Source organism: Neophocaena asiaeorientalis, unplaced genomic scaffold, assembly GCF_003031525.2.
Source record: "Neophocaena asiaeorientalis asiaeorientalis breed wild unplaced genomic scaffold, Neophocaena_asiaeorientalis_V1.1 scaffold162, whole genome shotgun sequence".
Taxonomy (NCBI): domain Eukaryota; kingdom Metazoa; phylum Chordata; class Mammalia; order Artiodactyla; family Phocoenidae; genus Neophocaena; species Neophocaena asiaeorientalis.
In genome coordinates, this window is record NW_020172637.1 from 1329153 (window position 1) to 1473331 (window position 144179).

A 144179-nucleotide genomic window follows, 5' to 3' on the forward strand; every position below is an offset into this window, starting at 1 on the left:
AAAATTGAATGAACCTACAGAAAATAGACATATACACATACCAAACTTTTTTTCCAATTATTATCTGCAAATGTCATTTTAAATTTGGCATTCTGCTACACTAGGGATATATTAGTAATTCAGAAGCTCCATGAAAATAAATTCTGTAACTACCCTAAGAACAAATGTATTTGAAGTTAGCTGTTACTTCTTAATGTTATCTTCTCTATGTGTTATACAATCTCAGTGGACCACTAAACATTTGAGAAGTCGGGTTTTTCTGTTTATTCTATCTTACTGAAACTGAAAAAAAAAAGTGACTTTGTGGACTACATTGGGAACTGAAGTTTTAGAAACAAATCTTTAAAAGATTTTATTTAAACTGAATGAATTTTTCTTTTTCTCCTCTCTCCTATCTTTTTCTCTCCAAGCCCATTCCCCAGAATTCTAAAGGACTCATTTTTAAAGTTGTAATAGAATATCCCTGGGGTAGTGAGAACTTTTGAAAGTTTCTAAATAAAGAAACAAACCTTTGGACTGAAAAAGAGAGAATGTTTAAATTCTTTCTCTCACTTACATGACCCCTTGAAAGGTTCCCTTTGGAAAAAACAGCAGGATTTGCAAGCTGCAAGAAACAACATTGTGCCCTAAGGGTCAGTAACTTTATTCCATGGATAGAATGTTTCAATTTAATGGGGATTCATTGGCTAGGGGCCTTGTCCATTGATAGCCAGCTTGGTGTTCAGTGGCAGATCCTTGGAGTACAAAAAAAAACACTCTAAAGAATCATAAACATATGGAATCATTACATCAGGGTTCACTTAAATGTATTTATTTTTCAAGTTGGCAGTGTCTGGTTACCATTGTTACAAATATCAACATTAAATAAAACATCTTTTGTTTTATTTTAATTTTTATCATGGATTATTCCTTATTTGTATTCTTCCATTTACTTTTATTTTCCATCTACATTGTGAACTGTTTCCACTTTTTAAGCCAGTTTTTTACTTTGCTTCTTTATTTTGGCTAAAATATTATTTCTTTAAGGTTTTCTGTAATTTCCTTCCTTCCCCTTCTTATGTCTTGCCATGTAAGTTTTATTTGCTCATTTTCTGCAACTTAGGTATATGTTTGGAAGACTTTAATTGGCTGATTTAAATTTCATTGCAAAGCTGTATCTTCTAAGCTATCAAATTTTACTTTCTAGTTCAAATTATACAAGATAATGATATATGACATAATTTTAGTAAGGACCAATCTGTTTCATGATTGGCCTAAAACCACACTTGCTTTTAATTAAAACATTGCAGAAGCTGTTGGAGAATTTATTTTAAAAAAATGTTTCTTAAACACATTATTTTCACAGAATTAAAATTTATATTATTCCAGTTTCTGTAACATTCAGGACTCCAGTTACAAAAACGGTAAAAGAATTCACTGGCTTATTTTTTCCCAGCATTTCTTCACAGGAAAAAAAAAAGAAAACACATTATTTTTACAGAATTAAAATTTATATTATTCCAGTTTCTGTATCATTCAGGACTCCAGTTACAAAAATGGTAAAAGAATTTATTGGCTTATTTTTTCCCAGCATTTTTTCACAGGAAAAAAGAAAAAGAATTTAAAAAAAGAAAAACTAAAAACTCACATTCCCCTTGATATTTAATTTCCCTTCATATGTATTACCAATAAAAAAAGTTCATAAGACTTATATAAATAATTATCAACTTATGTAACCAGCATGTTTTAGGTAGCCTAGACATTTTAGGATTTCTAAATCTTAAAAGAATGATACAGTGGGTGCTTTACAATGTGTATGCAATTATTTGAAATTTAAACCTCAAAGGAGGCCATTACAATATGACAGAATGCAACGATTTCCACTCATGATGTGTTCCTAAAATCTTTCCAATTTGATTTAATAAACAGTGGTTGGAATGTTTTTAAAAAGATGTTAGTTTTAAAATCAATTATAAAAATGGCCACTTAGGGCTTCCCTGGTGACGCAGTGGTTGAGAGTCCACCTGCCGATGCAGGGGACGTGTGTTCGTGCCCTGGTCCGGGAAGATCCCACATGCCGTGGAGCAGCTGGGCCCATGAGCCATGGCCGCTGAGCCTGCGCGTCCGGAGCCTGGGCTCCGCAACGGAACGGGAAAGGTCACAACAGTGAGAGGCCCGCGTACCGAAAAAAAAAAAAAAAATGGCCACTTAAAAATTAATCTAGAAGGTGGTAGAATAGGAGGCCCCAGATCCTCCTTTCCCTAAAGGAGACACCAACTCAACAGCAATACATGGACCAATTCCTTTTGTGAGAAATTCAGAAACCAGGTAAGAGGCTCCTGTAGCCAAGGCAAGCATGAAACTAGTATTGCCAAAGCCAGTAGGAAAATGTGTGGCACTTACTTGCCAGAGCTCCTCCTCCCAGGACAGCACAATCTAGAGGAAACTCTCAGCTCCTGACTTCTTCCTGGGGAGGGAAAGGCAAGACTGAAACATATGCTCAATGTTCAGACTTTTCAGGGGACAGCCTGAGGGACTGGTTTCTGTCTTGCCTGAATCTAAACAATGATAAGAAAGCGTGGTAGGTTAGAGGCCACTGAGAACAAAGGCAATACTTTGGACTAGCACATACTCACTCACCAAAGTTCCTCCCCCCAGCTTAGCATATAATAAGTGGGAGAAAATCCCCAACTCCAAGTTTCTCCCTGGGGTGGGAAAGTTGGAGCACATGTTCAAGATGCTGACCAAGAGACTGGTTTCTGCTTCACTGATTTAGAGCAATGATGTGACCCAGCATACTGTGGAAGCCTGGGGCCACTGAGAACAAAGAAAGCTGGACAACTTGTTGCAACTCCAGAGAACCTGTGGTACCACAGACACTAGAGGGAACAACAGATTATGAGCTCCTAGAAAAAAATAAACCAGTAAATCTCCAATTGGGAATTTGCACACACAAGTGCAGAGAATCTACTCCATTCAAAGAATAGCTTTGAGAGCCCCCCCCACCCAAGGATCTCTAGCTGTGCTGATTGATGAAAGCCTTTCTTTGTATAAAGCTAGTTTGTGAAGACTGGGAGAGGTGGCTTTTTTTCAAATGCACAGATCTCAACACAAAGTTACAAGGCACATGAAGAAACAGGGAAATATGGCCCAATCAAAGGAACAAAATAAATCTCCAGAAATTGACTCCAAAGAAAGGGAGGTACTGAATTACCTGACAAAGAATTAAAAATAGCTATATCATAAAGATGCTCACTGAGCTCAGGAAATCTATGCATGATCAAAATGATAGTCACAACCAGAATACAGAAAATGTAAAAAGAACAAAATAGAAATTTTGGAGCTAAAGAATTGAAAAATCCACTAGAGTGTTTCTAGAGCAGATTTGATCAAGCAGACAAAGGAATCAGTGAAATTGAAGATAGGTCATTTGAAATTATCCTGTGGAGGAACAACAGCAACAACAACAAGAAAGAATGAAGAAAGCCTAAAGAACTTATGGGACACTCCTTAGCCAACAAATTATGGGAGTCCCAGAGGGAGAAGAGAGAGCGTAAAGGGCTAAAAGCTTATGTGAAGAAATAATGTCAGAAAACTTTCCAAATCTAGGGGAAGAATGGACATTTGGATATAAGAAGCCCAATGGAATCCAACTAAGAAGAACCCAAAGAAATCCACACCAAGACACATTATAATTAAACTGTCAAATATTAAGACAGAACAAATTTTGAAGGAAGCAAGAGAAAAATGACTCATCACATACAATGGAATTCCCATAAGACTATGAGCAGGTTTCTCAGGAGAAAACTTGCAGGTCAAAAGGGAGTGGGATGATATATTCAAAGTTCTGAAAGATAAAAATTACCAACCAAGATACTATATCTGTCAAAATTGTTCTTCAAATATGATGAAGAAATGAAGACTTTCCTAGAAAAACAAAAGCTGAGGAAATTCATCACCAGTAGACCAACCCTATAAGAAATGCTGAAGAGTCCTCCAAGTTGAAACAAAAGGTGCTAGACAACAACATGAAAGCATATGAAAGTGTAAAGCTTGCTGATAAGATAAATACATAGAGAAATACAGAACACTGTGATATTGTAATGGTAGTGTGTTAACCACTTCTAATTCTGGTATAGAAGCTAAAAGACAAAAGTATAACTATAACTCTAAAACAAATTAATGGATACACAATGTAAAAAGATGAAATAAGTGACTAATAATATAGAGCACATGTGGGGTGGGGAAGAAGTAAACCAGTGTACTTTTGTATGAAGTTGAAGTTAAATTGTTATCAGGTTAAAACTGATTGTTATAACTATGAGATGTTTTAGGTAAGCCACATGGTAATATGTTGAAGAAAATACCTACAGATGATATTTTTAAAAATAAGGAAGGAATCAAAGTGTACTACTACAAAAAAATCAACAAAACACAACCAATGAGAGCAAGTAGGAAAATAGGGACAAAGAGCTATAGGACAGATAGAAAACAATTAACAAAATGGCAATAAGCTTGTCCCTCTCAGTAACAATTTTAGTGTAAATGGATTGAACTCCTCAGTCATAAGACATAGAGCCACTGACTAGATGGAAAAAAAAAAAACCAAGATCCAACTAAATGCTATATACAAAAGACTTGTTTTAAATTTAAGAACATACAGAGGCTGAAATTGAACAGATAAATATCCAAAATCAAAGTGTCAGCAGAACCATGCTCCCTTTGAAATCAGTAGGGGGAGAATCCTTCCTTATCTCTTTTTAAAAGCTGGTGGTTTGTCAGCAGTTTTTGGCATTCTCTGGCTTTTAGATGCATCACTCAGGTCAAATGGCCATCTTCTCTCTCTTTCTATTCACATTGTCTTCCCTCTGTGCCTGTCTCTCTGTGTCCAAAATTCCTTCTTTTATAAGGACACTAGTCATACTTAATTAGGGCCCATAATAATGACCTCATTTTTACTTTGTCAGCAATGTTTTTTAATATGAATATGTTCCCACTGCTACAAAGACAATGATATTGATAAAGAATTGTCAGGTTCCCTTACCAATCAGCCAAAATCCAATCAATCATTAATATCTGAATTTCTCACAAGTATCTATATTTTGATTTTCTAATATTTCTTTAGAAAAAGTATTCTCTAAAAGTATTGCTTATGAACTTAATAAGAACAAATTCGGTTTTACTAATTTTGTTTTTCCTAACATTGCCTCCCTCAATGATTATGCCCTAGGGTTATGATTCTAAAATTTATTAATCAGGCCCCTCCATATTCAATTACCCATCATTCCTGAATTCATTTGTCATATCTTTCCTCAGCCTTCATCTTCTATACTGAGGTTCTAGTATACACTTTTTCAATTTTGATTTTAAAAAGTTTAAGATTTAAAATGTGAAATCAGAGGATAACCTCCATACTGAAAACAATTATAAAAGACTTATTGTTTTCCACTCTTTTCATAAACATGCTATTGGATTTCAGAGTCTTCATCAATGACTAGATTTTGCTTTAGGAATATCCTTTCACAGAATGTGAAATGTACAAAATCAGGCACATGTGATTTTTATCTAAATATTAATTTTTATCCTACTATTTAATTGATAGACTTTCTTGCCTACTCTCTCATTGTACAGTATAAAAATATTCTTTATCAGTTTCTAGTAAAATGTTTTAATAACTTTACTAATTACTGCATCACTGAAATGTACATTTTGAAATATTTCTATTCTATTGTATGTTTACTTTTGTTTCAGGTCAAAATATCTATGATTTAGAGATGGAAAGATGATTAATTAATTTTCCATTTGTTTGGGGACAGGCCACCATTTATAAAGCAAACAGACAAATCACTTCAAACAGAGAAGACACTCAAAAGCAAAGTGGTGTACTTCTTCAATTGATACCCCATGACCTTTCAAGATGAAAGGATAATAATAGTCATTCACTCAGAGAAGAAAAGAGAAAAGTTCTGTGTGCTATTTACAGGGTTTAGAGGTCACTTGGTTATGCAGAAAACAAAATACAATGGAAACTGCAGAAAGCACTAGAGAGAGGATTCATGGCTACATATTTTTCTAAGCTTCCTATTCACTACAAGTTTTCATCTTTTAATAAGCTCCTCTGTTCCCCAAACTAAGGCCACATTCTGTTTATTGTGTGGCTGGGGCCCCCCTTACGTTCAGCTGTCTATCTGTGCCCTCTTTAGAGTGCAAGTAATTGGCCTAAATCAAGAGCCAAATGGTATGTCTAACTCATTCAGCGTTCTGGTGATCATATGACAGAGCTTAGAGAATTTGAGGGAGGTCTCAAACAACAAAGCAGAATATTATTTTCAGTGAAGTCTTGTGGCTATGTGTACCTCTCTTGCAAGAACAATTAGAGTCTTTGTTTCTCCTATGATCCTAAGAGTCAGCTTGACTGTCTCATTGAAAAAACTCAAAGGCTCTGCCATAGCCTTTCCAAAGCATCATGGATTATATAGAGACCATTCTGTATTCAACCCTTCAAAACATATGTTTAGGAAAAATGAGAGATTTCTCCACTCTACTAGTCAGAATTTATTATATTCACAAATGAAGTATAACTATGATGGCAAAATCCTGGTTTAAAAGGCATGAAATAGCTAAAATTTAATAAATGTAAGTTTTATCTTAAATCATTCAAAATGCAAATTTTGGAATTGTGAGTTAAGATTTTAACTCATGATTTTATTTGTTCTTAATATGTCCATTATACTTTTTCTATACTAGTTTACCTGCCCACATTTTGAAAATAAATCTGATTTGTATTCAAAGACTTTTTGAAACTACTCAGAACATACTGTTGGGTTTTTCTCAGAGCTGGTGGAACCATATTGTAAGATATAACAGTAAAACTTTAAAGCTACAGTTGGCTTTGGCATATATAAAGGTATTGATTTCTTTTTAAAAAAGGTAAAATTTAACATATCATATTTAGTAAGTATCAGGGTTAGAAAGAAACTGTGATTGTCACCAAGTACTGCTAACTTATGTTACAGATAAATTTTGACAACTTATTCAAAGTCACAATTGAGGGTTCTAGAATCCAATACTTCAGATTTTTAGCTCAGTATTTTCCCTCATACTTATCCTTTCTCTTGAGCTGGAGAGACATGGTGCTAATTCCAAGTAGAAATTCTTATATTTTCCAAGATTTTATGAAGAGGTTACACATTTATACCTCCAAGTTAGGTAATCTACCACCATATTCTTGAACCATGAGGGAAAATCACTTCAATTTGCACAAAACCATGAATCAGCAGAGCTGGCAAAAGTCAAAGCTTCAGAGTCTCCAGGGCACAGCCTGCATGACCACTTCAAATCAAAACTATTCAGCACAGGCTTGATGATGGCATTGTAAATTCATAAGACTATTTTTTGTATCATGTCTTTCATTTTGAAACTATAACCATTTCACTTCCTCAGAAACATCTATCAAAAATTGACTACCTTAATAAAATATCCCACAGTTAGATTTTGAAACTTCATTAGTGCATACATTTAATAAACTTGGGAACAAACACTGTGTTTTATCCTAATGTTCATGACACCAGATCTCCAGGACAAAGAGTAGAAAAAGGAAAGCAGACTTTTTCTTTTTTTTTTTTTTTTACTGTAGATCCACACTAACTCAGGGCTGTTCATGTATATATTAATAAAACTTAGAAGTAATATATTGTAATTGGCCAGAGTTGTAAGAACTTTATGATTGTACATGGAAATCTCTTTTTCTTTTTTTTTAGTTTATAAGGAAACAAAAATAACAGTCACTGGATCCTGAAATCTTGCATAAATGATATCCTAATGAAATGTATTATTAAACGTAAAATCTAGAAAAATATAGAATAATCTTTTCAAATGCCTTGAATAAGTATCTTAACAGTACCTTCCCTGGGCTGAGTTCACTTTTTGTATAAAATGAAAGGACTAGATTAAATCGTCTCTGAGTATTAATCCATCCACCTGATCAAACATTATTATTCTATTAAAAATTATAAAGTCTATAAAATTACCACCAGTTGTGAAAAATGCTTTGGTTTCTTATTTATTTTTATTATAAATGTTAGAAAGTGTTACTGGTTTTTCAGCAGAGTCTGATAAAAGTTTTGAATTCTCTACATCCCAGACTCAGACTTTTCTCTGTAAACACATTTTGCCCAATAAATATTCAAAAATTAAAGACTGTACGTTTTCAAAATCGTATGTTTAGAGTCCATATATTTATTAGTATGAGACTTTAAAGAAATAATACTTTTTTAAGAGAACTAAAAATATCTAATATTTGAGGTAAGAGAATCAAATATTTATTCCATATATCAGGAGTCGGCAAACCGCAGCCTGCAGGCCAAATCAAGCCTGCCATGTGTTTCTTGAAATAAAACTTTATTGGAACACAGTAACATTTATGTGTTCACATATTGTCTATGGTTACTTTTAAGCTGTAATATCAGAGTTAAATATTTGCAACAGACACTGTATAGCCGGCAAATTTTGAAATATTTACTATCTGAAATATTTACTATCTGGTCTTTTACAGAAAAAATTGCTGAACTTTACCAGATATTATAAACAAAGGGGAGAAAAGACCATGTAATTCAGGTTAGTACTGAAAAATAATGTGAAAAATTATCTATATTTTAACATCCACTGGAAAAACCAGAACTTGTACCTAAAAGAATTAATAGTAGTAATTTAGCTGGAAATTAGTTTTAAGGGACTTGTTTTGAAGTTGTACATAAACAGCCAGAACAACCCCTTGGAATTAATGCTCAGTTTTAGGTTTACAGAATTATTGTAAAGATAGTACAGAGAGTTCCTGTATACCTCATACCCAGTTTTTTCTGTTATTAACATTAATATGGTACACTTGTCATTTAATGTAATACATTAACGAACCAGTATTAATAGATACTTAATATCTAAATTCCCTACTTTATTTAGATTTCTTTAGTTTTTACTCAATGTCCCTTTTGTGTTCTAGGATCCCATTTAGGAAATATATTTAAGAGCCAGATCTCCCTCCTACCCCCTTGGTTATAACTGTTTCTTCCCTTAGTTTTAGACTCCGTTTAGTTGTGACTGTTTCTCAAAGTTTCCTTGCTTTTGATCATCTTGACACTTTTGAGGATTAGTGTCCAGGTCTTTTGTAGAATGTCTTTATATTGGGATTTGTCTTATGTTTTTCCTATGATGAAATTAGTCAAATGTGTTTTGGGGAGGAAGATCACAAAGGTAAAAGTATCATATCAAGGATGCCTACTATCAGCAGGACATTATTATTAATGTTAACCTTGATCACCTGGCTTGAAATAGTTTTTCAGGTTTCTCTACTGTAAAGTTAGTCTTTTTCTCTCTTTTCTTACTGAACTTAGTGGAAGAAATAATTATGCAGTGCCCATATTTAAGGAGTATGAGATTATGCTTCAGCTCTTTGTAGTAGAATATCTATATAAATTATTTGGTATTCTTCTGCCTGGGATATTTGACTATTCTCCCTCATTTGTTTACTTATTCAATAATTGACTTATATGAGTGTAGACTCATGGTCATTTATTTTGTACTTTGGTTTATAAATCAATACTACTTTCTGGACACACTTTGACTATTTTGACATACTTTGGCACACTTGCGTTATTGTATGTATGTTTGTGTGTGTGTGTGTGTGTGTGTTGAGCACTTTCTAACTCTCTGATACTACAAGATGTTCCAGATTCATCTTGTATATTTCCTTCCCCTGTCCTATCAGGCGTTTCTCCGGATAGCTCTGGTTCCTTTTACTGGAGAGCGGTATTAGAAAAAAGATATGTATGTTAGGTATCCTTCTTACAACTGAAGTGTCATTGCTTCTAGGCCCTCTAAGCTGACAGAGCACGGTTGATATGTGTACACTAATCTGTGTGTATATACCTATTTATAAGTGCTTCTATATGTAACCATCAGTATCTTCAGTAAGCTAAACATGAGTTCATACTGATACTCTCATCCATTACCGCAAGGATCCTTCCCACCTATACTCCTTACTTCTCTGTAAATTCCCTCTGCAGAAGTGCGAAACCTGACTCCCTCTATTCACCATCTATTTATTTAATTGTTCAATTTGGTACACATGTATATTGGTTTCAGAAACATAAATCTCCATCCCCATTGGAAGAAACTTTACCAACTAGAGTATAGGGCTTAAGAACATTTTCTTTTGCATTTAGCCTTACAGATTCCACTCATATCCACAGTTATTTAGGACAGCACCTCAATCACCAACCACCCTTGGTAAGACTATTTCATACATTTGTAATGTATGTGGAGTCTTTTATCACATTCTGCATTCTATCCTGGGATCCCCAGACTTCATCAATTATTTTTTTTAATTGCATACATTAAGGTTTGTTTTGTATGCTATTAAGTTCTGTTGTTTAAAAAATACTGTGACTTGTATTCACCATTATATTATCATACAAAATAGTATCGCCACCCTAAAAGTTTCCCCTGTGCTTGACCTATTCAACCCTCCCCTCTTTCATTCTGTTTTAATGAATAATGCAATGTGATCCAGTAGGTTTATTTTTTGTTCTCTTTCAAATGCAAGATCTTTTATCAATAGACAAATCTATCATTGTAATAAAGTTTGATACATAAAGGAAGAAAAGAAAAACAGAATTGCATTATCATTGATGCCCTAAAAACACTGACAAACTATGCCAGCCATTCCTGTTACAGTACTAAGAAGGATAGACATAGAGGAAAAACTCCCAGATAGCATAAAGATTACTCATCAGTAACTAAATCTTTATGGCAAAGCAAATATATACAGGTATCAAAAAATCATAAGAATCTTGAATAGACAAAACAGACTTCTGAGTATTGTTTTAGCAGAGTATTGGAATCGATATGGTATTGTCTTGGCTAATTGACTAATCTACAGGAACAGAGGTGAATTTGTAGGTTTTTATCTGGTGGAGAAGCAAGTAATTTCCATTTGGTAGAAGAGATAGACTAGTGCTTGCTGTTTATAGCCCTGCTAGCCATCATAGTTATACTTCATTTGGGATGCAACCATTTTTGCATCTTATCCAGCAATAATTATAATCCTAATATTTCTTTGTTAACTGTTCTTTGAACAAATTGTAATGTCTTACTTGTTCCTTCATTAATTAATGAGTAAGACAATTCTTTTATGAGTTTATTTTATATTTGAGAGTCTTGATTTTATCTTTTTTGAAAATTGTCCTTTAATGGGGTTAAACTGACTATAAATAAGTAAAATATATCATATTTTTGAAATAAATAGAATTAATAACATGAAAAAGAATGCTTTTTTAAAAAAACCTGGGAAATTGTTTTTAAAAATAGCACAGAGCCTTCCTCTCAATTTTGCTGTGAACCTAAAAATATTCTAAAAAATTAAACTCTTTAAAAAATGGTACAAATAATATGCATTTTGAAAATTCCCTTTAATCCAATAGTATAACAACAGCTTAACAAACATAAGGAGAAAACCAAACATCAAACCAAAACAAAAGTAAGCTAACTAATAAATAAAGGCATAGACAGCAGAATGGGTCTGTGGATGAGAAATGAGACAGAAACACCGAACACTAACGAGGACCAAATCTACAGACTTCCTGAGCACTGGGAGCAAGAGGATCGGCTCATGCATGGTGAAGGGAGATTGGAGGGGGAGCCAGGTTAAAACACTGAGGCTGAGGGTTTGAGTGGGGCTACGCTGCTGGTGAAAGGAGACCAAACAAAAGATGTGCAACCTACTGCCAGGTACTGTGCCATTTTCAGAAACTCTGGGCCTAGCTTATTTCTACCATAGCCCTAGTAACCCAGATGACAATAATTCCTAATCAATCTTAAATTTCTGTTTCCACTTAGAAACCCAAAACAAGTAGAGAGGGAAGAGATATACCTGAGGAAACGTAGCAGAGCAAGAACAAGAGAAAAAAGCAAGGTACAGGAAAAGGGAGACGTATCATAAAATCTTTCCATCTTTTCACCTCCAAATCAAAATTCCAAAATGCACAAAGAAATATAAGGCTGAGAAAGAGAGTCAACAAAGTAAAAATAATACATATTGTCACATCTAAGTTAAATTTGTTTTACAGAAAAAAATTGACAGAGAGTTAGTAAAAATATAATGAGGCCTTAGATTTATTTTAAAAATAAATAAATATGAAACAAAAACATCAGAAATGAAACAAAATGGAATTAAAAAAAAAAGTTTAGAAACCTCAAAATGAAAAATGTAGCCATTGAAATGAAACATAGGATAGATGATATTGTACACAAAGGTAAATTAGTGATCTCAGAAGATTGAACTAAGGGTGGTTGAGACATGAATTAGAAAAAGAATTCAAAGTACAAAGAATGTAGATTAACAAAAAAACATATTCGTTTAAGATGTGTTCCAGAAGAAGACATTAGAGAGAATGGGCTAGAAGTGATATTTGATTAAATAGTTGTTGACAATTCTGCAAAGGCAAGAGATAGATCAATGCGTAAATACAGCACTTTGAATGATTATTGTTACAAATAAAAGTAAATCCACATTTAGAATGATTATAATGAAGCTATATAACATCAACAATAAAAATATTTTCTTAAAAGATAGCACTGAAAAAAATCCCACCTCCCCTTCAAAGAAGGAAAATTACCCATATCACTAGTAATATTTTCAAAATGCTGAAGGAAAATAACTGTTGGCAATCAGCAACCAAATATTTATTCCCAGTAAAACTTTCATTCAAGAGTGAGGACAAGATGAGTGAGGATGTTTTCAGACGAAAGCTAAGAAAGTTTATCACCCAAAGACCATCATTAAAATCACCGGAAAATCCTGTGCACCAGTAGCAAGATACAATGATAAGAGGTATGGATTATAGGCAGAATACTGGCAATAATACTTGATAAAATGTTTTCAGAAATTAATGATAGACTGTAAATATATTTAATAATTACACATATGTATATTCTATGAAAGCTAAAGTTAAAATATAAACAATAGTATGATGGATAAGGTTGTTAAGCATGCAAAATTCCCTCTAAATAATTATATTAGACTTAAATATATAATTAAGGAAATATACAAATAAATAGAAATAAAATCTTGTTCACAAAGCAGTCAAGGAAAATAAAGGGTTATAGTGTATTTAATCAATCCTATGGAACATGGGGAAAGAAAAAGAGAAGCACAAAAACAGGATAATAAATATTAAATACAAAATAATAAGGTAGAAATATGTAAAAAAATAAAATATGAATAAAAATATTTTACATGCATCCGTTAAAACTTTAATCATATTGATTTTAGAAAATCAGTTCTATGCTACTTCTTAGAGTCATATATAAAGTAAAAGTGAAATGAGTATTAAAAATAATAGGTACCAAAAAAATAATAGGTACCAAATAATAGATATCACATGGAGTAAGGTATTTGTTTCTCATAGAAATAGGTTAGTCAAGGAGACAAGCATATTTTGCTCCCAGTAGACAATATACGTTCTTTTGAGTGTATATTAAACTAAGTACTAGGTCACAAAAATTTCAACAAATTTCAAAAAATCAATGTCATACAAAATATGTTTTATGACAACAACACAATTAAATAGGGAATGCCATACAGACATAGCTCCCCCCCCCCCCCCCACACATGTTTCTGGAAATTTAAAAATATACACTTAAATAACTCAGTGGATAGAGATGAAATCAACATGAAAAGTTTTAAGCTTTCATTAAGCAATTACTTTAAGATAATTGAATGTGTACTCAAAAATTTCAAAATTTCTTGCCTCAAATACATACACAAGTACAAATATTCAGGCCTATTTTTCTTAAAAATTCCAACAGATATTCTAGAATTTTTTCCTATCTGATTCTGGGAAATAAACAAAGCTATCTGATCCATTTTACAAGGCTAACCTTATAACTAAAACCAAAGACAGTACAGAAAAATAAAATCACAAATCAAGCTAACTTACAACTCTCAGATGAAAAATATGAGATCAAGCAGAAGTAGGTTGAATAACACATCAGGACCAATTACAGTTCATCCAGGAATGTTTGGATGTTCAACATTTAAAAAATCTGTTAAAATAATATATCATATTGATAAAATAAAGAACATTTTAATGATCATCTTAAAAGATACAATTTCACTTTTGATCAAAACTATTTTTTAAATTTTACAAACAATAAAAAAAAATTCCTTAATCTAATAAAGGGCATCTTTTAAATTCTACAGCAAATGAAATACTAATTATGAGAGTAGAAACATTCTCACTAAAATCTGGGATAAGAGAATTATGTATATTATGCATACAACTATTCATCATTCCTGCACAAGTGAAGAAAATATATAAAGAAACACTAAAAATGAAAAGAAGAATAAAGTCAGTTTTTTTTCACGTCATAATGGTCCACTTAGAAAATGCAAGAGAATGTAAATGTATACTATTAGACCTAATGAAAGAGGTTAGTGATGTGCAAGAATTTTTGAAGAAAATTAAAAAAGGGTACTGAAGGATAAATAAAGATCTAAATAGAGAGTTGTACTAAATTCAGATTGGAAGAATTGTTAGTGTGACACATTCTCTCTAAGGTAAACTAGAAATCCAATCCCATTTCAAAACTCATTGCAACAAACTAAGTGCCAGCTGTATCAAGACAGTTTTGAATAACAAGGATGAAATGGGGCAATTGCCTGACTTACGGAAAACTATAATAATTACAGTGCTGGTACAGGTGTGGACAAAGTGACTAACAGTGTTGCATAGAGCACCTAGCATATACTAATGTGCCTTTATAAATCAGCAAAGACAGTATGTGACTATTCAGTACATGGACAATTGGCTAATCATAGGAAAAACAAATAAATTTAGATGCTTACCATACATATTTCTTCTGTACTTTCTACAGTGAAATTAAAGACATAACTGTCTTTGGAATAAAATAGGAGAATTTATACATGAACCTGAAGTATGAAAATATTTCATATTTATGACAGTTTCAACTGCTGTAGATAAATATTAATAAAAGCTACTAATTAGCAGTTTTTAATGAAAAAAATTCAGGAGGATAAAAACTGTTTGATGTGTGAAGGTGAGACATGACAATGCAAAGTATTGTCATTTATAGATTATTTGATATGATTTAAAACTGAAAATCTTTGGAAGATACTTGATTTAATATCAAGAAGAGTGTTTATGTCAGATTTATACCTGCTCACTATACGGTAACATTTCTATATACAATTATCATAAAAATGACTCATAATTTGACCATAAAAAGTACTACATGCAATATATTAATAAAGTGTTGAAGCTATCCCCTTTGCAACATTTATCTTGATGCTATATATACTATTACTTCTCAAGGAGAAGAATGTAATTCATCCCTATCATTTTAAATCATATATGAAGTCGTTGATAGAAAGCCTCTTAAAGTCCATGTTAGTTTTATTTCTGCATACTTCATAGTGTGGTATTCTTTTGTCAATTTTTGTCCTTAAAAAATGTAAAAGCAGCACTGTACTCAACTACAAAAAAATAAATACTACTGGTCAACATAACACTATAAATAACTTTTATAGACAAATTACAATTGGTGGAAGATAGTGTAACTAACTGTCAAATTATGTTTATTATGAAACATTTATGAATAATTCCTAAAGATCTATAAGAGAAGAGCTGCTACAACTCAATAATATTGCCAAAAAATCAAAAGGAGAAACAACCTAGTTGAAGAAAGGGGGAATATATGAAAATGAGTTTTCATAAAATTGGGAAGTGAAAAAATTATAAAGAAAATGTTTGATATCACTAATACTCAAGAATATGCAAATTAGAAATTTGAGATTTTATTTCACATATATCAAATTGGTAAAATTTTAAATCTTTATAACATCAAGGGTTAACATAGATAGAGAGTAACAAGAACTGTTGTGTCCTTAGGAGTATAAATGGGCAAAAACATTTTGAGCAAATAATTTCCAAAAAGAATAAAGCTGATGGATTCCTGTTAAGTAAAGATGGTTCAAAATAGAAACAAAAAAGCTAAAGCAGGCTAAATTCTCATCTACAAGAAATGTACAAGTAAATTATGCTGTAGAAATCATGATAGAAAATACTATGCAGAAGTTACAGAATCTGGAGCTACACATATAAAAAAAGGATACATTTCAAAAATATTTTAAAAACCAAATTGCTGAATGATATGTGCAGGCATTTTTAAAGTTTAAAAACTTGCAAAATTACCATATTTTGTTTGTGAATACATACATTTATAGCAGTCCATAAAATTATACAAATACATCCAAATGATCCAAATCCTATTCATAAAAGTGGCTGCTTATGAGGAGGGATGTATAAGACAATTAAACAAGAAATATACTTTAAAAATTTAAGTACAATTTCAAAAGAAACATAGCAAAATGTTATTTTGATGAGGACAAAGAATGTGGATGTGGATGCTTATTTTTAATAACTTTCTGATTATTTGAAATAAGAAATATTAAAATAAATCCCATTGAAGAATACCCTTAAGTATTTATTTAACATTTACGGCAAATAATAAATGGATAATAATGCAGAAAACAATTTTGAAAATTAAAATAATGATTTGACAGTTGCCTAGAAGATGTTAATATTTAACATAAACCTACTGTAATAGAAATGATATAAATGATCTTGACCAAGGAACGTACAAATAATTTAAAGGAAGGGGGCAAAAATCAGAAAGAAATACAGCAGTATGTGGTAGTTAAGAAATGATCAAGAGGGCATTTCATAACAATGGGTGAAAGAATAGATTATTGATTATTCTTTATATTTTTTTAAACACTTAACTAGCTAATGGAAAGAAAAAGTAATAGAGCTATTTTGTATCATATTTAATATGCATTATATATCTTATGCATTGAATGTATATGTGTTTTATTATATATTGCCAAGAAAATATTCATAGAAAATCCTCAGATCATATTTTAAATCTATTTAACTATCTATAACTTTAATAATAGTTAATAATTTTATTTTAAAACATCTAAAATACTAGAAGGAATATCTCAATCTGGAGATAGTAACATAAAGTTGTACATCTATGTGGGGCTTGTGTTTGAGATTTGTGTACATTACCCACCACATTATGCATTTTATACTGGAAAAACATGGTTACCTCTAAGTAGAGGGTGGCAATCAGGTAGAGAAATTACATAGAATGGTTAGATTTTGAATATACCTTGTTCTTGGTATTTGATTTTGAAAGCACATGAGTATTTTATATATGTAAATTAAAGATTAAAAAAATTAAAAACAAGATTTTAGGAAATAAAATGAAATAAATGAACCAAAAGGATTGGCCAATGAAATGTATGTGAGGTTAGCTTTTATTTACTGAAAAAAGTAAAAAACTGAAACAAAATAAAGGAGAATGCATGAATGATTTGGTACTGTGCTTCATCAGTTCAAGAATAAGAGAAAACCAGAACCCGTAAGTGAAAATATCAAAATACGTATGTAAATATTTAAAATATGTATAGATAGGAGATATAAAACAAAGGAAAAAGAATAAAAACAGGAGAAAATATTAAACATTCTGTCACATATAAAAGCCTAAAAACTCCAGTAAATATGATAAAGTAGAGATGATTCCCATGATAAGAAATATAAATGGTCAATACGCATATCAGAAGATCTCAAATTTAAAGGAGATACTATTATTAACACATCAGATTGATATAAGAGGGGGGAACAATATATATATATATACATATATCTCCAGTGTTGCTAAATGTTTCCAGAAACTGGACATTTTACAAATTGTTCATTGTTATTTAGTTAAAAAAATATTTGAGGCAACCTGGAAGTTTCTATAAATATTTTAAAATGACTGTTGACCTCCAAATATTATACCGGGTACTTATCATGTAGAAATATACATATTTATAGTCAACTATATTCAACATATCCTGTGTCTAATATCAAATATTTAGAAATAACTAAATGTTTAGCATAATAAGTGTGGCAATATATAAAATAAGCTGAAGCAATTTTTTTAATTGGGGTAAAACTGTATTGTCTATTAGGAGATTATAGTTGAAATGTTACACCTTGCTGCCATACACATAGGTGAAAAAAATGTTGCAGAGAAGTCTGAAGGGCATTGCTTAGCAAGAGTACTAGGAGTCTGTAATTGCAAGAGACCAAAAATAACTTTGACGAGTTATTCCAAACAGAGACATATTCAAAGTATTATTCCAGACCAAAGAAATGAAAACAGAATTGCAAATTCAAGTCTCACAAAAGTCAAAGACTCCTGGTAACAGTTACTGTGGGGCCATCATGAATCTTATTTTTATCTGGTCCCTGCTTCTCTCCAAGTATTGGGGTCATTGTCTCAAAGGTTTCGCCATGTCCACCAAGAACTCCAGGGTTGTATGCTTTATACTTTGAAATTAAAGAGGATAATATTATTCTTCTACCAAATCCAGCTCAAACTTTTGGGAAAAAAGCAAACAAAACAAAACAAACAAAACCCAAAAAACTGTTTGGCCAAGTTGCTTCTAATCAATGTAATCAGAGAACTGGAGTGTTCAGTGCTTGATCTCTCTTGGTTTAACTAATCTCCGCGGTGAAAGAGACACAACAAAAATGTAGAGGATTCTGACTCTGTGGCTAGAGTGCAGGGTTTTCTGTTTGTATAATAAGTAGTGAGATACTAAAAAGGTAACCCTAGTAACTTACTATTTAGTCAAGGGAAATAATTGGCTCACACTGGAGAGCAGTCTTGATTTAGGATGGGATTCACTGTTAATCTGATTCACTAGATCAACAGCATTATTAAAGACCCATCTCATAGCATTTCTTCCTTCTGCTGTGTCAGTTTTGCCCTAAGCTGGTTGCAGGATGACTGTCAATATTTTTGAACCTACATTCATTCTCATCCTCATCTAGAGAGAAAGACATCTTCTGGAAGCTCTGGCCAGAGAATGAGAAAGCCTCTTTCCCAGACACCCCCATTTTGTTCCCTTTGCATCTCAGGGACAAGTTTGATCACATAACTTTGCTTGAACCAATGACTGTGACTGAGAAATGGGATTGTGTACAATGTTTAGGGCCAGGGATGGTGCCATCTTCCCCTGAAAGCTTTTGTGTTACATATGAAGGGAGAGAAACCAGGTAAAAATGACTAGAGAGAGACAGAGAGAGAAGAGAGAATGGGTTCTTAGAAAACAAGCCCAACAACAAATCCTTTGAACCTAATTTGACTTCAGAAAATATAAAGGGCTTTTAAATGGATAGAACTCAGTGACCATAATGAAGAGAATTTATTTTCTTTTTAATGCCCTTAAACACATTCTGTTGGATTTCCTTTCCCCAAGTCTGGAAGATATGTGAGGCAGTTTTTAAAGTTCTTCCAGTCACTTTGTCTTTTGGAATAATATTTCAGGTATTTAAAAGCCAAACACAAGCAAACCCAAAATCAATCTCCTGTTACATACAAAATTGTTCCCTTTCTTTTCCCTAATCTCCCATTCTCATCCCTGTTTCTACCACCATGATTCTAGTTCATGGCATGTAAGTTTCTTACTCTTCTTGATATATCTTCTCTCCTTTTTGCTTCTAGACGGGGGAAAGCATTCAAGGGCAAGAAGAAATATCTTTTTACTTACCAGATTTTGCTTTTTGGGTTTGTTGATTTTCATTGTTTGTTTGTTTTTAGCTCCCAAATTCATTGTTGTGATATATCCATCATCCCTGGCTCTTTATCTCCTGAGGCATTTTGCTGAATTTTTGGAAAATAACCCTGCCAACAAGAAGAAGGTCCCTATGCTCCTCTCCCTCTCCTCTCTCATGAGCTGCTTTGGGAGGATGCCAGTAAAAATTTTATATATCAGTTAATATCCATCCGTAGTGAGATGCTTACTCTCAGTTACGTATCTCAACTCTCCATACTATAATATTGTTTTTGTTGTAAGCTCCCCTCTCTTGGATTTTTGGAGAGAAAAAAAGAAACACACAATTCTCATCCTTTTAGTACTTTCTTCCCCTACAATTGCTTTGAATTGTGTTAATTTTAGCATAATTCTAGTCTCACCAGCATAAATGTTGTTGGCTAAAGTTTGTCGATGAGGTTTACAATCGTTACATAAGTTAGACCTGCATGTACTTTTCTAGACTCACTCTTTAGACTGTTTGGACTTTTTATCACTAATATCCTCAACTTTGACTCCTGTCTCCAACTCCCATGCAAAATCAGGATTCTATTTTTTGTTTAAAAATCTATGTAGCAGCTTGAATTAGAAGAATAGAAGAGAGGGATTCCATGTTTCTATTAAAAATTTTAAAAATAATTGAAAAGCTGTTTACTTAAAAATATGTTTCAAATAATCTTTTTAAAAGTTCCATGATGAAAATGTGTTATCAAAACAGAAGAAGTGTAGAATGTGTGTTTTGAAATTATTCTATCTTAAATAACTATTTGTTCTCTTGGGTTTCACAGGAGAATTCACAAAGAGCATTTTTAAAGTTACCTTTGTGCTCTGAATGATATCTGTAGCCCATCAGCATGCTTTTGTGGAATATATAGATAAGGAACTGACAATACATTTCAACAAGCTTAATTTTGAATTGAGAGTTCCAAAGAAAGTGTATATTTAGGCTATTTAATTCTGTTTATTTCTGAGAAAACTCAAATTATATCTTTCTTCTGAAAAGAAATTAATTTCTAAATAAAAAGTTAAAAAGAAGTAATTAAAATTTAAACAAGTCCTTAAATACCCCAAGCAGACCATCTAAACAGAGCTTTTGTTTAAGGAAATATAGATATTATAATTTCTGATTTATACCTGTGCCAAAATGATAGTTATATCTGATATTGGTATTGATAGAGTTGAGAATTAACAGCCTTTACTTGTTAAATAATAGTATTTCTACACTTCAGCTGATTCTATTTCTGAATATAACCTTGAACCTATTTATTTGTCTAATCAAAAAAATCACTTTCTTTAATATGTAAGAATACAGAGATATTCCTATAGAAGGCATTCTTTGTATAATTTATAAAACCTAAAATATCCAATGAAATAAAAAAATAAAACTGCATATTTGCACTTGAGTGATTACAAATTGGAGACTTTTTAATTGCTGTTGGACAGGCTTCAGTCTCAGCAGCTCACCTAGACTCCTCTAATGTTTTGTTTTTCTTTTTTTTTTCCTTGTGCTATTGAACAATTCTGGATATAGTGAACATGAAATAGCTCTCTTTACTCTTAAGCTTCACTCTATTTTCAGAAAATATTAGGGTTTCTCATAAACTCAGACTTAATTCTGTGATTATCAAAAGTCAAAACATGTATACATATGGACAGATGAATTTATCTACACACATATCTGTAGAGAAGCACCTTTCCTTTCAAGAAATTATTTAAAGTTTATTCTAATGATAAATCTCTATAAATCTGTATATGCTTCTTATTATCTTGATTCTAATGACACATATGTGAGAGATATATAAGTACTAATTTTAAGGTATGGTGATAATTTCCTATGATTTCAGTAGTTCATGTAAATATGAACACTTTCTGTGACTAGCTTCTAATCTCTGTAATGAATGCAACAATCTAAGAAATACATATAAAATTTCATAGCTTCTATATGATTTATTGGATGCAAATGTATATATTTAATTGGTTTATGTTGATATACAATCATTTACAATAAAGAAAATAAAAGAATAAAGAGAGAAAGAGGCAAACACAGAGTGAGACAGGGAGGAAGGAAAAGAAAAAAAGTAAGTTTCAGGTTCCCTAAAGCCATACAATTGTGTGTTAATGATATATCAAATTCTAATTACTGAATTACGTATCCAGAAATTAGAAGCAATACAGTTTTTATCTGAATTAATAAGGGAGATTCCGTATAAACCTCTTCCACTCTTCCCTCTCATATATTATTATTATGGAAGAATAAAATAAATGGTCATTTGTCCTGCATCTGTATACGCGAGTGGGTGTATGTGTACATATAGTCATTGTGCAATATAGTAATTTCCACAATGTTTTATCTGAAACCAAGAATCGTAAGAGTAGCATTTATTAAGAACACATGAAGGGTTATTTTGGTCATCATGACTTGTTTGCTTTCTGCTGGTAATCAGATAAGTGCTGTCACATGGCAGGAAACATTAAACAAATGGTCTGGGTAAGGTTACATACATTTGTGCAGTAACCTTCTGTCTAAGTGAATAGTTAATTGGACACCTATGTGAAACCCTATTGAAAAGTGGCAGTTCCATTAAGCCCTAAGTCAATAAAAACAACATGAGCCTAATTTGTTTTTATTACTACACAGAAGAAAATTATAGAAACATTTAAAATCTGCAGGAATTCATTGTAGGATATAAATATGCTTACTTGTCTCTCCTATTTGTTTCTTGGGCTGTAGTCTATGCTCTTCAGAGAGGCTTTTTAATATTCAGGATTGGTATTTTTGCAAGGTGAGAGTTAAGGCAAAATATTTGGAAAGCTGAATTCCCAATTTAGTGACTGCTGGGACCAAAGAAACTGTTCTTTTCATAATTTCAGTCATAAATCTTTCACTCACTGAATATTGCTGAGGGCGTAGGACCCAGTAGAAGAACCCAGGGCAAAAGGAGTTCAAGAACCTCTAGTTTTCTGTTGCTCTTTCTCTCCTAACCTCTGCCCGCTCCATTTCCATATTTGGAATCTTTGAAAATGGAGCTAAATTGAAGCTTACTTAAAATGCTAGAATATAAATAGGATGCTGCTATTTATTCCAATTTGGATGTTCTATAGCAATAAGCAAAATAATTTTATCATTTTAAGAGAAAACATGTTATGCAGAAGATCATAGCCTATTAACCTGGACACATGGATTCAAACTTGTCACCAGAGAGCTGGCTTTTTCATCTACGAAATGGGGATAATAATAATATCTACCTCATGAAGTTGTCCTGAAGATTAAATGAATTCATTTATGAAAAGTGCTTAAAAGAGTACCTGGCCATTATAAGCTCTATTTAATAGTTTGCTATTTATTATTACTTGAATTGATTGGATAAACTCTCTGATTATAAGTTCAACCACAAATGTTTTTTCTAATATGAACATTTTAGTCAGGCTAAGATAAAGGACTGTAAAATTAGCTATTTAGATCAACAATATTCCTCTCAGTAGAAAGATTTTAATATTATTTTAACTTATCAAGCTATTCCAAATAAAGTAGCAACTTTGTGGTTAGAGATACTGCCTAATATATAAGTATTATAAAATTCATGTATGAAAATAGAAAAATATCCAAGAATGCTAAACAGTCCCATCATGTCTTCTTGTCTTATTGCAGCTAAAGCCAGTAAATACTGAGTATGTGTAGGAAAACTGATTAGAAATTGCGGGGGATTAAAAATATCAGACATGGTCCTTGTCTTCATAGGTTCACAAAAGGATGGAAGGAGAGACTAGAGAACAAAAGAATGCAAATCTAGTTCAGAAAAGTGAGAAATGGTTTACTGGTAGCTAAAGGTTTTAATGGGTGAATAGAGGAAAGAAATGAATTCTGACTTACTATCTAGAGCAGAGATTTCACATTTATTGAGTGTTCGGCCCTCTGCCTATTAGGACCATGATCCGTGAATCATGGCTGCTACTTTGCATGGTGCTTTAAAATATCAAGAACAGCTCAACACTGTATATTCGTAAGATTCAATAAGTTAACGCATTTGTAGATTAATCATAACCTATAGCCCTTCTACATAGCACAGAGAAAAATGAAAATGAATACAAAGCAAATATATAGTTTAGATGTATAATATGCATTATTTAGCACAGTTCAGACAAATAGCACATACATAAACACATGCACACTAAGAAATTATTCTCCATTTTGTTTTAAAATCTTATTTGCTGGTCAAGAACAGTTGTAAGTGGAAAAAAAAGTAGACCAGCAATAGCTAGGTAAGTAAAGTGAAAAGATGTCGAGGTTATTGCCAATAAACTACTACATAACATACATAAATTAAAATGTTTATTGCTGTGGTTTTAGTTTTAATTCAACCATTTAGGGAACCTGCACTCAGTATCTGATAGAAGGTATGTGGTTTCCTCTCCATGAAAACAGGAAGAGATTTATTTTTGGCTAGGGAAAGAATTATCAATGGTTTTATGTACATCAGCAGCATTATGGTGATTTAAATGTCCTTGTCTTTCTGCTTTTCCACAAGATAAGAGATATATTAGCAAGTAGGAGTAAATGGGAGGGAAATTCTTATAGGAAAATAGCTACTTGAAAGTGCTAAGAAAGCAATTAAACACCTGCCTGATTGAGTGGGAAGCAAATGGGTCTCTCCCACTAGCATTAAAGAGGAGTGAGGAGATGCAAGAGAGACTTGGAATAAAAGTGATTATGCAGAAGACTGGAAGACACAAAAAGGGAAATTCTGAAGTCCCGGGAAGTGGCATGGAAGAGAAGAATCCTCCAAGTACTATAAGGGTAGGAAGACAGTATTCAAACACAGGGAAACCAGCTGAGCGTGAATGCCAGGGTGTAAGCAGGTGAATCCAGAACTTTGAAGGACTGAGTTAATTTGAGTGACACTAATGAAGAGAAGACACCAGTGTCAGTTTTTTTTTTTACCAGGTCAGCGTCTATTTTTGCCCTTGATTTTATACTTGGTGATATTTGCAAATAGGTAAAGCTTGAAAGTATGAGTTTACTTGCCGGAAAAAATAAGAGTATCCAGAAAACACAGCATATGCTTCCAAATTTCCTGGCAAGGAGCCACATTTTTCATCTGTTTTAAGTTAGAAAGAAGATTAACAGATAAGATTTTTTTTAATAGGTATAATTCAACAAGCAGCTCCAGAGTAAATTGATGGAAATCTTGAAATAACAAGGGTGACTTAGGAAGATCTCTTTCACTGAAGCCTGAGCAGAAAAACTGCATGCCCTATTACTTTAAACAGTGAATAATAATAGTAATTCAAAGGAATTGGATAAAGTCATAAGCTATTGTCTTTCAGCCCAAATCTATTGTCTGGATTCTACTGTGAGATGTTGGAGAAGGGACTCTGCAAACTAGATTTCTCCTGCCTACCTGCCAATAAGAGACCAGAAGGCAAGATGAGGGGGACAACTTTACTCTTCCTGTTTTGAACTCCTGTAGGCATTGCCCTAACACAAGCACTTCCTTCTGTCAGCAGCATTCAGATCTAACATTTAGTGCTAGAAAACTTTCAGAACCTTTCTCACCAAGACCCTCTGAAGTTCCAGTGGCAGAGAGGCAGCCTCTATTCTCAGCGATCTGGACCTCAACCCTGAAGGAACCTGTGTTCATGTTCTAGGTTCTTGAAAGAGCAACATTTTCCTTTATATTCCACTCTTAGAGGTTCAACTGCTTCCTGCAGCTATAATCTGTGTTACCTCAGGACCCTCTTCTTGATTTTTTGGTCTTCTTACACTTGTTTAACCAGTTCTTTAACCAGACATTTCTCCTTCTGTTAAATTAACTAGTGGAGGTATTTCTGCTTGCTTGTGGGAAAAATTGGTAAATAACATTAAATTTTTTTTGAAAACTTCAGAGTCAAGAATCTGATATAAGAAAAGCAGAAAATACCTATGAAAAGGTCAGTAAAGTGCCATATTTTCAAACAATAAAGATTTTAGATGTAGAGTATTAGAAAAAGCTATGTATTTTTTTCATATTCCTTGTTTGTGCTTAATCAGTGGAATGGCATTTCTACACTGAGGAAAGCCAAATTTCCAAAAGCCTGTTAAAGGCTTTCAAGATTCATTTATTTTAGTTATTACACTTCCAAGCTGCAAGATCATTTCTCAAATAAGAAGACTCAATAGATGTCATTGTTGAGGGGATTTACAATTCATCCCAAAATTTATGACTCTCACTTCAAGGATGAAAGATGACTTCCAAAGCCAAAGTGACAGAAAAAAAAAAATACTTGTTTAGGAAAGAATCAAGTCAGTTTGAAAAGAAAGCTTACATTCTTCATAACACTTACCTCCACAGAATACAGTATATTTATATATCACTAGGATTTTTCCAATTTGCCTTCACTGTTCTATTTGAATACTGCACATAATTTTTCTAGTTCTAATGGCACCTGTATTTTCATACTATCCTTCATTAGGTCTAATAATTATCATTATTAGCTTTTTTAAAGTAAATTTTCAGATAACTAAAATGCTCAACTATGTATTAATTGTATCTAAAGAATACAAAGCTGTTAACAATACATCCATCTTTTTTTGTTTTTTAATACAATTTCTCTGAATCATTTAAAGAGTACAATGATTAGGGAATGTAATCAAGTTCATTCATTCTTTTGTTTAATTAATTATTATTGGAGTATAGTTGCTTTACAATGTTGTGTTAGTTTCTACTGTACAGCAAAGTGAATCAGCTATACGTGTACATATATCCCCTGTTTTTTGGATTTCTATCCCATTTAGGTCACCACAGAGCACTGAGTAGAGTTCCCTGAGCTATACATTAGGTTCTCATTAGTTATCTATTTTATACATAGTATCAATAGTGTATATGTGTCAATCCCAATCTCTCAATTCATCCCAAGGAAACCATAAACAAGATGAAAATACAATCCTCAGAATGGGAGAAAATATTTGCAAACGAAGCAACTGACAAGGGATTAACCTCCAAAATATACAAACAGCTCATGCAGCTCAATATCAAAAAAACAAACAACCCAATCCAAAAATGGGCAGAAGACCTAAATAGACATTTCTCCAAAGAAGACATAAAGATGGCCAACGAACACATGAAAGGATGCTCAATATCACTAATCATTAGAGAAATGCAAATCAAAACTACAATGAGGTATCAAATCACACCTTTCAGAATGGCCATCATCAAAAAATCTACCAAAAATAAATGCTGGAGAATGTGTGGAGAAAAGGGAACCCTCTGCACTCTTGGTGGGAATGTAAGTTGATACAGGCACTATGGAGACCAGTATGGAGGTTCCTTAAAAACTAAAAATAGACCACCATATGACCCAGCAATCCCACTCCTGCACATATACCCAGAGAAAACCAAAATTCAAAAAGACACATGTACCCCAATGTTCATTACAGCACTATTTACAATAAAGTCCATCAACAGGCAAATGGATAAAGAAGATGTGGTACATATATACAATGGAATATTACTCAGCCATAAAAAAGGAATGAAAATGGGTTACTTGTAGAGATGTCGATGGACCTAGAGACTGTCATACAGAGTGAAGTAAGTCAGAAAGAGAAAAACAAATATCATATATTAACACATATATGTGGAATCTAGAAAAATGGTATAGATGATCTTATTTGCAAAACAGAAATAGAGACACAGAAGTAGAGAACAAACGTATGGACACCAAGGGGGAAAGGAGGTGTGGGATTTTGAAAATGACTATACTACCCATAGCAATCTACAGATTCAATGCAATCCCTATCAAATTACCAATGGCATTTTTCACAGAACTAGAACAGAAAATTTTACAATTTGTATGGAAACACAAAAGACCCTGAATAGCCAGAGCAATCTTGAGAAAGAAAAACGGAGCTGGAGGAATCAGGCTCCCTGACTTCAGACTATACTACAAAGCTACAGTAATCAAGTCAGTATGGTACTGGCACAAGAACAGAAAAATAGACCAGTGGAATATGATAGAAAGCACAGAGATAAACCCACACACATAGGTCATCCAATCTATGACAAAGGAGGCAAGAATATACAATGGAGAAAAGACAGCCTCTTCAATAAGGGATGTGAGGAAAACTGGACAGCTACATGTAAAAGAATGAAGTTAGAACACTCCCTAACACCATACACAAAAATAAACTCAAAATGGATTGAAGACCTTAATATAAGGCCAGACAGTATAAAACTCTTAGAGGAAAACATAGGCAGGACACACTTTGACATAAATTGCAGAAGGATCTTTTTTGAACCACCTCCTAGAGTAATGGAAATCAAAACAAAAATTAACAAATGGGACCTAATTAAACTTAAAATGTCATTCATTCTTAAGACAGTCATAATATTAGAATTAGAATGACTGCTTTCATTTGAGGAAGTCAATATCAGCATTATCTATAGCATAATTAATAGTCATAGGCTTACTTCAAATGAATCTATATCCCTAACTAACTATTTCTCAAGCATACCTTTTAGAAATTTTTTTTTTTTTTTTTTTGCAGTACGCGGGCCTCTCACTGTTGTGGCCTCTCCCGTTGCAGAGCACAGGCTCTGGACGTGCGGCTCAGCGGCCACGGCTCACGGGCCCAGCCACTCCACGGCATGTGGGATCTTCCCAGACCGGGGCACGAATCCGTGTCCCCTGCATCAGCAGGTGGACTCTTAACCACTGCGCCACCAGGGAAGCCCCAAAACTTTTTTTTTTGTTACTGAGAGTACAACATTTTGAAACAAATGTCATCATTTTACCCACAGAGCACCAACACTTCTATGATGCATGGCTCTATGAACTTGAATCTACTCTCCTTGGCAGCTGAGTGGAAATAATTTTATTATATATTAAAAAGTTATTCCTCAGAGCTCATAAGACAAAGGACATAAGATTTTTCTACCAATCTTTTCTTTTATATCTTTCAATTTTCTACATTTCTACTATGATTATGATGATCAAATCCTCCATAAAGAATAAAATGATTCTTAAACCTTCTAAATGAAATCTGCAAAATTAACAATGCCTTAAAAAAACTCTCACTTCTTGCACATTATTTGTTTTTCCCAATCCTTCTTACATGCTTTTTATTGCAGCCTACTCCTGAAACATATTTTCAGTAAAATGTATTTTTTGTACTATGAAATTGATTTTAAAAACTGTGCATTTAAAAGAAGACTAATTAAATACACCAAAATGTTAATGATGACTCTTCTTTCTTGTTGATATTTTTGGCCTTTTCTCATTCTTTTGTTTTCTAAGTTCTCTATATTAAATATGTATTACAGTTATTATCATGAAAATTCAATTAGTTAAAATGAATCTATCTCATCACTATAATGCTCATCTTGAATAATTGAATCATCTTGATAGTTTTCTATTCCCTACTATTTTAAACATTTTTTCCCTTAAAAAGTTATACTCTACTTATCTCTTTCACTTCTTGTCCTCTGATACAGGCACTAAGAGTGGATTATTGCATACTGTAGTAAGAATTCTGCAAGGGGCATTATCATGGTCACCACATAGTTAACATATTAATAGTTTCTTTCCTTAAATCTAAGATCAATTTCATTAATTCAAATTTGGTTGACCCTTTTTATGGTTTTTATTATAGTTTTTGTTTCTGTTGGATATAAATAACCTACATTCTCTGTCTTATCCAAATTCAACTTACCCTTATAGGCCAGTTTCAAGGTCCTAGAAGGCTTGCATTCACATCTGATGTAAGAGTTTATATTGCAACACATGTAATGCAACACAGTATTGTGTTGTTTTGTGCTATTATTAACAACAATTAAATTGGTAATAAAAATAATACTTTTACACTGTTTTGTAGTTTATTACTATTTCACGTCAAAACAAAAGCCCTAAGAAACTTGAACCAAAAAGGAAACAGCTTGAATTGACCCTATGAAGGAAGTTTGAGCTCATATAGGTTGTTATTTTACAAAGTCCACCAGTTACATAACATCATAATTATGTGTGGTTTATTATTATAAAACTCCAGCTCAAGTGCAATTATATTGACTCTTCCTGGCTAAAGGAAGGTTTGCCCTCCTTATGGAATGAAAAGGCAACAAATATCCATAATGTTGTGACAGTATCTGAAATTATTTCCCATCATTTTTGTGAACTTTCAGAAAGAAAAAGTAATACCAGCAAAAAGCTGCATTGTTAATATTGACCTTTCACCACATACACATTACTTTTCCAAGTTCCAAACTTAAGTTAGGCCCAGAATTATAATTTCTATTTTATGTGTTTCCACTGTATCAGGTAAGATAGTATTATTCTATTCCGTAACATGATATAGGAAAATCTAGAATGATGCCTGGAATACAGTATGTACTTAAAAGTATTTGGTAAACCAATAAATCTATGGAATGAATATGTGGACTAAAATACAGTTTCTATAGTTTTCCGTAATGTTTGATAAAATTGATTTATACATAGCCCATTACTGCACAATATCTTGTGATTGAATAGATTTATAAAATATTTTAAAATATGAAAGATACAGAAGGATTAGATTAAATATTTTATCATTAAATCTTTTTTTAAATTAATTAATTAATATATTTATTTTTGGCTGTGTTGGGTCTTCGTTTCTGTGCGAGGGCTTTCTCTAGTTGTGGCAAGCGGGGGCCCCTCTTCATCGCGGTGCGCAGGCCTCTCACTATCGCGGCCTCTCTTGTTGCGGAGCACAGGCTCCAGATGCACAGGCTCAGTAGTTGTGGCTCACGGGCCTAGTTGCTCTGCAGCATGTGGGATCTTCCCAGACCAGGGCTCGAACCTGTGTCCCCTGCATTGGCAGGCAGATTCTCAACCACTGCGCCACCAGGGAAGCCCTATCATTAAATCTTACTTGTAATTGATTTGTGGTCAGAAATTTTAGGTGACATACATGGTATTTCTTTTTGCAAATTACGCCTTCTTTGACATGAAATGATATTTTCCTTTAGTTTATGCATGTAAGTGTACATTCCACATATATTATTATTTTAATGTTTCCTGATCTATAAAATTTCCATTTCAGAAACTATTTTGGTATATTTATTTAGTTTTTTAGACACTGTTTCACATTTAACTTAATCTTGAAAGTAAATAGTGTCAGTGTTAACCACAAGCCACTTTATATTATTCTGAAATACAGAATTTCAGCTTGTTAAAATGTACATTTTCAAGTAGAATTCATTTTTGTTATTACTGTTTTCAAAAATGGGTAAGTCTAAGCCTTTACATGCCTGTTGTTGTCATAGAGGAATGACAACTTGGTGAAATATACAATTCTAGAATCACAATTTCCCTTTCAATACTTCTTAAATAATTCTTCATTTTAAGCTTTAAGATAGCAGGTTTAAGGCCAGACTGCTTTTTATCCTCTACTGGTAACTTTCCTCCTATCTCTTGTGATTATAACTTGTTTCTTAATATTAGAATTCAGAATTTTACTTTTGGTAAATACAATGGGTGTCTTTCATTAGTTTTGCCTAAAATGTGGTACTTCAAAAAAATTGACACTTCCTAACTGTAGGAAGACTTGCCTTCCTTTTGGAACAAAAGGTAACAAGTCTGGCAACAAGTTCTATAATATTGTGACAGTATCTGAAAATCTAAAAAATAATTAGAGATGTCTCTTCTAAAGCCTAGAATATTTTGTTTAATGTTTCTTTGTTTTCTTTTATGGTCTAGACAGTTTTATTTTCCTTCTCAGTAATAGAAAAATACTTTCTTTAAGTATCAATTCTCTCCCCTTGATATCTGTTATTTTTACTTTCATTGTTTTCACCCTAATATCCTTTTTCTCTGCATTTTGAGTGAAATTTGGTTTGGTTTTCTAATATGCCACTCTGCCTTTTCCAACATTATTGTCTATGAGGATGATTTTAATTATGTCTCATATTTTAGTGTTTTTGCTGCTTATTTTTCCACTATTTCACTTTTCATGGTAGACTCTTCTTTCTATTTTTTTTAATTCATAATGGGACAGTATTAATTCTAAGATTGTTTGTTGTGTTTGCTTTGGTTTTCCCCTATTTACTCCTTGTTGAAAAGGGAAAAGCTTTATGTGAACTTCAGATTTTCCAAACAAATATTAACTTACATTGATCCTAATCATTTGTCTTCATTGTTGCTGATATATCTCTTTCCTATCAACAACAATAACAACAACAAAACCCAGAATATTACAGTGAGGAGGCTACAGCCCATTTCAGATCTAATAGCAGCATTAAATCTCTTCATCTGTATTGTTCTGTGTTTTGGTTTTCCTATAGCTTCATTTCTACTTAACTTACTAATTTAAGGGTATGTGGAAACTGGAATCAATATCATATAGTTCACCATTCTCCCAGTCTATTTCCTTATGGCTAGTTATTTTTGAAACTTTCCCTCTCTGAATGGAGGGAGAAAGAATGACTGGATACTTACCTTTCACCACATGTGTGTAGGTGAAAAGCAGGAATGAATGGCCAGGGTTTGGTTATTAAAGACTGAAAGTCTTTCAGCCAAAGGAAAAGCAAGGTAGAATGGATTGAATGCCTTTTGTCTTCTTTCTGTATGACAGGTCTATTTTGTTTCACATGAAAATCCATGAGTAGGTCACAGTTTGTATCGCAAAATTTAATCTCATGGAATTTAAACCCCCCAGGACAATCCTACTCCATTCTGGTGATGGGCTGTGGCAGTCTTTGTTTGAGGTAAATATGTGGGAACCCAACTCTCTTTTTGTTTTTATAAGCATTATGGTTAGAACTTAAGAGAAGTTTTATCAGACTGTCTGCTAGTTATCAATTTAAACTGAGCTCTGAATATTGCTTTTTAAATCTGAAGCCTAATAAAAATAGGAGTTCCATTTTCAATATTAAGGATAACTATTTTAAATGTTAATACAAAAACATTTAGTAGAATTTTCCTCACAAATCACAGGAGTATAATATAGTGAATCCATTGTATTATTTGATCTTGATATCTCTTTTACTTAGATCAGCTTTTCAGAGGTAATGAATAAGCTTATCATTGTGTCTCATCTTCCCCATAATCTTCTATGGGACTGAGTAAGAGGCTTGAGAGAAATATGCTACGGTTGAAGGAATAAATTGACTTTTTGTTGCAATAGTGTTATTAATTAATTCTACATGAAATCCTCTTTGCTTTGCTTTATAGAATATTTAAATAATAGTACATAGCACATCCAATAGTTTTTCTTTTGTTCAACAAAATTTATAAATAATATTACAGTCTATTTGATTAAGTCCTATATTTCAGTGTTGTTGTGCTTAGAACTGCCAGCAGCAAATGAAACTGACTTCATGCCTATTGGAAGGCTCCCTCCCCCCTTTTCTAAGGCAATGACAATTACAAGCCGCTTGTCTGAGACCCTGCAAAAACAACCTTTTATAAATCCTTTAAGATACATAAATGATTATATGATTTAACAATAATTTTTCAGGCTTTTGGAAAATATAATAAAAACAAAGTCAAACAAAGAAATACAAAACTAAACAAAAAATACACTTCCTAGGAAATAAAGAGCCACCACCAAGATTTATTTATATGTAACCAACAAGTTTTTATTGCACTCTTACTATTTTATGAATGATTAGAATTTTAAATACAGCATAGTGTTACTTGTCTACATAAAGAGATGTGGAACACATGACTAAATTATTAAGAAGAATATTTAATACAGTTCTGAATCTAGAGAATATAACATTATTAAAATGTTTAATCTACATCTTTAGATGAAATGATAATGGCAGAACTTTATGTATACACAAAATGCAAAATAGTGACTTTTCTTCAAACCCCTGGTTAACAGAAATGGCAGTGTACAAAATGAACAGGACTGAAACAGTGATAATCTTCATTGTTGTGCTTTTGTTCTTTTAAAACTGTTTGGTAACCAGGCTGGGGAGTGAGTACTTCTCAAGTGAAGAATGAAGTAGGTGACTTATGTTTAGTGTTGCTGTTTTAATTGCCTTTTCCAATTAACTAACCCCTTTTCCACTTACATCTTGCTGTCAGGATGATTGTGTCCCATTCATTGTCATTGACTAGCTCATTACCGCCTGGCCACTATTTTTGTCTATGAAGTCTTAGGATCCCTTTCTTACTGAAAATTTGTTTTTATAAAGACAGGGAGATTTTGGAATGACCACAAAGGAATGATGGTAGCCATCAGAGCTATATGAAGCAAGGAACTGATTCTCCCCTAGAGCCTCTGGTAGAAGAACATTTTTGCCACTCCCTTGATTTTAGCTCAGTGACACTGATTTGCACTAATGTCAGCCATGTCTCTGAAAGTAATTATTCCATATATGTTGAAGTAGGGCTTAGTGTAGAAAAGGGAGATGTGTGACCTAGACCACAATGAGTGGTCTAGTTGTCATTCATACAATATAAAGGAATCATTTAAAAATCCCAATTATCTTAAAAGAAACATTATAATGATATTAACAGAAAGAGCAATGTCCTTTGAGATTAGATTTTAAATTATTTCTCAGTGAAGTAAATCTAATTTTTATGCTTCTAAGATTCATTTTGGTTTTGTAATTCACTGCAGTATAAACACAATGAGGATAAGTACGTGCTCTGTTTGGTATACTCATGTGTCTACATCAACACCCAACAAAGAAGCAGATTTGTAAATACTTGTTAAAGAAACAAATAAGTCATATTTACAAATTTTAATTTTATGTATTTATGACACTTAAAAATACTTTAAAAATAAAAATTTCTCTCTATATTCTAAGAGAAATCCCTCTTAGCTTTTCCTTTAGATTTTACAACACAAATAAAATTACTTATTGATGTATATACTTTAAAGCGTAATTTAACTTTCTGCTAATTTGTGAAATATCAATTCATGAACTATTACCACCTATTTTAGTCCATGAGTGCTTATGTAAATCGCTTTTAAAACAAACTAGGCTATTTAAGTTTGAGTGATAACCATGGTTTTAATATGTATTAACTTTTTGTTAACTCATCACTTTTAATATATGTATACTTCGTAGTTAACTGTAAATGAAAAGGGCTGGTGTTTTTGCTTCTTAGTCTTAAAATTCTTTAATAAAGGGGAGACCTCCAAGATGGCAGAGGAGTAAGACGTAAAGATCAACTTCCTCCCCACAAATACATCAAAAATGCATCTATATGTGGAACAACTCCTACAGAACACCTATTGAACACTGGCAGAAGATCACAGACTTCCAAAAAGGCAAGAATATCCCCACGTATCTGAGTAGGGCAAAAGAAAAAAGAAAAAACAGAGACAAAAGAATAGGGATGGGACCTGCACCTCTTGGAAGGAGCTGTGAAGGAGGAAAACTTTCCACACACTAGGAAGCCCCTTCGCGGGTGGAGACGGGTAGGGGGGGAAGCTTTGGAGCAAGAGGAAAGGGCAGCAACAGGGGTGCAGAGGGCAAAGCACAGATTCCCGCACAGAGGATGGGTGCGGACCAGCACTCACCAGCCCGAGAGGTTTGTCTGCTCACCCGCCGGGATGGGTGGGGGCTGGGAGCTGAGGCTCGGGCTTCGGAGGTTAGATCCCAGGGAGAGGACTGGGGTTGATGTGTGAGCACAGCCTGAAAAGGGTTAGTGCACCACAGCTAGCCGGAAGGGAGGCCGGGAAAACGTCTGGACCTGCTGGAGAGGCAAGAGACCATTGTCTTGGGGTACGTGAGGAGAGGGGATTCCTGCTGTGTGCCACAGATGACAGAGCACTGCCTAAGTGAGCTCCAGAGACAGGCGCGAGCCATGACTATCATCTCAGACCCCATAGGCGGGCACAGACTGCTAACCACTGCTGCTGCTGCCACCAGGGATCTTGTGTGCAAGCGCAGGTCACTATCCACACCTTCCCAGGAGGCTGTGCAGCACGCCACTGCCACGGTCCTGTGATACAGGGCCAACTCCCCCAGGAGAACACACAGCATGCCTCAGGCTGTTGCAACGTCATGCCAGCCTCTGCTGCTACAGGCATGCCCCACATTCCAACTGTGACTACCATACACTTCCCTCTCCCTGGCCTGAGTGAGCAAGAAAGCCCTAATCAGCCGCTGCTTTAACCCCCTCCTGTCTGGGAAGGGAACAGATGCCTGAGGGCAGCCTACTTGCAGAGGCAGAGCCAAAACCAAAACTGAACCCCAGGAGCTGTGCAGACAAAGAAGAGAAAGGGAAATTCCTCTGTGCAGCCTCAGTAGCAGAGGACAAAATCCCCGCAATCAGCTTGATAAACCCTGCATGTGTGGAATACCTGAACAGACAAGGAGTGTTGCCAAAATTGATGTGCTGGACTTTGGGGACAACTGTGGACTTCGGGTTTTCTTTCTGTGTTTGGTTTTATGTTTATCTTAGCTTAGATTTTATCGATTGTTTTTATTTGTGGTTTTGTTTATTGGTTTGGTTGCTCTCTTCCTTTTTCTTTTTTCTCTTTTTGTGAGTGTGTTTCTTAGTGTGATTTTGTCTGTTTAGTTTTCCTTTTACCAATTATTTGGGGGTTCTGTCTGTTCGCTTTTTTTCTTCTTCTTCTTCCTTTTCTTCCAAGCCATGCAGCTGCCAGGGTCTTGGCGCTCCGGCCAGCTGTCAGGCCTGAGCCTCCAAGGTGAGAGAGCTGAGTCCAGGACATTGGACCACCAGAGACTTCCTGGCCCCATGTAATATTAATCAGCGAGAGCTCTCCCAGAGACCTCCGTCTCAATGCTAAGACCCAGCTCCATCCAATGGCCCTCAAGCTCCAGTGCTGGACACCCCATACCAAACAACTAGCAACACAGGAACACAACCCCACCCATTAGCAGAGAGGCTGCCTAAAATCATAAGTTCACAGACACCTCAAAACAAATCACTGGAGCTTCCCTGATGGCACAGTGGTTGAGAGTCCACCTGCCGATGCAGGGGACGCGGGTTCATGCCCCGGTCTGGGAAGATCCCACATGCTGGAGAGTGGCTAGGCCCATGAGCCATGGCTGCTGAGCCTGCGTGTCCAGATCCTGTGCTCCACAATGGGAGAGGCAACAACAGTGAGAGACCCGTGTACCAAAACAAAACAAAACAAACAAAGAAACAAACAAACAAAAAAAACAAATCACTGGATGCAGCCCTGCCCACCAGAGGGACAATACCAATATATATGCTGTCTATAAGACACCCACTTCAGAACTAGGGACACATACAAACTGGAAGTGAGGTGGAGGTGATGGAAAAAGATATACCATGCAAATGGAAATCAAAAGAAAGCTGGAGTAGCAATTCTTATATCAGACAAAATAGAGGTAAAAATAAAGACAACTGCAAGAGACAAAGAAGGACACTACATAATGATCAAAGGATCAATCCAAGAAGATATAACAATTGTAAATATTTATGCATCCAACATAGGAGCACCTCAACGCATAAGGCAAATGCTAACACCCATAAAAGGGAAATCAACAGTAACACAATAATAGTAGGGGACTTTAACACCCCACTTTAACCAATGGAAATCACCCAAAGTGAGAATAACTAAGGAAACACAAGCTTTAAATGACACATTAGACCAGATGAACTTAATTGATATTTATAGGACATTCCATCCAAAAACAACAGAATAAACTTTCTTCTCAAGTGCTCATGGAACATTTTCCAGGGTAGACCATATCTTGGGTCACAAATCAAGCCTCAGTAAATTTAAGAAAATTGAAATTGTATCAAGTATCTTTTCTGACAACAATGCTATGAGACTACATATCAATTATAGGGAAAAAACTGTAAAAAATACAAACACATGAAGGCTAAACAATACGCTACTAAATAACCCAGAGATTGCTGAAGAAATCAAAGAGAAAATTTTAAAAATACCTAGAAACAAATGACAATGAAAACACGATGACACAAAACCTATGGGTCGCAGCACAAGCAATTCTAAGAGGGAAGTTTATAGCAATACAATCCTACCTCAAGAAACAGGAAACATCTCAAATAAACAACCTAACCTTACACCTAAAGCAGTTAGAGAAGGGGGAACAAAAAAACCCCAAAGTTAGCAGAAGGAAAGAAATCATAAAGATCAGATCAGAAGTAAATGAAAAAGAAATGAAGGGAATAATAGCAAAGATCAATAAAACTGAAAGCTGTTTCTTTGAGAAGATAAACAAGATTAATAAAACATTAGCCAGACTCATCAAGAAAAAAAGGGAGAAGACTCAAATCAACATAATTAGAAATGAAAAAGAAGTAATTGACACTGCAGAAATACAAAGGATCATGCGTGACTACTTCAAGCAACTATATGCCAATAAAATGGACAACCTGGAAGAAATGGACAAATTCTTAGAAAAGTAAAACCTTCCAACACTGAACCAGGAAGAAGTAGAAAATATGAACAGACCAATTGCAAGCACTGAAATTCAAGCTGTGATTAAAACTCTTCCAACAAACAAAACCCTAGGACAAGATGGTTTCACAGGTGAATTCTATCAGACATTTAGAGAAGAGCTAACATCTATCCTTCTCAAAGTCTTCCAAAATATAGCAGAGGGAGGAACACTCACAAACTCATTCTGTGAGACCAAGATCATCCTGATACCAGAAGCAGACAAAGATGTCACAAGAAAAGAAAACTACAGGCCAATATCACTGATGAATATAGATGCAAAAATTCTCAGCAACTGCTAGCAAACAGACTCTAGCAACACATTAAAAGGATCATACACCATGATCAAGTGGGGTTTATCCCAGGAATGCAAGGATTCTTCGATATAGGCAAATCAATCACTGCGATACACCATATTAACACACTGAAGAATAAAAACCATATGATAGGGCTTCCCTGGTGGTGCAGTGGTTGAGAGTCCACCTGCCAATGCAGGGGAACATGGGTTCATGCCCCAGGAAGATCCTACATGCCGTGGAGCAGCTAGGCCCGTGAGCCTTGGCTGCTGAGCCTGCAAGTCTGGAGCCTGTGCTCTGCAACGGGAGAGGCAGCTACCAGTAAACTACTAGAGCTAATCAATGAATTTGGAAAATTAGCAGGATACAAAATTTATGCACAGAACTCTCTTGCATTCCTATACATTAACAATGAAAAATCTGAAAGAGTAATTAAGGAAACACTCCCATTTACCACTGCAACAAAAAGAGTAAAATACCTAGGAATAAACCTACCTAAGAAGACAAAAGACCTGTATGCAGAAAACTATAAGACACTACTGATAGAAATCAAAGATGATATAAACAGATGGAGAGATATACCATGTTTCTGGACTGGAAGAATCAACATTGTGAAAATGACTATACTACCAAAAGCAATCTACAGATTCAATGCAATCCCTATCAAACTACCAAGGGCATTTTTCATAGAACTAGAAAAAATAATTTACAATTTGTATGGAGACACAAAATACCCCCAATAGCCAAAGCAATCTTGAGAAAGAAAAACGGAGCTGGAGGAATCAGCCTCCCAGACTTCAGACTATACCACAAAGTGACAGTAATCAAGACAATATGGTACTGGGACAACAACAGAAACATAGATTAATGGAACAGGATAGAAAGCCCAGAGAGAAACCCACACACATATGGTCACCTTATCTATGACAAAGGAGGCACGAAATTACAATGGAGAAAAGACCATCTCTTCAATAAGTCATGCTGGGAAAACTGGACAGCTACATGTAAAAGAATGAAATTAGAACACTCCCTACCACCATACACAAAAGTAAACTCAAAATGAATTAAAGACCTAAATATAAGGCCAGACACTGTAAAACTCTTAGAGGAAAACAGGCAGAACACTCTATGACATAAATCACAGCAAGATCCTTTTTGACCTACTTCCTAGAGAAATGGAAATAAAAACGAAAATAAACAAATGGGACCTAATGAAACTTAAAAGCTTTTTCACAGCAAAGGAAACCATAAAAAAGACATAAGGAGAGCCCTCAGAATGGGAGAAAATATTTGCAAATGAAGCAACTAACAAAGGATTAATCTCCAAATTATGCAAGCAACTCAGGCAGCTCAGTATCAAAAAATAAACAACCCAATCCCAAAATGGGCAGAAGACCTAAATAGACATTTCTCCAAAGAAGATATACAGATTGCCAACAAACACATGAAAGAATGCTGAACATCACTAATCATGAGAGAAATGCAAATCAAAACCACAGTGAGGTATCACCTCACACCAGTCAGAATAGCCATCAACAAATATCTACAAACGATAAATGCTGGAGAGGGTGTGGAGAAAAGCGAACCCTAGGCACTGTTGGTAAGAATGTAAATTGATACAGCCACTATGGAGACCAGTATGGAGGTTCCTTAAAAACTAAAAATAGAACTACCATATGACCCAGCAATCCCACTACTCAGCATATACCCTGAGAAAACCACAATTCAAAAAGAGTCTTGTACCATAATGTTCATTGCAGCTCTATGTACAATAGCCAGGACATGGAAGCAACCTAAGTGTCCATCGACAGATGAATGGATAAAGAAGATGTGGCACATATATACAATGGAATATTACTCAGCCATAAAAAGAAACGAAATTGAGTTATTTGTAGTGAGGTGGATGGACCTAGAGTCTGTCATACAGAGTGAAGTAAGTCAGAAAGAGAAAAACAAATACTGTATGCTAACACATATATATGGAATCTAAAAAAAAAAAAAGATTCTGATGAACCTAGGGGCAGGGCAGGAATAAAGACGCAGACATACAGATTGGACCTGAGGACACGGAGGGCAGGGGAGGGTAAGATGGGACAAAATGAGAGAGTAGCATTGACATATATACACTCTCAAACATAAAATAGATAGCTAGTGGGAAGCAGCTGCATGGCACAGGGAGATCAGCTCAGTGCTTTGTGACCACCTAGAGGGGTGGGATAGGGAGGGTGGGAGGGAGGCTTAAGAGGAAGGGGATATAGGGATATATGTATACATATAACTGATTCACTTTGTTATACAGCAGAAACTAATACAACATTGTAAAGCAATTATACTCCAATAAAGATGTAAAAATAATTCATTAATACAAAATTAATTAGATTATATCAAGAAATAACATAATTATTGGGTTTCACGTTTTAAAAAATCATTTGAAATTAGAATTCCATGAATGGAAAAGAAGTATTGATGCATTTCAATATTTTTTCTAAATTGTTACATAGAAAATTCAATGAAAACCACTTAAATTATATATTTTTACTTTAATAAATTTATTTCTCTGTCATTAACATCCTCTTCAGTAATGTGAATTTTAATTTGCATGATTTATCACTCTTTAACATTTATTTGAATAATTAATTGATGTTCTGCTGTGATAATCATACTGATTTCTGAAAAATGTGTTGAATTTATCACGTTATATGGGCATAGAGAGGATGAGAACGTCAGTGTATCAGTTTCCTCTGGCTGCTGCAGCAAATTTTGGTAAATTTAAATGAATGAATTATTAGTAAGTTATAACTTTAGAGAAGTGCAAGTATTGTTTTAGAGGAGTAGGAAGTCTGAGTCAATGCATTGTAAAGAACAGATCTTACATAAGAAGTTATTTTTTACATACTATCAAAGAATAATTCAAAATTGAAAAAAGAAAAAGAACTGTTTACAATATCATCAAGCATAAAGAATTTAGGGATAAACTTAACTAAAAATGCACAAGTTCTGTACACTGAAAATACAAAATATTCCTGAGAGAAGATAAAGATGATCTAAATAATGGATAAATATACTGTGTTCATAGGTTGGAATATTCAGCATTGTTGAATTCTCCACAAATTCATCTATAGGTCCAGTTAAAGGCCCAATATACCTTTTCGTGTACGCTGTCAAACTGCTCATAAATGTATGTGGTAATTCAATGAGCTTATAATAGACAAAAATTTTGAAAATTAACAATAAAGTTGGAGAACTTAGACTTTGATTTCAGGATTTACTAGAGAGCTCCATCAATCAAGATAGCATGCTACTGGCATAAGGATAGAAACACAGATCAACTGAAGAGAACTGAGAATCCAGAAATAGACCCAAATAGATGTGGTCAATTGATTTGGGGCTAGCATGCCAAGTTAGTTCAATAGGGAAAAGACAGTATTTTCAACAAATTTTGCTGGAGCAATGGGATTATCATATACAAAAATGTGAAGAACAAACGTTACCTCATATATACTCAAAAGTCAACTCAAAATATATCATAGACCTAAATATAACACAAAAATATAAATGAAAACATGCATTCACAGAAAGCCTTGGATTTTTAAATTCCTAGAATTTTTTTTTCAAAATAGAAAAACAAAAACTGGAAACAACCCAAATACTTATCAACAGGTGAATGGATTAAAAAAAAAAAAAAAAATCTGTGGTAGGGCTGATATACACATATATCTCCAAAATCTGAAAAGTAGGCTGGGAGGTTGAAGATATCCAGGAAGGAGTTACTGATGTAGCTTGAGTTTGAAGGCAGGCTGCTGATAGAATTCTCTTTTTCTAGGGGGAAGCCGATCTTTATCTTAAGAGGACAAGACAAGTTTCCAGCCTAAAGACTAAAAAAGAGATAACACTTTGAGTCTAGAGACTGAAAAAAAATAATAGGGATATTATGAATGGCCTTTTGTAAATAAATTTGACAACTTAGATGAAATGGAAAAATTCTTGGAAAAAAATAACTTACCAAAACTGGTACGAAAATTTTCAAGTTAGAAAAGCTACATGATAAATATCCTTTAACCTAGATCCCATGATTGCTAATATTTTCCATATTTTTTATCATATTTACCTATCAATCACCAATACGCAAGGTAATATTTTTGCTAAGTGAATATATGAGTGTGTGTGTATGTGTGTGTTTGTAAAATGATGTACCAGAGTAGTAACAGAGGCTACCTTTGAGTGGTAGAAATACAGGTGATTATAATTTTTTTCTTTATGATTCTTTAGGATCTTATTAAATTTTTGAAATGACCATATTTACATCATCGTAAAAAAATTAAAGTTTTTTCTATTTTGGAACAAAATGAGAAGGAGATGATTCTCTAAAGCACTCAGCCCATTGTCTGGTAACACGTTCATAAACTGAGTCAGACCGGTATTTATGCTCCTGGAGAATAATGTGCTTTCATATATTGCTTACCACTGAAATGCCAGTACATGAAACAGTGGCTGACACTTTTTAAGTGCTCAATAACTATTTGTGGAATGAATGAGTTGTAATTATAGTTCCTATCAAGAAAAAAATGTATCTTTTGACAGAGACTATAAGCTTCTTCTGTCCCAAAAGGAAGGAGGCTTAAGTCTTCTTTAATGAATGGTGTGACTGCCATTGATACCCTGTGTTGGAGTGAACACGCTTGGAAGGTTTCCTGCCATGGGGGTGGGTGGGCCGTCGTTCTCCTAGGACCGAAGGCAAATTTGCTGATTGTTTCTTGTGTTCCTCACCTTTCTGGTGTTCTTCAGGCTTTTTTCCCACTTAAGGTTGTTTATTGAGGTATAATTTCAATACAATAAATTCACCCTTTTTAGGTATACAGTTCTATGATTTTTGACTAATGTGAAACATCTTATAGCCATCACCAAAATCAAGGTGTGAGATATTTTCCATCACCACACAGATTCCTCCTATTCCTAATTTAGTCAGTGTCCTTCCCACATTCTCAGTTCTTGACAACCACTGATTTCTGCCTCTGTAGATTTGTCTTTGACTGAATGTTATATAAATAGAATAACAGTTTGTTTTTTTTTAACATCTTTATTGGGGTATAATTGCTTTACAATGGTGTGTTAGTTTCTGCTTTATAACGAAGTGGATCAGTTATACATATACATAGAATAACAATTTTAATGTTTGGCTTTTTTTGCTTAACATAATGCTTCTGAGATTCATCCATGTTATTGTATATATCAGTAGTTCACCCTTTTTATTGCTGAGTAGAATTCTATTACATGGATAGACTGCAATTTGCTTACCCCATTCATCTGTTGATGGCCATTTATGGTGTTTCCAGTTTGAGGCTGTTATGAATACAGCAACTATTAACATTCACATACAGGTCTTTTTATGGTCATATATTTTCCTTATCCTTGGACATATACATGAGAATGAAATTGCTTTCTTAAATATTATGTATGTGTTTAGCTATATGCAACTGCCAAATTGTTTTCTAAGCAATTCTGGGAAACATGTAGGCTGTGATGTCCAATGCACACATAGGAGACCCCTGGACTGATTGAAATATTCTATTTATCCTATTGACCAGTGAAGATATCACATAGGCATGTTCTTTATATTTTTATTAAACAGTGCATTTATGTTTTCTTTACCTTTTCACGTGTATTTCTTAATTCAAAAAGTGAAAAAGAAAAGATAGTGGGGAGAACTTAAATCAATCATGTATATCCTCAATGAAGTTATGCAGTAAAATACTAAAAGAAAAATTTTGAGTTTATCTATGTTTCCTCTGTTGAATGATTGACATTTTACAGTGAAAGTTTAGTGAATTAGTTAGATCTAAGATCCTACTCATATGGCAAAGAAAATTTATTGGATGTTTATAACTATGCCACTCAGCTTTTTTTTTTTTTTTTGCGGTACATGGGCCCCTCACCGTTGTGCCCCCGCACCCCCACTGCGAAGTACAGGCCCCGGACACACAGGTCCAGCGGCCACGGCCCACGGGCCCAGCCGCTCCGTGGCATGCGGGATCCTCCCGGACCGGGGCACAAACGTGCGTCCCCTGCATCGGCAGGCAGACTCTCAACCACTGCGCCACCAGGAAGCCCTCCCACTCAGCTTTGAATAATAAAAATATAGTAGAGTAAATAATGTTGCTTGTTTTGATGTCTATTTTGAGTGATTTCAAAGTGTGCCAAAATATATTAAACACTATATTTTGATAAATTCTTGACAGTTGCCCAAGTCTTAAATGATTGCTAAAGAGTCAGACTTTCTTTTCTTTGCATCATTAACTTGTCCCCTATGTGACTTTTGCATCTTTTCAATGAACCATAAGTATATGTTAGCCAACAGATATTTGGACATTTACAAAAGTCCCAAGGTTGCAATAATATTTTCTGGTTACAAATCCTCAAAATTTATGCCAAGGATTTTTAATCCCTCCCCCCACTTTATCAGGTAATGACTTTAGCAGAATCATACTTGAGCTATTTAGACATTTTAGATGGCTTTTCTACATTGCTTTAATCAGTCCTTTAACATTTTACTAATTTGTTATAAATTTCCATTAAATCCTATATTTACTGAGGTAAATATATTTACCTACCAGGTGCATAGCTCTGTGTTAGCCACTGTGAGATCATAAAGGTGTGTAGGAGTCTACAGAAAAATGCAAAGTTGTCGGAAAGATCAAATGTTGTATCCTAGTAAGGTTTATGTCTGCTTGAATTTAGACAAGTATTTTTTTATATTCCTTTGTCTAAGTCTCATCAAATATAAATGTTGATAAAACTTTGTCAGTTGATGGGTCTGCATATTCAACTGATAGATAAAAGACTCAACAAGATGAAAACAAAAGCAAATAAAATTAATTATCTTGAAGAAAAATGCCAAAAGACATTATTAACTGAAGCTAATTCATATCAAAAAGGTGAGATTTTTTTTTTTTCCTTTGGTGTTAAAGAGCTCTAATTTCATTTGGAGTCAAATTTATTTGAGATTTTTAATGAAGTATTTTGAAATAATAACTCAAACAACAAAGTAATGAAAGCTTGATAAAAATAAATTAAATGCATTGCTTACCATCTATCTCTCTGTGCTCTGACACCAACCTCCTTTCTGGCTGTACCATGATTTGCTCATTCCTTTTATACATTACTTTAACTGAATTGATTTAATGCTAACTATTTAACAGCGTAATAAAAGGACCATTTGCCAAACGTCAGATTCAGGTCTAATAAAAAGAATATTAAAATTTATTGTGTTTAAAATATTGATTTGTTTCATATTTGTAATATGTTTAATATTTTAACACTGTGAAATATTGTTATTCTCACTAAATATTGCAATTTCCATCCCCACAGCATCCCTAGCTCCCTAATACCTGCATATCCTATCAACACGGCTTAGCATAATGTTTAAGTCCCTCAAGTATTTGATTGCTTATCTTATATGTCTCTTATGCTTCTACTAACAAACGTGACTATTCCCTATTTTTAATCAACGTTTACCTTAAATCAATATTAAATACACTAATCAAATTTTATAGATGAAATAATTCTGCTGCTAGTTTTCTCCTCAGTTTCTTAATCCAGTTGTCATATGTTCCTTTTCTTTTTTTTTTTTTAAATTAGGTTGTTACATATTCTTTGGAATACTTATTCTTCTAGGAGAAACAACAGTTCAAATTATGTGGGTTCCAAACATGCCATGATTTAAAAAAATATATTGATGCTATAGAAATATTAATGGCAAACATAATAAAGTAACATATTGTCAAAAGCTATAGGATGAAATTCTGACTTCATAACAGGAATAGTGTAACACCTATAAAAAATTTTAATCTGATTTTGAAAATATGAATATTTATACTTAGGAAACTTCTCCCTTCTTACTCTGTTTCAGAAAAATAATGTCTTTTGAGTCTTTTTGCCCCTCCTGGGTTGATTCCTTAGTATCTAACTGTCAGGAAAAGAATTAAATAGGAAACTAATTTTCAATATTGAAAGGAGATGAAATCTTCTTTTTTTGATTGGCTTGTGGTGTCTAAGACATAGCTTTCTACACATTATAATTATGTAATGTCATGTCCTACTTTTGGTCCCTTATTATTCTTTTAAAAAGAATATCCTGATTAAAAGAGAACACATTGATCTGACAGAAGACAGAGTAAAGTCAATTATATGCATACCACAGAAAAAGAGACTTTTATTGTAAATGGTTTATATTAGAAATCTACAAATATTCTGAGTCTATGCTACCACCCTGAAACATAAAATAGAATAGCAATATATTCAAAGCAAATAATTTTAGAATAAATTATACACCAAAACAATGTGATAAATAGTTTCCTTAGAAAAATAAATATGCTCTGGGAGCCTGAGTTGTTGTGCATGTGTATATTTTAGAGTTGTGAAAAAACATGAAAAATAACTACCCGGGAATGACCATCCTCCTTGTATGTAACCTAGTATATATAGCATGTATATTTTCAACCATCCTATTAACAGATTCAATGCATTGTTTCCTTTCAAGTCTCCAATCACTGTACTTAGTGCCCTGCCTTTCACATGTCAGTTACAGTAGGCATAATTTTTCTCACTCTAACAGAAACAATCAGATCATTTCTCATTGGGACATAAAACCCACATAAATCAGGTTTCTCCAGTTAACACAGGGTACAAACATTATAAATAGTCACCTTTCAGCTTGAGTCACTAATTGGAAAATCTCTGATTCTTATGGGAAACTTTTTGAATCCCGATGTGAAAAAAAAGCATGTGTCCATGTGGACTGCCAGGAAAAGGATGAGGGCGGTGCCTCATGAATAGAGGCTGGATCTGGGAGGGGCTGACACTGCTTCTCTACTCTAGGTCCTTCTTTCTCTCTCAGAAGCTTTTTCTGTATGGGTTGGGTTAAGATGGTGGACGGAGTGGCAGGTGCCGCTTTGCTCTACATTCCTAACGTTTATTACTCTGCTGACTACTATGAAATAAAGAAACAGGTTCAAAATCTGAAGGTTCCTTTACAATGTACATAACTTCTAACATTCTATTGAATTTCTAAATAAGAAAAAAAAGTGTATATGCCTGCCTTAAGTATGGGACTCTTTCTCCAGTGGAAAGAGAAGTACTTCATCCTAGTAAAGACTACAAGGAATTTATTATGGTCTTCACTGAAGATTCTTTCTGGGCACATACCTTGCAAATACTAATTAGAATGTTTATACTACATATATGGATTCACACAAGTGGGAAGCTGAAATAAGAGAGTGAGGTAGAGAAAAAAATAAATTGCCCTTTTTTGACCATATTACCATTTCTTCTCAGGTCCATGTCTGTTTTTAGTAACAGATTTACTGACACATAGCACACAATTCATCTATTTAAAGTATATAATTCAATCTTTATACATATATATATGTATGTATATATATATATATATATATATATTCACTGTGCACTGGAAACTGTGCTGTTATGCTTCGGTTCCTGGAGGGGAATGCCCTTTTAGCTGCTGGCAGGTTGATTTCAGAGGGCAGCTTCCTCTATCTGCGGATAATACCTGCTTTGCCAGCCATTACATGTATGGATACTGTTATGGGCCTACTGCCAGTTACATCCACCAGGAACACCTCTTCAAAGCAGGTAACCCTCTTTCTTTTCTAAGTGTATCTTGCCCCCATTTGGCCCTCCTGACATCATTGACTCAGATCAAGGATCCCATTTTACTGCTCACATAAGACAGCACTGGGCTCTCCAACAGGGTATCCAATGGGACTCCCATTTTCTCTGTGGTCCTCTGGCATTATTGAACAGAACAATGGTCTTTTAAAATCCTTGTTCTTTAAGTTACAGGGCAGTAAATGGACTCCTAAATGGCTTTTCTTGCTGCCAGGGGCATTTACCACTTTAAACTCTCAACCATATGGCCACTGCTCTTCTCACACCAACTGGCCTCACCTGGCCATGCTGCCTATGATTGTTATCGAGGGGAATTTGATGCCTTAATCTTATGGGATAATATTATTTACATGTTTCCCAATAATTTGAGCCCCCTTGCATTTTTAAAATTTGAATACATGGAATGTTTCATAATAAAAATATGTTGGGACAAACCTAAGGTAAAAGCTGAACCAGTTTTGCCATCCAATTAGAAAAAAAAATTAGTTCTCAAACTTGATTTACATTTTTAATATTATTTAAAATTACATGTTGAACATAGTTGGAAGAGAATTAAGACTTTTTGACCTAAGAAACAAAATATTTGTTATTAAATACCTAACAGAATATGTGTCTTATCTTGATTCTAGCAACTCTCCTGCAGAGAAAAGGCTAGAACTATTCATATCCAGGGACATAATTGGTCCCTTACTTTAAATATATGGTTTGATGCGACACATAGCAGCAATACATGTTAAGTCTAGAATATGAATTAAGAATATAGGAAAGGATTTCTTGAGCATACAGTAATGGGAATGAGGCTGTTTGAAGAACAGTAGTAGCTACTGAAATAAAGAGGAACTATGAATATTTTATGTAGAAATAGTCTCAGAATGTTTATTTTCTTTATTTTTGAAAATATTTAATTAAATTATGCCATTTCCATGATAAATCTATGTAATTGAGTACAAATACACTTGAAAATGATGGCCTGTATTTTTCTGGTGCTAATAAAAAATTACCAAGAGATGAAGACGGCCATGCCTAAATGTCTTAGGGTTATTTCTGGATCTCAGTAATGGTATTTGCTCCTTAAGCAAGAGTATTACATTGCTAACTTCATTCTAGACAAAGCACAGATGATTGACATATAACCAGCACATTAAAAATATTTGATGTTTTGATTCCTCATTTTTTGCCATTCTTGATTCATGCATTATGCTATTTTTCCTTAATTAACTCAATTTCATAACACCACCCCAGGTCATATATTTTACTGGTTATCTTCATAATCACTAAACTAGTCAAAAGAATAAAGGAAAAATAATGTTGATCATCTTGTTTCTCAATATTCATTGATGACCCCATCAGGTGGTTAGCTATGGTCCCCAGGTCATAGACTTCCCTGACCCTGCTGGACCACACCTACCCACTTGATATGCAAGTTCCAGCTGAAATTCCAATGTATAGTGGCTTTAGTGAATAACTTATTTCTCCTAACCATAAACCTCCCCATAGGAAGTGGAAATAATCCCAGGCATTGGTCATTACACTGCCCCAACTGCAACCCTAACTAGCTGATAGCCTTATGTAGTTCAGACCCATCTCTGGTAATATAAGGCCAAACATTTGACTGTTGAAAGCATGTGACTAAATTTTCCTTCACCAAGACTACACATGTGCCTCCAACCTTTACTACTGTGGATTGAGAAAACTACCCAATCATTTTCATGGTGCACTTCCAGGACCCTCAAATTTTATTGAGAATCTGTGGTAGCAGTAGACGTTCTCAACTGTGCAAGCAAACCTTAGTCAGGGCATCATAAATCTACACAGCCCTATTAGACCCGTTGGCCCCTCAGTTCCCCCTGGTGGCTCCCTGGAAGAGCCATTATGTCGGAAGCCTCTGGCATGGCTCCCTCCACCTGTGAAAATACTGGAGATGACAACTTTTCAATTCCTGAATTTCCATTTGGTTCTTTTATACATTGCCAATCTCTTTATTGGTAGTCTTTATTTGATGAGACATTGTTATCATATCAACCTTTACTTCTTTTTATCATGGTTACCTTTAGTGCTTTGAACGTATTTATAATTGTTACTTAAACTTTTGCCTGTTAATTCTGACATGTAGGCACTCTTGTAGGCACTCTTTGTGTTGCCTGCTTGTTTTTGTCGTTGTTGTTTTTTGTTTTCCCTAATGTATGGGACCCCCTTTCCTAGTTCTTTGCTTGTCTCATAATTTTGTGTTGGAAACTATACATTTTTGATAATATATAATAGCACCCCAAGCTTGTTATTATTATCTTCTCCTTTACTTGTTTAGTGACTGGTTGGATTATTTTAGGGGAGTTGATATCTTTCCTTCCACGGTGGTAAGTCTCTGATGTTGCTCCTCAGGGGATGCAGCTTTGGAAAAGTCCACTGTTACTTGTGATGTCTGTGGTTTTGGCAAGGCCATCTCTGAGTGTCTCTTTCCCTGACTACACCCAGATATTAACCTGATATTAACCTCTACTGATTACAGGAAGGTTGCTCTATTATTTTCAACAGTGCCCTGAGACATGTATTGAATTCACAGACTAATCCAATCAAATTCTGGTCCCTTTGAAGGGAAAGTCCCTGAGGCCACGGTTTGATAATTGGCTGTGACTCCAGGAGGGTTCTCCTCAGCTATTTCTTTCCCCTTTTACTTCTGGGAACCTGATGAGTCTATAGTTTATCCAATATCTCCAGTAAATCTTTCAATCGAGTCCTAATTGCTTTTCCCTACACCTCGATTCTTTTGAAGAGTGCCCTTATGCTGTTACAAATGAAGAACAGTTCCTTTGGGGGAGGATTTGGAGCTCCCTGTTTTTTGGCTTCTCCCCCTCACCACCACCACCCCTTGGAAGAATCCTTGAGTCATGACCGTGGAGCTGAGATCAGGGACAATGGAGTGCTTTTCTCTGTGTGACTTTAGGAGCTGAGGGCTTGGTGGAAGGGGTGGGCAGCAGTTCCATGTCTCCTTGGCTTACTCTCTTGTTGTGGAAACCCCACCCCATAAGCCAGGGCAGGCATTGCTGCACCCAAGAGCCTCCATACCATAAACTGGACCTAAGTGGAAGAAGGTATCACCCACTCCTTGCCACACCCACCTGGAACTTCACTTTATTAACAGATAGCTGGGAGCAGGATGAGAAATGCTAATATTCTCCCTTCCCAGGAAGACAGACCTCTGACTGGGAGTTGTGTGGTGATGGAACCCCTGTGCTCTTAGTTGAAACAGTGTGGAGTAGAATTTCCATCTCTTTATCTGTGGGGAAGGAAGGGAGGGGTTTGGTTCAAATATCACAGAGCGTCACAGTTCTTACCAAATTTTGTAGGTTTACTTAAATAAATCTATATTTACTGTATAGTTTTAGGGCCATTTTCAGAGACTTTAAGTCGTTGTCATTTTTACAGTTTTCACCTGTTTCACTGAGGAATGGGTCTGTGGGGCTCATCACACTGTTGTGTCAGAAGTGGCTTCCCCATGTCTATTGTTTTCCCATTTCCTTGCATTTTTTTATTGAGGTATTGACATATGACATTATTTTAGTCTCAGGTATACTGCATAATGATTCAATATGTATCAAATATAATCTTATATGAAAAATTTAGAATGAAAGAATACATGAATTTTGTAAAACAGATATAAGAAAGTGTGACATACATGTACATCTTTCTCTGAGGGGTTGAATTAAACAAAAACTTCTTATACATTCATAGGACATTCAAATTTTGTGTAGTGAGTCCATTTTTCCTTTGTACTCAGAAAAAAGCAAGGTGTTATTTGAAAAATAAACTGTGATCACATAGCATTACAAAGACTCTATATTTACTCTGAACATTATATTTAGGCAAATAGTTTGTGTAAATATAATAAGTATCATATATCCATCATCATGCATCTTTAATAATTTCTTGAATGAAAAAAATATCATTAGAGATGCAAGGTTCCATACTACTGTACTTTATAGAAAAATAACATTTATTTTATGCAACCTAAGAAATGTAACTAAATCTCTCATAAAACCTTTGCATTTGTTGTAAATATATTAATCATTTTCCAAATTTGTCAGTTATTGATATTTTATTGATGATTGCTCAATTAGAAGTGAAAAATGATCTTTTCTGCTTCAAGCCAAAAAATAATTTTATAATATAAATTTTAATAAAATGTAATAAAATATAATATAATATGTATTTTTTAGGTTATTATTACAAAATTCCTTCCATTGAAGCAATAAGAGTCAAACTCAGGTATGAGTGTTATCCTTTCTTATCTCTAATGCTATTTGTGTTAGATCTCTTTTCTTCTTCGCCTGACTTAAAGAGGTCTGTTTTTATTTTTTAAAAATAACAAGCTCTTCATTTTACTTCTCCATTAAGTAATTTTCCCCTTTATTTTATTTTTTATCATCTTTATTGGAGTATGATTGCTTTACAGTGTTGTGTTACTTTCAGCTGTATAATAAAGTGAATCAGCTATATGCATATGTATATTCCCATATGCCCTCCCTATTGCGTCTCCCTCCCACCCTCCCTATCCCACCCCTCTAGGTGGTCACAAAACACCAAGCTGATCTCCCTGTGCCACGCAGCTGCTTCCCACTAGCTATCTATTTTACATCGGGTAGTGTATATATGTCAATGCTACTCTCTTACTTTGTCCCAGCTTACACTTCCCCCTTCCTGTGTCCTCAAGTCCATTCTCTATATCTGCGTCTTTATTCCAGTCCTGCCCCTAGGTTCATCAGGAACAGTTTTTTTTTTTTTAGAATTCATATATGTGTGTTAGCATATGGTATTTGTTTTTCTCTTTCTGACTTACTTCACTCAGTATGAAAGACTCTAGGTCCATCCATCTCACTACAAATAACTCAATTTCATTTCTTTTTATGGCTGAGTAATATTCCATTGTATATATGTGCCACATGTTCTTTATCCATTCATCTGTTGATGGACACTTAGGTTGCTTCCATGTCCTGACTATTGTAAATAGGGCTGCAAGGAACATTGTGGTACATGACTCTTTTTGAATTGTGGTTTTCTCAGTGTATACACCCAGTAGTGGGATTGCTGGGTCATATGGTAGTCCTATTTTTAGTTTCTAAGGAATCTCCACATACTGGTCTCCATAGTGGCTGTATCGATTTACATACCCACCAACAGTGCAAGAGGGTTCCCTTTTCTCCATACCTTCTCCAGCATTTACTGTTTGTAGATTTTTTTTTGATGATGGCCATTCTGAACGGTGTGAGGTGATACCTCACTGTGGTTTTGATTTGCATTTCTCTAATGATTAGTGATGTTGAGCATTCTTTCATGTGTTTGTTGACAATCTGTGTATCTTCTTTGGGAAATGGCTATTTACGACTTTTGCCCATTTTTGGATTTGGGTTTTTTTTTTTTTTTTTTTTTGCGGTACACGGTCCTTTCACCTCTGTGGCCTTTCCCGTTGCAGAGCACAGGCTCCGGACGCGCAGGCCCAGCGGCCATAGCTCACGGGCCCAGCTGCCCCGTGGAATGTGGAATCTTCCCAGACCAGGGCACGAACCCGTGTCCCCTGCATCAGCAGGCGGACTCTCAACCACTGCGCCACTAGGGAAGCCCAGGTTGTTTGTTTTTCTGATATTGAGCTGAATGAGTTGATTGTAAATTTTGGAGATTATTCCTTTGTCAGGTGCTTCATTCGCAAATACTCCCATTCTGAGGGTTGTGTTTTTGTCTTGTTTAAGTTCTCCTTTGCTGTGCAAAAGCTTTTAAGTTTCATTAGGTCCCATTTGTTTACTTTCATTTTTATTTCCATTCCTCTAGGATGTGGGTCAAAAAGGGTTTGCTGTGATTTATGTCATAGAGTGTTCTATGTTTTCCTCTATGAGTTTTATAGTGCCTGGCCTTAAATTTAGGTCTTGAAACCATTTTGAGTTTACTTTTGTGTATGGTGGTAGGGAGTGTTCTAATTTCATTCTTTTACATGTAGCTGTCCAAGTTGTCTTTTACATGTAGCTGTCCAAGCTGTCCAACAGGTTCTTCTAGATCCTTGTTAAATGTTTGTTGTATTTTCTCCATTGTGTTTCCGAGATTTTGGATCATCTTTACCATCATTACTCTGAATTCTTTGTCAGGTAGGTTCTCTATTTCCTCTTCATTTATTTGATGTTGTAGCTTTTTACTTTGCTCCTTCATCTGTAACAATTTTTTTGTCATTTCTTTTTTTTTTCTTGATGGGTGGTGTTGTATTCCTCTCTTACTAGTTGTTTGGCCTGAGACATCAAGCACTGGAGTTTTCAGGCAGTTGTATAGAGCTGGGTCTTGGTGCTGAGATGAGGACCTCCAGGAGACCTCACTCCGATTGATATTCCCTGGGGTCTGAGGTTCTCTGTTAGTCCAGCGGTTTGGACTCGGAGCTCCCACCATAGGAGCTTGGGCCTGACCTCCAGCCTGGGAAGAAAGATACTGCAAGCTGGTTTCTAGGGGTTCCTACCATCCCATCAGATGTCTGTGGTCCCTCACCAGTGCCTGGTAGGTGCCCTAGTTGTGAGGAGACACGAATTCCATGTCCTCCTAGTATGCCATCTTGACTCCACCGCCCATTTCTATTATTTTTGTGTGTGGTACGCGGGCCTCTCACTGTTGTGGCCTCTCCCGTTGCGGAGCACAGGCTCCAGATGCGCAGGCTCAGTGGCCATGGCTCACGGGCCCAGCCGCTCCGCGGCATGTGGGATCTTCCCAGACCAGGGCACGAACTCACGGCCCCTGTATCGGCAGGCAGACTCTCAACTGCTGCGCCACCAGGGAAGCCCCCCACGTCTATATTTAAGTCTGTTCTTCTCAAGCTGTGGTAACCATAACCTGTGGGTATTCAGTTTTATTCCAGAGAATTTGGCAGGGCCATAGGATAAACTTGGAGCATCTGCCTACTTCCTGATTTAATCCACAGTATACATAGGGGAAAATGTTTATGTTAAAGCAAAGACATTATGGTAATAACATATATGATTCAGATGGATTTTAAACATAAGCCCTGATAGTTTGAAGAACTCTTCACTAGTGAGCTACCTGGGACAATACCTCCGAACTCTTAACACAAGCTTGCCTTTTCTTGGGAGGAATCTGTAAGAGATTCTGTTTGGACCTTTGGCAAGTGAACTTTATGTCGGTCGGCAAAGAATGAATCTTGGTACTGAGTTAGGCAAACAACATATGAAAAATAAAATTACCTTTGACCTATGATGATATCTATGTAAAAATCCCTAAGATTTTCTGGCTCAATATTATATATGAAAAATATGCATAGCATAATGCATAATTAAAATAAAGGATGCAGTTTCTTCTTCAAGGGTTCTATGATTTAATTGAGAGCATGAACAAAGCAGTATATACTTTTTTCAATTGATTTAAATTGGAAAATATATTAGTGTAATACAAATACACACAATTTACAACAACAAAGAAGATCCTTTAATGATTCAGTTTGTGTAAAAACAATAAATTCTATTAGATCTAAGGCCTGAACTTTGCCTTCTACTTCTATTAAGATGTCCTTCTTAATTGCTCATAATCTTTCTATATTTTTTTTCTTTCCACTTAAGATTTGACTATGCAGCTTTTCATGCTCACATAGTTTTTTAAAAATTTAATTTAATTAATTTATTTTTTATACAGCAAGTTTGTATTAGTTATCTATTTTATACATATTAGTATATATATGTCAATCACAATCTCCCAATTCATCCCACCACCACCACCACCACCCCCACCTTCACCCCTTGGTGTCCATACATTTGTTGTCTATATCTGTGTCACTATTTCTGCCCCGCAAACCGGTTCATCTGTACCAGTTTTCTAGGTTCCACATATGTGCGTTAATATACGATATTTGTTTTTCTCTTTCTGACTCACTTCACTCTGCATGATAGTCTAGGTCCATCCATGTCTCAACAAATGAGCCAGTTTATTTCCTTTTTATGGCTAATACTCCACTGTATATATATACCATATCTTTTTTGTCCATTTGTCTGTCGATAGACATTTAGGCTGCTTCCATGACCTGGCTATTGTAAATACTGCTGCAATGAACATTGGGGTGCCTGTGTCTTTTTGATTTATGGTTTTCTCTGGGTATATGCCTTGTATTGGGATTGCTGGTCATATGATAATTCTATTGTTAGTTTTTTAAGGAACCTCCATACTGTTCTCCATAGTGGCTGTATCAATTTACATTTCCCCGAACAGTGCAAGAGGGTTCCCTTTTCTCCACATCCTCTCCAGCGCTTATTCTTTGTAGATTTTTGATGATGGACATTCTGACAGGTGTGAAGTGATACTTCGTTGTAGTTTTGATTTACATTTCTCTAATAATTAGAGATTCTGAGCAGCTTCTCATGTGCCTCTTGGTCATCTGTATGTCTTCTTTGGAGAGATGTCGATTTAGGTCTTCTGCCCACTTTTTGATTGGGTTGTTTGTATTTTTAATATTGAGCTGCATGAGCTGTATGTATATGTTGGAGATTAATCCTCTGTCAGTTGCTTCATTTGCAAATATTTTCTCCCATCCTGAGGGTTGTCTTTTCATCTTATTTATGGTTTCCAGTGCTGTGCAAAAGCATTTAAGTTTCATTAGGTCCCATTTGTTTATTTCTGTTTTTATTTCCATTACTCTAGGAGTGGGTCAAAAAAGATATTGCTGTGATTTATGTCATAGAGTATTCTTCCTATGGTTTCCTCTAAGAGTTTTATAGTGTCCAGTCTTACATTTAGGTCTTTAATCCATTTTGAGTTTACTTTTGTGTATGGTTTTAGGGAGTGTTCTAATTTCATTCTTCTACATGTAGCTGTCCAGTTTTCCCAGCATGACTTATTGAAGAGATGGTCTTTTCTCCATTGTATTTTCATGCCTCCTTTGTCATAGATAAGGTGACCATATGTGTGTGGGTTTATCTCTGGGCTTTCTATCCTGTTCCATTAATCTATGTTTCTGTTGTTGTGCCAGTACCACATTGTCTTAATTACTGTAGCTTTGTAGTATAATCTGAAGTCAGGGAGTCTGATTCCTCTAGCTCCATTTCTTTCCCTCAAGATTTCTTTGGCTATTCGGGGTCTTTTGTGTTTCCATACACATTTTAAGATTTTTTTGTTCTAGTTTTGTAAAAAAATGCCATTGGTAATTTCATAAAGATTGCATTGAATCTATAGATTGCTTTGGGTAGTACAGTCATTTTCACAATATTGATTCTTCCAATCCAAGAACATGGTATGTCTCTCCATCTGTCTGTATCATTTTTTACTTCTTTCACCTGTGTCTTATAGTCTTCTGCATACAGGTCTTTTTATTCCTTAGGTAGTTAATTCCTAGGTATTTTATTCTCTTTGTTGCAGTAGTGAATGGAAGTGTTTACTTAATTTCTCTTTCGGACCTTTCATTGTTAGTGTATAGGAATGCAAGAGATTTCTGTACATTTATTTGGTATCCTGCAACTTTACCAAATTCATTGATTAGTTCTAGTAGTTTTCTGGGGGCATCTTTAGGATTCTCTAGGTATAGTATCATGTCATCTGCAAACAGTGACAGTTTTACTTCTTCTTTCCCAATTTGTATTCCTTTTATTTCTTTTTCTTCTCTGTTTGCCATGGCTAGGACTTCCAAATCTATGTTGAGTAACAGTGGCAACAGTGGACATCCTTTTCTTGTTCCTGATCTTAGAGGGAATGCTTTCAGTTTTTCACCATTGAGAATGATGTTTGTTGTGGGTTTGTTGTATATGGCCTTTATTATGTTCAAGTAGGTTCCCTCTATGCCCACGTTCTGGATACTTTTTATCATAAATAGGTGTTGAATTTTGTCAAAAGCTTTTTCTGCATCTATTGAGATGATCATATGGTTTTTCTTCTTCAGTTTGGTAATATGGTGTATCACATTGATTGATTTGTGTATATTGAAGAACGCTTGCATCCCTGGGATAAACCCCACTTGATCATGGTGTATGATCCTTTTAATGTGTTGTTGGATTCTGTTTGCTAGTATTTTGTTGAGACCTTTTACATCTATATTCATCAGTGATATTGGTCTGTAATTTTCTTTTTTTGTAGTATCTCTGTTTGGTTTTGGTATCAGGATGTTGGTGTCCTTGTAGAATGAGTTTGGGAATGTTCCTTCCTCTGCAATTTTTTGGAAGAGTTTGAGAAGGATGGGTGTTAGCTCTTCTCTAAATGCTTGATAGAATTCACCTGTGAAGCCATCTGGTCCTGGACTTTTGTTTTTTGGAAGATATTTAATTGCAGTTTCAATTTTATCACTTGTGATTGGTCTATTCATATTGTCTATTTCTTCCTTGTCTGGTCTTGGAAAGTTATACCTTTCTAAGAATTTGTCTGTTTCTTCCATGTTGTCCAGTTTATTGGCATAGAGTTGCTTGTAGTAGTCTCTTATGATGCCTTGTATTTCTACAGTGTCCATTGTAACTTATTCTCCTTTTTCAATTCTAATTTTATTGATTTGAGTCCTCTCTCCCTTTTTCTTGATGAGTCTGGCTAAAGGTTTATCAATTTTGTCTATTTTCTCAAAGAGCCAGCTTTAAGTTTTATTGATCTTTGCTATTATTTTCTTTATTTCTATTTCATTTATTTCTGCTCTGATGTTTATCATTTATTTTCTTCTACTCACTTTGGGTTTTTTTTTGTTCTACTTTGCCCAGTTCCTTTTGGTGTAACGTTAGACTGTTTATTAGAGATTTTTCTTGTTTCCTGAGGTAAGATTTTGTTGCTATAAACTTCCCTCTTAGAACTGCTTTTGCTGAATCCCATAGGTTTTGGTTTGTCATGTTTTCATTGTTGTTTGTCTTAGGCTTTTTTTGATTTCCTCTTTGACTTCTTCAGTGATCTCTTAGTTATTTAGTTATGTATTGTTTAGCCTCCATGTGTTTGTATTTTTTTCATTTTTTTCCCCTGTGATTGATTTCTAATCTCATAGAGTTGTTGTCAGAAAAGAAGCTTGATATGATTTCAATTTTCTTAAATTTACCAAGGCTTGATTTGTGACCCAAGATGTGATCTATCCTGGAGAATGGTCCGTGTGCACTTGAGAAGAAAGTGTAATCTGCTTTTTTTGCATGGAATGTCCTATAAATATCAGTTAAATCTATCTGGTTTATTGTGTCATTTAAAGCTTGTGTTTCCTTATTAATTTTCTGTCTGGATTATCTGTGCATTGGAATAAGTGAGGTTTTAAAGTCTCCCACTATTATTGTGTTACTGTCAATTTCCTCTTTTATAGCTGTTAGCATTTGCCTTATATATTGAGGCGCTCCTATGTTGGGTGCATATATATTTATAACTGTTATATCTTCTTCTTGGATTGATTCCTTGTTCATTGTGTAGTGTCTTTCCTTGTCTCTTGAAACATTCTGAATTTTAAAGTCTATTTTATCTGATATGAGTATTGCTACTCCAGCTTTCTTTTGATTTCCATTTGCATGGAATATCTTTTTCCATCCCCTCACTTTCAGTCTGTATGTGTCCCTAGGTCTGAAGTGAGTCTCTGGTAAGGCATATATATGGGTCTTTTTGGTTTACATTCAGCAAGCCTGTGTCTTTTGATTGGAGCATTTAATCCATTTATATTTAAGATAATTTAAGATAATTATCGATATATATGTTCCTATTACCATTTTCTTAATTGTTTTGGGTTGTTATTGTAGGTCTTTTCCTTAATTTTTGTTTCCAGGCTAGAGAAGTTCCTTTAGCATTTGTGGTAAAGCTGGTGTGGTGGTCTGAATTCTCTATGTTTTTGCTTGTCTATAAAGCTTTTGATTTCTCTGTCAAATCTAAATGAGATCCTTGCTGGGTAGAGTAATCTTTGTTGTAGGTTCTTACCTTTCATCATTTTAAATATATCATGCCACTACTTCTGCCTTGTAGAGTTTCTGCTGAGAAATCAGCTGTTAACCTTCTGGGAGTTCCCTTGTATGTTATTTGTTGCTTTTCCCTTGTTACTTTTAATAAGTTTTCTTTATCTTTACTTTTTGTCAATTTGATTATTATGTGTCTCAGTGTGTTTCTCCTTGGGTCTATCCTGCCTGGGACTCTCTGCACTTCCTGGACTTGGGTAGCTGTTTCCTTTCCCATGTTAAGGAAGTTTTCTACTATGATCTCTTCAAATATTTTCTCAGGTCCTTTCTCTTCTCTCTCTTCTCCTTCTTGGATCTCTATAATGGGAATGTTGGTGCTTTTAATGTTGTCCCAGAAGTCTCTTAGTCTGTCTTCATTTCTTTTCATTCTTTTTCTTTATTGTGTTCCATGGCAGTGATTTCCACTATTCCGTCTTCCAGGTCACTTATCCGTCCTTCTGCCTCAGTTATTCTGCTACTGATTCCTTCTAGTGTATTTTTCATTTTAGTTATTGTATTGTTCCTCTCTGTTTGTTTGTTCTTTAATTCTTCTACGTGTTTGTTCTTTAATTCTTCTAAGTCTTTGTTAAACATTTCTTGCATCTTCTCGATCTTTGCCTCAATTCTTTTTCCGACGTCCTGGATCATTTTCACTATCATTATTCTGAATTCTTTTTCTGGAAGATTGCCTATCTCCCCTTCATTTAGTTTTTTTCTGGGGTTTTATCTTGTTTCTTCATCTGGTATGTAGTCATCTGCATTTTCATTTTGTCTTTCTTTCTATGAATGTGGTTTTCATTCCTCAGGCTGCAGACTTGTAGTTCTTCTTGCTTCTGCTGTTTGCCCTCTGATGGATGAGGCTATCTGAGAGGTTTGTGAAAGCTTCCTGATGGGAGGGACTGGTGGTAAGTAGAGCTGGGTGTTGCTCTGGTGGACAGAGCTCAGTCATACTTTAATCCACTTGTCTGCTGATCAGTGGGACAGAATTCCGTCCCTGTTGGTTGTTTGGCCTGAGGCAACCAGCACTGGAGCCTACCAGTGCTCTTGGGCAGGGCTAATGGTGGATTCTGGGAGGGCTCATGCCAATGAGCACTTCTCTGAACTTCTGCTGCCAGTGTCCTTGTCCCCACCATAAGCCACACCCACGTCCTGCCTCTGCAGGAGTCCCTCCAACACTAGCAGGTAGGTCCGGTTCAGTCTCCCATGTGGTCACCGCTCCCTCTCCTGTGTCCTGTTGCTCACACTACTTTGTGTGTGCCCTCCAAGAGTGGAGTCTCCACTTCCCCAAGTCCTGTCAAAGACCTGCACTCAAATCCCACCATCCTTCAAAGTTTGATTCTCTAGGAAGTCCTCCTGCCGCTGCCAGACCCCCAGGTGGGAAGCCTGACATGGGACTCAGAACCTTCACTACAGTGGGTGGACCTCTGTGGTATAAGTGTTCTCCAGTTTGTAAGTCAGCAACCCAGCAGCCATGGGATTTGATTTTATTGTGATTGAGCCCCCGTCTCATTGTGGCTTCTCCCCTGTCCTTGGATGTGCGGCATCTTTTTTGGTGAGTTCCAGTGTCCTCCTGTCAATGATTGTTCAGCAGTTAGTTGTGATTCCAGTGCTCTCACAAGAGGGAGTGAGCGTGTGTCCTTTTATTCTGCCATCTTCCAGGCTGCAGCTTGCTCACATAGTTTTAACTGCATCCTCAAGGATAATTATTCCCCCCCCAAAATATCTAATCTTGTCCTTTCTATCTCCCTTCATTCCACCAATCTAATTACATAGAGTGTTGTGTTCCAGAAAAATACTGACAGATCATTTTCCCAGTCAAGTTCCCCAACTATTAAAATGAATCTTACCCCTCTCTTTTATTTCCTCCAACTATTCACTCAAATTTGTGCTGAATTTAGCACAGCCTCTAAAATGGAAGTGTGCTAATGATTCCAGGGAGCTATAAAACATGAAAATTGCAAATATTTCAGTACACTGCCAAGAGAACATAATGCAATTCTCAGTGTATTGCCACTTGACAAATAGTTTTAGACTTTTAGGGTTTCTGATGAAGCTAAGATTAGTAGTTTGGAGTGCTGTAATAGAATATCATGTACCTTCCTAATTTATTTATGAGATACACAAATCATCAGGAAGAAATCTGTTTTTAAGATGCTGATTGTGAAATATGTTTCTGGTGTGTTTTGAGAGAGTAGAATATTTTCCCACTTGCCAGTTATCTTATTTGTTATCTTATCTTTGATATTGTATTATTTTTTGCACAAAATGTATTTCTCCTGAGTATTGACCATCATATTATTTCTTGTTACAAATATCCAAACAGTCACAAATTCCAGTAGATGATTTCTGCCTTTTTTCCTTAAATTGATATTTTGGTAGAAATCGTTTTGGGCTGAGGTGCTGTATCCATTTTCAAAGGTTCCAGCTTATCTGTGGAACCCTGTGGAACCCCCCAAATAAAAATTTTTTGCAACTTATGCATTAGATAAGAAGGGTTCCACAGCAATGTGATTACCCATAATATCTAACAAATAAGTTTTTGTTTGTTTTTTTTTTTTTGCAGTACGCGGACCCCTCACCGTTGTGGCCTCTCCCGTTGCGGAGCACAGGCTCCGGGTGCGCAGGCTCAGCGGCCATGGCTCACGGGCCCAGCCGCTCCGCGGCATGCGGGATCCTCCCGGACCGGGGCACGAACCCGCGTCCCCTGCATCGGCAGGCGGACTCTCAACCGCTGCGCCACCAGGGAAGCCCAACAAATAAGTTTTTAATACAAAAATTAAATATTTTATAACTGTGCGATCTATCTGTTTGATTTAAAATGACATCCACAAAGATGAAGAGGTGCTGTAGTCATACTCAGAGGTTTGAGTATCAATCCCACATTTGCTGGCTATATGGATTTGAAAAAAAATTCCTATAGACGAGCATTATATTCTTCATTAAAATAGATATAACAAAAGCGTGACATTCATCAGGTTACTTTAAAAATTAAATGTGATAATGTCTCTAAAGTGAACACTTGGTATATATTGAGTTTTAGCTGCCAAGAATGAAAATGTCAGGTTCTTTACCATGTGATGGTTATCAATTTAAAAAGTTTAAGTTGATTATTTCATGTTACTTTCACAATTTAAAAAGGATCAGTGAAGTTAAATAATACAGTTGTGTTATGGTCATTCAGGTAGTAATATGTGAGCTGAGGTAGGATCAGACTGAGTGAGAAAACTCAACCATTATAATCTACTGAATATAATCAAGAGCCCATAATATTTGAAAATAACATTTACTGAGTGCCTAAAAAGTGCTGGAGAGGGGTATGATTTAAACACTTGCACTTAAGTACTCCTTAGGAGTTCGGCTGCTATTCTTCCCCTTTTCCAGAAAACAAACAATATTTTCTTCATTTTTCCTAATGGGTTAAGTTTCCTACTGAGACTTTTTTTTCTAGTAGGCTCTGTAAGTAGCCTTCTGCCCTATAGACTTTTCAAGAGCCTAGAAGAACATTTGAGATCTGTGAGGAAAAATAAATTTACTGACCCTAAAATACTTGAAGAAATATACCAACTCAGTATTAATAGGTGTTGAATAGCCACAAATGAAAAATAATCAAATAATCTCTTTATCTTTCTCTCATATTATGTAAGGATATGGCTATATTTAATGTGAGTTCAGGTAGACTGAGATAATGTGTTGTGGACCCTGCTAAAGGAAGATTTATTGGGGTCTGAAAAGTTATTCAAACCATTCACTCTGCCATCAAGGACTGCTTAAGGAACTAGCATGTTAATAATAGTCCTTAAATACAGCCAGTCTATTTGTATCCATGTTCTTTGCCTTCCAGTGTTCTTCTCTGTCAGATCTCTAAATGTTAGCATGCTGCTTTCTCGTCTAAAAAACAAACAAAAACCCCCAAAACCCAAAACCTTCATTTAGATGTAATTGGCAAGTATTACATGGCATATATTTAAAATGTAAAGTTCGGTAGGTTTTGAAATGTAAATACACCTGTGACTTCCCCTCCCTGTCATCTGTTTGCTTTTGCTCTGAGTTTCCTTCTTAGAGTTTTTTTTTTCCTAACTCCTTTAGAACCATAATCAACATTATTTTATGATCTATACCACCCTGTCTTAGGGTTTTAAATGGGCCTCAAAGACATCACCACACTCCAATTGATCCAGTCATCACCAACACCACTAACTAAAGCAGAGAGTTTTAAAATTATTACAGTAGCTTGCTCCTTTATGATGTGGATAAACATCTGTTAAAATTATAGAGCAAGTATGTTTTGTGGGTGTGTTTTGTGTATCCTTCAGATAAACTATCTTCTATTGTACTTTGTTTCTTCTGGAGACATAGATGCAGGGAATTTTCAAGTCCCCAGTGGAGCCTGGGTGAGAAGTGATTCTTGCTGGGGACATTCAGGGCCAAGGGATGCTATTGTGAGATGGAGAAAGGATTGAAAAGGAAATGAAATGAGATACTCTTCTGCCAGGCTCGTGGGTATGTGTTTAGTTTCCAGTAAAGGGATGTTACACTGAAAGGTAAAATTCTTGCAGTGATTGGTTTGGGAAGAATTGGAGGTTCAGTCACTTCCCCAAGAGACATTATCATTACCCAGGTTCAGCACTGAAGTTGATGGGGAAACATATGAAAAAACTAGGAGCACTCTACAATGGCTGTATTCCCTAGATCTACAGTGTTATTTTGCATATCATATAAGACGTTTCCTACTGATTTTGGAACAAAAATTATAAACTAGTATTAAAATCAATTTCCAGGGATATATGAGAGAGCCCTTCTTCCAGGTAATACTCTGAAGACTGCCTCTTTCTAACAGTAATCTCACAAGAATTGAGTTCCAATGCTGGTTTATTTCATCTCCTACCTATACTGAATAATAGTCTTCCCCAACAGGGAATGTGCTTCCAGTAGAGAAATCAGTGCTAGCCCAACACTGTCAGAGGCCCTTAGGTGTAGACCACGAATATTGTACATCCAATGCAGTTCTTTTTCAAGATTAGGTTTGCGTATTCTACCATATATGGTAAGCCACATTCAGCCATCACACAGATTCAAGGAGGCTAGCTCATGTTTGAAAAGTTTGATTTTTTTTGTTTTTGTCTTTTCCTTATTTTTCTCCCAAACCTTCAGAAAACCATGGCCCCAGTGTATAGGCCTTGGATTATGGGGTATGTCCAGCAATAAACACTGAATAAGTTGTTGAGTTTTGGAGGCTGTAGTACATGGAAATTAGTAAAGAGAATCTAAATGAAAATCTTGGAATGTTAAGATACAAAAACCTGGCCTATTAGTTTCCTATTGCTATTATAACAAATTATCAAATATTTAGTACTTTAAAACTACACAAATGTATTCTCTTACAGTTCTAGAGGTCAGAGTCTAAAATTGGTAAACAGGGCTGCATTCCTTTTGGGGGTTCTGGGAAGAATGTTTCTATGCCTTTTCTAGTTTCTAAGGATCCCCTGCGTTCTTTGGCTCGTGGCCCCATTCTCTATCGTAAAGTCAGTAGTGTAGCATCTTTCAGTCTCTCTCTTTCTTGGCTTTTTGCTTCAAATTACTTTTTTTGACTCTAATCCTCCCATCTCCTTATTATAAGGAACTTTAGGATTACATTGGGACCACACAGTCCAGGTAATCTCACTGTCAGAAGATCTTTAGTTTATCACATACACAAGGTCGCTTTTGCCATATAAGGTGACATCTTTACAGGTTGCCAGGGACTAGGACCTGAACATCTTTCAGGGCCCATTATCCTCCTTACCAAATCTGGTTAACATATCCCAGGTAATATCAATCTAAAATCCAAGAAGAGAGCACATTTCCCACAGCCAAAGTGAAATAAATTGGAAGGTCTATATGAAAATGAGAAAGTAGAAGAAAAGCAGTATAAGACAATGTCTAGACCATGGGCCAGCTACCTGTTTTTGTAAATAATGTATTATTGGAAAATAGCAACGTTCATTCATTTATATGTTGCCTATGGTTGCTTTTGTGCCATAATGACAGAGTTGGATAATTGTGACAGAAATCATATGGCCTACAGAATCAAAAATATTTCCATTTTAACCCTTTATAGAAAAAAAGTCTGATTCTTTGCTAGAGAATTATCTGAGTGGAAAACTATAACATTTCTTTATATAATGTTTTCTTATCTGGAATGGACATTGTATTAAATTCCTGGGGTTGCTTAACAAATTGCTGCAAACTGTATAAACTTATTCTCTCACAGTTTTACAGGGTTGAAGTCCAAAATCAACAAGTCCATACATTATCTGAAGTTTCTAGGGCAGGAATATTTCTTTTAGCTTTTGCTGGTTTCAGTAATCCATGGCATTCCTCGGTTTATAGATGAATTTTCCTGCCTCCATCTCCAAATGGTTTTCTTCTCTGTATGTTGCTGCCCAAACTTCTCTCTTGTTAAAAATATACCAGTCATTGTTTAGGGTCTACTATTATCCAGTATGATCTCACCTTAACTTGATTATGTCTGCAAAGACCTTATTTCCAAATACGGTCACATTCAGAGATTCCCATGGATGAACTTCAACACATCTTTTTGGGAGGACACAATTCAATTCGTAACAGGTATCAAAAAATATTTAAAATGTTTTCCTAACATGGAAAACAGCAATCATCCGAACTCACATTTTGCGTGACATCAATCAGTAGTAGGCTTTCATACCACCTTATACAAATACTAGATCCCTCCGTAAAAGGAGTGTGATTAAGTCCTTTCAATGGTAGTATAATAAATTTACATTTGAAATAGGAATGCTAAAGAGGTAGTAGAGTGTACCCAAAGTCATGGTGACTTCAGTGAGTGAACACTTTTGGTTCCCATGTAATCATGTAGCCTCATTTGAAGAGCTGGAAGCGTACTCTATTTTGGTTTTTGGCTTTATTTCAAATTCTCTTTGGTAGACTTACACATGCCCATAACCTTACATGTCCCAAAACTTAGAATTTACGTCATTGAGTAATGTACACACACAAAATATACAAAATATAATTATTTCTCCACAGCCAGGGTAAAATTTTGAAATGCTAGTATCTTTCTTTATATTCTCAAGATTTAGAACAAATTTTATCTGGACCTGTTTTTCATTTGTATTTCATGTGGCTAAGTATGTTTTGCTTTTCTGCTGCCTATTAAATTGGAGCTGCAGTCTCAGAGATTGTCTTACTACTTTAGTAAATATGCCCAAAGATTATTAAACAGTAAGCCTTTCTAATAAATATAATTTATGAATATAAAAATGCTCATAAATGATGTTTAATTCTTAAGGGGAGCCATAGAAGCTCTGAATCAATGGGATGTTATATCCTTTTTAGACTCTGTACTGCTTTCCTGGTAATAGCATTAAGGTTGAAAGGAATGAACACTGACTTTTAGAACTGTAGTGCAGATCATAAATTAGGAGGAACTGTCATATCATAAGGTTGTTTTGGGAAAAAATTACATCCTTACTTGTGATCATTATTTGCTATTGATGAGTTTGTGTTGTTAGATATTTTTTCCTCCCAAATTACAGGATGTTTCTAATATTTACATGAGAAAGAAATGTTATTGTAGTTTTAATTAATATTTTTACAGAAGAAACCTCATATTTAAATATGATCAACACACAGCCTAGTTATAATGAAGCAGACTTATTCATTCATTTGTTTATACTTTCATATTACTTTCTATAAAATTTCATAATTATCATTTATCATATTTTATTATAGTCATTCATTTATATGACTGTCACCCTTTCTAAACTGTTAAGACCTTCAAGGTAGGACAATGCTTCATTTATCTCTGTAACCACTACCTGCATACTAACATATGGTAGTCATTTAATAAATGTTTTGGGTTTAAAAAAAAAATTAAATTGAGAATAAACTGGCATAGTTCCTAGTAATTAAGCAGTATGCACACATCCAATAAAAGCTAAGTATGTAAATAAGTCATAATGAATTTTATTTAAGAAACATTAAATATATATAAATTGAAATTTTACATTGATCGAAAGCATGCCATATGCTTTGGTGGTGTTCTGCTTTGTTCCCTTTAATAAAAAAATGACAAGTAAACTTCGTATGTTCCAAGAGATTGGGAATCCATGAATTTCCTGTAGGATGTTTAGAAGAAAAACATGATTATATAGGCCTTTTTTAAACTCAGTATACACCTTAATTTTATGTAAGGTATATATGTGTATATATGTTACATATAACTTTTCAGTTTATATTTAACAGTTATGTTTCAGAATAGACTCAACAAACATATACTGAATTCTGATTTGATTCAAATCTTTTAACTCTCTATTTTTATACATTTAATTATTATCACATTAGAAAAATACTTTGTTCCTATTTTATAAATAAGAGGCTTAGATGTATTTCTAAGATTAAATAGCTGGTAAGATTTGGAACTAGAGCCTAATTATGTCTGATTCTATATCCCACAGTCTTTCTAATTCCAAAGATTTGCTAGAGTGGTGGTAAATATTTCACAGCTAGCTGTGGGTGGTAGGGTCTGATTTATTGCATATACTGATTTTCATGGCACAAATACTCTTGTATTGACTGATTTCAAGCTACCAGCACCATTTCAATGAAGATGGAGTTTAAAAGAAAATTTAAGTCTTGGGTGTAGTAACAACCACCTCCAGCACACCACTGGAAAAAAAAAAAAAAGATTCTATTATGGAGAGTTATAATATCAGGACGAAGTCATAGAGAAGAGCTCGATTGTTCAAGCCATTAATGCTGAGTCAAGACAGAAAGAGGTGGCATTAGGAGTTTAAAAAATCAAGAAATGGTGGGCAGACAAGGTGAAATCAAGAATTTCCACTGGTTGGTTAGATACCAGGAAGAGAGCAAGAGATTCCAAATGAGATTTACAAATTCTTTGTATCTTCAGTACATGTTTTTCCATGTCTCATTATGAGATCTTCAAATATTATATGAATTATATCCTTCAAATACTATCATTTTTAATTACAAAAAATTGGAAACAACTCAAATGCCTATCAACAGTGGGATTATAAATGAATGGTAAAATAGTCATATAATGGAATACTGTGCAGCAGTGAAAAAGAATGAACTACTTCCCAAGTTAGCATGGGTGAACCTCAATAATATTAATATGGGCGGATAACAAAATGGTCACAAACAATACAAACAGAAAGATTCCATTAAATATATTTTAAAAGACAGGCAAAACTAATCAATATATTATTTAGCAATGCTGTTACAAAAAGTCAAAGAAAGGATTAACAATAAATTCTGAATAGTGACTTTCTGTAAAGACAGAGAAGGGGGATGTGTGTTGGTTGTTGGTAACACGCAGGTCTGCATATACATTGTTGAACTCTATTTGTTCTTAAATCTTGCTTATGTGTTCACACATGTTATAGGAATGCAAAAGTTTGCAGGAATATTTTGAAAATTTAATAACAATTTTAGTTATAACTCATAGAAAGTACACAAAATAATTTTAAATTATTACCTCTGCTTGTGGGGCATGCATGGTGTTTTGATATGCAAACAGGAATGAAATAAAGTGCTATATAAGACTCAGGAGGACTTTGCTTTGCATGCTTCTCTATTCGTAGTGAGTAGTCAAAGCACATGGAAAGCACTTAATAATTGTCATGTCTGATCACGTACATGCTTGACTATTTGATCAATATAGTTGGTATAAAAATATATTGTTGAAACATTAAAATAAGGACAATCGAGTCTAAAAACTAAATCAAATTCAAAACAGAAAAACAGAAATTCAAGAAACAGAATGATCTGAGACACTTTAAAAAGAAACAATGTAAACATTCTTGAGAAAATGAAAATATTTGGGAGATTTAAGAATTCATTTATATTAAAAACTTGTAATATAGTAGAGCTAGAAGAATATTGGAGTATATGCTGAGGTATGTTAAATTTAACAACGTCAGTGTACTAAAAATGAAATTACATGCCTCTAAGATAGTAGCATTATAAAAATCATATATAATTATATATAAATCTAAATTAGTGCTAAGATAAATCAAGTGGAGAAAAAAACTTAACATCAATGTGCATAATTACAACCACATAAGATTTTTTAACTTACAGCTAAATGGACTATATAGCAGTCATAATATAACAGATAATTTGAAATAACAAAAGTGGATAAAAAGTATGCATTATCACTTCATTGGCTAATATAGTTAATAAGCATTTATTCAGTTGGTATTGTTATACATCAGATATTGGCCTTATGCAATGTAGAGAGTGCTGACATTTAAGAGCTGATTTTTTTACCTGAAAAAGGAATTTTAATACCAAAATCCAACTAGCTATCTTGACTGAGTAGTATTAAGTAAGGTTGAGGATTTGCAGGAAAGATAATATTGTTTTGTTTACTACATATATGTATAGTATTTTTCTCATGGAAATTTAAGATCAATTTTTTGAAATTGTAAAGAATATATATCACCCAGCATATTACCAGATATCACCGTTAAAATATGCATTTTTCAACTTTTTTTTCTGAAAACAATTTTAAATGTTGTTTTCATATGAGATATTTTGAATATATTATACTTACTTCCTTCACCTAACATTATAAATAATACATTTTCCTAAGAATATCTTTGGGCAAATCATATTTCTTTTAAAGATTGTCTCCTTTGGATACGTTTTCTTGTGTATAATTATTATTTCCAAGTATCTACATATCATTAGAACCTGTTACATATTGCTGATTTAAGACTTTTACCAATTCATCATGACACTGGAAATATGAGTGTGTCATTTTAAACCTTATTAAATAGAATTGTTTAATTATCTGAAGAATATTTATTTATTTGATATGGCACTGCACTGCAGATTGATTTGCAAGCTTATTTCCAGAGACGTTAAAAATATTTTCAAAAGTCTGTTGACTGATTATACTTCCGCTTTTAGGCATTATGTTTATATCCTTTTCTAATTTATTTGTGTTTTACTTATACATTTGTTAACGTTTTTATTGCAATATAATTGCTTTACAGTGGTGTGTTAGTTTCCATTTTATAACGAAGTGAATCAGTTATACATATACATATATCCCCATATCTCTCCTCTCTTGCATCTCCCTCCCTCCCACCCTCCCTATCCCACCCTTCTACCTGGTCACAAAGCACCGAGCTGATCTCCCTGTGCTGTGTGACTGCTTCCCACTAGCTAGCTATTTTACATTTGGTAGTGTATATATGGCCATATATACACTACCACTCTCTCACTTTGTCCCACCTTACCCTTCCCCCTCCCCATGTCCTCAAGTCCATTTTCTTGTAGGTCTACATCTTTATTCCCGTCTTGCCCCTAGGTTCTTCATGACTTTTTTTTTTTTTTTTTTTTAGATTCCATATATATGTGTTAGCATACAGTATTTGTTTTTCTCTTTTTGACTTACTTCACTCTGTATGACAGACTCTAGGTCCATCCACCTCATTACAAATAACTCAATGTCGTTTCTTTTTATGGCTGAGTAATATTCCATTGTATATATGTACCACATTTTCTTTATCCATTCATCTGTCGATGGGCACTTAGGTTGCTTCCATGTCCTGGCTATTGTAAATAGAGCTACAATGAACATTGTGGTACATGACTCTTTTTTTATGAATTATGGTTTTCTCAGGGTATATGCCGAGTAGTGGGATTGCTGAGTCGTATGGTAGTTCTATTTTTAGTTTTTTAAGGAACCTCCATACTGTTCTCTATAGTGACTGTATCAATTTACATTCCCACCAACAGTGTATGAGGGTTCTCTTTTCTCCACACCCTCTCCAGCATTTACTGTTTGTAGATATACATTTTTTGTTTGTAGATATACATTTTTTTAAACTCTGCACAATAAAGAAGCTGACTGGTTTACCTAACATGTTTGCAGAGAGAAATAGGAAGAGTAAGGTTGACCAGTTTAACAAATGGACCAAGTATATTGGTTTCTAAATTATTATTCAATTAACCCAGTCCCATGTAATAAATAATCCATTCCTGTCCATTGATTTAGGATAATAGGAAAATGCCATTAAAGGTAATGCTATGAGAATAATATAAAAGTTAGGATATTAGGCCACTGTTGTATTTTTCAGATGATGAAAGATGATACTCAGTAAAGGTAGTGAAGTGGAAATGAAGATGAAGGGAGTGACTCCTTTAAAATTTACCAAAAGGTCCTATGAAGTTCTTCTAAACACCAAGGACAGGGTATGAATAGGAAAAAAAAGTCACTTGTGACAGTAAAATAAAGATCATTCCTAACTTATGCTTCCCAATGTAATGTTACTATCTTCAATTTATAACCATATACTCTCAAAGGAGAAGGAAAGTGACTTTTCAAAGAAAGGGTAATGTCAAGTAAAACCAAATTGTGCCTGATTGGCAAGTCAGAATTTTACAGTAATCTGATCTATAAAAAATTTGTCTTTTCTAAATCATGATATACTTTTAAAATTATATTATGTTATATTGTATTATACCAAAAATAGACTTGAGATGTTGCTGTGAGCCTTTTCTTTTGCACTCTATTTAAGATGAACTTCTATTAGAAAATCATAGACTGGAAAACCTCAAAAATTTCTCCTACAGCTTCAAGAGGATGTGAATGAAAACCAGTGCTAATTCTTATCCTTATTTGCCTACTCTTTATAAATTACCAGAAAAGAATATATAATTATAGTAAAGATCTCTGATTTTTCTTATACAGAAAAAAAAAATTAATGGAAATTTTACAGCCTTGTAATTTTCACTGACCAAAAAAGTGAACAAACTCTGCATCCACAGATATGCTCATAATGTTGTAATTTTGAATAAGATGTACCATAATTAGTAGAATATGATATTTTCCTCATGGATCATAAAGTAAGATATAGATAAGAAATTATTTTGGTAGGAAATAAGCCAGCACATCTGGTTGTTGGCTGCATTGCCCCAGTATGCAAGTCAGTTTTCTCTATATTTTTCAGCACTTGTATCAAAATCTTTGTCATTTTTCATAGTGAAGATAGATTTCATAAATGGCTTTTACTGAGTTTATATATCAAAATATCTAATGTCAAAGCAACATATTGAAAATTTAAAAATCTAACTAACTACCCAGATGTTTGGTTTACACAGTGCCAGCTTTATCTTCTAATCAATTATTTGCTGATCCTAATGTAGAAATTTTTAAATATAGAGGAAACATAAATACAAAAATAATCTATCATCCTACTACTGAGAGTCAATTAGTAATGTATTGACATACTTCCTTTGAAACTCTACATGTGTGATTTTACACATATTAAAAAAAAAAGCTTTGTCTGTCTAATCTGTATATTTAAGTCTAAAAGTTAAATAGCCTGATATCATGATATACTTCTTACAAAACAATATACACACAATACTCTTTAATATTTTTTTATAGTGTTAGTGGTATATAATTAAGGTCAAGGAGATATCTACGTAGTCCACACCTTCAGTGAGTGGATGATAATTTCCTTCTTATAGCAGTTTCCTTTATAAAAGTGGTGAACACATATTTGGATAGTGTTCATTTGTTTATACAGTTCTTAAATTAGGATTGAGTTTTGCTAATTCTCCAAGTGTGGTCTCCTAATCACTTCAGCTATAAGTCTAACTCTTTTTAATGGTATAAACCACCATTTAACCTGCTAAGATTTTTGGAATCTTCTTTCTAAAATTAGGTCATGAAAATTTGTGTTCAGGTGAATAAAAAACCTAAATTATGCATTATTACCTTAAGCATCCACTGGGAATTAAATATTTTAACTCTAGATATGCAATTGGCATCTGCACTATACTTCCATGACATGATGGATTAATATTCTAAACAATTGAGCAATAACTCATATTTTCTTGCATAGTGAAAATCACATGAGTGTCTTAAACTGAAATTACAGGGGAATTTGAAATGTGAATTATCTCAATTTCAATCTGTGTGTGTGTCTTCAAACAGTTGCCTTTGAGTCTTTTTTAAAAAAATTTTAGTACAGTATAGTTTATTTACAATGTTGTGTTAGTGTCTGCTGTACAGCAAAGTGAATAAGTTATACATATACATATATCCACTCTTTTTAAGAATCTTTTCCCATATAGGTCATTAGAGAGTACTGAGTAGAGTTCCCTGTGCCCTATAGTAGGTTATCATTAGTTATCTATTTTATATATAGTAGTGTGTATGTGTCAATCCCAATCTCCCAATTTATCTCTACCCCCTTTTTCCCCCTGGTAACCATAAGTTTGTTTTTTACAACAGTGACTTTATTTCTGTTTTGTAAACAAGTTCATTTGTACCATTTTTTAAGATTCCACATATAAATGATAACATATGATATTTGTCTTTCTCTGTCTGACATACTTCACTCAGTGTGACAGTCTCCAAGTCCATCCATGTTGCTACAAATGGCATTATTCCATTCTTTTTTATGGCTGAGTAATATTCCATTGTATATACATCTTTATCTATTCATCTGTTGATGGACATGTATGTTTGAGTCTTTGTGAATCATTAGATGAGCCAGGGAAATTATTTTGTGGTGACCTATTAAACAGTATCCTCCTTTTTGGTATACTTGTGAAAAAAAAGAGAAAAAAATAAAGAAAAATAATACTATCAATAAGGATTAAGTTACCTGGTATCACAGCCAAATTCATCTGCTAACTGAATCCCACAATTAAACAGAATTACTCACCTGTTCACTGGCAACTTTGAAACAGAGCTCCCCAACCTGAAGGATGTTCCCTGCTTATATTGATCATCTGATATAAGAATGAACTCCTGCTTCAGGCAAAAACCTTGGTTCCAAAACATAAAATTTCACAACTGAGGTGATTATAAACAATCAATTCCTTTCAAATAAACCAATAATATTAAAATTCTACATGTACCTTGAGGAGAGAATGATTAAAATGATAGACATAGGTCAGGAGTGCTTCACCAATGAAACATTGTCCACTTGGAAAGAAACAATCTATGGGAGTAATTATCCCCTGACAAAACATAAATATATGTATAAACACCATTTAACATCAACATATTTCATTATATTAAATTTTTAAAAAATATCATTGTAAAAGCAATGTTCTGTCAAAAGAATGATCCATAATTTACTTAACCAATTCCCCCAGAATGTTGATGATTTTGGAAGATAACCAGTTTTCAACTGTATTTATTTCTCTCCTTTAGAAAATATGTTCTAGTTATATAGGAATTCTTGGCAGAGCCATTTACCTAATGAGCCTTATAGTCACTTTCTTCCCGTCTAGGTAGATACTCTAGTGAAAAAATTAAATTTTTTCCTAAAAATAATGAAGCAGTTTGGAATTATTCACTCTTCAGTTTCATAATCCTTTAAATCTAAGGCTATTATATTTTATCTTTTTTTTTAATATACTAGTTATGTATTCCTTTGAGAAAGCATCTTGATTCACACTTCAGTTATTTATGATTTAAATTTGCATATTGTCTTTCTTCTGAAAAAGAAGAAATTGGCATTGAATAAAAACACTTTCAACTTTCATTAAACATCTGTCACAATCCAATGCTAAAAAAGCAGCAGGGAAGCTCTACAACAATAACTGAAAAAATATGATGAGGAAAAAGAAAATAATAAATAGTAATAACAAGAAATTTTTATACTCAGACCACTCTGACCCCGCTGCAAAAACATTTTTAATTTTATTTTAAATGTATAAATTATACATAATCCATTTTCTAGACAAATAGTTGACTTTTGAAGATAATATGCAACCTCTTACCTCAGCTAATTTGTTGAATCCTAGGTTTAAAATGCTTATTAGTTTGCATTCTAAGGTTCTTTGGTTTAGAATTTACAATTCATCTTTCAGTATTGAGATAAAAAATTCAGTTAGCTAGGCAGGTCAGTAGAGATATAGTGTTTGAATCTCTATGAACACCTCCACTAATAGAGATTGAGCAATTTGGCTGACAAAGTGAGATACCTACGGACAAGAAACAAAAAAACTGAATGAAAAGTATTCATCAAAATATAGAAGACCTGTGTGGAAACAGTAACTATTTGTAAGGAACAGGAGAAAAGGCCAAGGGATTTCTACATTTGTGACAGCAAAAAACTCTAAAATGTAAGTTGTCACTACCAAACTAAGGAGTCACAACTTGAACGGAAATCTCAATGGAATAATCTGGGAACACAGCCAAAACTAAGGAAGACTTTATCAATCTCCCATTCACAGGCAAATACAAAAGGACTGTGGAAAGGTCAAAAGATGCCAGAATGTTTTGTAATGAAGAAACTCTCAAATTAATCAAATAAAGCCCCTTTCCAGAATAAAAAACAGCACTGAGAAGAAATTGTTTGGAGAAGTTTTATTGAAAAGTACAGGGACAGTTGTCAAAGGAAAGAGAAGAGACATTTATTTTAAGATACAAAGAATAATGAGCAGGATAAGAGACAACAAATGCTTAACAGAAACACATATATAGAAACATCTATAAAATTTAAGCTAATAATTACAAATAAGATCATATAATTTAAGAATGTAATGAGGTATAAACAGAACAATCTAAATTATAATTTGAGAAATTCAGAAATTATGTGTATATATATATATAAAGAAAAACTTAAAAAGACAGCTGATACTATGCAGGAAAGGATTAAAATTACAAAAATATTTATTGTGATATTGAAGATTAACCTAGAAAACACAAAAGGTAAGTAAATACCACAAATAGCATCATAAAATAAGTGAAACATAGAAAGGAGAAAATCATAAAGAGGATATAGAGGGAAGAAATTTGATATGTGAACAGGTGATTGTTAAAGAAGATAGGCAACAAAGATCTAACACACAGATAACTGGAGTCGCTATAGGAGAAAATCAAAGCACTGGACCAGAGCAAACACTAAAATTTTGTAGTTAATGTATACATTCTGAAATAAAATGTGACGAACCTATATATGAGGATGTCACAGCACATAACTAGAAAAAATACCTTAGAGCAGCCAAGACATATTCTAGTAATACTGTTAAACTTTGAAATAAAACTTCAGAAATCAAAAAAGACGTACTCATTGCTAAGAGGAAGAAAATCAAATTAGCATCAGATTTTTCTACAGCAACAATTTATGCCAAGAGATAATAGAGTAATACTTTAGCCTGCACAGAGAAAGCCAGTTTAGTCATGGTTTTATATCCTGGCAAATTGGATTTCAAGTATAATGAATGGCTGTAGACAAACTGCCACACAGCGCAAGATCCTCAGGATGTTGTTCTCATGAACGCTTTTCATAAATCAAATAATGGGTGAGCTTTAGACAAGTAAAATGAATAGGTAATCATTAGCGTAAGGCTTGTGTTGAACAACGAATATAAATTTATTGGTGGAGCTCAGCCTAACTGATGAAACTAAGGAAGATATTATAGTATGTTATGGTGATATATTTGGACAGTATAGACATAGGATAACATAAATTGTTGGAGAGTGACAAGAGAATATAAAAATAAAATAAACTTGATGATTTCCTGTGTTTACTGAAAGAAAAAATATGTTAGTTCAAATTAGATGCTGTTGGTAAAGGAGAAAACAGATATAAAAATGCTCATAATGTTTGAAGTAGGGAATCATTAGATATGCCATAAGAAGAAGAAGGAGATGATGAAGGGGAAGAGGAAGAGAGAGGAGGATTGGGGGGAGGATGAAGAAGAAGAAGAAGAGGATGAGAATGGAAATATTTTATCCATGTACTATACAATAATAACTTTTTAGACAAAAAAGCAAGAATCCTTGCATATCAATGTATATATGAGAGAGAGAAAGAAAGCGAAGGAGATCAGATCACATTGTAAAATTCTCTCTCCGTCTCTCTCTGATTCTCTTTTGTCCTCTCTCTGATAGAATTTCAGTTGAATATATTTATCTGGTCAAATTAACTCTTATAAAAGAAAAATCACTAACAAAAAATCCAGTGCTATGCTGTAAGCCAGAGAACCTCCTTAAAGATATTCCATAAAGATTAAGGGTAGAAAGAACAAATAGGCAAATCTAAATTTAAAAATGCAAGGGCCAATATCATGATATTTGACAGAATAGAACTCAAACCAAAAAAGGGTGAAGACAAGACCCCACGTTATAATGCTAATATTTATAATTGTAAAATAAAATACGATATATATTATATACATGCATTCATATTTAGGCATATAGTAACACAGCAAAACATTCATGAAGCACAAATTACAGAAGCTCCAAGGAGAAATTGAAATATAGTGATACTAGAAGATTTTAAAATCTCCTTAAATTTAATACAGATCACGTGAATAAAAAATAAGTGTATGGACTATCTAGCTTTTTAAAGTCAGAGCTTATACCTTTGATTTTAAAATATTCTTCTACTCTAATATAAGCACAGATAAATATAACATTCTCTAGAAATATTGCTTGTGTTGTGTTTCACATATTTTGATAACATGTCTTTTTATTATTATACAGTTTAAATATGACTTTATTTCACTGTTGAGCCATGTATTTGTCACTATTTTCATTAAGTTTCAAATATTTGGAAACTTTAGATATATTTTACCAATTTCTAATTTAATTCCATGTGATAAGAGAACATATTTTGTATGAGTTCAGATTTTTAAATTGTTACTTTTTTGTGTGTCCTAAGATGTGATCTAGCAGACCATCTGTGTCATATTGTATAAAATGTTTTTGATAAAAATATATATGTATATAATTGGATCTTTTTTTTATACAGTCTTATAATCTCAACCTTTATTTAGAGTGTTTACTCCATTTACATTTAATGTAATTATATACTATGATTGCATTTACTTTTTAAGTCCTCCTGCTTGTATTTTTGTTCCATCTGTTCTTTGCTCTGTTATTATTTTATTGCCTTCTTTTTTGTATTGATTGAGAATTGTTTTAGCATTTCATTTTATCTCCTCCACTACCTATGTACTTCTCCCTCTTTATATTATCACTTCAGTTCTTTCTCTAAGAAGTAAAACAGTGATGAATATACTATCCTATTCTACCTTGAATTAATATTATATTTATTTATAGACATTCTAAGAACCTTAAACAGTATAATTCCATTAAATTCTATCCCATCCATTGGGCTACTGTTTCGATATATTTTGTCTCTATCAATATATTTATCTATTACAAACATCAAAATATATTTTATTGTTAATCAGCTAAACATAAATAATGTTTTATAATTACTTACATATTTTTCTCTTTCCCAGTGCTTTTCATCCCTTCTTTTGGATCAAGTTTCCACCTGGTATCAATTCTCTTTAACCTTTAGGCTGAAGGCTGAATTTTCCTAGTTCTTCAGAACTTGCTTTATCATTTTCAAAGCTCTTGTTTGCTAATTCCAGGATGCCAGTCTGCTTTTTTTTTAAGCCATGTTTTATCGTGATCACTGGTTCACATTATCTTGCTTCTGTATCTGTACATGCCTTGCCTCATGATTTTTTATATGCCTAGTCATTATTTATTAAAAGACAGCTATTAACTATAATATATTGTTAAGGTCTGGATAACAAGTACATTGATTGCAATAGGCTGTTAGAGTAGTGACCCCTCACTCTAATGTAATTAGGGAATGAAATTGACAATGGGATCAGGATCTCTTTTCTAAGGCTCATTCTATTCCTCCTTCATTCCCAATCCTTGGGTCTCATTCCAGCATGGTCCCAACTGAAAGCCTGAGCTGTTTCCTGTAGTCCTCCCTCCATAGCTGATCCTGAATTTCTTTCTTTCTTTTTAACATCATGATACTTCCAGAAACTTTCCTCTGTCTTATTGTCATTTTATTGGGTTCTTTGCTTCTTGTCACATCTAGCTTAACAATAATTAAAGTATGTCAAAGGAACAACCACTGTGCCATCTGTGTCCCTCAAATGCTGGCTGCCATGGTAACTCTCAATTCCAAATTTTATCTCCCTATGTTCATAAAATTTCTGAAATCTGTCCTGTCTTTCCTTCTGCATTTATTGTGGTCCCCAGTGCTAAAGATAATCAAATGCCTTGAGAGGAAAAACTTCATACAAAATATCAGTTTGAATGGATAAAACTTGTCCAAGAATACATAAGGTTAAAAAATGAGGATTACAAAGCAGTTCTCCAGCGTAAAGATTTCCTAGATTGGTGTAAAGTGGTAATGGTGAAAATGAAGAATAAATGTTGGTCAAAGTTACAGTTGAAACTTGTTAGGAGATTTGATCACTGGTGAGGGTGGTAATGAAGAGAGAAGTGCAAAAGATGACTCTTATATTTTTAGCTTGCACACCTAGAAAGATGCTTTTGACCTCACTGGTAAAAGGAATACCACAGGAGAGTAAGGTTTGAAAGGAAGACAATAAATTTAACTTTAAATGTAAAACTTGAGATGCCCAAGAAACACTTAAAAGAAATATTAAACTCTGCATACAGGTTTTTTTTTTTTTTTGCGGTACATGGGCCTCTCACTGCTGTGGCCTCTCCCATTGTGGCGGAGCACAGGCTCCAGATGCGCAGGCTCAGCGGCCATGGCTCACGGGCCCAGCCCCTCCACGGCATGTGGGATCTTCCCGGACCGGGGCACGAACCCGTGTGCCCCGCATCGGCAGGCGGACTCTCAACCACCGCGCCACCAGGGAAGCCCTACATACAGGTTTTGAGTTAACTTAATATTAATAAATATTAAGAATATTAAGAAATATTAAGTTAACTCAAAATATGTATGTAGAACTCCAAGGAGAATTTTGACTGGAGGTGATGAAATGGACTAGAGAGATATAATGATGGGAACAAAGCAAAAAGACCTTGGGACTGGCTAGAGGAATTTAAATATTAAATGACCTGTTAGATATAATGAATCCACAAAGGAGACTGAAAGCAAAGAGGCTCTAGAGAAAAGGTGCTGTGCCATGGAAGTTGAGGCCAGAAAATATAACATTTCAAGATAAGGGTCATGAGAGCTGATATTAAATGCTGCTGAGGAATCAAGTTTATTTTTTCTTAATTGTGTATAACAGATAATCTCCCACCTACAGCATAGAGTTATTGGGAGAACCTATGAGATAAGATATGTAAAATGGATTTCTAATCCATCATATGTTATACAATAAATGTTTATTATTAATTAAAGGATTAGGTAAGGGAAGCTACATTAGATCCCGTTCACTCTAGTGTTTCATATGAAAAATGATTCAAGAATAAACTAGGTCAAGTATGGATTGAGATTGGAAAGAGTTATGAAAAGATTGGTTTGAATTGGAGGACAAAGAAATGGGGTGGAGAGATCGAGGTCAATCATCAGGTTTCTGTTTAAGGAAGTATAATACAGAATGAAAGGTTGGTAACAGTACAGAGATGGAAAAAGAGAAAAGATTCTTACTGTACAAGGCACTGTCCGTAATTCAAAAACAAAGAGGTAAACTGGTAAAAGAAATTACAGGCAATTGACCTATGAATTTCTAAACAACTAAGCCCTAACCCTCTACTCCAGAATGGTGGGCAAATGTACAAATATCTGGATGTCAAGTACAATCTAGGGGAAAGGACATCTATTAGTAGAGATTCTGTTTTATTTAGTTTCGCTAATCATGATATATGGAAAGCTTTATGATAGTGGAAGGAATAGCAAAATGCGTGTATATAACAAATCACTTTCCTATGTCATGTATACTTTTATGCATTACAATGCCACTCCTCACCAGTTACAAATTTTGTCTGTATAGCACAGAAAAAAGAAATGAACAACATTGAATTCTATTTCTAAGCAAAAGCATTTAGAAAACATGAGCTTCAAAATAACTGTGATAGATCTTGAATGTAGTTCTTTTTCCCCTTGCAATTTGCCTATCTTGAATGAAATGTCTTTCCTATGTTTATATTAGCACACTCTTATGCCTCATGGCAAAAAAGTGCTAATAAAACAATACCACATATATTATTTACACTTATTTGAAAATACTTTTTCTGGAGGCTGTGTTGACATACTGAAATTCATTTTATTTAAAAGCCAGCATTGTGCTTTAAAAATAATTTCAAAGTTTAGATTCCTATACCAAATTATCTTTTATGTATATAGGTAATATACTTTTAATTACTTTTTCTGTTTTGTCTTCTGTTGCTGACCAAGGCAGAAATGTAATTTTTATGTTTACAAAAATATATAAGGTAGAAAATATGACTGATACTTAATCAAATATTATTGTATGGGACATATTGAATCCAGGGAGAAGATGCATTTTGATTTCTCCGGCATATAGGTCACTTTCACCTAGTTATTGCCTTTTATCCTCATGGATTCATTTTTATGCATTTCTATTTTCTATCATTGACTTTTCATCCTTGAGGCCTCGTGCTGGTCGACACATACATGCTCAGACAAACACAAACACTCTTGCAATAGAGAATGATATCAAACCTTTAATAAATGAATAAAAGTATTTTCAACAGAAACTATGTGAGGTTCATTTTTATTGATATTTCTCTTAAAGAAAAAAAAAGTAATACACTTATCAGAAAGTAGCCAAATAATTAAGCCTAAAAAAACAGAAGGCAAATTTCTTTTTGCCATTAACAACACATATTTTTAAGAAATCTAAATTCTGAACATATGTGTGCCCCAAATTCCTGTGTTTAGAAATGAATGTGGTTAAGAATGTATGGAAAACTCAACAGCCACATTACATTGGTAGTATTTCAAAGTGTCTGTAGTAGTTAACAACTGATAGGTTGATAAGAATCCTGAACACATGTTTCAATGGTAAAACATATTTTCCTTGTGTTTTATGGCTGCAAATAGCCCATACCACTTAACAATAATAAAATCTTTGAAAGGGGTCCAGCATTTCTATTAAATTCCTTCACTGTTTTTCTTTGTCAGTATTTATATTGATTTAAAATAGTTGTTTATTTCCCAGAATTACTTTAAAAATATATCTAGCATTGATTACTTCTATGTTTGTGAGACCCTGGCTCTAAATTATAGTAAAAACAATTTTTTAATAAATTCTTCATAAGATGTCAAACATTATTTGTACCAATTGACTTAACCCTGTATTATGAAATGTATCTTTTAAAAACTAATTTCATACACTATGATCTAACCCAGAAGATTAAAGAATCCTCGACTTCCATTAGTAATTTGTCTGCAAGCATTTTTTTTTTTTTTTGCGGTACGCGGGCCTCTCACCCCTGTGGCCTCTCCCGCCGCGGAGCACAGGCTCCGGACGCGCAGGCCCAGCGGCCATGGCGCAGGCCCAGCCGCTCCGCAGCACGCAGGACCCTCCCAGACCGAGGCATGAACCCGCCTCCCCTGCATCGGCAGGCGGACTCTCAAACCACTGCGCCACCAGGGAAGCCCTGCAAGCATTTTTAAAGAGTTATCAATATGCTGTTAATGAAAAGGGGCTGTAAGAGTTTATTAAGATAATCATAAATTGTACAGTTCACCCTTTAGGCACATGAGAGGGGTGCACATCCCCTTGGAGTTGGCACAGTGGCTTGAATTGGCCAACAAAATACAAATGGAAGTGTCATGTGTCACTTGCAAGTGGAGGCATTTAATTGTCATTGTAAAAAATGACATTGTAAACAATCTTAGTGATTACCTTCCCAGTACAGGTAATCATGGAACCCTGTTCTCTAAATAATCATGAAGAACAGAGACCCTTAATAATCTTCAATGGGCATATAGTGAAATAAATCATTGAGATTGGATGGTATTAATTACTGCATCATAACAGAGCTATCCCGAATGACACAAAAACCTAAAAGGAAATAGTAGTATGCTAACTATGCTCTATCTGGTGAAACAGTTTCTGAGACTTCATACCAATTTTAAAAATCACAAAGATTGTTACCTGTAATCAAGTGATAGAATCTTATTTCAGTTGGTTCAACTTAAAACATTTTTATTATATATATTAAAAATACATATTAGTAGAATATGAAGAAGGCATGTTTAGAAAACTATCTATGAAATTTCAGATGCAACATATACATATAATCCAACACATAATCTACCAAAACTAGTTATATTTCTAAAAAGCCTTGGCTAATATACTGCACCATATGTTTTATAAAATTTTCCCTATGAAAAAGCATAATTTTCCCTATTGATAGGTTTGTAATTTGCTTAATTAAGGGTACCAATAAACATACCACTTCTGAATGCTAAAGTGTTACTACTTCAAAGATAAATTTGTTGTAGAATTTTTCTTAAATGTAAGGTGACCATTTAATATAAATAGTGCATTTCCAGTTTATGCATGTTACATAGGTGTAACGGTTTTTTGTTTGTTTGTTTGTTCATTTTTTGGCTGCGCCTCGCAGCTTGCAGGATCTTAGCTCCCTGGCCAGTGATCGAACCCGGGGCCCTGGCAGTGAGAGCACCTAGTTCTAACCACTGGACCACCAGGTAATTCCCCCTTGATTTTTTTGGTTTTGCTTTGCTTTGTAATTGTTAATAACATCGTTTTTATTCTCAAAAGCACCCCAGTTCCAACAATAAATTATATAGTCACTCTACTAAAATTTGTGTGCTTGTACAAAATTTTTTATAGTAAGTGAGGCGAATGCTGAGATTTGCAAATATTCATTAAAATTAGATATCAGACCATATTCATACACTTACCATACTATAATCTCTATGAGAACAAGGCATTAACGCCCTATCATTAGCAACTATTAAGGTATAAGCTATCTAATAATTAATGAGCGCTCAAAAAATCTGTATTGAGTGGAATCATGATGATAATACTGGGTGAGATAGCTAATGTATTAATAGCAGATTTAGGGTTCAATAAACTTATAATATGTGGAATCAGTCAACTGAGACCAAAAGCATATATGAATAGAAATCATGAAATTAAAAGAAATTGTCCTTCAAAAACATGACAGATTTTTTTATGTAAAACGTATGGAAAATTTTAGGATTTTAAAAAGTATATTTATTAACTTCTTGCTGCCAAAAAGTAATGGTATTGAGACAGTGAAAGTAAATAGGATGATTTATTTTATAGTTTGCATAATATTAATTGTATTAATCAGGATGAAAAAATCTTACTCTATTTTGTACTAAATGCACACCTGCTTTATTGTTCAGCTTGGGGGCATAATGATTAGAAGAAGAGAGCCTCTGATATTGTAGGGGATACTTTTAAACCAGCTCAGCATTTGCTAAGGGAATTGGGACTATTTGATATGGAGAAGAGACCACTTAACAGGTTATAATAATTTTTTGCAAATATTTGGAATACTGTAATATATAGAAAAAAGTTCAGATTTTGTTGAACTCCAGAAGACAGAAATAAGACCAAACCAATATGTGAAAGTTTTGAGGAGGCAATTTTCAGCTCTATGTTAGAAGAATTTGCCAGAAATTAGAAGTGCTTAACAGGTAATAAGATGCTTCAGAAAGTATGCAATGTCCATCTTTCAGGAATAGAAGCCATTTCTCCCTTGGCAGGATAGGTTAGACATTTAAGGTCCTTTACAACCTTCAAATTCCGTGTATTTATTATGTCATTATATCATACTGAGAAGTATTGGTTGAACGAATTACAAATGTACTGATATGATTAAAACAAGAATTAGAATTCCTAGGCCATTCAAACCCAAGAGTACATTTAATGCATTAAAGGAATAACCATGATTGTGACAGAATTGTCTATCTTCTAATCTACATTAAAATAGTTGGGATGCCAGAACCTCACTATTTACCTTTCCCTTGGAGAACCATGAGGAGTGGTTCACAACTTTTCTTTGAGGGACATTGAGCCCCCTATCTTTGCTCATCTGTCACAATGATGTGACAATAATACTGTCACTTTTTCCAAATTAGTAGAGATCTGGGCTCTCATTTCCATTTTTTGCCTTGTCCAGTTATGTTTTTAGGCAGAAAATTTCCCACTATTTTGTGAAAACTTTCTCACCATCATTGAGTCACCCTTACAGAAATCAAAGTTTAATGGTGACCCCATTATATTTGCATGTTACACTTACTTTGAGGGGGAAGGACATTCTTCCACATTTTCTCTTTTGTTTTTCTTAGATCATCTTAACAATATCCTTGACTTTGTAAGTTTCTTTTTAAAAGATTCATGTGATTTTATATTCTAGTTTTTAAGTTAACTTGTGCTTTCAGTTTAAAACATTCTTTTCTAATTCAGAAATTAACATGTTTCCCTCAAGAATGGCTTGCAAGACAATGAGGGTAGAACTACATTAGGGAAAAGCATAAAAACTCCCATTTCCATTGATATTTCTCCATTTGCACATTATTCAAGAAGAAAATATATGTTTTACTATTTGCTTCAACTTTTTATTCTAACTGTTCCAGTTCATCCTATCTTTTTCATAAAGTGTTTTTTATTTGTTTAGTGAAGATTGCAGAAGATACCTATTGTCTTCTCCATGTAGCACCTCTCCATTCTCTTCACAAGAACTGCTCACACCTACTTCCACTCCCACCAAGTCACAATGGGGGTGCAGACGAGGGGGCTAGTGGAGGGCAGAATTGTAACCATGATTGTTTCAAGATGAATCAGTCTTTCCTTGGAGATGAGTTTGTAATGAGAGAAAAGAGAATAAAGAAATGGAACAGGAGAGGCAAGAGTATGGAGGGGTTTCAAGTTCTAGTTTTAGCTGTTTCTGAGGTCCAAGGACATTCCTGCTACACAGAATCCCTAATTCAGGAGTGCTAACCTGTCTTAAATCCCATGAGCCAATAAATTTTCTTTTATTACTGCTAGTGTGAGTAGGATCTCTGGTTGTTGAAAACCTACAGATTAGTGATTAATATTAAAATAAATGTACCTGGTTAGGCTAGTTTCTATGATCTCTTCAAGTATTACTTAGCCTTGAGTTATAGATTTGACATAATTCTTTACTTGTATTTTGTTACATTTTGTTTTAATTTTCCTTTCCTGAAGCACATTTTTGAGCCAAATTGATGATCTCCACTTTCCTTCTAGCAGACAGGTTTAAGAACACTAGACAGGTTAAGAGGAACCCTGGAACTGAGGCTGACTCTCAGTGCCTCCCTCAGAAATTTTACTGCTCCTAACTTTATTGACCATTTTTTTAAGCCTTAGAGCAGGTGGGAGGTTGGAAAAGGGAGTTCAAAGGACCAACATGGTCTCCATTGACTCTTGGTATTTTGATATTTGCAAAGCAAAGAAATCCATATTAGTGACACAATTTATTAAGTTTGGAATATTTTATAAGGTTCTTCTCATGTAATTCAAAAGAGGAAGCAGGCATGTAAACCATTGCATCTTGTGAGGCTCTTATTCATTGTTTTTAGTCCTTGAGCACAGTAAGCTATGAGTGTCTGGGAATGTATGTTCCCACAGGTGAAGTCCTTAACCAAAAAATGCCAAATACAGAAACATAAATACTCTCACCCTTCAGTCTGATTAGGAGGGCTCTAAGGTCTGTCCTTCCTGGTCTCCAGAGCTCTTCTGTGGGTTGGAGCCAGAGTTGTGCTCTGAGACTGCCTCATATCAAGAGCCTTGCATGACTTCCCCTGGTGTCCCACTTTATTCCTTGATGGTTTTCATGGGAACATGTTCTAATAAATCACTTTCACATAACTCTTATTTGAAGAAATGCTACCCTAAACTAACATATGTACTAATGACTTCAGAAGTGATAACCCAATATTTGTCCACAAAGAAGGAAACTTCATACAAAGAAGGAATCTTTCTGTGACAGACACCCGCATTCTCTGTGATCCTACCATTATGTTTTATTCTGATTTGGTATCACAAATAATTTTCTCCTGGGCTCCTGGTGAGTAGCCAGATACAGTTCATATTATTATCTGACACACTATGCATCGTGTGGCTATTTGGGCACATTCACGTACATTCACAACTTTCTATTTTATATTGTATATTAACTATACATAACAATAAACAAAAGTATCCAGTATTTCTCAACCAGAAATGGGGCAATGATCACGTTTTTTTATAGTAGAAAACACAGAGATCCTCTTATGAGTGAGAATATTCACTTAAACCCAGACTTTCGTAAAAATCATCAATTTACATACATGATACAAAACTACAAAGCTCTGAGGTCAGGGTTCAGGTTCTTCTAAAACTGTCCTTATTGCTGTTGATAGATCGAAGTAAATATTATCTCATTTATTTAAGGACAGCAGTAGAGTTGATCTTTTAAATGTTTTTGTTATTTTTGTTCCATTTTGGAAATCTTTTTGGAAGAGATTCTTCTATTAAACTTAGAAACAGTGGATCATAAAAATAAAATAATTGCTTGTGTTTTATGATTTTAATAACCATCATTATCAGAAACTAAATAGGATGTTGTACAGAAGCTGTTGGTACCCTGTTCTGTTCCCCTTGGTAGCCAGTTCAGGACCCCTCACCTGCTGTAAGTGTCATAGCAGCTAATGCCTTAATAGCTGCTCCCTTCTCAAATTGCCCTTCACCAAACAGGAGCCTCCTGGCCCAGACGGGGTTGCCAGATTTAGCAAATAAAAATGAAAGACACACAATTATATTTGAACTTCAGATAACCAACATATACTTTTCCAGTGTAAGTATGTCTCGTGCAATATTTGGGGCATACTTGTATTATAAAATTATTTGTTTATCTGAAATTCAAATGTAACTGGTGTCCTGTATTTTATTTGGCAATCCTATGCCTAAAGTTGTATCCCACTACCCATTTATTCTCTTCCTCTTTTCCCAGTTCACTCCTCCAACTAGACTGATATACACCAGGGAATAAAAAGCCAGCCGATTGATATTAAGGTGGGATCATGTTAGGAGAACCATGTGAGTATGCAGAAAAGTTTCTAATTGAGACCTGCTTTTTCTTAGTTTTATTTTCCTGTCCTATCCTTTTCCCTCAGTTTCTTTCCCTCAATTCTGTTATCACTTTAAATGCCTTCCAGTGCATAGATAAATATGTTGGCATAGCAGGTTTCAGCCAGTGGTTTCAAAGTTTCTTCCAGGGGCTTCTCAGGACTCCAAGTCCTGTTAAAAGATCTGAGAGGTCAAACTATTTCATAATAATATTAATAATACATCATTTGCATTGTTTACATTCATTCTCTGATGAGTGTACAATGGAGTTCTTCAGAAGTTATAGGATGAGTGATAAAGCCATTGCTCTGATGGCTAATGAAATGTATGAGGCAGTGATGAGTATCTCACTCTTTTCTGTTAAGCCAGACATTAAAGTTACTTGAAAACAAGTAAAACAATGCTACTTTTCTCACCAAAGATTTTTACTTTGGAAAATATAATCATTTTCATGAAAATATTTTAATGTTAATTTGTATTATATTTCTATTTCTAAAATGAATTAATAGTATACATAAATTTAATTTCTAAGTCTTAATTTCAATCAACTAAAGCTTTTCTGGATCATCAGTAATTTTGAAGAATGTAGAATGGGCCCTGAAACCAAAAAGTTAAGAAATACTGGTTTAGATCACTTGCCCAATTTTAAACATGTGTTAATGGTGGAAGAGAGAATAGATATTCTAATTCCTGGTACAATAATATTTTCTTACCTAAAACTCTATCCCATAATATGTATAAATATGTATGTATATATGTAAAATACTTAAATCTTGAAATGTCTCAGTAGTTTTAATTTTAACACTTGAAACTAAACCATGATGTGAAATTTTATGATTCTGTATTAAATATACCATCATATAGGTAGAGATATAAAATATTTTGAGAAAAATAAGTTATTTACATATTAAAGTTACATTTTAAATTTTGAAGAAATAACCTTGCATTTTATTTTGAAATATTTATGTGACATTTGAAAAATAACAGGATTAGAAATTGCTGTCCATTGTAACTTCCAAAGAAAAATATTATATTGCATTTGAAATTCATTGATGGTTTCTTTTCATATGAGGATGGTTTACAGCATATGAGGACACAAATTTAAGGGTCACTGTAGACTTTTAAAGCACATACAACATCTGTAACTCAGTTTCTTAAATAATTTTAAAACAAAATCAAAACAATTTAAACAGAAATATTTTAAACACTCAAAATCATAGCTCCAATGTTGCTCATAATGTCAGTGTGAATGACTTGCTCTGAATTTTAAATGAAAATATTGATATAAGCCTATGAAGAAGTAACAAGCAACAGCTAAGGGCTAATTTTACTTTAAATTTGTAGTCTTCTTAATATTAACAAGGACAAAAATGATGTCCTGAATAATAGCAATGAAAATAAACCAATACAAAACTTCTCTCCCCTTCTGTTATTCGAGTTGGTGTTATTTTTAAAGGAAATTCTTTTCTTGAACCATAGCAACTGAGAACATGGTAAGTGAACTAATTTTGTGAAAGTATTCTTACTGACATTGTCATTTAAATTGGGAGTAAACCATTGCCCAACATCTATCAGATTTTTTAAAATTAGTTTTAAAACACTTAAAGGTGAACTTTAGAAAGCGTGGTTAAAATGACATGGTAATAAGAGCTACCTGTGAATGAGTTTAATGATGGTAATTGACTTAATGAGGCAGTAATGCCTGAATCCTGCCCAAAATAAGCAAGTCTGCCACCAAAACTCCTGAGGGGGATTCATGCAACCAAAATAATACTTTATTATTTTATTGGCCTTAGTCCAAAATTCTGTTTAGACCTTGAACAAATTGCAATGGATCCCACTTAAAGGACTTTAATGTCAATTCCAGGGTGTCTTCAAGAACTCCTTGAATAATGAGAGTTTTAAAATTTGCCCTAAGTATTTTTGTACAACTACCAAAACCATTGTGTACCTTCGTTCTCACCAGTCTGATGAGAGGAATGATAGGCACTAGCCTGGGGTCTGGGTGGCGGCAAAGCAAGATGGAAGAGGAATGTAGGAGAGAGACTAAAAGAGGCAATGCGGCCCAATACTTATGGTCAGTTGGGCCAGTGCAGAAGCCTAGAGCCAGCTGCTCACTAGACAAGGGTGGAGGCCCAAAGCAATACTATACTTCTCTAGATTTTTAGGGAGAAGAGGTTTAGAAAGATTTCCCCAGTTAATCTTATAAGTGACTGCCTAACATCAGATCTTATCACCTTTCACATGGTTTCCTGGATCTTCAGACCTTTTTGAAAACTACCCTTGATATAAATGGGCGCAGTCAGGGTCCTGTAATATGATCTATCTAGATCAACACCTGCTGTCTTTGAATGGTACAGTGGGAAACAAAGATGGTAGAGAATTTTTTTTTACCTAGTCTCAGAGCTTCTTAGTGCCTTTCAACCCCTCATAGTTATTGGAATGGTTTAATGAGTCAGAGCTGTAAATGCCCATTTTAGGGGGAAAATGCAGGCAATCAGAAAAGCACCACCAAATTATGATGGCACTTCCTGGATCCTTGTTGCTCTATCTCTATGACCTCCTCATGGTAGTTCTGACATACATGGATTTGAAACCTTTTGATTATCCCTCCATGGTATCTCTAAGCTTCTCAATTGATTCAAAACAACACAATTTGTACACAAGGCCACATTACACACTGTACTATCAAGCAGCCTACATTCTACTTCCCTGCTTGAGTTCAGCTCTGTTGAGTTGCCAGGGCAAACTCACCAATCTCCTAACCCTGCCTTTGACAGGGAGAAGAGAAGGTTTTAAGATGAAATCATTCCGTCCTTCTAATCACATCAATTCAAATTCAAATTCCATTATTTCCCCTCACTCATTCTCATCATACTCTGGCCCAAATCAGAGGGGTTCTGTGTAAGAACGGATTCAAGGTCCACAGCTGGTGTTGTCACTGGAACAGTATACCCGTTCAGAACCACTCCCCCATCCCAAAGTCTCATAGGTCTTACTTTTCCACAAGTTTTCAAAAATACACATGTGGATATTATAAAACCAGCCTTTGATCCACGATTATAGAACACATACACATGTTCCCAAAATGCTACCTCTTTAAAGTTTATAATTCAAGTGTAATCCCTTAATACACTCCTGCCAGAGCAAGAAAAAACAGATTAAATATTATGTTGTTTTTATTAGCTATAAGGTATAAAAGAAACTTAGTGCCATCTATAAGAAACAGGTAGAAAGAGAAAATGAGTAACCATAATTCTTGGTTCACAAAGACCCATTTTCATTGGTCCATGTATATCCATGTTATGTTCCATGAATTTTGTTATGGATTGAATTATATGCCCCCAAATTCATATGTTGAAGTCCTAACCACAATATGATGTTCTTTGAAAATGGAGTCATTGCAGATGTTATTACCTAAGATGAGGTCATACTGCAGTGAGGTCAACCCGAGTCCAATATACTGATGTCCTTATAAAAGGGGCAAATTTGGAGACAGACATGCATGCAAGGAGAATGCCATCTGAAGATAAAGGCATCGATTGGGGTGCTGCTTCCGTATGCCAAGGAATGGCAAAGATTTGCCAGTGACACATAATAATTTACAAAATAAAATAACAAAAATGGCTAATAAACACATAAAAAATGCTGAAAATCAGTAACAGGGAAATTTAAGTTAAAACAAAATGAGTTACCTTTACACAAGGATGTTAGCAAGGATGTAGATAAATTGGAACTCTCATTTATAACTGATAGCAGTATCTTAAAAAGTAATATATATATTTACCATACTTCCTAACAATTCTAAATATTTACACCCCCTGTGAAAATGTATGTACATACACAGGCACACACACACTTACACTCAAATTGTCATGGCATCTTTTTTGATAGTGGCCAACAACACTAAATAACCTAAATAAACATAAGCTGGTAAATGGATAACATTGTGGCATATGAGTATAATGGAATATGTCTCACTAATATAAAGAAATAAATCATTGATACATATAACAATAGAGATGAATCTCAAAAAGATTATGATGAGTTAAAGTAGTCAAACACAAAAGACTATATTTTGTGTGAATCAATTCATAAGAAGTTCTAGTACATACAAGACAAATCTAAAGTGATGTAAATCAGATCAATAGTTGCCTGAGGAGATGGATATATTCTATATCTTGGTTGTATGGTGGTTATATGGGTAAATACATTTGTCAAAACTCATTGAGCAGTATGAGTTCAAGTGAACGCCTTTTATTGTATGCAATATACTTCAATAAAGTCGATTTGAAAATGTCTTTTGTCCCTAATCACCCCATATGACCCACTAATAACCAACAAGGAATATTTATTATCCCCATCATTAACGGCAGTTATGTCTATGTGTATTCACTTTCTCCTTAATATATATCTATTCTGACCTCTAGAATTCAATCAGTCTTTTAAATAGGAATTTCCCTTCCTTTACAGTTTAATTTAAACCTTATGAAGGAGTAATACAAGGAAACTTGTGGTGATGGAACATGTCTGTACTTTAACTATAATGGTATACCCATAAACATACACATGTGATAATATTGTACAGGGCTACATACACACACACACACACAAACACACACAAATAAGTAAAACTGAAGAAATCTAATAAGATCAATAGATTGTGTTAATATGGTGGTTCTGAAAATATATGATAATTTTTCAAGATGTTACCATTGGGGGGATATGGGTAAAAGGTATATGGGATCTCACTGTTTTATTCATTACAACTGCATGTATATCAATAATTATTTCAAAATAAAACTCTAAATCTCTTCTGAAAAAAATAGTTTTTATTCACTAAAAATATCCTACATTCTCTGCTCCTGCTGACTACATTTCTTACACTATACTTGTGACAATCTGATTTAAAAGACCAGGAACTTCTAAAGGCAAATTTTCTTTACAAAAATTTAACTTTGGAGTTTTATAAATCTCATTTAGTTTTCTTTACTATTGTTCCAAGAATCTGTATTTATTCTGATTTCCCACTGTATTCTTTTCTTCTTATGGCAGCGTGCTAAAAGTTCACACTCTATGACCCTAGAATCCATAGCAATAATCTGTACTAAGTCAGTATGTAAACAAGAACCATTTAGGGAACATGTGTAGTAAAGGGCCAAGACAGTCTCCAGGTATGCTCCCCCTCTTATGTTTCTGTCCTCTACCATATATGCGGTTCACAACAAGAGCAAGAATTGAAATGTTGGCTCCCGGGAGGCCAAGGATCCTCTCCATGCCATGATCTCATTATGTCACACTGAAGATAGAAGACCCCCTGTTGGGCCTAATGTTCTTAGCAGAATCACTGTTCAGGCAGACATCATAGTTATTAGGTGTAAGTCTTTCTTTCTCATTCATCCATTTTGCAAGAGTGGTAAGGATACAAAGAAATACAAAGAATGGTTTCAGATAGCTGTAATCTTTGCCTTCTTTTTAGATATGTTTTGCTTTCTCAAATATAAGCTTAATACTGGTTTATCCAATAAGAGAGGGATATTAAACAACTGCTGCTTAGCTTTTTAATTTATGCTGGAATATTTTTCTTTCTAAAATGAAGTTTCAGGGGGAAAATCTGCTGGGAAATTCTGAACTCTTGACACTAAAGAAAAGTTAATAAACTTCCCAAGCCTCCAGGATAAGTTTCAGGTCTTCATTTTCTTAAAGAGATTAATCACTTTTGAGTAGAATGACAGATTGAAGGAGAGGTTTTTCTTTTGCTTTGTTGTTAAGTTGAAATTGGAAGCAGTCACTGGTACAACCCCTAAGAAAGCCCAGTCCAGTAACTATCAAGGTGACTGTGGCTAAAATCTCTCAATTGTTACCAAAGATAGTTGCCTTTCCGCTCTTTAATATCTTTTTCCACTAACTGCTAGCCATTCATTATATTCTGTCCTCTTTGCTACTGTCTGTTATTTTTATAAAGCAAACCAAGACTTTGGGATGGTAATGATTTCTTCCAAAAGTTGAGTGGACCTGTTATAGGTCTTTGATCACTTAGTGTTGTATTGCATCTAGCGAATTCACCTTTAAACAAATGGACCCCACCTTCATTTATATTTCTCATGCAAATAAATTAAATTGTTATAAACCACTTAGAATGACTTTTCTTTTTTTCCTTAACCCTAAATGTATCATTTTTGTGAAACACGCAGTAAGTTAGCCCTGCTTCCACCTCAATCAATATCTATAGGCATAAAGTGCTTTATCCCTCAAAAACCTATTCAGTCTCACCCTGTTAATTTAATTTGTATGATTTTCCTATGCTCTTTAAATAGTAAGTTTCTAAGTTCAAACAGTGATTCTAGCAGAGGTAATACTGCCTTAGGAGTTAACCACCTGGGAATCAAGGACTCTGATTTTTAATTTCCTTTCTATGACTAACTTACCAAAATTTTGGGATAATCACAAATTCCAGCTACATCAAATTCTGCCTTAAGTAGGGTTAATAATGTAGTAAGGATATGGTGAGGTGGAACTAATGGATTTTAATACTTTTAAATGGTAAAATATCACATGGAGATATTTAGAAATAGGCTTATCATTCTACTGACCTAAATATCTGAACAAGTAAATTCTTTATTGAAACCTGAATCCAATCTTCGTAACTGTATTTACTCTGTTTCTGAATCCTGCAGCTTTCAAATATTTTATTTTTTATGAATAGGTTAAGAACAAGTGAAATTAAAGCAACTTTGCTTTGATTTATTGCTTTCATGTTTTTTCATATTGAAAACACCTCTGAAGACAAAATAGTAAATGAGGCCTAAAATGAACAGTCGGCTTAAGCCCAGCAGGAGAGTTCCTCAGAGGGGGACAGATTTGGAAATGAACACTTTTCTATTTATTGTATCTCTACAGAGGTATAAATTTCTAGGGAGTCACAGGGACTGCTTAAATGGGAAAACCTGCAGAGCAAAGAAAATTCTATTCTCCTGGTCATCTCAAACTCCTGTCCTTCCCATGCACCAGAACCTCTTATTTCTTATCAGTGTCCTATACCTGTCAAGATTACATATCTCATTATGGTACTAATTATAGATCCTAAATAGACCACTGCTCCATCAGCTTTTTATAAGAAAACTGATGATTTCCTATATCAGCTAGGTTTAGAAAAGTGCAAGCTACTGGAGCTGTGAGCATCTGTGGACTGGAGGGAGCAATGTTGATCCCAACAGAACATTGAACAATGCACAGCAAAAGCCTGCCCTCTGATTTTTTTCCCCTCAGTTCAAAGCATATACAAGTCTCCTGGCAATTAGCTACTAACCATTTTTTCTGTTAGAATTCAGCCATTATTGTTAATGATAATAATCACAACAATGAGAGTAACACTTGCAATTTATTCAACATATACTACATGCTACACACATGACTCTATGCTTTTCACATGTAATATCTGATTTTCATTTTCACAAGTACCATGTGGGATATTTTTATTCTCATACATGAAAATGTTGAAATGTAGGGAATTGGAGTATCTGTTTAACGTAACAGAATGAATAAGTGGTGGATCTACATAAAAGCTCAACTTTCTCTGAATCCAAAGTCCATCATGCCACCCCCCCTCCCTTGTCATTACTGTCACTCTTTGTTAAAAGACACTGCTGTAATGCATTAGTCATGCTTAAATGTGATGTGATATTTTGAGAGGTAGGGTAACTCCAATTTTCTTGACATAGGGTCTAAAATTTCATAACTGAGAATTATATAAATTGCATCATTAGGAATTTCTTTGAAAATTCAAATACTAGTTATTCCCAGGTGAGTAAAAATAAATAACAGCTCCTTTTTCTCCAATAACTGTGTATACTGGTGGATATGAATGAGGATTTTAATAGAGAGGGTTACATACCAAGGTGAGAGGAGACAAGTAGGTAAGCTTCTATCCAAAGTCCATGCTTTCCTATTTCTCTGCTCTTCTTTCAGACCCCTAATTATGGTCCCAAAGTTTCTTTCTTTGACTCCTGCATGTGCCCCTCACTCTCTATAATTCCTTCCTTCCTCCTCCCCACTCCTTTCTTTCTTTAGCTCCGCCTTCCCACCTCTGAGTCATAAATATTGTTGTCAAAGTCAACAGTCTATACAGTGTACCTGTTATGTTTGCATTTTTAAGTTTATTTAATTTTGAGTAGAAATTTGAAGACTTAATATCTTTGTTGACCCCTCAGGGATAGAATTAAGACATCAAGACTGGCCAGAGGATGTGTTTGTTTGGTTGGTTTGTTGGTTCCAGTAGCCTTCTCCGAAGCCCTTAAATCACACTTCTTTCTCTGTAAAATCATACTGGAGAACAACAAATAAAAATACTTTTGCTATTTTAACTGGTTAGGAAGATTTGCTAAGGGTGGTTAAAGGGCAAGCTGGCGCCGTGGGAAGCATGATTGCTGATCCTAGACCTCACCATTGAGAACACTGGATTTCTAATTTTTAAATATTTACCAATATGATAAATGGCAAATCTTGACCAGGCTCCACAGATTTTTTTTTTTTTTTTCTGTAAAGGCCAGAGAGTAAATCTTTCCAGCTTTGAGAGTCATAAATTCTCTATCGTGACTTCTCAGCTCTGCCATTGTAACAAGAAAGTACCCAAAGGCAATGCATAAATGAATGATCTCGTCTCTGTTGCCATAAAATTTTATTTACATAACGGGTGGAAAGCCAGATTTGGCCCACAGGGTGCAGGCTTCTGACCTCTGTTCTAGATTCTCTTTTATCTTTCACTGCCTATATCTAACAATCACCGTATTTTAAATAATCTACCTCTAACAGATATAATCCATCACCTTCCTCCTTTCCTAGGCACTAATGTGACATTTAATGAGTTAGTTAATAAATGTTTGTGAACTATCTTATTTAGAATTCCTACCACCTGTAAGTTCTACCATCCTTATTATAGGGCTTAGAAAGGTTAAGTAACCCTTCGCACCACAGCCATGCAACTGTTAAGTAGTTGGAACATGTCTGACTGGGGAACCTGCAGTTTTAATGGTCTCTTCTCTAATCTCCTAGCTGATCTCTTTGCGTAGGTTCCCAGCCCTCCTTCTCATCCTGCACACAGCTGCTGGAGTGATTAACTAAGTCCCAAACATAAATAAGCTTGATTAAAAGTCCTCAAGAAACTGGCCTTGTTCACTTGTACCTTGCCAGCTTTTCTCGAGCAAGAACCCACTCATCCTCAACCATTCTCCCCTATCCCCTATCACACTTAGATCTCAGCGTTATCAAACTGCTTTAAGTCCTATAAACACATAAAACAGTTTTCATGTCACGGTGGTTTTGCTTATGATGCTGTTGATACCTTCTCTTCCCACTCAGTCTCCTTCACTCATCCCTTAATTATTCTTTGCCTTTCGGTGTGTTTCCAATGTTCCTACAAAAACTCTCTTGACACAGTTCAACTGAACATTTATCTCCTCATTCTGAATGTTTTTCTCTCATGATACATGGAATATATCATTGTATGATATATTTGTTTTACTGTGCACTATTTTTGTTGTATTTTTATTGTCTGTCTGTCTTTCTATCATATAGGGTGCTGAGAAGGAAGTTGAATAAACATTATGCAACTAGAAAATTTCACACAATTTTCAAGAGAGTAGAAAGTAATGCAGTTTTTAGAAGATACAAGAAAAGGTGCAAAATGTAAACTGTGGCTCTTCAAAAATATATACTGGGTCTTTTTAAATGTGAAAGTATACCTTGATGATAAAGGGCATGGATAGATACAGTTTTACAGTCTTGTTTTTTTGTTTTGGTGTTTAGTTTGTGGGGGAGTAGGGGAGATAGAGTGTGAGAGACGTGTTATGATCTAAGTGACGTGATCTTTATAGGGTCAGGTCTATGATATATGGATTGCTCTAAAATAAAAATTTGATCTAGAGAAAATAAGAATAGTCATATTCTTAATATTATAGGATAATTTCTCCATACCAAAAGAGAATATTATATTGAATAAAATGGTCAAAGTACTGCATTCTAGGACCATCCAAAGACTCTAGTGATGATTATGACCATGATTTAGAAAATCAACTGTTAGAATTATTTTCAAGTAAAGATTTAAGAATAAAATCTAGGCAATAGGTTTACAATAACAAATGAAACATCCTTTGAAATCTTTGTGATGTTTATAAAACACTATACTGCAAAATAAGTGCATAAAAAGGCAAAGAAATTTTATATTATTTAAGGCAAATGTATTCATAGTTTATTAGAAAAAGAAAACAAAAACTCAAAAATAAAACTCTGATACTACAAAGTAAACTTGAGCCTCTTATATTAAGATAACATGGATATTCTCCCACTAGACTGTAACCTTGGCTGAAGGGGCCACGTGGAGGCAAATAATTATCTTCTATAAAATTGGCAAAAAGCAGTAATAGTCCTTCAATTTACAAGGCTTGGGAATAATCCATAGGGATGAGTGAGTTAGGAAAAGGAAGCTTCTGTGTGAATTTACGTAAGAATAGTGTTTACTAATGAACTATTCCAAACACATTAGTGGCTCGAGAGGGAGTCTTCTTCATGTCTCAGAAGTATAGTATTTGATAGCTAACACACTTCACTCATGACAGTTGTAAAATGATCCCAGCCCACAGTCTTGTCTCCTAACAAGGATAAAGGGAATTCCCCAGAGATAATCCAGAGATACACTTGTGCATTACAGTTTCTAATTTCAGAGAAGCAAACAGGACAGAAATAAAGCCACAGGACCTGTAGGTCCTGATTTATTAAAATTAGTTGAGAGTATGGTATGACAGCCTTCAAATTAGTAAATAATTTTATCTTTAATTTGGATAATAATGAGAACTCCGTTTCATATCTCATGTATGAGAGCATACCTCAGTTCACTGTATGGCGTGCTGTGACTGAATCCATTGCTGTTTATCAGTGACCAATAGGTAATAAAATAGGAGAAAATGATTATATATGGATTTAATACATGACTTAATCTAAGGAAAACATGGAAAATGATCTACTAGGTTTGGTGGAAAATCAAGATCCATTAAAATTTCAGTTGACAGTGTGTACTCCTTGTTTTCATATTAAAAATTTCTGAAACACATCATAGGGACAGTTGATACTGATCCAGGTCACTACATTAAGCAAAACCTAACCTCTAGATAGCTAGTGGGAAGCAGCCGCATAGCACAGGGAGATCAGCTCGGTGCTTTGTAATAAAGATGTAAAACAAACAAACAAGCAAAAAAACCCAACCTCTAAACCCATGGTTCTTAACCTGTGCAAAGAAACTCAGGGGAATGTCACATGATATTTTAATTGTTCAAGGGAAACACAGATATATCATAACAAACGCTAGAACATTAGGTTTTGCTATATTCATTTTGATGATATCATATCTTCACAAAGATGGATTTAGATGGTTTGCTGTTATAGAAGGCAAGTAATGCAGGAAATGAGAATGGCGCTGTCCAAAGTTTGAGAAGTTAGCAGTACCCAATTTGTGCACACATCCCACTAGCAAATAATTGCCTTTTTAAATTGTGCCCCTGGCATCAATGTTTGTTATGCTTGAGAACAATACAAGATGCTAATTTTGTTCTCTGTTTAATTGAAGTGAATATCACTTTACTAATAAAGTGACTCAAGCAGGCAGCAATAGAAACAACACTCAGATAGGATTAGTCAAAACAAATGCAATCTGTTGCAGGCAATAATGGCTTTATTATCTGGTTTATAAATTTATTTGGGACACAGAATAACAGGAAGAATGGTCTTGGTTGAATAATCCTGGCAAGAAGAAAATCTAAGAAACAATATGAGTTTCTTCTAAACACACTCTGCCTAACAGAAATTTCCCTACAGTTTCAGGAAGTATTGAACGTTTTTCTTCCCTAGGCTAGAAAAACCCCAGAATGTACTGCCTCCTGTTGAGACTTGTTTGAATAAAGCAGCAGGGGATTGCCAACAGTCTCAGAGCCGGTAATAGATTTTAGGGGACAGAGATGTCCCTGTGAGAGGCACAAGAACAGCTGGCTCCAAATCATCTCTTAGAATCTAAATCCTTTTAACAATAGGAGGGGAAAAGAGGGTGTTGAGGGTTGATTAAGTAGGGTTGCCGGGAGTAGACTAGGGGAGCAGAAACAAAGTGAGAAGGACTAGGAGAGACTGTATTACTTATATGTATGGTAATTTGCATTGTGTGAAGTCACACCTCCCTGTTGTGTAATGAAATGCTGACAGCAGTAACCGAGAGGAGCTTCTTTAACATACCAGCACAACACAATGCCGGAAGCCCTTTAACAGTACTCTCCCAGCTTATCCATTGGGCTCAAAGTCAAAAACAAAAACAAAAACAAAAAAAAAACCATGACTTGAGAGGCAGCAATGATTTGATGAGCCAGCACCAGCTCTACCTGAGTGGAATGCTGTGGTCATCAGGTCTACTCTGCTGCCAGCAATTAAAAATTAACCTTGGCATTTTTAAAAAAGAAGGTACCAATTCATGTGCAGCTTCTTTCCTTCTTGACAATATGTCTAAAGAGCAGCTGCTTTCTCAAGTCAAGACAGTTACACACAATGAAACTCTTTTGTGTGCAATGTGCAAAGCTAGGGCATTAACACACCTGCCAGAATAAGAGGGAGGAAGAAAAAAAAATCTTTTCTCTTGGTAAACTCATTCATTTAAGACATTCAGGTTCACAGTGCTATCCTTTGAACACCCCAATTACCTCCTCTTGCCCTTACAAACAAGTGGTGTGAATTTTAATCAGCTGGAATGCAATCAAGAGCTGAAATAAATAGTGTTGTTAAATCATTTTTACGGAGAAAAGCAACTTACAGAACTACACTGTATGTATCTCTGTTTTTCACAAGGGTGGAATGCCCTTGCTATGGACCGAAACAAACAATGTTTTATTTTTGTTTCAACCTCTGTTGACTTTCCTCCGCATTCCTTTCCCCTCCTATTACAGAGCCTCAGTTCTGAGAATAATTAGTAACACCCACTGGTGATAACAGGGCCACAGCAACCTAACAGCCGATATCTTGCCGGCGCCAGCTGTGCTTCAGTATTTATTTATTAAGATCGCAATATTTACACAGTATGAACTTGTTGAGATGGTGGGGGATCGAGCAATGTTCCTGCAGCAAAATTTCATCTGTAATTTTTAATGAAGAGGAAAAGTCTTCTAGGGTGTGTACTGTTCATTTCTCTGGGTAGAAAATGCAAGCTTCTAATTCCAGTCCAGTCCTGTTTGCCAGCAGTTTGGTGTATAGACCCTGGAGAGGCTTTGCAGGCAGGCACTGCAGTGGCTGCTGCTGTGATACCTGCTTGTCTAACACAGAGGGGAAGCTTAGAGCTGCCACAGATGCATGGAGTGACACAGCAAAGACATCAGACAGCTGGTTTTCAGGGGCTGATAATTCCACTGGGCCCAGATCTGTGACTGAACCATTTAGACAGTTGCTCCAAATCCCTCTTGACTTGGATCATTAAATCTTTTCATTTGCTCTTCTGCAAGAATTTGTTAACATGGTAGTAAGCAACATGTGTTGCTATGTTCGTCTGCTGAGTGAGTTGCTACATAAAGCCCTAACTCAGAGTTTTTGGTGCACAGGGAAAATTGTAGGACTCCAGTTTGGAAAAAAATGTGAAAGGTATATTTCAGTCAAGAAACAAATTACTATCAGGCACAAAGAGTACATGCGTTTTGTTCAGCATGTAGAACTTCCTGATACTTAACGTCTTGAAGCTCCTCGAGGAAAAGTTGGTTCTGCTTTTAAAATGCTGATATTGTTGATCAATGAACAGAAATCATGATGGGATGGGAGGCATTTGGGTTGTTCTTTTATCATAGTGAGCTCAAACAAATCACCTAACTTTTATTTTATGCATTTTCATTTTCTCACACCCTAAACTTAAAAAGAGATGTTTGCCACCAAGTCGATTCAGTATCTTTAAAATCATTGGCAGAATATTTTTAAGTATGTTGAGTATGGGGGCTTAAAGTAGCTACATAAATAGAATTCAAAAGTAATCAATGTCACATTAAATCTTAATGAATACAAGAGATATTCTGTCAATATTGAAGAAAATAGAATCTTCAAAATTTAGCTTTGTAGACAAGTAATAATAATGGTAGATTACCCTAATTATTTACAATAGTTTATATAGTTATTATGTACTAATTATAATTATACTATACATTATAAAAATGTATTATATATCTAATTATTTACAATAATGTATATATGACTATGTAATAATTGTATGTAATAAACATTACTGTGTGATAGATCTTCCTTAACAGAGTTGCAAATGTAATTCTTTTAAGGGAGATTTATCAAACAGTAATGTTGCACAAGATCATAAATTATAAAGTTATTCTCAAGCACTGGTTATTTTCATGCCAGCCTTAGCCTTTTTAAAAATTAAACAGAGGATAATGCAGCAGTTCAGTTGACATTTAATATTGTGTTGTCCATATCACTTTACCGTTCATCAGTCTTATTGCTTTTATATTATTAAAATATCCCAGAATGATCTAATGTGAATAAGAAATCTAATTTTCTGTACTATTTTAACTTTTGTTTTAGAAAATAGTTGCAAAACAGCATGGTTACTTTTTGGGTAAACTTAGTGAAGTGAAATATACAAACCAGAAAGTGAACAGAACATAATAGCACAGATTGATGAATGTTTTCAACCTGAGTACATCTGTGTTTCCAGACACAGATCAAAAAATGCATGAGTATCTGCACACAGAAACCCCCCTGGACCTCTCAGATGCACTGCTCAGCCCTCTGAGATAGGCACGATTCTCATTTCTAAAGATTGTTTCGGAGGATAAGTGAATCATTCACAAAATAAATAGATCATAACATTAACTTCTGTTTTAACATTGGTGATATTCCAAATATTAATGCATAAAAATGATTAAAGATAGCAAGAAAACTTGCTTTGGATCTTAAGGGGAAGCTCATGCATTCATCCAAATAGCAGTTGCTGACAGGGATAACTGCTGTGTTTATATCTGGAACACAGAACAATCCTGTTCTCTTCTTCACTTGGCTACTTGGAACTCTACTGCTGCCTCTAAAAATGATGATACATTTTATGTTGCCCTCAAGTTATTTACTTCAGATGCTACCATGCAAGAAGAGTTCTTCAATTCTAGAGAGAATAAATAGATAAGATAGGAATCTAAACACTAGCTAAAGCCAACACTGTCTCAGTTTTCTTCAGTTTCAAATGACTATTTCAAGTATTTGTTCAAAGATACTTAGGATTATTTATTCTCAAAAATAGGCAGATTTCTTCAATTTTAATTAATGTTGAGTGATTAAATTCTCAAAAATAAATCATGAAACATTTTTAAATAGTGTTCATATGATGCTGCTTTAGGAAAGAAGCTAATATGTACTTGTGACTGTCTTACTGAGTGTATGGAGCCATTTTCTACATAGAAAGTACCTTTCACCTATATTGACATAGAAAAGATAGCTTAATGACTTCATGTAATCTCATATGATTAGGGGGTGGACTTGTGTATATAAGTACATATTTGGCTATAACCATTACTACCTCCATTATTGAATGCCTTTTTGCATTTGATATCCTTGAATTTCCTCACTGATGAAACAACACTCCAATATACTTCATGGTGAAATCCTGGGCACATTGAATTATGTAAAAATCAATTTATAAGCATGAGGTGTCCAAACTGAAAGTCAAACAAGTAATCTTCCTTTTATGTATTCAAAGTTCTAGATTGAAATTCTCAAAATGTACCCACTTTTTGGCAGGATATAATTCAGTGGTCCTAAGGACCATGGAAGCTGAGAGCCTTCAGGACAATTGCTAATGACTTCAATGTTTCAAATACTCATTATTTCAATAATAAGTTACCTTCATTCATCAACTAGAATGTTACCTAAAATGGGAAGGATATAATTATAACAGCAAGCAAAAGATAAAATTCACTAATAATTATAAATTCTTTGAAAGTGTCTTTTTTTCCTACTCCAACTAAATGCAGCTCTTCCTTATCTTCATTCCCTGCATTTCATTAACTATTCATCAAAGATAAGTGATTATTCACAACCACTGACAAAATTTTAATGCATGTGGTCAGAACAGTGCAAGGTTGAAAATAATATCCAACAGGCTAAATAGGACGAAGTATGAGCAATGCTTTCACTGTAAAATGTCATTTACGTGATATACTTAGTCTCAATTATTTCCAACTTGTGATAATTCAAAATATTAAATGTTTTTCCAAAAAATTTATATTATGTGGTATATACTGAATATTTTTGTTTGTTGTATTGCCATGTAATCCAGGTCTACTAAAGTTTTCGTATATTATCTTACTTATTTTCTTAACTGATTTATATCTTGACATTTTATTTATATATATATGTATATATGTAACTAAAATTAATAACTACGAAATGTATTCAAAGTATTGAAAGCTGCATTTTTCTCAAAATCAAGAAGGCTTATCTTCTGGCTGCCATTCTACCTCAAATTTACTGTATTGAATATTGCAAGAGTTACAGTTAGTTATAGTTTTAATAAAAATGTATCTGGATTTATAAAAGAAAAAAATTGAAAAACATCCTTTGGAGACAGACTATATAATACAGTTAGTTTAATCTAATCATATTCTGTCACTTTCTTTATAAAATGGATAATTTTACTTCCCCAAGAATGATGAATCAGATGGTCTTGTCTCTCTTCCTAATCTGGAATTTATCAATATAATAAAAATTCTAGCTCTTTCTCTTGGGCCTAGCCTCACTGACCGGTGATGTTTAATCTTGGGCCAATTATGTCAGCATGTATGATCTCAAATGAAGTGAAATGGTCTCTTGAGGACTTCTATTTAGTCTGTTGTTGCAGTTGTTAAAAAATACTGAATCTGAGAATTTGGGGTCAAGTTCATTTTCTATCAGATTATTGTTTTGTGTCCTTAAACAAGTTTCATCTCCCTGATCCTCTCTTTCTTTTGTGATAACATGATCATAAGAAATTATTTCAGAGCAGTACTGAGCTAGACACTTTCCATTTTTTCTGTTCCATATCCTATTTTTTTAGGAGCCCTACATTCCATACAATCCTTCTTCTGATGCCACAGGTGTGAATGTCTGATTCTAGATGAAAAAAACAGATTTGTTCACTCTTTTGGTGAAAGTAAATTGAGATAAAAGCTGAATTAATCAAATAATGGTGGGCTTGGAGCCTCCTATGTGCACAAACAAGGAACAAAACAAAACCTCTCTCCTAGTGGAACTTTTATTCTACTGGTAGACGACAATTAATCAGTAGAACCTAAAGCATGTCAAAAGTATTATGGAGAAAAATAAGCAGCAAAGAGGGATAATAAATGTTCACACTATGTATTTGCAATTCAAAAATCTTTATGGTTAAAGAAAGGTAAAATGATACCCATCCAACATTGTTGGAGCTTATTTCAATTAATGCCCTTGGTATACACTTCTCCCTGTCCTAGAGATGGTCCATGCTATCGGATTCAAACAACCAAAAACCTTCAGAATCAGCTAATATTTGCTTCTTATATACCATATAGGCATCGTGTTAAATTATTGTATTATGTACTAAGCATATATAACCATTTCTCAAAGGGTTGCCAGAGTCACCAAGTGCATGAGGCCAAAATTAGCCTTCACCCCAACGACTAATGTTAGGTTTATAACTGTTACTTGCTTGCCAGCTAGGATAAAATATAAGCAGCTTTGTTTAGAAAAGATTTTCACTACGTGAGAGACTGTTAGTTAAAGAGAGAGCAGGGTATCCAGTTAGAGGTCACTGTGACTCAAATGAATTAATGTTTGGCTTACTTTTAGTTCTTTAGATTCCATGCAATTTATTTGCTCTGAACTTTTATATCTACATACAGTTATGTATGTATATCATGAGCTGTGAAATCATGTTAGAAGGCAGGACTAAAGGTTAAAGAGTGGGAAATTATGATAGAGGAAACACATTAGGCACATAGGAATTCTCAGGTCTGGAGTATTGGAAAGAATAAAGAAAGTTAAATAGAGAAATGAAAATCCCTCCTTCTGAGAATCCCTCATTACAGTGGCGTATTACTCAAAGCCTTAGATTTGTCTGCATTACAATTATTATGTACTTTCTTGCTTTATTATTTCACTACTCAAAGGTAAATTGCCTAAAGGCAAATGCTATAATATTATTATTTTATTCTCCATATTTGGAGTACAATGATTTGAAGGTTAACCATTGTTTCATACAAGTTTATTGGATGAATAATGTTTGTATATTCTCTTTAAGGAAAACATCTCTTTTATTAGTTTTTTTTTTTTTTTTTTTTTGCGGTACGCGGGCCTCTCACTGTTGTGGCCTCTCCCGTTGCGGAGCACAGGCTCCGGACGCGCAGGCTCAGCGGCCATGGCTCACGGGCCCAGCCTCTCCGTGGCATGTGGGATCTTCCCGGATCGGGGCACGAAACCGTGTCCCCTGCATCGGCAGGCGGACTCTCAACCACTGCGCCATCAGGGAAGCCCTATTACTATTTTTTTAAAAAATCATCTACCATAAAATATATCAGAAAGAAATAAAAGAACTACAGGCTTGTTTTTTAAACTGGGTTATATACTTGCTTTAGTATATCTGAAGAAAAAAATATAAAATTAATCTGTAGTTACTCATGCCCCTAGGGTACCTGATAATAAGCCAACATTAATCTGGAAAGCCACTCTCTCATTCTCATCCAGACAGGATTCCCATGGCTAAATCCTTAAGAAATATGAAATCACATTTCAAAATTATAAAAACATGTGAAGAAATGACCATCACAAGCAAGACTCAGCAGTAACCATAAACATTAGAACAAGACACCAAAGAATCTCAGTTAATAAAATCATAGGTAGAAACCATAAATAAATAAGCTTAAAATGATCATAGACATAAAAGTGCATCAAAACACAACAATTTTACAAAGTAATGTAAAAAGCATCAATAAATTTATGTTAGAAATAAAGATTGGCATGAAAAGTTAAGAAATTAAAATGTATATAATAGAAGTTTAAAAAATGAAGGATAGAATTAGAATGTACAAAATATATCAACCAAATTTTCCAGAAATACTAATGAAAGACACTGAGGGAAAGGCAATATTCAAAATAAGGCTGGGAAATCTCCAAAATTAAGTCATGAATCCTCAGATATGGGTATCATAATGGTTCTCAAACAGAAATAGTGGGAAATATTTTGAGCATAGACATTGCTATAAACTACATGTTTGTGGGATTGGTACCTTTATAAAAGGGATATGGAGGTCTCCCTCACCCCGTTTTGCCATGTGACACATGTAAAAAGACATGTCAATGACCTGGGAAGGGAAACCTCACCAGACACCAAATCTGCAGGCACACTGACCTTGATATTCCCAGCCTCCAGAACTGTGAGAAATAAATTTCTGTTTGTTTATAAGCCACCCAGTTGATGGTGCTTTTTTTATAGCAGCCTGAACGACCAAAGACAAACATTTCTTAGTACAATTTAGAATATCAATAATAAATGTAAGAGCTAAATTTACCCTTAGCTAAGAAACAAATCGTTTGCAAAGAAACAATTAGATTGACATCAGCTTCTGCAATAGGAAAGATAGTTTTCTGTGAATATGTTTTCAATAAAATATCTTCCAAATGATAAATTGTAGGAACTAGAAAATTGAACAGAAATATTCCTGTGAATATGTGAAAAAAAAAAACCTGGTGTTAAACTGTGTATAATAGAGTTTGCTTCCATTTAGATACGGAAAGCCAAGTGAACATTGTTCCCCTCTAACAAGGAGAAAAGACTGGATAATCTACAGAACCCTAACTTTTCTTGAGTCTATCAGAGAGCTAAGGTCACAAGATAGCCAGCTGAATTCCAAAGACAGGCTGAATAGTTTCACTGTTGAGAGAGTATTAGAGGAAGAGGTGAGTGTCCACCACAAGCTGGGAGGGAGGAAACAAATTTGAACAAATTCCAAAAAGCTGAATGTGGTACACTGTAAAGGTTTAGAACCTCTGTGAACACCAGAGAGAAGAGTACACACTCACTCACCAGCTATTTTCCATGATCCTCTACCACAAGTTCATGAGAAAGATCGAGGTCCAGTCAGAAAACTTTAGAGGGCTCCCCTCAATGACACAAATGCAAGAAACCCTACCCACCACCTACAACGTTTTTAGATGTTAATCAAGAACTGGAAGCTGTTGGGTGAGGAGTAAAAGTCCATCCTGCCCCAAAGCCCAGGTACTGCATTTGAGGATGAGGGATGGGTAAAAGAAGAGCTTTTTGCCTATGGCAGAGGGAAAGAATACCTGCCAGGGGACAGAAGATTCCAACAGCAGTAGGAAGATATCTGCTACTGCTGGGGTAAGGCACACAATTCCCTCCTGCTCAAGACCTCCCAAAATACAAGGCAGAGTTCAGACACTATACAGGGTGGGCAATAATGCTGACAAAGAGCCATCTCAAAAACCAAGAACACCGCAATAGTATAAAGTAGGCTGGTGAAGAAGAACTGAGAAACTCTGTGATAAGTGAGGACTGTGCCCACCACCCCAAAAGATACTTTTAAGTCCTAAACTCTTCCTTTCAGTACTTTATTTGTGGGAGTGTTACCTTATTTAAAAATAGGGTCTTGGGACTTCCCTAGTGGCACAGTGGTTAAGAATCCACCTGCTAATGCAGGGGACATAGGTTCGAGCCCTGGTCCGGGAAGATCCCACATGCTGCGGAGAAACTAAGCCTGTCTGCCACAACTACTAAGCCCGTGTGCCACAACTACTGAGCCTACACTCCACAACTACTGAAGACCATGCACATAGAGCCCGTGCTCTGCAACAAGAGAAGCCACCGCAGTGAGAAGCTCGTGCACCGCAATGAAGAGTAACCCCCAGTCACTGCAACTAGAGAAAGCCTGACTGCAGCAACGAAGACACAATGCAGCCAATACATAAATAAATTAATTAATTAAAGGGAAAAAAAATAAAAATAGGGTCTATGTGGATGTAATCAAGTTAGGGGAGATCATTAGGATAGACCATGACTCCATATTATTGGTGTCTTTGTAAGAAGAGGAGACGAACAGAGACACAGAGAGAGGATGCCATGCGATAATGGAGGCAGAGGTTAGAGTGGTGCAGCTACAAGCTGAGGGATGCCAAGAGCTGCTGGCAACAGGGGAAGCTTAGAGAAAAGCATGGAACATATTCTTCCAGAGAGACTTAGAGAAAGCATGGCTCTGCTAACACTTTGATTTCAGACTCGGAGCCTCCAGTACTGTGAAACAATATATATCTTTTGTTTTAAGCCACCCAGTTTATGGTACTTTGTTACAGCAGTCCTAGGAACTAAATGCATCTTCCCTGCATCCCCTACAAGACTCACTGAGTAATAATCAAGAACAGTTTGGTGGAGGATGGAGCACAGACACCGAGAAAAGTCCTTAGCACTCTAGGTCCCACACTAACCACGTGGTAGAACTTGCACACAGTTTGAAACATTTGAAGCAAGTGTGTGCAGAAGGTAATTAGAGCAACATTGACAGTCAAACCAGCTCAACTCCTTACTAGACAAACTCAATCTCCCACAGTAACAGTGTGACAGAAGATGAAGTGTGTCCATTCTGGGTGTAAATATTATTTACTTCAGTCTCAAGTGTTTTTTCACACAGTGTCTATCACTGAATCAAAAATAATGAGACACACAAAAAAACAAATGAGGAAAACACTCATTAACAAAAGGTAAAGCAGACAAGATAACAGCCACAGAGATTATATAGTTGTTGGAAATACCTGACAGGGACAGTGAAATGGCTCTGGTAAATATTTAAATGGCTCTAGAGGAAAAGATGGACAGCATGTATAAACAGATAGGGATTTCATCATAGAGATAGAAAAGAATATATTTTAATAGGTAAAATGTACATAGTAGAAATAAAAAGACATTATTAAAGATGAAGAATTCTTTTGACAGACTAACAGATTTGATATGGCAGGGAATAAGAATCATTGAGGATAGGACACTAGAAATCATCTAAACTGAAATGTAAAGAAAAAGAGAGAAAAAACCCAAAAAACAAAACACTAAAAGGAACAGCAGAGCATGTGATAGCTGTTGAGTAATGTCAAATGTTCTAGCATATGGGTAATTTAAATCCTGGAAGTGAAAAAGAAAGAGAAAAGGACATAAAAAATATTTGAAGAAATGCCTGAAAACTTCCCAAAATTAATAAAAGACAGGAAACTATAGATCTAAGACGTTGAGAGCACCCACAAAAGTGTATATACAAATAAAAACACAACTGGGCATATTATAAAATGCTGAAACTGAAGATGGGGACAAATCTTGAAGACAGAGAGCCAGGTAAAAAAGTTCTGAATTATAGCTTTCTCATCAAATACTATGCAAGCCAGAAGAAAATAGAGTGACATCTTAAAAGTATAGAAAGAATAAGAAAGAAAAATGTTATCTTATAATCTATACCCAGTAGAATTATCTTACAGATTGTGGGTAAACGTAAGCAGTCACTTACTAATAAAAATATAATAATGACTAATATGGAATGCATCAAATATGCAGATTTTTATTTTAATGTAACAAAAGAATAAAAATGCAAAATGTTTAACTCATTTATTAGCTAAACTAATACTGGAGCATGATGAAGGGATACAGAAAAATATGTTGAAGCAAATACCAATATGTCAGTGACTCAGTAATTTTAAACAGGCCATCTCACAATATAAAAGACAAATTGAGAGAATAATTTTTTTTAAATGTTCAACTATGTTGTTTACAAAAGGCACATGGCAAGGCACTATCTGACAAATAAAAGTTAAAGTAGGTAACTTACAATCCAAGATATAAAATAAATATACATAGTCCATAATGATATAAATAAATTATTGAAAAAATAAATAAATGAGGGAGAAGAGACAAATCTTCTTCAGGGAAGAATTCCAAATAATGTATATAACTACTCTCCTCTCTCCTTGGAGCTTAATTCCTCCCCCTTGAGTTTGGGCTGGACTTAACTTGCTCCAAAGAATAGAGTACAGAAAAGGTGAAAAGAAAGTATCATTACCTTTGCAATGTAAAAATCTGGCAAACACCTCATTCACCAAGTGACCAAGGTGATATCGTCATTGATAAATTATGTTGACATCAGGCACTCCCTGATGGGATATGATGAGAATAGCACTTAACCTCTGTGGTCTTCCTTCCCAAAACCTATACCATTTCAAGTCTAGTCATGAGAAAAACATTAGACAAACACAATTTGAGGGACATTCTGCAAATATCTGAACAATACCTTTCAGCACTCACATCATTATGAACAATAAGAAAAGCCTGAGCAACAGTCACAGACCAGAGGAGATGAATGAGACATGATGACTATACATGTGTTATCCTGGAAAGGACATTAGTAGGAAACTGGCAAAATCAAAATAACATCTGGAGTTTAGTTTATATAGCAATGTGCCAATGTTGTTTTGTGGGGTTTTTTTGGTTTAGTTTTGACAAATGTACCATGGTTGTGTAAGATGCTAACATTAGAAGAAACCGGGCGAGGGATAAGGGAACAAACACTCTCTACTATCTTTGCAACTTTTCTGTAAATCTAATTTTAATTTTAAAAACTTTATTAAAAATAAGAAAGTCAATAGAAATTTAATATCGGACAAAACGGATAGGAAGAAAAAATATTTTAGGTAAAGACTCAATATCTAACAATAAAAGTAACACTTCACTAGAAATATGTTATTATTCCAAACTATGTATACCTGATAAGATTTCAAAGTATTTAAAGGAAATATAGACATTATAAAGTGACATTTCCAACGAAACGATTAAATATCAACATAGCTTTCAACAAATAAATAGATAAAAAGAAATGCAAGAAGGTAAAAGACTTCAACTTTAACACTTGTCCTTATGGGTATTAATGGAACACAGTATACAATAATTAGAGAATGTATCTTTTCTAGTACACACAGGGAGCATCTACAGTAGTTGAATAGCTTACATTCAACTCACAAAGCAAGTAAAAAAAGAGTCAAAATGGAAATTAAAGTTTACTGAGAACTGAGAGATAAAGAAAATATTATATCTAATTTCTAGGATAGAGCTAAAGTCTGACTTGGATATATTACTAGTGTATGCAAAAAACAAAACTACCAGTTGCATTGTGCAGCACTGTTTTCAATATTTCCATGTTACCAGTGGCATAATTGATATGCATTTATGAAAAGCTCTGAATATATCTTTTAAAATAGAATTAATCCAACATTTCTCAAACATTTTCCAAACAAAGGAAACCTCTCTTTCATAAGGCATCTAATAACCTCCCACAGAGGGAGTGTTCTATGACTCACCTGGGGAAAATCTGTCTTCAAGTATATTATTTTCTCAGTTTATAGCAGCAAATAACTAACATTGTACACTTAATAAGTGTACTCTATTATACATATATATGTATGATAAATATAAATCTTATAAAGACACTCAAGCTATCTGCACCCTCAGGTATGTTCCAAATGGCAGGCTGAGGTACAATTCTGGTTCAATAAGTAGAATAAAGCCTAAGTTAATCATGTCAGCTGGCCATAGTGAATTAGAACAAGTACTATATAATATGTCTGGGAAGTATAAAAGTGTACTTACAGTGTTCTCATTTGTACCACTGCAAAAGACCAGAATTTGCCTTTCAATAAATATTTGTATAAATGCAGCTCTTTCCATGTGGACCATTATATGCTATGCTTTACTAAAAATATTCAGAATATTTTATATAACTAAAATATAATTGGAATAAATAAAGTAATTAGCATATAGAAGGTTATGATATATATTTTTCATTCTAATAACCTTAAAATTGAAATGTCGGACTGATTAGAAAATGAGTTTGAGTTTCAGATGAACACAAATAGAAAAGTTTTCATCAATCTACTACGGAAACAATAGACGTTGTTTCTGTATGTTTGAATATTAACCTAAGTAATTTAGTAATTTTTCATTGTGCTTCAATGATACAATAAAACATTCTATATGATGGAATCTAAAATAGTTGGCTTTGACCCCAAGAAAATTATCTATTTGAATTGAACTGTGGTTGACTCATATGTTAAAAACATCTAGTTCCAGATATAAGTGGTAAAACACTAATGTAGTGTTTAAGACTTAGAATTCACTCCTCCCTTTAAATACTAGATTCTTTGATTGAAACTAGATGGTACCATGTTTAGATTGAATGAGTCAAGCATGTTAACGATCAAGTCAAACTACTTGGCCAATGAAATATGAATATAGACTAAGAATTTCTGATTAAATTTTACCCATTTTAATTTAATTTGCATAATATAAATTTAACCTATTAGTAAGAGAATTGAGGAAGTTTTGCCAATGCCTCACATTAATGCTCAGAATATATAATACATTAATATGCACATTAACCTAAATAACTATTTCTCCTCTTTAAAAACTTACATTGAAATTCTGACTAGACATTTCATTCTGTAAAATACTGAACAGAAAATATTACTAATGAGACAATTTTACAGAAAGCTGGAAATTTACATGCAATATTAGTATTCATGTAAAAATTTTAGTAAACATATTAAAATGTCTGTTCAAACAGAAAGCCATTTTTAGAGTTACAGATGAGTTGAAATCTTACAGTTCCAAGACTGTTTTCTAGTATATCTCCATAATGTCATGGATGTTCTTAACTATAATTATTTAATCGACTCTTCATAATCATAGTTTAGAAAGCAGTTCAATTATTAAGAGTTTTATATTTGAAATATTTTATTCAAGATGTTATAAAATCTGTTTCGCTTCTGTTCTAATGGACATTATATCTGCATCCACTGTTTTCATTTATTAAATCCTGACACCTTCTCTCATTTGAATGATGTTATTAGCTATTTTAAATGAAGTAAATGTTCTTCAAAGCATTATAAATTACTCTTTAAGTATCTGATAATGTGTTTAAATGGGCAGCACACCAACAAAGTCTTGGGGAATCAATAATGAAGCTTAATTCAATCTACTACAGCTCTGTTAGCTAGTATAGCATTTAAAAATTTAAGAGTATTTAAACTACTGAGAAATTTTCTAGCATTTTAATAGACCATTTTATAATAATCTTTTATCCCCATGTACCAAGCAATCATGACCATTGCTAATGGAATTGATTCAAAACTCATTAGCTTTTTCTTTTTTCCTTCCCTCCCTCCCTCCCTCCCTTTCATCCTTTGTCTTGGTTTTGTTTTATTTTATTATTTTTCTTCTGTGGTAGGACATCTACCTTATCCCATCATTTATTACTGACAGTCCTGGCAGAATAGAATCAGTTTCACTCATCCACATTTTAGGTAGAATAAATGTGGAACTTATAGAGTATTTAAGATCAGTCATGTGGAGGAAGGGAAAACACTGTGTTCCAGAGCTGTAAATAGCATTGAATCAAGTTGGGAGAATATCAAAGAGTCACATTTATCAGTCAATGTTCTACACACTAACTGACAAACAAAATAAAATGATTGCTGATTTAGTTTTAGCTAAATTTTTCTTCACTTTTGTCACTAGATTAAATAAAGGTTTAAAATAATGAATTAGAAACTTAAAGTTCTATCAATTTGCTTTCATGCCAGAGAGTTAACCATAGATTAAACAAATGATAGTATATCAGCTTTTCAAATTATAAATAATAATAAAGTGCTATGGAGGTACTAATATTTGCAAGTATTCATACTTGTTTAAAACAAAATTTAGCAATGATTTGGGGGAAAGGGTCATGTTCATGTATGTTTACCTATTTATTGATCTCTCTATTGATATCTCTATCATCATCATCATCTATCATTCATCTATCTTTTTATCTATCTACTCATTTAGTAAGCTTAAATTGTTCATTAGTTATTGATAATTACTGAGAGGCTAAAATCTCCTCAGTAATCTCTGGATATAATTTCTTGTCTCAACTTATTTTCAGAAATTTCACCTATATGTAGGACATTTTACAGCAGTAGACTCTTTTTGTGACTTCCACAAATAGTAGAAGGAATTCACAGTTCTCCCTATACAAGGGTCTGCCAAAAAATTAATTCTGTTGTGTTTCTTGTGTACTTATGCAAAAATAGGAAATGGTTACAAAATGAATTAAAAGAAAAATACAAGTTTTCATATTGTTTAATTTAGAGTATATTTTGTATGGCAAATTAAAAAAAAACCTCAGTAATTCAATGTGTTACACTATTATATTTTGGATTCTCTTTTAATTCTTTCTCCATCATTTAACTGCATGTGCCCACACACACATTTTTAGCATTGCCTACCCAAATATTGCAAGCTACAAAAATAAAAATAGTTTTATAGGTCAAAGATGAAGACTATTACTCTATTAACAGTACTCTGATGGCATTTTGAAGAGAGCTATAATTAAAAAAAAAAATTAAAAGTGGGAGAGCAATGCTTTGCTAGGAAATCTTATCATTTGGCTTATACTAACAAAGGACCCGCAGAAAGGATTATCAAGTAGGAGGCCAGTCAATTTACTTATTTATTTTTTTAATTAGAAGAGTCTATTATTCTTGAAGTTTGAAAATTTCCTTTTGTAGGCTAAAGTGGTGCGACTAGTAAATGAACAACAGTGAATATAGGTTTTAAAGGAGCCTTTTCAAATAATTATTTCAAGAGCGGTGGCTCTCCCTATAAACTCATAAGTCGTACAACTCTGAAAAATATTTATTTGTCTACCCTTAAATGATTGAAGATATTTCTTCACAACAGTACTGACATACTCATTTATTTCAGGCTTTCAGTTAAATTCAGCAAATACATGTTAAGTGCCTATCGCTTCCAAAGATCAATGGTAACTGCTTTAGGGGACAAAATAATGAATGAAACACAGTATCTGGTCTCAAGGCATTTATATTGGGTTGGCCAAGAAGTTATTTTGGGTTTATAATTTTTATGCTATATTTATTAAATATATTAAGAAGTCTATAAACATTATTAGCAAGGAAAATTGAACATGAAAACAAATTTTATTGTAGTCTATGTGCCAGAAACCAGCTGGGACACTCTAGATTTGCTATTTAGTTGATTCCCATTCTACTGTCAGGAAACTGAGATTGGGTGAAATTAAGTGGAATGCTTTATGCCTCTAATTATTAAATAACAGAACTAAACTTCATACCCAAAACTAACTCCAAAGACATTGTTTCAAAATTGCATTAAAAAGTTAAAAATGAACAAATGCAACTTTGGCTAAACAAGATTGCTTGAAGGATATTCTGTTCTTCCACTGAGGGAAACAAGCAAATCTGGAGAATAAAAAATTAAATAAGAAGAAATATTAATAAAGGCAATTTAAAATAAGAATTAGAAAAATCTTAAAAATAAAAAATGACAAGAAAATGTAATTTGCTAATAGACTTGAAAAATGAAACCTTCCATGACTTTAGTCAAGGAAGTGAAAAATTTTAAACTACGACTTTTTTCATTTTAGTAACAACTACTACACAAATCCATGTCTGTCACAAAAAATTACACATATATGGGTTTAAAAGTGAAATTTCCTCTTTATCTACCTCTGTATTATCCTTCCTCACCCTAAATACATATAATCAATATGTGTAATTCCAGATTCTTTCCTAGTATTATGAATGTTTCACTAGATAAATAGATAAACAGATATATACATACTTATATACATAGATACATAGGTAATACATAGGAGAAATAGAGAGAAAGACATGCTGGGATGGACCAGATATATACAGTAATAGCTTTGTTTTACATAAATGGGATTATACTGTATAGTTATTTGTTCTATTCTTTTTTTTTTTTTTGGATTTTCATCTTAACAATATATTTTGGTGATTTTTCCAAATCATTATACCTACCATATTCTTTTTAACACCTGCACAGAATGCCATGATATGAATGGACTATAATTTATTAAAATATTTCTGAATATTTATTGAACATGTTTTCATTTGGCCTCCAGAAAGGTGTTACAAATTTACAATACCACTAGAATTGTATAAAAGGGCATTAGTACCCACAGTTTTCACAATAAATATATTCATCTTTTTAAAGTTAGGATATTTTGTTATTTTATTTGTATATTCTATATCATTTATTTATGTATTCAACATATTTTTTCAATTGAAAATCTACTATGTTTCAAAATAACACTATTCTAGAAACTGTGGACAAAGTGATAAACAATGCAAGTCAGGTTCCTGCTCTGATTTGGCATTTCCATTCTAATGAGCTGAAATAGTCAATATATATGCCAGCAAATTATGAACAAGACAAACTTTTAGTAAACACTTGATAATCTTTTACTGCGAATTGTCTATTTGTATGGTATGCTCACTTAATAAGGTCTTTTCCTTAATTACTCTTCTTTCTAAATACATGTATTTTTTCCAAATTTGATTTCTTTTTTGAACCAAAGATTTAAAGTTTATAAAATCTTTTCCTTTATATTTGTATATCCTTTCCTTTGTAGATTTCTTCATACTAATATTTAAGAGAAATAAAGTAGTTTTCTTTTAGTATGTATATTGTTTTGATTTTACACTTAGGTACTTAATTAACTACTTTTTCCAAATGAATGGTCAACTGTTATGGTGAAATGTTACGGTCAATTGTTCCAACAATATTTATTGTATAGTTTATACTTTATCCACTAAATGTGGTTGGCCACTTAAAATCACTGGCCACTCTTTTTCCCATTATCTGTTTTTCCCTATTTCTATACAATTCCCACAGTGTTTAATTGTTTTAGTTATATAAAATATTTTGATATCTTGAAGAATATGCATCATTGCTCATCTTTTCAAAACATTTTCATATATTGTTATTTATTTTTTTCTTTTATCGTTGCAGTCCCATTTAAAACATTTGGCAGGTGGCAGCATGGGGGAAGGCAAGCTTAAAGGGGTTACTTTGAATTTGTAGTTGAAATGGGGAAAATGGACATTTTATAATATGACGTTTTCTCATCCAGGAACAGGTGTTTCATTTTATGTAGTCAAACCTCCTTTTTGTGTGCATTAAAAAAACATTATTGCACTACACATTTAGTTTTATTCATTTTTGGTATTAATCTTTCTTTCCCTTTGTTTTCTAATTTTTACTGCTTTTATTCTGGAAACTTATGTTTACTTTATATGTTAATCATTTATGTGGACCACTTCCTAAATTAGCTTATCATGTAAACAATGTTTCAGGAAAATGTCTTAAATTTACTAGAAGAAAGAACTATGCAATGCAAATATTAACAGTTTAAGCTCTTTTCTACCTAACTTTTAAGATTTATTTTTAAATTCTCTTATTTCACCATGTAGGGTCTCTAGATCAATGTTGAAGAATGAATTCAGTGACATAAAATATCCTTCCTTTTTCCCAAATGAAATTTTATCTTGAATTCTATTCCTTCTAAAAATAATATTCTTTATAATTCATTTTCTTGTACACGTTTGTTCATTGTTTTGTTCAATTTATTTGTGTCACTTTGCTTTTTGGTGTGATATATTTCAGGTGGAAAGAGCTCAAAATTTTATTCTAAACTCAAAATATTTGTTTTTATTTTTACTTTACTAAATTCACATTTATTATTTTAAAAAGTTAAAAAGTATATTTTATTTATGTAAAATACAGTTAAGAAGATGGAAATACTGAACTTCTGATATATTTTGTAGCAGTCCAGTGTTCCTTACAATAACAACCAGAAAAAAGGGGAAAAAAAATGATTAAATGCCAAAAATATATTTTTAAAGATATTAGAAAACTGCTGAAGTAAACAAGACACTAGGGGTCAAGATATCCAAAAGAGGGAAATCTGTAGCTGATTCTATCTTGGGGCATTTGCCAATTCTTGGCACAAATCCTAGCCAACACCAAGAATGTTGTCCTCTGCTAATAAGAAAGAAGCCAGCACAGTTTTTGGCAATATCACAGGGTTGGAGAAACAAATGGAGTTTAGGGATACCAAAGCAGCCAAGAATGGGAGAGAGCCAAAATCCTGATGAGATTGGAAATACAGGGAATTGATCCAGAAACTCTGCCAATTTTCCCTTGAGATGCATACTGAGTATTTGAATTGCAAAGGGTAGGACAATAAAAAACTAGACAGAAAGCTGCTGGAGGGCAGAGCCAACTGTTCCACAGCCTTGCAGAGCAAAAAAGAAAAAATATAGTTCAGAAATTGTCAAAGAGGTGAGGCTTTTATAATCACCCCAGGATTTCAACTGAGATCTTTTAAGGAATATACCAAATGCATGGTGAACCAAAGGTACACTGGACATTATAAAGGCATCAGTCAAATGCAGGTCAGCCCAAGGCCTGATTGGATTAAGGTTATCTACTTCCAGTCTATGCGTCTTCTAGAAGAGGGGTGAATTCTTTAGATGATAACAATATCATCCATGGATTTTAAAGGAGATTTTATTAACATGGCCAAGAAAGCAGACTATGAGATGTTGAATTTCACCAGAAAACAAAATCTATTCAATAAAAGAGAGATTTTAGAGATGAAAAACGCAATATCTCTCTTAAAACAATTAATCCCAGCCTAATCATGAGAAATCCAACAGGAAAATATTGGGTTGGCCAAAAGTTTCTTTGGTTGTTTTCCATAATATGGCTCTAGTAGAATTTAGCTGTCTTTAATTTCATTAAAAACAATTTTGTTAGATTGTATGTGACAGCTGTCATATCAGTGTTCATTAAAAAAAAGACATCAAAATTGGTGAATTTTTGTGTAGCCATTTTAATATTGAAGCTGGAAAAAGAAAAACATTTTCCGCACATTATGCTTTATTATTTCAAGAAGGGTAAAAACAGAACTAAAATGCAAAAAAAAAAAGATTTGTGCAGTGTATGGAGAAAGTGCTGTTACTGATCGAACACGTCAAAAATGGTTTGTGAGTCATGCTGGAGATTTCTCACTGGACGATGCTCCACGGTCGGGTAGACCAGTTGAAGTTGACAGCAATCAAAGTGAGACATTAATTGAGAACAATCAATATTATACCACTCAGGAGATAGCCGACATACTCAAAATATCCAAATCAAGTGTTGAAAATCATTTGCACCAGCTTGGTTATGTGAATCCCTTTGGTATATGGGTTCCACATAAATTAAGCAAAAAAAACCTTCTTGACCTATTTCTGCATGTGATTCTCTACCGAAACATAATGAAAACATTCCGTTTTTAAAACAAATTGTGACAGGTGATGAAAAGTGGATACTGTACAACGATTTGGAACGGAAGAGATCGTGGGGCAAGCGAAATGAACCACCACCAACCACACCAAAGACTGGTCTTCGTCCAAAGAAGGTGATGTTGTGTACAGTGGGGTTGGAAGGGAGCCCTCTATTATGAGCTCCTTCCAGAAAAAACAAACGATTAATTCCAACAAGTACTGCTCCGGGTTAGACCAACTGAAAGCAGCACTCGACAAAAAGCATGCAGAATTAGTCAACAGAAAATGCATAATCTTGCATCAGGATAATGCAAAACCGCATGTTTCTTTGATGACCAGGCAAAAACTGTTACAGCTTGGCTGGGAAGTTCTGATTCATTCCCCATATTCACCAGACATTGTACCTTTGGATTTCCACTTATTTTGGTCTTTACAAAATTCTCTTAATGGAAAAAATTTCAATTCCCTGGAAGACTGTAAAAGGCACCTGGAACAGTTCTTTGCTCAGAATTTTTGGGAAGATGGAATTATGAAGCTTCCTGATAAATGGCAGAAGGTAGTGGAACAAAAGTGTGAATATGTTTTTCAGTAAAGTTTTTGTTGAAATTGAACAATTTGTCTTTTATTTTTACTTAAAAACTGAAGGAACATTTTGGCTATCCCCAAATCAACTGAGGGATATTGTACAAAACACCCGACCAGGACTAGTCAAATCTGTCAAGGTCATCAAAAACAAGGAAAGTCTGAGAAACTGCCAGTCAAGAGAAGCCTAGGGAGATAGGGTAACTAAATGTAATGGATTAGATCGTGAAACAGAAAAAGGACATTAGATAAATATGTAGGAAACTTCAATAAAATATGAGCATTAGTTAATAATAATGTATCAATATTGGTTCATTATTTGTAAGAAAGATGACATACTACAATAAGATGTTAATAGAAGGGGAATATGGGTGTGGAGTATAGAATAGCTTTCATATATGTATGTCATTGTAATGATTACTAAGAATTCCTTATTATAGAGAACTCTTTTTTTTCCCCAACTCACTCTTGAAGAATAAGATGTTTCAATCAGTCCAATGTTCTATTGATAGACAGTGATGCTGAATCCATTATCAAGGTTCATGGAAGAAAATGCAGGGTGTTTTCTTGGATCAGTCTGGAATGCTTTAGGAGAAAATATTATAGAGAATATTCTAAGCAATCAGAAAGTCAACTTGGCACATTGATTGTGAACATTTCTTTCATGAACCTAGCCATCCTTGTTCAGAAGACAGAGAAACTTCCATCTGCTTTATGTAAGCGATCTTGAAACAAATGAGGGGGACTACATGGAGTGGCAGGAATAATGTCAGAGAAATAATCTGGAGAGTGCAAAGCAAAGGTTAGGAAGCAAGAATCTAGATATAAGGCAAGGTCAGAGGCAAAGGAAGAGTCTGATAATTACACAGGTTCAGTGGAGGCTGACATGCAGGGGCGAAACTGGAATTATCATATTCAGTAACAGAAAATTTGCAGCTACCTTGAGGATAAATAAGAGCAGCAGAAATATGGAAGAAGAGATAGACCTCTATTGATATTGCTTATAAAATACTCAGTCAATTTAGAATTTAAGTAGAGTTCCGGTAAGTTTTGTTATAAGAAATCTTCATAAAAATCTACATGAATATACTACCACCACTATAAAATTTACTTTTGCAATGAGAGTTTATGTTTATGGAGGGATTACCGATTTCAGAAGCTAGGGTCTCACAAGTAAAAAATAATCAATAAATATCTGAAATGATAAAGGTAATAAATGGGTTTAATAACAGGTAGGACTCTGCAGAAAACAGTGTTAATAAACTGAAACAGAGGTCATTATAATATATATAGACGGAAGTGTGGAGAGCAAAAAGGTAAAAAAAAGAGAAAGAAAGAATGTATTAGACGTGGAATAGATGAAAGAGGCATAAAAACTTGTCACTGGAGTTTCAGAGAGGGAGGAGAGACAGAATGTGGGAAAATATTTGAAGAGATAATATGATAACAGTGAAATCTTCAATTCTCTACCCCCCCTCCAAAAAAAATAGCTTTCACAAGCAATGGCGAAATAAATATACTTCCATACCAACAAACACAAGAGAATTCATCTCTAGTAGACCAGAGACTGAACTAAGTACAGATGAGGTCTTTAGGCAAAAAGAAAATTATACTAGATGAAAACACGGAAATGCAGAAGGAATGAAGAACAACGGAATGTGGTTGGACCTGGGAACTCATAGAGGAAAGAGGAGGCAGACTTAAGGAGACACAGGTACCAAGGTGGAAGATGACTGGAGAATAATTCCACGTAAAAGGACATGATTTATTGTATTGAAGAGCAACGACGTTTATTTGTTTATTAGCAACATGTGCCTATTATGTGAAGATCACTAAAGTTAGGTAGGGATCCACAGTGAACAAGATATAGCTCTGGATTGAGAATCTTAAATCTATTATATAATTCTCATATAGCTCCTCTTTGCCACTGTCACTGAAGTGATGTCTGATATGTTTATGTTTTTTTTTCTTTTTCTTTTTCTGCATGCAATTCTTCTAGTTTACAGCCTAGGTAAATTTACCAGGTCTACAGTAAGGTTTGTCAGACACTTCAGAACATCTACCACTACTTCCTTGGAACATGAAGATAGAAGTTTTTATCCATGTTTTGGGACAAAGTGACCAGAGGAATTATCAACAGAAATGAATTACAACTATAAATTGGTTATGGATTATCAAAGAAAAAGCATTTAGTGATAATTAGGAGCAAGAAGTGACATGAAATTTTCCTGTAGTTAGGAAAATATAAATAATTTTGAAGCTTCTTAGATATACTGGAAAGGCATCAGCTTTCTTGCAATCCCAAGAATAAGGATTTTAATTATATTTTCTTGAATATTGACAAGAAAATTGAACTCAGAAAGCTGAAGGACTTGGGACATTTAGGTCACAAAGTTAATACTCACCAGCATCTACTCTGCCCACATTTTCTTCCTCTTGGATTTTCCTTACTTCAGATTTTCAGTAGACTTATGTCAACCATTGATTGTCCTAAACTCTCATTGCATTGTCCCAGTCAGGTCTAACTTTCTCAATGTAATGGCTCTTTCCCCATTTTTGGTTTTATAAGCCATAGTCCTAGTCACTTGTAATCAGCTGTCACGTAAGAAAATAATTCAGTAAACTAATTACCGAAATGATGCTAAATGACTGAATATGGCTATTCTGGGAATTCTGAAGACTGAAAGCTTTAAAGCCAAATAAATTAATCTTTAATGTTGCCATTTGAGGAACCATAGCCAGCAACCAAAAAATCTTTGAAGATACGGAAATTACAGGCTCTCTTTGTTTACATCACTTTGATAGTCATCTGCATGACTATGGGAGTTCATTATTGCTCTCCTGCCTCTCAGTTTTTCCATGCCATTACTAGGCACGGTGGAGGGTGGTATTAAAAACAGTGATGGTAAACTCTTAGGAACTAGCAGTCTCATATTAGACTCAGAAATAACACTGGTTTGAGAATCTTTACAAAATGGGGGATAGGGTTGCAAATTTCTACTGGGAGAGTTATATTTCTATAACTTGTAGAGTTGACTATGGAAGGGTGAGCTATCCAATTTTCTATTTCTACACTAGTTTTGCTCCATTCTCATTTGGTTTCTTTTTGTTGTTTTTGTTGTTATTCTCATTGGCTCTTATTCAATCCAGTGTTATAATAATAACTCAATAGTAATACCCTTGCTTTCAATATTTTATGAGACACTAAATACTTTTCATAAGCAACTGAGTGATAATTCAAAATGTTTCCACTCATCTTAAAAACAAACTGGAATCACATATGACAAGATATAGATTATGACTAACATTGAATGTGGAAATTCTGAATGTTTAGTAGATATAAAAATCTATATACTGACATATTTTTAAATAAAATTTTCTCCTTATTTACATTTACATATTTTCAAAAAATTGTACAATGACTATACATTATAATTTTTTAACCTGAAGAAACCTGTAGGTTAACTTTTTTAACCTACACTGAGCATGTAGGCACTGTAAAAAGTAGTTATATATAATTACTTTTAAAAAATATAAAAAAATATAAAAAATATTTCATTATTTTCAGGTTAAACTGTTTAATAAAATAAACCTTATTAACTATATGATTTTTATTCTGTTTTATGCATAATTTAATATTGATTAATTAACCTATTTGTTGCTTCGTTTGTTTCATTAATTTAATTGTTTACTGAGTTTTTTTTAATGCATCAGGTGTCAAGCATGATTTCAGTACTTGATCTGTGAGCAACTTAAAGAGATAGGTTCAAGTTTCCTGCTACTTTTGTTTTCTTTTTAAATGCTCCTTATTTTTAAATTTGTAATGCTTTGTATATTGTGCTGATACCTTATTTGGCCCTTGTTACATAGGTTTGTGATGGCTGTACTTTGATGTGATATAGAAAGATAAACCATGATATTTTTGTGCGTGTTTTGAGTAAAATATTTTAATTATTATTTGTCTTGTAGACTATAAATCTTGTAAAGCCATCTATATTTTTGAATGTACATAAGATTTTAATATTCTTTTATTTTCATTATTTCTGTGGCATTTTCAAGTGTAATGCTTATAAATAGCATATGGTTGGCTTTCACACTTTTTTTAATCTTTGAAAAAATATATTTCTTTCACTTTTAAAAATTACCCTATATCTTTACCTCGATTATTCAGATCATATTATATTTAATTGGGTTCGGTGCTAAAAATAATTGACTATCATTCCATTAATTAGACCATTTTGATTCATCTTTCAAAGCTAGATATTATCTTTAAGATTTTTTGTTCAAGAGTTTACATCAGTGATACATTTTATGATCTACAATTTGATATGTGGAAGACTTGGGTTATTTTCCTCAAAACATAGTAATATGTCCATTGTTTTTGGCATGTGATACTGCAGAGAAGATGACTTATGCTAATCAACACTTTAAAAAATATAACTTTTGTCAGAGTAGTTTCAGGTTCACAGCAAAATTGAGAGGAAGGTACAGGTATTTCTCATTTAACTCTTGTCCCACAAATGCATAGCCTTCCTACTATCAACATCACTCATCAGAGTTGTGATTCTGTTCATTACATTTGTTGCAATTAATGACCTTACACTGATAAATCATAATCACTCAAAGTTCATAGTTTACATTAAGGTTCATTCATGGTGTTTTATATTCTGTGGGCTTAGACAAACATATAATAATATGTATCCATTATTATGATATATTTATGATTATTTTCCCTGCCTTAAAATCGCTCTGTGCTCTGCTTCTTCTTCCACCCACCCCCAGAAACCACCTGATGTTGTTACTCCATAAACTGATCCTCAATAGTTTTGCCTTTTCCAGATTGTTATATATTTGGAATCGTATAACATGTAGCCCTTTCAGATTGGCTATTTCCCTTACTAATATGCATTTAAGGTTCCTCCATACCTTTTCATGGCTTGATAGCTCATTTCGTTTTAGTGCTGAATAATATTTCTATAAATTGTCTAAATACACATCAGTTTATTTATCCATTCCATTACTAAAAGGACATCTTGGTTGCTTCCAAGTTTTGGCAATTATAAATAAAGCTGTTATAAACAAACACGTGCAGGATTTTTTGCAGACATGTTTTCAATTGCGGGGGGTAAATACTAGGGAATACATTTGCTGGATTGTATGATAAATGCATGTTTAGTTTTATGAAAAACCACCAAACTGTCTTCCAAAGTGACTGTATCGTTTTGAATTCCCACCAGCAAAGGATGAGAGTTTCAATTGCTATACATCTTTGCCAGCATTTACTGTTGCTAGAATTCCAGATTTAGGCCATTCTAATAGATGTGTTGCAGTATCTTGTTTAATTTTAATTTCCCTGATAACATGTGGTATGGAGCATCTTTTCATATGTTATTTTTCCACCTGTACATTTTTTTTGGTGACGGATGTGTTATTGATGGATGAGGCTGAGTTCAACTATGACCTTACTGATGTTGTCTCCTGGTCGTGTCCATTTCTGAGTGAGGGATGTTGAAGCCTCCGACTACAATAGTGGATGCATCTTTTCCTCCTTGCAGTTCTCTTAGATTTTGTCTCACATTGTTTGGGTCTCTGTTGTTAGGTGCATAGATATGAAGAATTATGATGTCTTCTTGTAGAATTTACCCTTTTATTATTATGTAATACTTGTCCTTATCACTGATAAATTTTTCTTACTTTGAGGGCTGCTCTTCCTGAAATTAATATAGTTATCACTGGTTACTTTTGATTAGTGCTAGCATGGTAATTTTTTTTCCCATCAATTTACTTTTAATCTGTGTCTTTATATTTAAAGTGGGTTTCTTGTATACAGCATATAGTTGGGGGCTGTTTCTTGATCCACTCTGTCAGTCTCTGTTGTTTAATTAGAGCACTTAGAGCACTGACATTCAAAGTGATTATTAATACAGTTAGGTTAATATCTGTCATATTTGTTGCTCTTGTACTTTGTTCTTATTTTTGTCTTCCCCATTTTCCTGCCTTTTATGATTTTAATTGAGCATTTTATGATTCCATGTTTTCTCATTACTTAACATATAAGTTATACTTTTTAACTGTTTTTAGAGTTTGCAACATACATCTGCAACTAATCAAATTTCACTTTCAAATAACACTATAACGCTGCACAGGTTGTTTAGTACCTTATAATAACAAAATAATCCTAATTCCTCCCTCCCACCTCTTTTATCATCACTATTATTCATTTCACTTACATATACGCATACATAAGCATACACAGCATATATATGGTATATACATTAGCACATATAATTGAATACATTGTTACTATTATTATTTTGAACACACTATTCCCTGTTAGATCAGTTAAGAGTAAGAAAAAGCAAAAATAAACAATTGGGAATACATTAAACTAAAATGCTTCTGTACAGCAAAGGAAATCATCAACAGAATGAAAAGGCAACTTCCAGAATGGGAGAAAATATTTGCAATTATATATCTGACAGAGAGCTAATATCCAAAATATATAATGATTTCATACAATTCAATAGCAGAAAAGAAAATCTAATTACAAAAATGGGCAGAGGATCTGAACAGGCCTTTTTTTCCAAAGAATACATACAGATAGCCAAAAGGTAAATGAAAAGATGTTCAACATCACTAATCATCAGAGAAGTGCAAATCAAAACCACAATGAGATATCACCTCAGACCTGTCAGAATGACTATTATCAAAAAGACAAGGTAACAAGCGTTGGCAAGGATGTGGAATAAAGGGAAAGCTTATGCACTGTTGGTGCGAATGTAAATTGGTGCAGCCACTATGGAAAACATTATGGAGAGTCCTTAAAAAAGTAAAAATAGAACTACCATATGATATAGCACTTCAATTTCTGGGTATTTTTCCAAAGGGGGAAAAAAAACTTTTATGAAAGTATGAAAAGTATATGTGCCCCATACTCATTGCAGCATTATTAATGGAAACAACTTAAGTGTCCACTGACAGGTGAATGGATAAAGAAAATGTGCTGTGTATGTATACAGACACATACACACATGCACACTCAGCCATTAAAAGGAAATACTGCCATATTTGACAACATGGATGGCCCTTGAGAGCATTATGTTAGGTGAAATAAGTCAGTCAGAGAAAGACAAATAGCATATGATCTCACTTATATGTGGAATCTAAAACAAAACAAAACAAAGCAAACAAAAACAAGTGAGCTCATAGATACAGAGAAGAGATTGGTGACTACCAAAGGTAGAGAGTGGGGGTGTGGGTAAAATGGGTGAAAGGTGTCAAAAGGTAAAAAATTTCAGTTATAAAATAAGTCATGGGGATGCAATGTACAGCATGGTGACTCTAGTTAGTAATACTGCATTGCATTTTTGTAAGTTGCTAAGAGAGTAGATCTTAAAAGTTCTCATCACAAGAAAAAAATATTTTTTAACTATGTGTAGTGATGGCTACTAACTAGACTTATGGTGGTGATCATTTCACAATATCACAAATGTTGAATATCACACTGTACACCTGAAGCTAATATAATGTTATACGTTAACTATAACTCAAGAAAAGAAATAATAAGAAAAATAAAAGTTTTTATTTTATCTTAACTTAATCCTTCTGGTAGCATCTTGGACACTCTTCCTTTCTTTATGTAGATCTGAGTTTCTGACATATATATTTTTTTCCCTTTCTCTAAAGAATTTCTTTTAATATGTCTTGCAAGGCAGGTCTACTAGCAACAAATTCTCTCAATTTTTGTTTGTTTGAGAAAGTCTTTATTTCTCCTTCACTTTTGCAGGAGAAGTTTTCGGTATACAAAATTACAGGTTGATGTGTTTTTTTCTCTCAGCACTTTAAAATTGTCACTCCACTCTCTTCCTGCTTGCATGGTTACTGAAGAGAAGTCAGATGTAATCGCTCCCCTATAGGTAAGATGTTTTTTCCCTTTTCCTCTTTCAGGATTTTTTATGTTTGGTTTTCTATAATTTGAAAATGATATGCCTAGGTGTAGGTTTTTGGTATTTATCCTGCTTGGTGTTTTCTAGAATTTCTGGATCTGTGGTGCAATGTCGGACATTGATTTGGGGAAATCTCAGTCATTGTTTTAAAAGATCTTTTGTTCTTTTTCTTTTTATTCTCCTTTTGGTATTCCAATTGTACATGTGTTACACATTTTGTAGTTGTTCCACAGTTCTTGGATATCTTGTTCCGTTTTTTCAATCTCTGTTCTCTTTGCTTTTCAGTTTTAGAGGCTTCTATTGAGATATTCTCAAGCTAAGAGATTATTTCCTCAGCTGTGTCTAATCTAGTACCGAGCCCATAAAAGGCACTCTGCATTTCTGTTACAGTGTTTTTTATCTCTAGCATTTCTTTTTGATTCTATCTTAGGATTTCCATCTCTCTACTGACATTGCCCATCAGTTCTTACATGCTATTTTGTCAGTTAGAGCCCTTAGCATGTTACTTTTAGCCGTTTTTAATTCCCAGTCTGATCATTCCAACATCCCTGCAATGTCTGGTTCTGATGTTTACTCTGTCTCTTCTAATTGTTTTTCGGCTTTTGGTATGCTTCGTAATTTTTCCTTGATGTGATATACTGGGTAAAAGGAACTGCCCTAAAAGGCTTTGTTATGTGAAGATGAGGTTTGGGGGAGGGGATGTTCCATAGTCCTGTAATTAGGTCTCTGTGTTTAGTAGGCCTATGCCTCTGGACTGTTAACTTCATAACTGGTTTTGTCTGTGTGTTTGTTTTCCCCTCCGTTAAGTGAAAGAGGATGGCTAGGGCTATATTTGAGTATTTTCCCTTCATCCAGGTAGAATACTAAAGCTGACTGGTGAGTTTCCCCCAGGTGAGTTAAATTCCGATACTAAGCCAGCAGATTAGGCTCTGCTTAATTAGTTTCTCCTGAAGGCAAGGCTTCTTAAGAAGGACAGAACGCTAGGGTGCGTTTCAAAATGGCTCCTCTTCTCCAGCTCCTGTGGGAAGCGGGAGAGGATTTTTCTCTGGTATTCACTGCGAGGACGTGGTTGAGCTCCTGGATGTAAGTCTCACAAAACTGTGGGTCCTGCCCTATGACTGGGTCCCCCTGGAATTTTATAACTCTTAGATTTATCTATACTTAGCCTCAGCAATTCATTACTTATAGTTCTTGTTTTCCTACCCGGCAGTGGTTCTCATGGAGGTTTCATGCTCCGGAATTTCTGTTCAGTTAAGTTTTTATTCTTTGTATTTGTCTGTTGGTTTCTCCATTCTTGGGAACCTCTGTTAGCCCTGTGACCTAACCTCTCCTGAGGCTCTCTTAAGAGTTGTTGCTTTTTTTCATCTTCTCAAGCCTTTTACTTGTTAGTAGGACTGAGTGGTGGCTTCTAAGTTTCTTACAGGCAGAACCAGAAATGTCAGCAGTTTTTACTCTTGATCAGCAATGGAATTCCAAATAGCATTCCAGAAAACTATGACAAAATTCACAGTGTTGGGAAAATGTGGTTGTGAGCCATGTTATAAAAAGCCTAATAAACCAAGTTCTGCTGAATTTGGTAGGTAAATTGGGAGAAAAAACAAAAAAGTATTAACACTTTGGATTTTTTTCCTCCTTTTTCACTGTTCTCAACCTAAGGGTTGTTCATTCTTAATGCCTCAATCCTGTCCTCCACCCCTATATTCCAAACTCAGACAGAAGCAGAAACAAGGACTCAAAACTATCACCAACTTGTATGCGAGAGACAGATTTATATAATACATATGATTCCCTGAGTTCTTACTATACCATCTATTTCAAGCACAACAATCCTGAAAATCTATATTTAGTATGTTATAGAGATGATAAATGTTCAACTAATAAAAAATGCATTATTTCAGATAATTTTCAGGAAATGTCTGTGATGGGATATTATTATCCTGAAAAGATAAATGAAGAAACCCATACCATTTCAAGACAGAAAAAAAAGTATAGAATAGTCCAGAGATTAGTTTCGGGCTTGGATGGAAACAGGGATTTAGATAATTATGTCATAATTTTTTTTCCCCAAATCTTGGCTCAGCTATTTTCTCTACTTTATGAGTTGGCTCCATTCTCAGAATACTTTTCACTTTTGCGGCAAGGTAGCTTGGAGCCAATCAGTCTTGAATGCCCTGAGGTTAATAGGAAAGAAAGAGCATACCTCTTCCCAGTCACGGAAGCAATATTCAGATTGGTTTTTGTTGGCTTGAATCACATGTCCATCCCTACACTCTCAATGAGGCTGAGGAATGCAGTGCTCAAACGAGCTACAGGGAGTTGTAGCCATAGGCTCTACCTCTGGAGCAGGTGGAGACAATTTTATCTAAATTACACGGGCTTAATGAGGGAGAAGTATTTCTCTAAGTAAAATTCACAGGCTGACACTAAGTGTTAAGATTCTTTTTGGGGGGAGGGCAGTTACTGTAAGATTATTAAAGTTAAGGAAACAAATGTTTTTCCGTATGTGAGTTAGCACAAATATCATGATAATGATATATTGCCATTAGAAGAATCACTAAGATTATACATCCAAAGGTCAAATTTTAGTAAGAGCTTCATTCTATCCTTTGCTCTTCACAAATTAATTTCTTCACTTGGAGCTTGAGTTTTTTTTCTTGGAAAAATAAAGTTCTGGCTGCAAATAAATTGTGGATCATAGTTACTTGGGAATATAGTTAAAAGTGATATTTTCCAAAGTATTCTTAGGTGGTATGATTGAGGTAAATGAAAAAGAAAGATGCATACAAATTCAAATCTATAAAATTTTAATGTTTTGGATTTTACTGAAATATTTGTCAGCTGTTGACATAAATGGTTCTGAAAATTCGTTCATGATCTTTGTCCAAACCACTGTTATAAGAAATTGTTGAATAACAAATGTCTTGAAAACAATAGTTTGGTTAAGGACACTCAACCAACGAAATAAAAATAAAAACAAAGAAAACTAGAAAGATGATCTAGAAAACAGATTAAAAATAAAGTAGCTTCACAGGTTAGGTTATCTGGGAAGCAGCTTCTGAGATATTTACATGGAGGAGATGTGCATGCAGGAAGTTAATTTGGGAGTGTTATAGCTGTCGGCAAGTGTCTGCAGGTGAGTTGGGAAGGGAAATGTGGGCTACCAGAGTCACTGCAAAACAGTAGCAAAACTCAGTGTCACACAGGGAGTCCTGGAGCTAAGATGGCCCTGCACAATTGGCCTGAATTGAGCCAAATAGTCTGCTCATTCAATATCATGCATATTGATCAGTCATTGGATGTGTACTGCATCGGGAAGGTGACTTAACCTTGGGTGAACCAAATTCCTTCAGCTGAGGACATTCTTTATGAAGGGGGCCAAGATGTAAGGTGTTATCTGACAATCTGCCCAACAGCTGGGGAAATGAGTTTCAGTTCGGCAATTAAGTTGGTGGTAGAAGAAAGGGAGGATCTCAGCATTGCTCTCAATACCCTCTGGCACTCGAGTATTAAAGAGATAACAGCACAAAATTATTGCTGTAAAAAAAAAAATCATTTGTTCAGCAGGGAGAATAAAGAACTGAAAAGATTACCTGTTTTAAATTGAGAATAAACATGTTTCAAGCATAATACTTTTGGAATCATAAATACAACAGTTTATGCCACACAGCACTCATTTGAAATGACTGAGGAAAAAATAAATGCAATTCATTTGTTATGCAGAAAGAGATCCAACTGAAAAATTTTCGAGGTCCTTCTGACCCTGTTTCTGTAATTCACATAATTTAAAGTCCTCTCTTTTTAATTTTCTGGTGTGTGCTTTTCAGTACCATGCTTTTTCAATGTATTCTGTGTCCTAATGGGCACAACATAGAGTAAATAAGGACCTATGAAAATGTACAATACAAGTACACATTTTAGCTAAAAATACTCAAGACTTCCAATAATCCAAAACAAATAGTACAGAACTACACTGGGGATCACTTAAAGGTCAATTTTCAATATCATGTGCTTTTAGGCCAAGCAAAGTAAATATGTTCTTACACTTATTAAGCTAGAACAGTTTAAAAATGAGGCATGAACCAATTAGATTGGCCTGTAGTACATTATCATTAAAAACAGTAATTATCTTTACTGCTGAGTGAATTGGTAAATTGCTCCTGACCCTCTTTCCCATCTATTCATAAGACAGGCCAGATTGCTGTTGTTTTCCTAAGGATTATATCCAGTATGTTGGCCTCAGTGAAATAAACCTGAACTCTGAATGAAATTATCCCAATAATTTATAAAGGCTCTGTCTTTATGGAGCCATGTCGTTGAGTAGAGAATTTCTAACCTTGAAAAATGTCTGTTACTGCACTGTTTATTTCACTATAAATCAAAAATTGTTTCTCAGCATTTTGCTTCAAAGATTATCAAACTCTTAATCACAGAAAAGATCTGAAACTTGCTCTACATTCTTAACAAAAACCAGAATACTTTCATCAGAAGATTCATTCCAATAAAATTTATGTTCATTAATGCAGTCTGTCATGGGCAATTCACTGCATCTATTGTTTGCATTTTGCAAACGTAGCAATGAGTTTATATTTTTAATTGAAAAATTAACCTGATAACAACACTTTTGATATGTCATAGAGGTATGATTTCCCTTGAAATCAAATGATGGAGTCAAATCAATACCCAATATTTTAATATTGTGAACATATGTCTACTTCAAGGATATACAGAAACCATAATATGAGTAAATTTCCACGAAAAACACCTTTTATGAACACAGTTTTAGAAATGGCTTGAGAAAAGATTCATCCCAAGTCCCAAGAGACACATCTCTGGTTAGACCTCCAGTTAGGCCTTCTCCTTCAAGAGGAGAAGGCAGATCTTGGCAAGAAACCAGGGCACAGACATCTTGGGTCTGTGGAATGCAGTGTGAAAAGACTTCCCCCCAAAAAGTAAAGGAATCTGTATTTGGCAGGTATTGAAGATTGATTGGTTCCATGGAAGTTTCAGCAGACTTTTTTTTTTTGTATTTAGTTGAAGGAAGAGGTAGCTTGTTTCTTTGAAGTCCTTCGGAAGACCCTTAAGTGCCCAGTAACCTAAGAGACAGACATCCAAACTTTATTTTAAATGGGAACCCTTTCTTGACAAAAAACAAATTGTTATCATGACCTCAAATTCTTTCAAATTCACTATTAAATTCACAGAAAAGGTGTTTTTGTTTAAATGAAACTTCTTTGTGAATATTTTCATGGTTGAAAGAAAAAGATAAAGGGATTAACAGTCAAAAGTGGTGTAGATTGGGCTTCCCTGCTGGTGCAGTGGTTGAGAGTCCGCCTGCCGATGCAGGGGGCAAGGGTTCGTGCCCCAGTCCGGGAAGATTCCACATGCCTCGGAGCTGCTGGGCCCGTGAGCCATGGCCGCTGAGCCTGTGCATCCGGAGCCTGTGCTCCACAACGGGAGAGGCCACAGCAGTGAGAGGCCCGTGTACCGCAAAAAAAAAAAAAAAAAAGTGGTGTAGATTAGTTCAGTTATTTCTTTTCAGTATCAAGAAGGATGTGAGATCTGCTGGTATGCTTGAGTAGTGGAAAGCATTCCTGGTAGAGGAATGATGTATAATATAAAGGCTCTGAAAACAGAAATCACTTGGAGTATTTAAGGACTGAAAAAGATCAGTGGGGTTGGAGTTGAGTACTTGGGGAGTAGATGTGGTTGGAGAGGTATACGGGAGTCCCATCATGAAGGCATTTTTCTGCTCTGATTAGTTCAGACTTTATTTGATAGGATGTATATTGTGATAGTATATTGTGATAGTGTTTCAAGTTATTAATGTTTGGGGATTTTTGCTATATCTGCACTGATTTACTGTACACATGGTTCTTTTCTCATCCCAGTAAGATAGGATATTTCATGCTCACTGGAACAAAGAGTGACATACAAAACTCAGAATTAAAGAAATTGGTTTTGGCCTTTGAATTTCAAAAAGAAAATAAAATCTAAAAATGGGGAGAATGCATTCTAATTCAAAGGAGATATATTGAGTGTTTTGGAATAGGACAAACTCCTTGATGTAGGGTCTGGTATAGTGGGAAGAGGAATATCAGGGATAAAATATAGATGTAACAGAGAGAACAGGTGAAACTAAAGAAACTCTGGCAGCAGTCATGGTGAGGAGAACGTAGCAGTGGTCTGTGTGTCTTGTGTTACTGTCTGCAGGCCGGATGAGAAGATGGATGTCTTGCCTAATGTCCACTTTGATAGAAAATGTCCTTAACTACATTGTCAGTTGACACAACTGTTACTCCCCCCACTTTGCCCTGTGTTAGTGGGACATAGCCATATAAGCTACCTGAACTGAGATGAACCCTGAAGAAGGCCCAACTTGGGATTAATTTCTCTCACTTAATAAAATTGGTCCTGTTATTTCCTACAGAACTTGGAAGGACACGTTGCTCACATCCCACTGGGCTTTCAAAAGAGAACTAAGCCACGAAATAGAACTTCTTTATACCCTCATTGATAAGGGAGAAGTATCAGGACATAGTGCCTGGAAATCACTTCTGCGTTCTATTTAATCACAGATACCTAAATATTTTTTTCTAATCTGTACTATGATCTGTTTCCTTCAGAAATTAGAATTGAAGAGGCATGTAATGTCTCTTCCCTGTAGGTTCTAAATCTGGCATGTTGAGATTATTGGCAATAGCACATATTTTCATTATAAAATATATAGACAAGATAGGGATGAAACAAACTTATATAAAATAGTAGCAGAACATACAGTATTTGCAGATAATACTTAAAGAATGTTACTCTCTAAAATATGTGACAGAGCTATTTCCATCATACATTTTTAAATGTTAAAATAACCTTTCAAAAACTTTCCTAGAAAGAGCAAAGATTTCTCAGAACTTGCACGTGAGTGTATTTTAACGTGTCTATTATTGGCAGAATGAAAATTGGCAATCTATTTTAATCCCACTGCTTTAAAATGTTATCTGTCCATATGACTAGAATTTGAAACCACTGTATTACTATACTAGAGAGTTAAGGGCCTTTTCTTCCTGCCCCCCGTCACACACAGTGAAATACGATCTTAAGTCCCAAATTCAGTGGATGTTGATATGCATGTAACGTCATGGAACCCCCCACTCCAATCATGCTGGAATATACACATCACCCCAGACACTTTGCTTACATTTCCCTTTACTATTATTCCCAACACTGCATTGGCAACCACTATCCTGACTGGTTTTTTATCCATGGTGGATTAGTTCTCTCTGTTAACTTCATATAAATGGAATAGCATCTTATGTACACATAACTTGGGCTTGTGTCACTCAACATAAGTTCTCTTTAATTTCCATGGATGTTATTGCATATATCAGTAGTTTTTTCCCTTTTGTTGCTTCCTAATAGTACGGTAGAAATGCACTATGTTTATTCACTTACCTGTTGCTGGACCAGAGTTTTTGTTTTTATTTATCATAAATAAAGCCTTTCGTTATTCTAAATATCCTTCTCTGAACGTATGTTTCTAGTTCTCTTGATTAAATAGCTAAAAGCAGAATTGCCTCATAATGAAGTATACATTTAACTTTAATAAAAATTAAAAAGCCAAATTGTTTGCCCAGGTGGTTGCACAATTATACATTCTCATCAGAGATTAATGAGAGTTCAGGATGCTCCACATTCTTGCCAACACCAACATTTGGGGTTAATGTTTCTGTATCTCTCATTTTCACCTCGCTAGTGTGTAATAGCAAGTAAATATAATATTTATAAATATGTCATTATAGAAAATGTTATTTCTTATATTTTTTGTAGAATTCAGCAGTGTAACAATGTGGTTTGAAGTTATCTTTGTGGGAAAGTTCTGCTTTTCTATTGAGATATAGTTCATTTATAATCTGTTAGTTTCAGGTGTACAGGAAAGTGATTGCGTTTTATATATATATATATTTCAGATTCCTTTCCATTATAGGTTATTACAAGATACTGAGTATAGTTCCATATGCTATACAGTAAAGCCTTATTGCTTACCTATTTTATGTATAGTAGTTTGTTAATTCCATATTCCTAATTTATCTCTTCCTCCCTTCCTCCCTTTCCCCTTTGATAACCATAAGTTTGTTTTCTATGTCTAGAGTCTGTTTCTGTCTTGTATATAGATTCTTTTTTATTTTTAAAAAATTTTTCTTATTTTTTTAAGTGATCCACAGCTCCCTCTGGGCTGCTCTGGCAGCAGCAGATCCACTTCCCAAACCAACAGCCAGAACTGACAGGAGTAACTCCCTCTGCTCCATGCCCCCTTCAGCAGCCCTCATTTTTATTTTTTAGATTCTATGTAAGTGATATCATATATTTTTCTTTGTCTGACTTCATTTAGTATGATATATCCTACGTCGATCCACGTTGCTCAAATGGTTAAAAATTCATTCTTTTTTATGGCTGAGTAATATTCCATTGCATATATATATATATATATATATATATATATATATATACCCCACATCTTCTTAATTAAGAATTTACTTTTAAAGATAAAGAGTTATTTGGATTTTCTACCTTTTCTTCAGTCAGTTTTGGCAAGTTGTGTTTTCTAAATAATCTGTCCATTTAATCTAAGTTATTAAATTTATTGGCATAAAGTTGTTCATAACAGTCCATTTAATCCTTTTAAGGTCTATAAAATTTGCATTAATATTTCCTCTTACTCCTAATTATTGTAGTTTGAGCTTTCTCTTTTTCTCTACAACAGTCTTCTAAGGATTTCTCGATTTACATAACCCTTTCATGAAAACAACTTTTAACTCTGACTTTATCCCATGTTTATTCTGTTTTGTTTTAATTGATTTTGGCTTTTATTTCCTTCCTTCTGTTTACTTTGGGCTTAATTTTCTCATTTCCTATTCTTGAGGTGGTAACATTCATTAATAAGCCTTTTGTTCCTAATATGAGAATTTAAGCTATAAATTTCCATATGTGCACCACTTTAGCAGCAACCCACAAATTGTTTTATTTTTATTTTCATTCCCTTCAAATTATTTTCTAATTTCTCTTGTGATATTATTTGACCCATTAGTTATGTAATAATCAGTTATTGATTTTCCAAGTATCTGGATATTCTAATTAAATTCTACACTGGTCAGAGAATGTGTAATATTATCTTTGAAGTATATTTTTATATATTTTATGGTCCAGCGTATGATCTATCTTGATCATTTTCCATGTGAACTTGAAATGAATTTGTATGCTGCTGTTTTTCAAATCTTCTATATCCTTAATAAATTTTGTCTAGTTGTTCTATCATTTACAAAGTAAGGGTTGTTAAAATACCCAGCTATGTATATAGATTTTTCTAAGTCCCTTCTATTTATGCCAGTTTTTGCTTCATGTGGTTTGACACGCTGTCATCAAGTGTGAAAATATTGTTATGTCTTACTGATGAATTGTCCCTTTCATCATTATAAAATGTCTCCATTTTTCTCTGGTAGTAGTCCTAGTCTCAAAGTCTATTTTGTCAGAAAATTATACAGCTACAGTGGCTTCCTCATGCTTAATGTTTACATCTTTGTGTTTAGCATTTAAACTATATTTCTTGTAGGCACCGTATAGTTGTATATTACTTTTTTTATTATCCTGTCTTACCTCTGTCTTTTAATTGGAGTCTTTAGTCTATTTACATATAATGTAATTATTCATGTGACTGTGTTTAATTCTATCGTCTTTCTACTTGTAATCTAGTTTTCCCATCTGTGAAAACCTGTTTCTGCTTATTACGGATTTTTGAATATTTTCTAGTATTCCATCTTACCTCCTAATTTGCCATTATAGTTATACATTTTGTACATTTTTAATGTTCTTGAATATTAACTTATTTGAAACTGACTATGGGTGACAATGTACCAATTATTTTAAAGTGTGAGAAACCTATAAGAGTAAAATCCCGTTTGAATTCACATTGTTCTTTTGCTATTGGTGAGAAATGTTATGCACATTCATATGTAATAAGGTCTATTATATTTTTAAATCCACATGATTTTAGTTTGCAACTTATTTCCTTTCAGCCTAAATAATTATTTTAAATCCTAATGGTATATATTTACTGAAGGTAACTGCTTCCAACTCTTATCTAAAATGTGTCTTTGTCTTAATTTTTGTAAGGTATTTGTGATGGTTGTAGAATTTGAGGTTGTTTTTTATGAATTTTTATATTATTCAAAATTCTTTGGCTTCTAGTGTTTCAGAAAGATCAGCCATCAATCAGCCATCATTAGGATCCACATATAGGGGATCATGTGGTATCTGACTTTCTCTAACTTATTCTGCTTAGCGTAATACTCTCAAGGTTCATCCATGTTGTCCCAAATGTCAAGATTTCATTCATTATGACTGAATAATATTCCACTGTGCATATTTGTGTGTGTGTATTTTCTTAATCCATTCATCTCTCAGTGTACAGGTAGTTCCTATATCTTGGCTACTGTAAATGATGCTGCAGTAAACATAGGGGTCATGTATCTTTTTGAATTAATGTTTTTGTTTTCTTCAGATAAATACCCAGAAGTAGACTTGCTGAATCATATAGTAGTTCTATTTTTAATTTTTTGAGGAACCTCCATACTGCTTTCCATAGTGGCTGCACCAATTACATTCCCACCAACAGTGCACAAAGTGTTCCATTTTCTTCACATCCTCATTAACACTTGTTTCTAGTCTCTTGGATAATAGCCATTTTAATAGGTGTGAAGTGATTTACATTTCCCTGAAGATTAATGATGTAGAGCATCTTTTCATTTATCAGCTGACCATCTGTATTTCTTCTTTGGAGAAATGTTTATTCAGGTCATCTGCCCATATTTTGGTTGGATTTTTTGTGTGTGTGTGGCTATTGAGTTGTATGAGTCCTTTATATATTTTGGACCTTAGCCTCTTATCAGATATATGATTCACAAATATTTTCTCTCATTCAGTAGGTTACTTTTTTTTTTTATGCTTGGCCTTTTTAATTTATTTATTTATTTTTGGCTGTGTTGGGTCTTCATTTCTTTGTGAGGACTTTCTCTAGTTGTGTCAGGCGGGGGCCACTCTTCATCACGGTGCACGGGCCTCTCACTATCGCAGCCTTTCTTGTTGCGGAGCACAGGCTCCAGATGCGCAGACTCAGTAGTTGTGGCTCACGGGCCTAGTTGCTCTGCGGCATGTGGGATCTTCCCAGACCAGGGCTTGAACCTGTGTCCCCTGCATTAGCAGGCAGATTCTCAACCACTGCGCCACCGGGGAAGCCCCAGTAGGTTGCTTTTTGATTGATGATTTCCTTTGCCATGCAGAAGCTTTTTAGTTTGCTATAGTCCCACATATTTGCTTTTGCTTTTATTGCTTTTGCTTTGGGTGTCACATTTATCAAAAAATCACCACCTAGACCTATGTGTAGGAGGTTACTGTCTATGTTTTCTTCTAGGAGTTTTGTGGTTTCAGGTCTTATGTTCAAGTCTTTAATCCATTTGGATTTTTTTTTTCTGTATGGTGTAAGATAGTGATCCAGTTTCATTCTTTTTCATGTGGCTAACCAATATTCTCAACACCATTTATTGGAGAGTGTTTTTATCCCATTGAATATTCTTGGCTGCTTTGTCATAAACTGACCACATATGCATGTGTTTCGTTCTCTGTTACATTGATCTATATCAGCTCTTTTGTGTCAAAAACATACAGGGAGTGTGATGTCTCTAGCTTTGTTCTTAAGATTGCTTTGGTTGGGCTTCCCTGGTGGCACAGTGGTTGAGAGTCCGCCTGCCAATGTAGGGGACACGGGTTCGTGCCCTGGTCCAGGAAGATCCCACATGCCACGGAGCGGCTAGGCCTGTGAGCCATGACCGCTGAGCCTGTGCGTCCGGAGTCTGTTCTCCGCAATGGGAGAGGCTACAACAGTGAGAGGCCAGCGTACCGATTCCATACAAATTTTAGGAATATTCTATTTATCTGAAAAATGCTATTGGAATTTTCATAGGGATTGCATCGAATCTACAGATTGCTTTGGGTAGTATGGGCGTTGTAACAGTATTTGTCCAATTCAAGAGCATGGAATATCTTTCCATTTATTTGTGTCTTCAGTTTTTTTCATCAATGTCTTACAGTTTTCAATATACAGGTCTTTTAATTCCTTGCTTAAATTTATTCCTAGGTATTTTATTCTTTTTGATGTGATTGTAAATGGAATTGTTAATTTCTCTTTCTTGTAGTTCATGATTAGTGTATAGAAATGCAACAGATTTTTGTTTTTTGATGTTGTATCCTTCAACTTTACTGAATTTATTAGTTCTGACTTTGTTTTTAAGGCATCTTTAAGGATTTTAGTGTTTCTGTATATATATCATGTCATCTGCAAATAGTGACAGCTTTATTTCCTTTCCAATTTGGGTGCCTTTTTATTTTTCTTGCCTAATTACTTAGATAGGACTTCCAATACTATGTTGAATAAAATTGAGAATGGCCATCCTTGTTTTATTCCTGATATTAGAAGAAAAGCTTTCAGCTTCTCTCTGAGTATGAAGTTAGCTGTGAGCTTGTCATGTACAGCCTTTATTATGTTGAGGTACGTTCCCTTTTTACCCACTTTGTTGAGTTTTTAATCACAAATGGATGTTGAAATTTGTAATTTTTTCTATATCTATTGAGATGATCATATGATTTTTTACCTTCATTTTGTTAATATGATGTATCACATTGACTGACTTGTGGATGTTGGTCCATCCTTGCCTTCCTGAAATAAATTCCCCTTGATCATAGTCTGTGATCCTTTTTATGAATTGAATTCAGTGTGCTAATATTTTGCTGGATTTTTGAATTTATATTCATCAGGGATATTGGCCTGTAATTTTCTTGTGACATCCGTATCTGATTTTGATATCGGGATAATGCTGGATTCATAAAATGGATTTAGAAGAGTTCCCTCATCTTCTATTTTTTTGGAAGAGTTTGAGAAGGATTGTTATTCTTTGGATGCTTGGTAGAATTCACCAGTGAAACTGTCTGGTACTAGGCTTTTGTTCAAATCTGTAATCAAAAACCTCCCAAAATTGCTTTATTAGTTATCAGTCTAGATTACTAGATTTTCTATTTCATCATGAGTCAGTCTTTGTAGGTCATGTGTTTTTAGGAATTTATTCATCTATGTTGTCCAATTTGTTAGTATGTAATATAGTTTACAGAGAATTATATTTTTTTGCTCCCAAAAGATAGTCTTTCTATTTTCTAATTATAAAACGCTACTAGTAATGATTTTATTATAAATGATTGGACATTATAATTCCATTTTTCGAGTATCAATTCCCACCTAGTCACTTAATTAGGCACCTGATATCTTGTGCAAGTTTTTTAAACTCTATATCTAAATTATTTACTTATAAAACAGGGTTAAAAACAATCTCTACTTTGTAGGGTTGTGAGGACTTAACAGCAAAATTCATTCAAGGTCATTGGATAGTGCTTGACCCAAAAGTACACCTGAATTATACGTTATTTAAAAGTGTTAATCTTAATTAACACTTAATACCCTTAATACATCTTAATACCCTTGTGAATAACTTCCTTTTTATCTCCACCATCCCCTCCTCCATAAATACCTGAGTCAAGTTATTTACCATATATTTCCTAGCAAATGTCTGTACATTTTAAACTGTCTTTTCTAAAGTAAAACTGTACTCTACTCTCCATCGCAAAACAATACTTCTACCACTGCTTGATTTGTATGTACTAATGCTGTTTTTATATGACTTGTGTCAAGAGGATTGCTCTTCTTTCCCCCATATCTTCTCATCCTTCATGCCAGTTAGACCCATATTTCACATCAACTGTTATTTTTCCTGGTAGCATTCTTGTTAGCCCTGAGTATCCTGTTGCTGGGAAAGTACAATAACCTTCTGTTTTGATAACTTTCTGTCTCTCCATTTATGGGAGTCTCCCAAAACTCCAAATGTATGTTTAAAAAATATTATTCAATGTATCCACATTGACTGAAGGATAGTGCCTACACTCCCTATCCTAGCATTCAACAGCCAAAAAACCCAAACTACTTTTGAGGAGTCATCTAGTAATTATTTAATATAACAGTTAACATTTGTGAGTGATTATTATGTATTTATCACAAATTCAGGGAAACTCAGGCTATTAATATCTGCATTTCATGTTGAAGGAAATAGAAGCCTAGACAGACAGTGTACATAGTGTTTAATGACATACATTTTGGTGCCTTAATTTCCTTATGCCCCAGTTTCTTTATTTGTAATAGAGCAGATGATAATTACACCTATTTAATAAGGTTTTTGTCAGAGCTAAGTAAATTAGTATATGCAGTATGCCTTGAATTGTGCCTGGTATGCAGTAACTTTTCAATAAGTGGTAGCTCTTATTGTTTAGGAGATGTAGTATCTGACATAAATGACAGGACTGAGATATGGAAGCCAGGAGCCTGGTACCAGAGCCCCCAAACCACCATTATGCTCTAGTCTCTCCCTCAGAAGGACTGCACGACAACATTCCAGGGGTTTTTCACACATTACATTACCTCCTACA